Genomic DNA, 144,179 nt, shown 5'->3' on the forward strand with positions numbered 1-144,179 from the left:
TATTTATTTTGATTGTGTGGTATTGATGGAGGAATAGACGTATAGATCAACAGACCAGAATTAAGAACCCATAAACAGACAGACTAAATATGCTTAATTGATTTTTGACAAGGGTGCAATAGAATTTAAGGGAGGAAATGTTGCCTTTTCTATACATAGTGCTAGAGCAATTAAACATCATAAGGAAAAAAACAAACCTTGACCTAAATTTTATTTCTCACAAAACAACTCAAAATGGAATTAAATATAAAACACAGAACTATAAAACTTTAATAAGAAAACATTGGAGAAATCTTTGGATTCTGAGGCTAGACAGAGTGTTCTTAGACTTGACACTAAAAGGACAATTTAAAACTGAAAATTATTAATAAATTGGAATCCATTCATCAGAAAGTATAACTGTTACTCTTTTAAGACCCTGTGAGGAGGATAAAAAAGACATGCTACAGAATTCAGCGTGGGTGGGGGGAGTGGGGGGCAGAATATTTGCAAAATACATACCCAACAAACGGCAAGCTTCTAGAATATATGAAGAACTCTCACATCAACAGTAAAAAAAAAAAAAAAAAAATCCTATTAGGAAATGGACAAAAGTCATGAAGAAAAGTTATCTGCTATACAGAAAAAAGTTTACTTGCTATACAGATAGCAAGTAAGCAATGAAAAGATGATAAAATTGATGGGGTTTAGAGAATGCAAACTAAAACCGCTTCACCTGTCAGAATGGCTAAAATGAAAAATAGTGACAAAGACAAATGCTAGGAGAGAGGGAGAAAATGGATCACTCATACATTGCTAATGGGATGCAAAATGGTACAGTCATTCTGGAGAACAGTTTGTTATTAGTAGTTTCTTAGAGACCTAGGCATGCAACCTCCATATGACCCAGCCATTGCACCCTTGCCCATTTGTCCCTTAAAAGAAAATCTGTGTTCAAGCATGTATACTATCTATGGTGAAACAGATCACCAGCCCAGGTGGGATGCATGAGACAAGTGCTCGGGCCTGGTGCACTGGGAAGACCCAGAGGAATCGGGTGGAGAGGGAGGTGGGATGGGGGATCGGGATGGGGAATACGTGTAAATCTATGGCTGATTCATATCAATGTATGACAAAACCCACTGAAATGTTGTGAAGTAATTAGCCTCCAACTAATAAAAAAAAAAAATTATTAAAAAAAAAAAAGAAAATCTGTGTTCACACAAAAATCTGTCCATGATGTTTCATAGGTGCTTCACTGGTTTCCAAAGGGGAAACAAGTCAGAGACCCCTCAAGTGAGTGAATGCATGAACAACTGTAGTCCCCCACACCACGGCATATTACTCAGCAATAAAAAGGAACAAGCTATCAATGCATGTGACAGCCTGGACGATCGCTGAAGAACTACACTCAGTGGCAAAGAAATCCCCAAAAGTTATATACTGTTTGATTCTGTTGATACAACATTCTCTAAATGACAAAATTATGAAATTGGAGAAGACATTACCAATGCCTAGGACTAAAGGGGGGCAGGCATGGGAGAAAAGTGGACATGAATATGAAAGGGCCACATGAGACCCTCATCATGATGGAAATGCCCTATATTTTGACTGTACCGATGTCAATATCCTGGTTGTAATATATGCTATAGTTTTGCAAGATGTTATCATTGAGGCAAACTGAGTAAAGGGCAGCGGTAGGGAAATTTCTTTATATTATTTCTTACATCTGCTTATGAAACTGTATCTCAAAATTTTAAGAAAAGTTTAATTAGAAACATGCTTGAAAATAATATTGTACTGAAACATTATTTATATGGGTTGCTGAGTTTTTTGGTGTTCCCTTAATGTTTCTACCTGTGAAATGTGACTTTCTTACCTCACTGTAGTCTCAGTTATAGAAGTCAGATTAAATGAGGAAGAAAATAGAATAAATTCGGGTAGAAAGGAATAGTCAGACTTCCTAAGGAGTGCTCCACTTACCGCCAATGATGGAAGACTAAGATATTTGGGGAAATAAGACAAGAAAGATAGACTGGAAATCACAAAAACTTCAGGAAAAGTTTAGAGAAACAGAGCTCCTGAACAGATTCTTCCTTGTATTACTCAGAGGCATGCACAAAGAGAGGGATATTATGTAAATACAGATATTTAGAGGAATAAAACAAAACAAGGTTTTTGTTGCTGCTGTTCACTGCCTCCCTCCTGCTGTGAATCTTGCCAGAAGGAATCTTAGAATGCTAATGTCTCAGGATTTGACACAGCGAGTGATAATTGCACAGCGGCCAATTGATTTCTGACTCACCCTTTGCAGATCAGCCCTGCAACTTGGCATTCATTCCAAGCCTTTAGGAGTTGAGCACAGCGATGACAGAGCCCACCTTCACTGTCGGATAATAAAGTTTAGTCATGCAGCTTAAAATAAAATAAGCAAGAAGCAGATGGCAAAAGGACAGAATGTAGTATATTTAATCTGCCCATGTTTGCAAGGAAGCAATTGTCTTCTTAGCTCCAGAAAAATCGAGCAGGACAAACAATAACGCTTCTCTTTCCTAGACACCTATGACAACTGTTTACATAGGTGATCTGGAGTTTGGGCGTAATTTGCCCCTCAGCTTGCTGAATTTTTCTTGGAACCAGGAAACTGAGCCTATTCCCTTCTCCCTGCAGCCAGTAAATGCAGGGGGAGGTTTAGCAGAGCTTGCTCAGTAAACAATGCTGATCAAAATGAGAATACCCAAATGAAACCAATATTGGACTAAGTGACCCTCTCACCATCTGGGGTGCTCCACTGTAATAACAGCACTGTCAGACCAAATGGGCAAGTGCTACATGGTTCAATATAAACTGTTAGGCAGTCACCACTATGAAATGCAAGTGGTGAAGAAGCATCATGGAGTTTTTATTCCAGTCTGGCTTGTTTAGAATCCCTGCAATGCTGGAGAAAGGCGATGGGAAAAAAATGATTCCACTCCTCTGAGAGGGCACTCTGACACAGAAATCTGGAAGGCTGACTTGAGCCCTTTGCTTGGAATTTGTTCTTATTCCAGTTCGAATGATGCCTGAGTGTATTTAATAATGTGCCGATTAAGGCCCATAGCTGACTGCCAGAGTGAAAGCATCCAATAGAAATCTACGTGCAAGAAGAAGGGAGGATAAACAAAATCTTACTGTACAGCACAGAGAATATTCAGTATCCTATGATAAACCGTAATGGAAAATAATATAAAAGAATGTATATGTGTGTGTGTGTGTGTGTGTTGTGTGTTTGTGTAGCTGGACCAATTGACACAACATTGTATTATAAGTCAACTACACTTCAATTTAAAAAAAGAATGAGGTGGAGCTGGGCAGCTGGAAAAGAAGAGACTGTGAGGGAATGGGAAGAAAGGTTAAAAAGCAAATGAAAATGAGATTCAGGCTAGTTATTTTTTCCCACTGTGTTTATTCATATAACAGAAAAAACATTCATAAAATGTGCATGCTTTTAAAAACAATCCATTGAAACAGAAGGAACCTGGGGTTGATCAAGAAGAGAACTGTCAGTAGCTCCAACATCTGATATTGCTCTGTACCCACATCCTTGCAGAGTATATGTAATTTTCAAAGAGGGGGAAATGCTGTGTGACCTGCCAATATATGAAAGTCATTCCCCTGATCCACTGAAGCCGGGCTGTGAACTTAGCTTTCTGGTGGTACATGAACTGTGCTGGTTGTTTACTACTGTGTCAGGAACCAAGTGAGGAAGTCAATAAAGAAATTGGCTTCCCTATCTCATTGCAGATCTATTTTCATCCATTCCAAATCTTTTCCAAGACCAATACACTTCAATGCTTCCTTTGCTTCTCTGACTTTCTACCCTATAGACCATGTAACACACATCTCAACCCTTAACTTTCAGGTTTTCATTTTAATTTACCTCGAATGTTCATCCTCTTGGCCAACTGCATTAGCATCAATATGGCAAGCATAATAGCCAGGTTGCTGTTTTCATAGAACTTGCCATTAGGCAGGGGTGCAGATTTTAATGAAAGTTCCTTAAAAACAGGGACCCTTCCTACATTTCATGATTTCTCAAACGGGTGTCTAAACAGTTTCATCTGAAAGTATATAATCTCAGGAGTGCAACCGAACTCATCCAGTATAGTACCTCCTTAAGTAAGTTTTTCCTTATAAAGATAGGGATGTTGGGTATATCATTTTGATTACTTTCTGAGGGCAAAATATGAGACTTTTAAAAATGGAGTAAACTATAGTACGTCATGGGCAATAAGAAATGAAATCGCCCAGGCTATAGCAAAAGCAGAGATTGAATGGAGAGTAGCATGAAGCATATACACTACCACACGTACAATCGGTAGCCAATGGGAATTTGCTTTATGACTCAGGGAACTCAGACCAGGGCTCTGTAACAACCTAGAGGGGTGGGAGGTGGGAGGGAGGTTCAAGGTGGGGGGACACATGTCTACCTATGGCTAATTCATGTTGATGTATGGCAGAGATCAAACCAATATTGTAAAGCAATTATCCTTCAATTAAAAAAAAAAGAGAGTAGAGATTGGAACCTGCTACTAACTGTAGTTCTAACCATGGGGCCAGAGAAATGGAGGAAGCTGGTCTGCAGTGGGAGAAAATGAAGCAGGCACCCAAAGGGACACATCCCATGTGCCCCACGGGACATGAACAGCCTGCACTGAGCAGTTTTCCAGGTCAGTGGACTGTCAGCGCTAAACTCCAGAAAGTTCCAGGCAAACTGGGATGAGTTGGCCACTTTATGAAGAATTCCTGGAACCCAGCTTTGTTTTTGTACTTGATTCTAGGAGAGATTCTTCTCTTGCCTTGCATTTTTCTGATTAGGGTTTCTGTTGTGCTAAAGTCTCTTCAGTCGTGTCTGACTCTGCAACCGTATGGACTGTAGCCCGCCAGGCCTCCTCTGTCCATGGGATTCTTTAGGCAAGAATACTGGAGTGGGCTGCCATGCCCTCCTCCAGGGTTCTTCCTGACTCGGAGATCGAACCCATCTCCTGCAGCTCCTGCATTGAGTCCAACAACTCTGAAACAAAGTAGACAACATCCTCATTTTAGAGAAGAGAGAGTGGACTTGGAATCTCAGAGACATGTTTCAAGATCATCTCAGATGTGTATTCAGCATCTTGCAGAATTGGATCCGCAATTCATGGGCAATCCACCAGGTCCAACCTGCACGTTTAGAGACTCCTACCACACCTCCACTTTGCTAAGTCTGGGGGTTGCCTACACTTTGTAAACCCCGAGTTAAACTCCACCATTGTGGCCCATTTTCCTATCGATAGTCTTTATTTTGACATCACTGCGTGACAAATGGTAAAGTAAGAATAACCAAAACTCAGAGATTAACTCCCTTTGGAGCTTTACATACACTATCTAATTTAATCCTGAAGGTGACTGTGTGAGGTGGATTTTACCATCTCATTTTACAGATAGAGGATCTGAAACCCAGAGACTCTAAGTGACTTGTTCAATGTCAAGTAGCTATTATCCAGTGGAACCGTGGTTCACATCAAGAGCTTCTGACCCAAACTTCTGAGTATACAGATTGCACTATTTTGCACTAAAAATATACAGTTTTGCTTTTTTTCCACTTAGGGAGAACAAAGGGGAGTCTGTGCAAACTTTGAGGTTGTAGAAAGGCCAGGAAGAATGTCAGGTGACTCTGGATGTCCAGCCTTAAGGCAGTCCTACGCAATACAATTCTAGAGCTGGTAGAACAGGAGCAGCCCCATGATATATGGTATTTTCTATTCACAATTCATTTATACTCACTTTGGAATTTTCCCCTTCATGTATTTGAAAGGCTCCTTGTTTCAAAAAGGAGAGAAAGACATGATCTTTTGTTTAATGTCTATTATTTTTTATGTCATAAATCATAGATGCTTATTATAAAATCATAATAATTGAAATATGAAATTATTGAAAATACAGATGAATAAAACAAATTATAAAGAGCTTTCCTTCATATGCCCCCTCCAACAAATCACACTTGTAAAAATTTTGTCATTAAAAAAAAAATTGTCCTGGTTAAAATCACACATAACCCTACACAGGCACAAGCACACACACACACACACACACACACTTTTTAACAAAAATAAAATCATATAAAAATGGCTTTCTAACCGGTTTATTTCCCTCTTAAAAATAAATTGTGAATATCTGTACATGTCAATGAATAATAATTCTTATTGTTTTTTTCTCATATCATAGAGCATTAATCTCTACCCAGATAAATGCCAGTAGTCATGCTTTTTAATTGTTATTTTCTTTTCCCCCTCCCCCATCACCAAAATTCAGGCCCATCCATGAGTAATGCAGTGTCTGATGAGCTGAAGTATTTAGTAAGCTAATGTTCACTGTCCACAGCAGGAGGCCCGCACAGCTTGGCTGATGAGAAATGAACTGCCTGAAGCGATCTTTTAATGGCAACTAATTTCCCATATTTGATTCTCAGCTTAGCCAACTAATATCTAGTTCAAGCGTGACAAAGCATTCACAGTTCCTTTTGAAAGTTCTCTATCTGAGAAGCCAAACAGTGTGTTTGGGGCCATCGTGACCTTCTGAGATCTTGTCCTGGCTTTTCCAGACCATACTTTGATCAGTCGGGGTCAGTGATCTTACAAAAAAAGTTTAAGGGTGAGTGTCTTCATATTGAGAGCTTTCTGTTTTCAATTCTACTTTTAAGTTCGTGATGAAAATTACTGGGCAACAAAGTTTGCGAATACCCACTAAGACTTTTCAGAGCAACCATACATCTAACCTTTAAGAATGTTTTCATTTTTCTCTGTTTCTTCCGAGTGATTTTGCATCAATCGGTCTTTTTTACTCTTAATGCATTCGAGATATCTAATGTGTGTTAAGCTCCTCTATCCTTGCCTTAAACAAATCCTATTATTCTGTGAGTCTATCCCATTACACAGTGATTACTGAATAGAGCTCAACTTAATTGGATATGATCATGTCCCGGTATATAGAATTATCATCCAGGAAGTTAGTATTTTTAGTTGTCACCGATATCCTTATTTCTGCTATATTTTACATTCAAATTTTTTTCCAAATCTATGGAAGGTTTCATTAACATTAAAAAAAAATAGTTCTAAACATTTTCAATAACTATAGTATGACTAGGTTCCAGGAAGAATATATGCAAGGATCACTTGCTGCAAGTTTAATAGGCAGAGAGCGAGGTACAGGCTAGCACAGTGAAGCACACTGATGGGCTTGAAATGTAGGTGCATAATGTATGTGCATGTGCACACATGTACACACAATGCTATATGTACACGTGCACACATGTACACACACAACATTGCATGTGCACGTGCACACATGTACATGCACACAATGCAGTATGTGCATGTGCACACATGTACACACACAATGCTATATGTACACATGCACACATGTACATACAACATTGTATGTGCACGTGCACACAAGTACACACAATGCTATATGTACACGTGCACACATGTACACACACACAATGCCATATGTGCATGTGTACACATGTGCACACACACACAATGCTAAAGTTGTTTGCAACGTCAAAAGTCGGTGCCATCTCCTGCTCCCCCACCTCTTACCCATGACCTCTATTTCACATACCTGTTCTGGAAACCAGAGTCATGAATATTTTTACTTTGGATCAGATTACCATTTTTCAGTTCTAAGTCAGCCTCACCAGTTTATGTGAGTGAGTAAGTAAGAATGGCAATCTTTCTTCGGGAAGAATGGCAATCTCAACTGGTGCTATAAATCATTCACAAAAGCCCAGGCTGACACAGGCAGCACAGTGAGACTCATAGAAGGAAGGGATCAGGAGGCTGTCAGGGAACGTGATGGGCCATGGGGCCTCAGCCTACAGTGACCACAGCATAAACGTGCTCCTGTCAATCCCGACTATATTCATTCTGGGAAATTAGCCTTTCCAATAATGTAGACTCATGTGGTTTATTCCATTCCAGCCCTTTAAGAAGTGAGATCATTGTTTGACTGTTTGCCTTGTAGAAAGGTTGGTTCAGACATTCCTTTGTCCCAGTATCCCCTTATATTGCCCAGGAAGCAGTTTTCCAAGTTGCAGACTCATTGATATTAATCCATTGGTGGAGGGGTTGTGTAGCATGGAAACTTCTGTTCTCCTATGAAGTCCAAGAAATTCTATCATCTTTCTAGAACGTTCTTACCTTGAAGTGGTACAAAACCACATCACACAGTGGTTAGGGCAGTTGGCCCTGGAGTCTGGCCCATCTGGTTTGAATCTCAGTTCTGCCACATGTTCTTTTTATAACCTTGGACAAGTTATGCAGACTTTCTAAGTGTCAATTCTTCAATAAGTCAGATGGGGACAATAACAACAACCATGGCATAAGGTTTCACAAGGAATAAATTACATAAAGCATACAAAATTCTTAGATGAGTGCCTAAGGCAATAAATGATTAGCTGTTGTTGTTACTATATTACAATTATTACTGATAATAATATATTTGTCTATGTTTTCAATTTAGGAACGATTTGTTAAGGGCTTTAGGTACTTGGTTAAGACACAGACTCTGATTCCTTAATGTGTGCTCCGTTGCATTGGACTCTTTGCAACCCCATGGACTGTAGCCCACCAAGCTCCTCTGTCCTGGATTTTCCAGGCAAGAATACTAGAGTAGGTTGCCATTCCCTTCTCCAAGGGATCTTCCTGATCCAGGGATCGAATACGGATCTCCTGCATTGCAGGTGGATTCTTTACCATCTGAGCTGCCAAGGATGCCCCATTCCTTAATAGTTCATGTCAATTAGATGAGCAAACAACTATACTCTGAGTTACATGTAGTAAGTGACTACTATATTGGACAGTGAAGACTATAGGACATTTCTTTCAGCCCAGAAAGTTCTCCTGGAATGCTTGACTCTCTAGGGTGCAGGGAAGAAAAGGTCAGCTTCGGGATGGTTGAAATTAATGTGCAGATCCTTCCCACTGTCCTGTGGGAATCATACTTCCTAGGCTTAAGTACCCTGGAAACGAACTCACTCTTCAATTATAGATGACTAATCTGGTTTTGACCCAGCTGTTGGGCCTTGGATTAGCCTGAGGGACTTTAATAGATCTGGAGGAAGTCAGGGAAACTGGCTCCAAGGGTGGTTCTGTCCAGGATGACTTCAGTTGAGTTGAGTCACCTGTTACCTGGTTGTGAGAGAGGCGGGGTCCCAGTGGTCAGCACCCCCATTGGAGGAGGGTCACATGTTGAACTGACCAACACCAACAGATGAAAAACCCCACTAGGGTTCACCTTGACCTTCAGTGGGCTTTAACACAATGTACTTAATGCCAGCACTAGTAACACAAGATGCAATAAATTATCAGATTCAGTTTACACACGAACAAAGCTGCTCTCAATTTTGATTCTGTGTTTGTAAGTGATCTGTCTAAATCTGGGTATCTGGAATTGACATAGCTACACTTCCAATCCAGATTTTCTAATTACAAATCCCAGACTTTCCTCCTTGAACTAGGATATGTTTTAGCTTTAATAATAAATATAGAATAACTAGTATCTTTGCCAGTGTGGTCAGAAAGTTTTCTTCTTGGGTTAATGACTTAACTTTCACTAGCATGAATGTCCCCATCACATGTGATTCCAATAAGAGTGTCACAAATATGATTATAATTATTATTTTACTTTTACAGACTAAGGTGCCATGGGTGCCAAGCAAAAGTGCATTTGCCCTATTATTTCTCAAAAGCTCACCTGGCATATGCCAATCAGGTAATTGCTTGTGCAAATGCATCATTAGGTGCACAATTACCTCATTTGAAACACAAATTCAGGGCTGAGTGGAAGCAACCCCTGCATGTGCAGTTTCCTGAGTGTACTCATCATTACACCCAATATGGAAAAATTAGCCCTTAAATCCTTTTCCCACCCATGGCTTTCTGTTTCCTTCACTGATGTTATCCATTAAAATCAAACAAACATGATGTGTTTCCTGGACATAACAATTAGTCACTTTCCTCCTACGTTTTTTTGAGTAAACATGTACATAAAACTGAGTTGAGTATGCAGACTTCACCTCATTCTATCCAGGCAGGATAGTTCTCCGTTTACCCCAGGCTCTGGCTGACATTCTATTTCATAACTGTTTGCATGGAAATGATGAAGGCTTTATTTTATTTTATTTTTTTTTTTCTTTCCAAATACATTTGGCAAAATCTTCCAAGCTGTCTCTTTATGGCAGAATATTGTCCCTGGCCCATTTATATGCTAATTGCTGAAGTGTTACCTTTTACTGACAAGTATTTACATGTTAATTAACTTTGGGAGGAGGGTTAGAAATACTAGTTTGCCCTGTTTAAAGTGATAAAGGGGATGCTCTTTCCTTTCAAGAAGAGAACAAAGACAGTATCATAAAAGGAAATTATTTAATTACCTCCTCCTAAGAATTAGAAATACGTTTTCCCACCTCTCTCTGTGCAGGAATTCTCCAGATTATGACCTGAGGCACAAATGGGAGCAGGGCATGAACATTCTTCCCTTTAATCTGAGATCCAGGTGAACACATCAGGTGTGGGGAATCTAGGTCAGCAATCCTGACGGAAGAAGAAAAAGAAGAAGGAAGGAAGCTTGGGAACAGTCTGTTTTAATTGAGTATACCTGAGAATAAATGGATTCCATGAAAAATCCGTACGAGCGAATTACAGGTAGTCTTTTGACCTCTTACTTTCTTATGCTGGTATGTGCTCTGTCCATCACCGAAGTGAGTGAGTGAGTGAAGTCGCTCAGTCATGTCTGACTCTTTGGGATCCCATGGACCGTAGCCTACCAGACTCCTCCATCCATGGGATTTTCCAGGCAAGAGTACTGGAGTGGGTTGCCGTTTCCTTCTCCAGGGGATCTTCCCAACCCAGGGATCGAACCCGGGTCTCCTGCATTGCAGGCAGACACTTTACCATCTGAGCCACCAGGGAAGCCACCGAAGGAGGAAGCGAAGGAGGGTTGTGACTGAAAGAGGATGAGACAGTGAAAATTCTGGGAACGTGCTAGGAAGAAATGACCAAGCTAGGAGTCAATAATATTATAAGAACCAAATGAAAAATACTTTGAATTCAATCCAGAAGAAATCTTTTTACTGCAAAGTGTGGCAGATCAAATGGGAGCGTGCAGTTGAGGCATATTCAAAATTTTAAGAGTATATTTGAACAAAAACCAATTCACGTCATGCAGCACTAGCCAGAATTGTTTAGCGGGGTGCCACCCCAAAGTGAGGTGCCAACTACAGATTGGCACTTGCTGTCTATCACTGTAAGGATTAAGTCATGAGCTGTTGCATCTGCCAATCTTCAACACCCGAACAGGTATTCAGGGTGAGATCAGGATGTCAGGTGAGTGTATGCTCCTCGGTTCTGTCTCGTCACAACACAGATTGGGAGTCACAGACATTAAGGCCCCCTCGACGGGTCACAGCTCTCGGGTCTTAGACAGACCGTGTTACAGCTCTCAGGTCTCGAACAGACCGTGTTATAGCTCTTAGAGAAATCAGTGTTATAGATCAGTGTTGCAGCTCTATTTTATTTAGAAGATAGCAGGAAAATCCATCTTCAAAGCGTGAGGGCATATCAACCCAAAGACATGAAGAGAAGAGGGCCCCAGCATGCGGGGGGGAGAGAGAGAGAGAGAGAGAGGGAGAGAGAGAGAGAGAGAGAGAGAGAGAGAGAGAGAGAGAGCCCTTTGGCTCCTCTTTTTATATGTTGTTTTCTTCCTCCTGGGCCTGCCCCAAGCAAATTGGGCTTAGTCAGGAGTGTTGTTCTACCTGAAGTCCTCACTCTGGTCCTCGGACCTTCCTTTGTTCTATTTTCACGGGCTTTTCCCTTCCTTGTCTTTTAGCCACTGCCATTTTGGACTCCTTTTCCCTATTCTAACTACCTAACAAGGATAAGGCACTCTGTGTTCTTGGAAAAACCAAAACTGTTAGGTTGTGTTTTGGTGGGCTCTGAAGACCTGTGGCCATTTGTGTCTCAGTGTAGAGAAGAATTCCGTGAGAGCAAAGTGATAAGAAGTGACTTATTAGGATAAGATTCATGAGGCTTACAAGTGGGCAGGCTAGAGGATGCTGTACCCTGAGAACTTACTAGGCTATAGTTTTATAATCAAAGGAAAAGTGGGGAGGGGGAGAAGAACGTCTTCGTCTTTCTTGAGTAGACATCATGCTTCCATCATCAGCGCCTCCTCCAGGTTGGGCAGGGGAGTTTTATTGTCCTTACATGGTCAAGATAGGTCCACAAATTAATGCTTTTTAAGTGTGCAGAGAGTACATCCCAACTTACTGAGTTCTTTGGGCAGGATATGGGGCTCATGCCACCACTGTCTTATTATTTAGGGGCATGCCTTGTGCTTTGGTTGCCTAGCTTTGTTGCTAAGCAAGCTTGCTTGGTTTTGTGGTTAAGCAAACCTGCTTTCTTCAGTAATCATTAACTTACAAGAGTCTCCCCCCTCCTTTTTTTCCTACTCACAATCTCCTAGTGGAATTAACTATTTCATCACCTCATTTTTTCCTTTACTCAGTTCAGTTCAGTTCAGTCCCTCAGTCGTGTCTGACTCTGCGACCCCATGGACTGCAGCATGCCAGGCTTCCCTGTCCATCACTGACTCCCAACTTTACTCTGTCTACATCAAACTAGCAGAACAGGACTTCGGATGGATACTTTCAGGAGAAGATTTTATGAGCTCAATTCTTGCATCTCCTCACACCTAGAAAAGCACTAAAAACATTAGTGATAACATCTGGGGAACTCATTATGACCCTGTGGGACTCCCGGGTATGGAAGATTTTCTGTGTCCCCATTTTCTGATTGTGGGGAATATGCTTCAGCCTCCATGATCTTCCTGAGTCCCCCCAAGGGTAGGTTCAAACAGTTGCTAATCAGGGAAAGGAGGGAATCCAGAGACAAGAGAGGAGCAGTCAAGGAAAAATAGTGCAACCTTAGGACAGGATCCCAGTTCCACCTCAAGGGATATACATAACAATATCTTTGAGCTCTTCTGCAAAATTAAATCCTTCAACAAATGGAAGATGTTAACTATTTGATGAAATATTCTTCATTTCAGAGAGAAGGTCACAGTTTAATAACAGCAAGAATGGCAGAAGCTCATCAGGAGATGACTTGAGTTCAGATTAAAGGAATGCAGGCCCTGTGTACACTCTGACCCTTATCAACAACCTTGCCCTTGAACCACTGTTATAAAACTCTTCATCAAATACTCCCAGAAAGGAATGCATAGTTTTGGGGGCATGAGCTGGGTCTCCCCCATTGCCTGGCAAAGCAATAAAGTTGTTCTTTTCAATTTCATCCAAAATTCTGTCTTCAAGATTCAGTTCAACATCAGTGCACAGAGGCTGAGTTTTTGGCATCAGCTGCTCCTCGTGACTATCAGCCAGTCTTTGCAAAAATGTGTGCTTGACCGCACATACCCCTCTTCACTAAAGTCATATATAGCATTGACCATCCCCCTCTTCCACTTTGGGACAGTTTTCAGAGCTATCTGAAATTCTGTCTCTTGGGCTGTAGTCCTCATTTTGCCCCAAATAAAAGTCAACTCACAAGTCTCAAGTTAAACATTTTTAAAAATTTTACTATTGACTTAAGAGAAAGACTTACAGAGAAGAGGAGAAAGAAAAGCAAGAAAATCATCTGACTTATGAGAGCTGAAGTGGATGCTTTCTTTGGGAAAGCCTAGTTGGCTGCTTGTGATTGGGTTCCATTTCTTAACCTTGAGGTATTTCAGGCTTAGGTATCGGTTTGCTTACACCTAGGGTTTCCAGGTGGCTCAGTGGTAAAGAATATGCCTGCCAAGGCAGGAGACATGGCTCCAATCCCTGGGTCAAGAAGATCCCCTGGAGAAGGAAATGACAACCCACTCCCATATTCTTGCCTGGGAAATCCCATGGACAGATGATCCTGGAGGACTGTGGGGTTGCAAGAGTCAGACACGACTTCACAACTAAACAAAAACAACAACAACACTGGCCTACTTGCTTAATTAATTTAACATGATCAGGAAGTAGAAGAAGCACACAAGTTTATACCTGTCACCATGTGAGAGACCCTTCAGGAGTGGGAGATAATTTAGTAATGGTCAGTACTTGTCTCTCTCAGTTCAGTTCAGTTCAGTCACTCAGTCATGTCTGACTCTTTGGGACCCCATGGAATGCAGCACACCAGGCCTCCCTGTCCATCACCAACTCCTGGAGTTTATCCAAACTCATGTCTATCAAGTCGGTGATGCCATCCAACCATCTCATCCTCTGTCATCCCCTTCTCCTCCTGCCCTCAATCTTTCCCAGCATCAGGGTCTTTTCCAATGAGTTAGCTCTTCCCATCAGGTGGCCAAAGTATTGGAGTTTCAGCTTCAACATCAGTCCTTTCAATGAACACCCAGGACTGATCTGTTTTAGGATGGACTGGTTGGATCTCCTTGCAGTCCAAGGGACTCTCAAGAGTCTACTCCAACACTGCAGTTCAAAAGCATCAATTCTTCAGTGCACAGCTTTCTTTAGAGTCCAACTCTCACATCCATACATGACCACTGGAAAAAGCATAGCTTTGACTAGACAGACCTTTGTTGGCAAAGTAATGTCTCTGCTTTTTAATATGCTATCTAGGTTGGTCATAACTTTCCTTCCAAGGAGTAAGCGTCTTTTCATTTCATGGCTGCAATCACCATCTGCAGTAAATAAAGTCAGCCACTGTTTCCCCATCTATTTGCCATGAAGTGATGGAACTGGATGCCATGATCTTAGTTTTCTGAATGTTGAGCTCTAAGCCAACTTTTTCACTCTCCTCTTTCACTTTCATCAAGAGGCTCTTTAGTTCTTCTTCACTTTCTGCCATAAGGGTGGTGTCATCTGCATATCTGAGGTTATTGATATTTCTCCCAGCAATCTTGATTCCAGCTTGTGTTTCATCCAGCCCAGCATTTCTCATGATGTACTCTGCATATAAGTTAAATAAGCAGGGTGATAATATACAGACTTGACGTACTCCTTTTCCTATTTGGAACCAGTCTGTTGTTCCATGTGCAGTTCTAATTGTTGCTTCCTGACCTGCATACAGATTTCTCAAGAGGCAAGTCAGGTGGTCTGGTATTCCCATCTCTGTCAGAATTTTCCACAGTTTATTGTGATCCACCTGTCTCTCTTGGTCTTGAAAACTCATAAATGTCCATGCATGCCCTGAAATATTCATGAACTTTTCTGAAATGTTCGTTTAAGGTAAATACCAGCTAGTACTCAGGATTGCTTGCCTTTGTCATCCTCTCAGGCAACAAATCCTAGAGATTTCATTACCTCTCTATCTTTAAAATATATCTGGCTGCTGTTCTCCATTTCTGCTACCTCATCACGTACACACTTAGCATCACTAAAAATCTCCTACCTAATCACACTAATTCCAACATGTCCAGTCCCTAGTTCATCTTCTACACTTCAGCCAGAATGATACACGCATCCTCAGTTCCCTGACTCATCTATTTACCAAACATTTATTAGGAATTCTTTATGTCATAAGTTCAATGCTAGGTGTGTAAGTTTTACTTGAGTCCTTACTCTAAGATATTTGAATGGACTTGCTACTCAAGTTACATACCTCTCTATGTACTAATTGGTATTCACATTCATAAAATATAATAAATATGAAAACTATGCTGTTAGCTATGAAGTTTGGACTTCAGATATTTTATGTATTGAGTTCAACAGAGATGGTGGAAATTTTGTGATTTTCTAGACACTTAAATATGTAAAATTTACATTAATCTTCTTTGCACAGATCTGTCCTACTGATATAAGTGTCTTTAGTGAAGCTGTTGCTCAGGGAAATGGAAAACTAGAAATTTCATACTATCCTCTGTAACTTCTCTATTTTTTCAAAAGGAAAGTGGTGAATGGTGTAAGATGCTGAGAGGTCTGTTTGGGAAGCAAGGTGGAAACTTGTGAACATTGATGAATAGCAGGAGAAGAAAATGTCAAGAGAAGACAAAAAAAAGATCAAGGAATTGTATGTGTGTTGGGGGGATGACTGAGATAGTGGAGGAAATAATAAGGCAGGCTAGAAAGAGGGGAAAGACAAAAATTCTCATTTTAAGGGAGAAAAGTGCCCCAGATAGGAACATGATATCAAGTAGAGTAAATGCTTTATATCTATTTAAATACATTGAAAATTAAACTCTAGCAATAGAAATCATTTTGTCCCCTTCAAAAGACTTTTTGCTGTAATAAAGAAACATAATATGCCTGAAGGGTTTTCTTTGGAAACCTAAGCATTATATGAAATCTCAAACTTCTAATCAAATGGAAGAGAGTATATATCAGGATTTGTTAGAAAAGGAAGCAATTTTCTGATTGTGTTTTGCATGGAAGAGCATTATTGCCCTGTTGATTTTTTTTTTTTTTTTTTTTTTCACTTTCACATTTTGTTTGGTCTTAAGCCAAAAGAGGAAATAGAACCTGAGTGCCAGAACGTGGGAGGATAATTAGGGCCTTTTCTCCAACTGGCTGACTGCAAGCAGGCAGGGAGAGCTTTCTCTAGGAAATAGCCATTTGTAAGAAGCAAAAGACCAAACGCTTTTTGCTTTTCTGTGTTGGTGCCACTGGAGCACCAGTTCTAGCAGTATTTATGCCTCAGAGGGGATCTTGTCTAGATACAGATATTCATGGCGAGATGATGACATAACCATCCCACCCAAGCCTGGTTGAGAGTCATGGGTACAATGCGATTAAATGATAACTAGCCCTAGTGGAAGTCTGGCGAATGATATGTTGGAAAAATGTCATTATACATTATCAGCAGATGCTTGATGATGTGCTGTTTTAATAACGTATACTGGCATCTGTCCATATTGCTGAAAATACATCAATAAACCAAATCATCTCTCCTCATGGAGATGACAGTCTGGTGGAACTATATCTACTTGCTTTTTTAAATCTTGCTTTATTAAATAGAAAGCTTGTTTTTAAATAGAAAAATTGCTAGTTGCTGATTATATAGGGAAGGCAGACAGTAATTTTTCCTTTTTAATAAGGGGTAGAAACCCCAAAGCCCTAATTAAACCTCACTTCTTGCTATGCGATTGGTGGGACTATGCTCTTATTACAGGCAAAATATCAAGGAGAAAATTAAATTCACTTATATTCTATTTAGACACCCTAATTTAAAAGATAAGAACATCATAGGAACAGACTCCTGGGAAAAGTACCATATTATAAAAGGAAAAAAAAAAATCTATAATACATGATATTTTGTTAAAGTTCTTTCATGATCCACATACACATAAATAGCACTTTGGAGTCTTCTCATTACTGGTTATTTCACTTGATAAATTAAATGTAGAAAGGAAAAAGAATTGTTAATTTTTCCTGAGACTTCATAGGTTTTTGTACATAAAGGGGTAAAAACAGCTCACTGCATGTCCAGTCAATAACTATGGTTATTCTTTAGTATGATGAAGATGCTGTATGGTGTGAAGTTAATAAACAATTGTCCTAATTTTTGGTAAACACTATTATTTCTATTTGTTTCTCTGTTTCTTGAGTCTTCCATTGTTTAAAATTTTACCTCCCTTTCCTTTTGAATACTCGAGTTAATGACTCAAGTGTTCATGTAAGAATTTTCTCCTTTTATGTAGCCCTCTCAAACCGCACTGTTCACATCCACTTGAAACACACATAATTATAAAAGACAAGAGCCCAATTATTACCTTCTCTCCACCCCATATCCTCACAGGTGCCTGGCTACTTCAGAAGTGTGAGCTAATCACAGCCAAGACTCATCCTCTCTCAGCTGGCTCATACTTCAGAAGAAGTCCAAAGAAAGTGGCCTAGTTAATGAAACTGATTTTCATTTTTCTTTATTAGTTTATCTAGGACTGAGACTGTGAAAGGACAGAAGGACAAGGTGAAGAATGATAATTAAAAAAACATTTTTCTGACCTTTTTTTTATTTTGACTCTTTTCCTAAAAATATTAAAGGTAAAAATTTATCTATTTGTGTATTCTTTTTTCTTTCTCATTCTCTGCTACTTATCTTCCCCTGCCTTTCTGCTTTATGAAGAGAAAATTAAAAAATCCATGGCCAAATGCTGAAATGATCCGATAGACCTCCAATTTTCAGCTCTACTGTGGATAAGGACTATATACAGCTGACCCTTGAACAAAGCAGGGGTCAGGGGCACTGACCTTCCACCCCACTGAAAATCTGAGTATAATTTATAGCCGGCCCTCTGTCTATACATTTCTGCATCTAAGGATTCAACCAACCAAGGATCAGGATTTAACCAATTGGGGATATATAGGACTATAGTATTTACTTTTGAAAACAAATATGTGTGTAAGTGGACCCATGTAGTTCAAACTCATGTTGTTTAAGAGTCAAATGTTCTCTATCAAGGAGCCCGGTGTTGGCTCCATTATCCCAGAAATCCAGGGGAGCCTTCTCACAAGGAAAAAGGAATGGTAGCAAAGTCATGAAATTCTGAGCATGTGTATAAAATGGTGTAATTGTGTATTTTTGCTTATATATAATAAGTGTACTTTTTGGCTAATTTTTCCTCTTAAACACTATTATTATGTTATTCAAAATTTATTACTTAGTAAAGCTGCAATTTACCATTTCTAATTCACCTTTTCTAATTCATTTTTGTTCTTCATAACACAGAAGAAAAGATATTGAGTAAGCTTTCTATTCTCTTTTTAGTGCCAGGATCAAAATAAAGTGATTTTGGAGAGAAAACAAAAACCTTGTGTCAGAAATCTTATGGTTGCAAGTAACGACAACTGGAGTCCAAAGGACTTTTAAAAGCACCGGTGGGAGGGGATGGGGTGGGGGTGGGGGGTGAGAAAGTATCTTACACAACTAAAAAGCCCTGATTTTAAAACTCGATTAAAATGAATTTTATATGTGTAAGGTGAATTTTGGCAAAAGGTGAGTTTTACATGTGCATGGTGACTGCATTGTATATGTTTTTTAAATTTTCTATATATTATGATTTTTTTTAACCTCTTAAACTTCTCTAATTAGGGAGAGACTGCCCCTCACTGGTTGTTTTATCTCAGAGAACAGACATTCAGGCACAGGAATCGGGGGAAGGTGACACCGCAGGGAGTTATCCACAAGTTCTGTAATAATGACTGGTCATGACACGTACCCTGATGAAGACTAGTCTGTGGTTTGATGTGCCCAGGAAGAACCAAGGGCAACAGCTTTGGAATGACCTGGTCCACAATTCTCAGCTCCAGAGACCTCCAAAGGTCTCTTATCATGGTCCTATGATGGGGCTGCCTTCAGCACAATAGAGGGTCCACTGTGTGCATTTTAGAGAAAGTTCTAGACATTGGGGATGTCCAAAACCTTTTACTTAAACAATGATTTTCTCACTGTAGTGTACAGAATGTGTGACTCTTACTCTACCCACCTAAAAATTAAGAACCATCGCATTCTTCTATTTTCTTTAAAATGAACTAAATCTAATTAACTTCTCTGGTGAGGACAGAAAATTTAATCTTAGATGTTAGTAAGATTTTTCCAACTCATTTTCTTTCTCCTCCCTCTCCTGACCTTCTTCCCACCTTTACTTCTGCCTTCTTTCCATAGGCCCTTCAAGTTGTTCGGTCTTTAAGAATTCATACCCCAGTAAATTTTTATTATACTTTGAAACAAAGACCTTCAGTGCTGTAAGGTAATGTTAGAACCTGACTACTTCTTTCAATAGGAAAGGGAAAAATGCAATAAGAATAAGCACAAATTAATGATTAAAACTGTTATATTGCCATGTTACCATAACCCATATTCTACAAACTGTTAATATCAAGTTTCCTATAATATATTGCTTCTCCCCTCAAAAAAACACCTGGAGTAGATTGCCAAGGGAAAGTCTGTAAAATCTTTCCCTGGAGATCTTAATGATAAGCCTGAGAATCTCCTAACCTAGAGGTCTAAAAATGCCTTACAGTTCCTCAAATTATGCTTCTGTCAGCTCTAGACCCTTCTGTATGCCTGCCAACCTCTGCAAGGACTGCTTCCTCCTTTCCTCTCCACTCTTTACTTATTCATTCTAATCATCTCAACTCAGAAGTTACCCTTCCCTATCCAAATGACGCCCATACATCCTGAACTTTTCCTTTGGCATACATAGAGTTTGTAGATGTAATTTGTGCCCCATTAATCAGTTAACATCTACCCTCCTTGCCAGAGAATCAGACTAATGTGGCCAATGACCATGTTCAATTTTCAAATTCCAGCACAGTGCCTATTATATAATGTGTTCCATGTGTGTTGATCAAATAATTGAATGTGCTTTCATTTCACTTGGTAGATAGAAAATGTAAAAAAGTAAAAGAGTAAAAGAAGTAAAAGAGAAAAATTTGTCTGAAGAGCCTAGTGCTATGCCATACTTATTATTTTTTTCCTACAGCAAGCTGAAATGAGAGATGGCATTATCTCCATTTTGGTGGAGGAAAAAAGCTGAACCTTCAGAGATTAAGTCACTTAAGACTATAGTCAGTGAAAGTGAAACTGAAAGTAAAAGTTACTCAGTCGTGTCTGACTCTTTGCACCTCCATGGACTATAAGATTACAGTCAGTAGGTACCAAGAATATCTGGATCAACTATTGTGCATTTTCTCATGATCCCATTGTCAAAGTGCTTTGTCTCTTTCAACAATAGCATCTGGAACAATGAAAGTAGGGAATGCAAAATATTTTCTCCCTTAGGAGGAATAGACAAAAAGGATCATGTGGAGGAGAAAAAATAAGGGAAAAGACATTCGAAAAGTGAAAAGTGAAAGTGTTAGTCTCACAATTGTGTCTGACTCTTTGCGACCCCATGGACTGTAACCCACCAAGCTCCTCTGTCCGTGGGATTCTCTAGGTGAGAATACTGGAGTGGGCTGCCTTTCCCTTCTCCAGAGGAACTTCCTGACCCAGGGATCAAACTGGGGTCTCCTGCATTAAACCAGCTCTAAAAATCTAAAAAGAGGTGTCATTTTTTCTGTATTTACCCTCTGCCTTCATCCTTGATAGGAAGCCAGCACTGAATCTAGATCTTGATAAAGGACAAATTCGTATGTAGCAGGAAGTTCACTGTTCTCTGATGAACGGTGAGCTTATTTCTGCAAAGTCGAAGGGACCATCACTATGCTGATGCTCAATCAGAGATTTCGTTTTATTCCATGAAAGTGATTTTACTGAGATGGCTTTTTTCCAGGTGGGAATGTAGAAAGTAGAGGACTGAACGAGGTTCATGGCCATCACTGGGCCATGAGGGGCATTTCCACCACGCGTGGAAATCAGCTTCCACTGGCCCCAGCAAGTGCGACTCTGGTGCAGTGTGCAAAGTTTTCTCTGCTTTACGTCTTCTCCAGCTTTTCAAGCAAATGAAAGGATCATTTTAGCGGGTGCCCTTGTCAGCTGTTTCTCTGAGAATAGGGCCTTTGATAACATTCAGAAAAAAAGTAATTGTGTCCCCGCCCCTGCTTCATTTACATAACTGAGATTGATGAGCCGGGAAGGAAAGTGTTTACAGAGCAGGAAGATAGGAATTTCGGGATTAAGTAGGAAGCAAACCGAAATGAGCTGTCTGGGGTAATTATGAAACACATACTTCATATGTTTTCATTAGATATTGCTATTATACTACACAAGGCAAAGGAGTTTGATTAAACTACAGTTCAGTACATAAATGCATGCATAAATTAGAGGGGAAATAGTTACTTCATTATATTTCAAGAATTCTTCAGGGACATTCAATAAGTAGAAATTTAGTCATTAGGTATACTGCGTTAGAATAAAACTGTGGTCACGCGAGGAGAGTGAAGTCATCAAGCATATAGCAAGTGTGCCCTCTAAACATGACCAATAAAACGTAATGATTTTGGCCTGAAAAAAGCCAAGGTGGCACTACGTGTAAAATATAAGAAACCATAACAACTTCGTAGCTATTATTGTTATCTACTGAAAAATAATATCCTTAAAATAATCTTTATGTAAATAATATGAAATAGTTCACCAATTCTCATCTGCTATTGTGATATTTGTACTGTTTTTAAGTGCCCAAGACAAAATGAATGGTTTTTCATTGTTCCAGTACATCTCTGAGAAAGGTCCCAGTGAGTCCCTGTTGTTCCTTAGGGAGACAATAACGAGGGTCACCTTCCCTGGTTAGTCCTGTATCCATGTACCATCCACAGTTGATCCTTTGGAGGCTCTGCCTGAGTCTTATTTTAGAATAAGATTAAAGGAAAAATGGGTTTCCTTTAGTCCCGGCTGTAAGCCTTCCCTCTCCTCCTCAGACACTTATTGCTTCCTTTCTTAGTCAGTCACTGTATCAAACTGAACTGATTTATTATATTCACTCAACAAATATTCTTTCCACAAATATTTGCCTACTAAGTGAAAGACAGGATGTTTTACTCTCTGAGGGCTGCTGTAACTACCACAAGCTGAAAACAAAGAAATGTGTTGTCTCACAGCTCTGGAGCCAGGAGTCCAAATCAAGGTGTTGGCAGATTGGTTCCTTCTGGAAACCATGAGGGAAGAACAGTCTCCTCCCCTCCCCCAGCTTCTCGCGGCCGCTGGCAATCCTGGGCACTGTGGACACTTGGCTTGTGGAACTTGGCTGCAATCTCTGCGCCTGTCTTCCCAATGCTTCCTTCCATTTGTCTTCTTTTCAGTGCTGGACACACTCTCACTGGGTTTAGGGCCTACCCTAGTCCACTGTGATTTAATCTCTTGAACCTTATCTTTATTGTGCCTGCAAAGACCCTTATTCTTAAATGAAGTCTCCTTCTAAGGTAGCCATAAATTTGGGGGGAGCATTATTAAATCCACAGCACAGATTAGATTAGATTTGGCTTAATAAATTTTCAGAGCTTTAGATCACAAGTCTGGGCCTGCTCAACAGCCCAGAGATGTCTAGTGTGTTAGGTACATGTGAGCGAAGTCCTGACTGAAGCTCATGACCAGAGCTTTGGCCAAATCCAGTGATCTGATAGTGATACTCTGAGCAATGTCTTTAAAACTACAGATAGGAGAATTCTAGGTTTTGCAAGAGATATCCAGGGGTTGGGGGAGAACGGTTAGGGGACCTCTATGTAAATGAAACAATACCTCAACTAGAGTGGCTGGGATTTTTCCTGTTTCATGTATTGAGGTTCACTGTAAAAATTTGTTTGTAAAAGAAAACCCACTGCACAAATTATTGAAAATTAGTGACCAAAAGTTCCATTGCTGTAAACACACATTTTTGAATACGAAATCATGTTATGGTTTCCAGAATTTGGCACGAAATTAACTCCATCACCTTCCAAGGACCAGAAGGAATGACTCACAGAGTTGGTGAGTTTCGAGGGGTGTCTGTAGGGAAAGTCAAGACGCTGAGGTGCTACTTCACCTGGAGACCTCTTTTCATCACTGTTTTGAAACCAGCAGCTTCCAAAAGGACTGGAGCTATGGGTCATCATTACACTCTGAGAACAGAGCAAAATGTTTTATAAAAGGGTCCTCCTTGAATGCTAAGGGGGTGAATGTTATCAGTTTAGAATCAGGCACATTCACTGTCCTCATACCGGCAAATGCCTGCTACACACGAGCACTATTGGGCTGTGATGTGTGGACTCAGGTCAAGGTTCCGTGGTGATTATTCAGGGAGCTGGGAAAGCTACTTTAACTCCCATTCAGGCTTCTCAGCTCAGCTCTTCAGCAACCCAAAGCAGTGAGACTGTTGGGGAGTTACAGAGGCTTTCTGGACTCTCACATCTGTTTATGAATAACCCCAAACTCTAAGCTAAGCAAATCTATTTAACTCACTGTAATTATAAATATGAGCTTTTATTATTCAAATGACTTCTTCATATGCCAGGAAAACCACCTTGCAAAGCTTATTAAGAACCACAGAATAGAAATCTTTGTTCTCAGAAATGACAGATGTCTTAAAGCAAAACAAAGCAAAATAATAATGTAATACCCAATCTCCCCCAAATGGCAGCCTTTTATACTAGATGAAGAATAGATATCTGACCTCCAAACCAGTGAGATGTCAGGAATGGGAAAAAAAAAAAAAAAAAAAAGCTGCTTGCCGCATCATCTTGATTAATAAGTGTCCACTCCAGTTGGTTTGGGATGCTTGCACTCATTGGGAAGTATCTCCAGTGAGATCATGTGGAGTCTACTCTGAGGAACCCTCTCCTCACCCCTCCACCTCCCACCCCACCATCACCACCAAATAAAGAGCCATTCTAAATTCTACATTGTCTTACATTACTTTGATTTTAAGGGCTTCTTAGTCATGCATGGTTCTCACTCTTTAGTTTCTGGTTAGTTTTGTTGCCTGAATTTAATTTGCCGAATTAAATTTCTTTGGAGATGGGACTAGAAAAGGGGGTCATGTGTACGCCTCCATCAAAGGTGCCTCACTTCAGCATGAGTTTAATCATGGGCACAGGTGGCTTGGTCAGGCAGCTGCAGTGTCTGATGACAAGAGAGGTGAGCTTGTTTCAAAAGGTGAGGTGGTGGGATCACATATTCTTTTCAAGCGATAGTCCAGGTAAGCAACAAGCACAGGCTCGGGGTAAAATTCTGCTGTCATTTACTTGCTGGCAACATCAGGCAAGGTCCTAGGCTCTTGGTCATAAAAATTACATAGATCAACATATATATATATATATATATATATACACATACACACACACACACATACACACACACACATATATATATGTATAAAGTGTTTGGACCTCTACTTGGCACTTTGTAAATATTAACTACTAGACAAAGCAGAAAAGGCCTCCTGCATCATCTTCATGATCAATCAACCGATCCATTGGTTAATTTCAGGTACTGGTATGAAATAAATAAGAAATAAGAAAGGGACCAAGGCTCAGCTGGAAAAAAGCTCGATGTGAGAGATCTTAGACAGGAAAGAGGATAGCCTGAGTACAGGGGGAGGAGGCCGGTAGGAGATTAGGTGAGGGAGGCAGGTAGGGGCCAGATCATGAGAGGCCTCTCGGGTTGTGGTAAGGAAACTGGATTTTACCCACATGTAGTGAGAATCCACTAGAAATTACATTGTGAGGTTTAGGCCTTAAAAAAGTCTTTTGTTGTATGGACTATGAGTTGTAGAAGGACAGGAGTAGAATTAGGAAGGCCGGTCAAGGGGTCCATGTTCTGAATGAGCATAGGTTCTAGAAGTGGAAAATCTGTGGTTTACTGCAGTGTGGTCATAGGTAGACTTCCTGAGGTCTGCTTTTCTTATTCAGAAACATGAGAAACAGTAGCTCTTACTTTGCAGGGTTGTTATCAGGATGAAATGAAATCATGTGTAAGGAAACTTTTGCTGAACTGCAATGATGAACATCAGTTCTTAAGAATATTTCTACGACTGCGTGCATGGTACTGAGTCACTTCAGTCGTGTCCGACTCTGCGACCCTATGGACCGTAGCTTGCCAGGCTCCTCTGATCATAGGATTCTCCAGGCAAAATTGCTGGAGTGAGTTGCCATGCCCTCTTCCAGGGGATCTTTCCAACCCAGGGATCGAACTCGCGTCTCTTATGTCTCCTGCACTGGCAGACGAGTCCATTACCACTAGCGCCACCTGTGTGCTGTGTTGTGATTAGTTGCTCAGTCGTGTCCAACACTTTGCGACCCCATGGACCGTAACACCTCTGTCCACGGTGTTCTTCAAGCATGAATACTGGTGAACACTGGAGTGGGTGGCCATGACTGTCTGCAGGGGATCTTCCCAAGCCAGGGAGCAAACCCAGGTCTCCCGCATTGCAGGCAGACTCTTTATCATCTGAGCCACCAGGAAAGCACGACCTGGGAAGCCCTTTCTGTGACAAGTACTTAGAATTATGTTTTTAGGTTCTCACACTATGTACACAGAATCACCTGCGGCACTTATCCAAAGTACAGAGGTTTTACTTTAGACTTATTTCCACCCACACTGTTCTGACAGCAGCATTGCCGTGTGGTTGTAAGCAGTGTGCTGGCTGCTTGTCAAGTTCTGGTTTTGCTTTGATGGTTCTCTTTACCGCTCTGTGCCTTAGTTGTCTCATCTGTAAAATGGGACTTATAAGGCACTTCTTTTATCAGATTTTTGAAAGCTGAGTGATTTAGTACATAAGTAGTAGAGAATGAACCACTAAATGAATGTTAACCATTATCACTTTCCAGGAAATATCTGGTGCAGCACAGATGTTAGTGTTGAATAAAATCATTCAAGACTGATCCCTTGATAGGCAAACACACAGTCCTTATTTGAAAGGTGCTCACAGTCTCACAGAGGTGACAGACAAATAAACAGATCAATATTTGCAATGTCATGATTGGCACAATAAACATTAGAGAAAAGAACTGTAGTTAATAGAACATTTGTGCTGATTTGTGACTTTTGGTTTTAATTTGCATTCCTTGCTGATCTTTCTCTGTTTTGTTTTTTTTTTTAAAGTTAGGCCTAGTTTAGTATTCTTCTATCTTTAGATTTGTTAAACCTGGCTAACTTCAATGACAGTTAAAATACCATTTAAATATTTGGTTCTGAGAAATGAGCCTAGGAGAAGAAAAAGGATTGCAAAAGCTCTACTCCCTTTATTTTTTCATCGGCTTCCTCCTAGTTTGTGTTCCAGTAAACATTTATATTTATAGCTGACTGAATAAGCTTGCTTCAGCTTTAAAGAATTCAATGCAGTCTGGCTTTAGATATGGAAACATTAGCTAAGCTGAGAAAATGACTATCAGGCTGAGTGTAAACTGGAGTTGGAGAAAGAATCTTTAAGTTTTGCTTTGAGTGTGGACTTTCAAATTTTCTGTTGATTTGTAACTTCAGCAGTGGATCTTGAATATTCCATGAAATAATTTATTAGGTACCCTTTGTCATAGAGTGCATATAAATTTTGTTATGGGCTTCCCTTGTGGCTGCGGGAGACCTGAGTTCAATCCCTGGGCTGGGAAGATTCCCTGGAGAAGGGAAAGGCTACCCACTCCAGTTTTCTGGCCTGGAGTATTCCATGTATAGTCCATGAGATCGGTAAGAGTTGGCCATAACTGAGGGACTTTCACTTTCACTTTCAGATTTTGTTATTATTTACTATTGACTTGCAATTTTGTGTTAATTACTGTTATACAGCAATGTGATTCAGTTATACATATACATTCATTTTTAATATTATTTTCCATTATGGTTTATCATGGGACACTGAATACAGTTCTTGGTACTATACGGTAGGACCATGGTGTTTATTCTGCATGTAGCAGTTTACATCTTCCAACCCCAACCTACCTCTCCATACCTCCCCCAGCCCCCTCCTTCTTGGCAACCACTAGTCTGTTCTCTAGAGGACATGTAAAATTTTGCATGTTTCCCAGGGACATAATATACACAAAAACGCAATATATTTCTATCTATCAAGTGGGCAGTGGTGGGGCAAAGATTCTGAATGCTGCAGGAATTTAGAGAAGGGAAATGGTCAGGAGAAGCTTCATGAAGGATGTGATTCTTGAGCTGTGCCTAGGAGGGAGATAAGAAAAAAAAATGTATATTTTGATAAAAAGATATTCTAGTACTTGATAAGTATAGGGTATCTAACCGAAAATAAATCACTTTTCTTTGTAAAACACATCATATATTGAGAGAATATTTTGGAAGTTATAATCCATGCCTGTATTTCTGGAACTTATTCTTTCATCTTGGACCAACCATATTATGTACTGTTTTACTTTCTTAAGTTTTAAGGGAACAAAACACCTTGGAACCAGAATAAACCTCCCTAACCCTCATTTTCTGATTTTCACATTGAGAAGAATGAGTGGCGTGTTTAGAGAAAGAACTGGATGGACCATGCAGTCAGATTAATCCAAATGGTGTATGTATATGAGAGCTCTAACGAAGACCCCTTGATGGGTCACAGCCTTGTTGTGGTGAAGGGGCTTGTGTAACTCAGTGAAGCTATGAGCCATGTTGTGCAGGGTTGCCCAGATGGACAAGTTATAGTGAAGAGTTCTGACAAAACGTGGTCCACTGGAGGAGGGAGTGGCAAACCACTCCAGGGTACTTGCTGTGAGAATGCCATGAACAGTATGAAGAGGCAAAAAGATGTGACACTGGAAGATGAGCTCCCCAGGTCTGAAGGTGTCCATATGCTACTGGGGAAGAGTGGAGGGCAATTAAAATAGACGCAGAAAGAATGAAGCAGCTGGGCCTTCCAGCTGTGGATGTGCCTGGTGTTGAAAGTAAAGTCTGATGCTGTAAAGAACAATATTGCGTAGGAACCTGGAATATTAGGTCCATGAATCAAGGTCAATTGGACAGGGTAAGGCAGGAGATGGTAAGAGCGAACATCAACACCTTGAAAATCAGTGAACTAAGATGGACAGGAATGGGCAAATTTAATTCACATGACCATTATATCTACTACTGTGGGCAAGAAACCCTTAGAGGAAATGGAGTAGCCATCATAGTCAAAAAGAGTCTGAAATGCACTACTTGGGGGTAATATAAAAAATGACAGAATGATCTCATTTCATTTTCAAAGCAAACAATTCAACATCACAATAATTTAAGTCTATGTCCCAACCACTAATGCTGAAGAAGCTGAAGTTGACTGCTTCTGTGAAGATCTACAGGACCTTCTGAAACTAACACCAAAAAAACATGTCCTTTTCATTATAGGGGACTGGAATGCAAAAGAAAGAAGTCAGACCTGGAGCTGGCTGTGGCTTAGATCATCAGCTCCTTATTGCAAACTTCAAACTTATATTGAAGAAAGTAGGGAAAACCACTAGGCCACTAAGGTATGACCTAAATCAAATTCCTTATGATTATACAGTGGAGGTGACAAATAGATTCAAGGGATTAGATCTGATAGACAGAGTGCCTGAAGAATTATGGATGGAAGTTCATAACATTGTACAGGAGACAGTGACCAAAACCATCCCAAAGAAAAAGAAATGTAAGAAGGCAAAGTGGTTGTCTGAGGAGATTTTACGAATAGCTGAGAAAACAAGAGAAGTGAAAGGCAAGAGAGAAAGGGAAATATATACCCCCAAAATACAAAGTTCCAGAGAATATCAGGGAGAGATAAGAAGACCTTTTAAAATGAACAATGCAAAGAAACAGAGGAAAACAATAGAATGGGAAAGACTAGAGAGCTCTTCAGGAAAATTAGAGATATCAAAGGAAAATTTCTTGCAAGGATGGGCATAACAAAGAACAAAAACTGTAGGGATCTAACAGAAGCAGAAAAGATTAAGAAGAGGTAGCAACAGTACACAGAAGAACTATACAAAAGAGGTCATAATGACTGGGATAACCATCATGGTGTGGTTACTTATTTAGAATCAAACAATCAAACCATCAAACATGGAATGTGAAGTCAAGTGAGCCTTAGGAAGTATTACTGTGAACAAAGTTAGTGGAGGTGACTGAATTCCAGCTGAACTATTTAAAATCCTAAAAGATGATGCTGTTAAAGCGCTGCACTCAATATGTTAGCATATTTGGAAAACTCATCAGTGGCCACAGGACTTGAACAGGTCAAATTTCACTCCAATCCCAAAGAAGGGCAATGCAAAAGAATGTTCAAAGTACTATACAGTTGTGCTCATTTCACATGCTAGCAAAGTAATGTTTCAAATCCTTCAAACTAGACTTCAATAGCATGTGAACTGAGAGCTTCCAGATGTTCAAGCTGGATTTAGAGAAGGCAGAGGAACCAGAGATCAAATTGCCAACATTCATTAGATCATAGAGAAAACAAGGAAATTCCAGAAAATATCTACTTCTGCTTCATTGACTACGCTAAAGCCTTTGTGTGAATCACAACAAACTGTGGAAAATTCTTAAAGAGATGAGAATACCAGACCACCTTACCTGCCTCCTGAGAAACCTGTATGTAGGTCAAGAAGAAACAGCTAGAAACGGACATGAAACAGTTGACTGGTTCCAAATTGGAAATGAATATGTCAAGGCTGTATATTGTCACCCTGCTTATTTAACTTCTGTGCAGAGTACATCATGTGAAATGTCAGGCTGGATGAATCACAAGCTGGAATCAAGATTGCCGGCAGAAGTTACAACAACCTCAGATATGCAGATGACACCACTCTAAAGGCGGAAATTGAGGAGGAACTAAATAGCCTCTTGATGAGGGTAAAGAGGAGACTGAAAAAGCTGGCTTAAAACTCAGTATTCAGAAAACTAAGATCATGGCATTCAATCCCATCACTTCATGGCAAATAGATAGAGGAAAAGTGGAAACAGTGATAGATTTATTTTTTTCTTGTGCTCCAAAATCACTGTAGACTGTGACTGCAGCCATGAATTGAGAATGCACTTTCTCCTTGGAAGGAAAGCTATGATAAATCTAGACAGTGTATTAAAAAGCAGAGACATCACTTTGCCAACAAAGTTCTGTATAGTCAAAGCCATGGTTTCTCCAGTAGTCATGTATGGATGTGAGAGTTGGACCATAATGAAGGCTAAGTGCCAAAGAATTGATGCTTTTGAATTGTGGTGTTGGAGAAGACTCTTGAGAGTCTCTTGGACTGCAGGGTGATCAAACTAGTCAGTCCAACAGGGAATCAATACTGATTATTCATTGGAAGGAATGACGCTAAAGCTGAAGCTCCAATACTTTGGCAGAAGATGAGTTGGTTAGATAGCATTACTGACTCGATGGACATGCATTTGAGCAAATTCCAGGGGATACTGAAGGACAAGCAAGCCTGGCATGTTGCAGTCCATGGGGTTTCAGAGTTGAACATGACTTAGTGACTGAACAAGAACAAACCCAATAGAAGTAGATGATGGTTGCCCTTTAAAAAAATACCAGCGAGATAAAATTGAGTCTTTGAGAAGCAAATGCCATCCCAGATTTACATATTGAGTATTTAGCCAAGCCAGAAACATAATATATAATACTTCCCATTCCATAGGATCACATTTTCCTTCCAAATGTGATCCATGGCTATCTAGGTCATGTTCATCTCCTCAGTACCAACTGCATCCTTGTTTATTCTGGTGGTGGGTGGTGGTGGTTTAGTCACTCAGTCGTGTCCAACTCTTGCGACCCCGTGGATCCTCTGTCCATGGGATTCTCCGGGCAAGAATACTGGAGTGGGTTGCCATTTCCTTCCAAATTGACTGCGGAAGGCTCTCCGAGGGGCCCTTTGAATAACCAAATCCTCTTTGACTTTGTAGAGCATTTAATATAATCATCCATTTCCCCTCTATATTTCCTTGCTAACTGGGCTTTCTTGGGGGTGGCACAATTGGATGAAAGTCTTTTTCTTTGTAAGGTTTGGCTGTTCTTTTTTTTTTTTCCATTTCTGTATTCTATCTTTACTATGATTTAATCAATAATTTTATTTATGTCCTCACTTAAAAAAAAAGTCCCTCTAGGGACTTCCCTGGTGGCTCAGATGGTAAAGCGTCTGTCTACAGTGCAGGAGACCCAGGTTTGATCCCTGAGTCGGGAAGATCCCCTGGAGAAGGAAATGGCAGCCCACTCCAGTACGGCTGCTGCTGCTGCTGCTAAGTCACTCCAGTACTCTTGCCTGGAAAATCCCATGGATGGGGGAGCCTGGTAGGCTACAGTCCATGGGGTCGCAAAGGGTCGGACATGACTGAGCGACTTCACTTTCTTTCTTTCTTTTTAAAAAAATAAATCTAGACCTATCGAACAAAAAGAACCTATGCTATTACTATAACAGAAAAGCCAGTATGAACTGTCATAACCAGAAGATAAATATTATATAAATAATTTTTGAATAAAACAAATTCTTAAATTCTCAACAAGTTTTTGCTGAAGACTTCGATCCTGAAATCCTCACTCATTTTCTTACAGAGGGGGTTAACATTTTTGAAAGAAGTGTTTCAATCCTTAGTGCCTTTTGGAAACTTTCTCCTTAATATTATTCCAAGAATGGGAATAGGGTTCTCTCCATATATGTTACACAACATCAAATTCATGTACTCTTCTCCTTAAAATAATATTTTTAACCACTGGTTATCTTGGCCTCACACTTCAGGAAATACAAGCATATAGAATAAAACATAAATTTCTCAGCCTGGAAAAGAGGCCAAAAATATATCTCGATTTATTTTTTCTAGCATTGCTATTATCTGTCTACATACACCCTATCTTGCAGTACAATTCAAACTTTCTCCCTTCCTAAACACATCTGGAACTTTCCATATCTTGCTCATACTTTTTCTCTACCTAGGATGTCACCTCAATTGCTCTATTCTCTACCTATTCTCAAATGCTGCTTGGAGATTTTCTTGATTTCCTAACAAAGTAATTACTTGTTTTAAAGTTTCTAGAATGACAGTTCCTTGGGCCACCTCTTAATCAAACTCATTACCCAATATTGCAATAATTATCAGCATTTCTCCTTGGTATGGGAGGCAGCAATCCTTGAGGACTTAGTTTGGATGAGCAGATGAATCAGTAGATATTCAGTTCAGTTCAGTTCAGTTCAGCCGCTCAGTCATGTCCAACTCTTTGCGAGCCCATGGACTGCAGCACATCAGGCCTCCCTGTCCATCACCAACTCCCGGAGTCTACCCAAATCCATGTCCATAGAGTCGATGATGCCATCCAAACAGTAGATATTAGGCACTTAGAAAATGTCCCTAGACTTGCATAGTTGGGTTGGACTGGGGTGAATCTGGCTTTCAGAACTTAGCTGTATGCCATCTGATAGAAAGGAAACTTATCTGGGAACCAGGCTGTTTAAATTTTCACTTGGTCAGATTGTCTCTGGGCAACCAACTGTTTTCTCTGATCATCTTGATCGTATCAGATCTGTCCTTGTTTACATGGAGTGGGAGAAGTCTGGGCACTGGTGAGAACTGTGCTGGGGGAAGGAGGGGGACTGGATGGAGCGCCAAAGGAAAATCCTGCCTAAGGTGGCCACTGGCCATCATTCTCCCTGAGTACCCAGGCTCTTGGTGGCCAATAGCTTCTTTATAAGAATGAAGGTACAAACTGCCTCCTTTAAAAGACAGAATGCTTGCATTCTGGACTCAACCTCCTTTAATGTCTCATCTTTAAACTTCTTATTCCTCATGTATAATAGGGAGATAATAGTGGTGTCTACATTCTAGGTTTCATGTGATGATTAAATGAGATAATGTGTGGAATATTTAATTAACATTAAGGATATAGTAAGTGCTCAATAAAATATTAGCTTATTATTCTTGCATACTAAACTGCATCTAAAATATATAAACATTTCAGATCAAGCATAAAACACATAATGCAAACTTTATGTACAATTTTTATAAATAGTGAAATAAAATTTGCTTGCTAAAATTTGCATTTGTCCCTGTTTGTGTCATTGTATGCCTTCCTCTCTCTTCTGGCCTCTCCATCCATGGCTTCTGATATCAGTGAACAAGTGAGCTGCAAGCACTTAACCAAAACATTGCTTTTCTTCATAGAATCCCATGGAAACAAAGCCCTAGGGAAAGCTTGGAAGAGCCTGGAAGGGGCAGCCGGGAGCAGGGGAGGGGGATGGTGGGTCAACACGGGCGGGCAGAGATCCTTCCTCTAGATCTTGCTCATCTTGTCCAGACATGGTTATTTTACTTTCTGGATAATTTTAATCTCACCCATGACTATGTTGGGCTTCCATGGTGGCTCAGATGGTAAAGAATCTGCCTGCAGTGCAGGAGACCTGGGTTCGATCCCTGGATTGGGAAGACCCCCTTGAGAAGCAAATGGCAACCCACTCCAGTATTTTTGCCTGGAGAATCCCATGGACAGAGAAACCTGGTGGGCTACAGTCCATGGGGTCACAAAGAGTTGGACACAACTGAACGACTAGCACTATGACTATGTGCTCTGTTCTGAGTCAACAGTTAAGTATTCAAGATTTGGTTGGCCACTGAGCCCCATTTCCTTATTGACAGAACGAAAAGACGTAAGTCTCTTTAATATCTGTATTTGATTAACCACTATTCCTCCTCCTCCCTCATTTTTTTTTTTTTTTTGCTTCTGCCTTTGACCTCTTTTTTTTCTCTCCTTTCCTCCTCCACCCGCCTCCACACTTTGCCCATAACCATTTAGATTTATTATTGGTTCCTTAGCTGTTTGTTCGATTTGACCTTCTGTTCATGGTCTATACTGAAATTTGACTCATGGATCTTCTTTCTTAATCCCCTCTGATTTCACTCCATAATAACTCTGCCCCACTTGTTATTTTTCCAGGATCTCCTGTCTCATTTCCATCAACAGCTTCAATAAAATGGATAGCTACTGCGTCCAATCCCTCTCATCACTTTTAGGCAGTCATTATGCTTAAATATTTAGTCTCTATTGATTTCCACTTGCACATAACAGTTTAGTTAAGATCATGATGTCAAATATCCTTTATAGCTTTTTCTTTCCTCTTTTTCCCTTGTCATGCTTCTTTTGCTGCTGCATAGAATTTCCTCAGAAATTTCCCTGCAGTGACTAAGAAATGCCTTTCTCTATATATATTTTTTCTCCTTGCACCATAAGCTTTTTGCTTCACTACTTAACATTTTTTCCTTCTTTCTCTGCTTATGTTAACTATTGTTTTTCTTATTTTTTCCCCTCCTTTTTCATACTAGGGAACATAACTGCTGATTCCTTATACAGTCTTCTGATTTAAAGAAGCTGATGAAGAAGTCTTCAACTGCAACTACTCCAAATTTTCTGCTATGCTGTGGTAGGACTGAAAATAAAGGAGAAATGTTCTGAATTAGGTAATATATAAGGACTATTTTGGTAAGTTATCCACACAAGCTAGAATAAAGCTAAATATTATTCTTATAAGCAGAACTCTGGCCATAATACAGATGAGTGCCTGGGTCTCTGAATTTGGGAAGGTAGTGTGGTAAAGAGATTTGCTACACAAAGTGTAGTCCATCTTTAGTAGCAGCTTTGACATCACCTAGATGCTTGTTAGGAATGAAGCCCCTTTGATTCCAGCCCAGACCCACACAACCAGAATTTGCATTTTTAACAGATGCATACACATTACAGTTTGTAATGGCTCGAGAAGAGCCTCCTTAAAATTCAGATCAGTTCAGCTTTGGCACTTTTTAGGCAGACTTTGACTTGAACTCTTTGGATTTCAGTTTACTTACCCATGAACTGTGAGTAATAATATAGAATCTTCCAGTTTGCTTTAAGAAACAGAAATAAAATGTGTATAATTCTTCCAGTTGGTAAACAGTAGATTATACTTACGGATTTCTTAAAAGATAAAACTTGGAGGGAATTTTAGTGTCTCTGACTACGTTTTAAATTTGTAGTCATTAAAAGGAAAAAGCCTCGTTCAAAATTGTTGCCATTTCCCCCCCTGCTATCTGAAACAAAACGCCACATTTCTCAAGCCATATAGATGAAAGCCAAATTATTTTGTGAGTTATAAAGGTATTAAGAGATGTTAAGTAAATGTTTAAAATTGTGTATACAAAGCAGACAAATGGATTAAATGTTAACCCTTGCTACCATTTCAGGAACTCTCCTAGTAACAAGAATAATGATTGGAATTGGGTTTGAGTCTCAATTCATTCCCTTTTTTTTTTTTTTTTTTGGTGCCAGTACCATACTATCTTTTTTTCTTCTTTTTTTTAATGTTCATTTTTTTAAAAGTTATTTATTTTTAATAGGAAGATAACTGTTTTACAAAATTGTGTTGGTTTCTGCCATACATCAACACGAATCACCCGTAGGTATACATGTGTCTCCTCATTCTTGAGCCTTGCTTCTCCCTCCCACCCCAAACATGTGAGCTTGGCCAAGTCACAGAACTTGTCAGGTTCTTTCAGGTGAGAACTTTTCTCACCCTTAGAACTTGAGAAATAATGGTTAGTACAGTTACTTTGGGGCTTCCCAGGTAGTGCTAGTGATAAAGAATACACCTGCCAATGCAGGAGATTTAAGAGATGAGGGTTTGATCTCTGTGTTGGGAAGATCTCCTGAAGGAAAGGCAAAGCAACCCACTCCAGTATTCTTTACTGGAGAATCCCACGGACAGAGGAGCCTGGCAGGCTACAGTCCATAGGGTCACAAACAGTTGGACATAGCTGTCACGACTTGGCACGCACACAGGGTTGCTTTGAGAATCAAATAAAAATAAGGCAACTTTTTAATTATGTATTTGTCTGTCCATCCATCCATCCATTTTACAAACATTTATTAACTGCCTTTTACATTTTGGGCACGGGGAAAGGCACTAGGCATGTAAAAGTGAAGAAGATATAATCCTCTCAAAGAAATCACTCTTTTAAGAAAATATCTATAAGCCCTAGCTACTGTAATATTGGACTTCCATGGTGGTAAAGAATTCACCTGCAATGCAGGAGATTCTGGTTGGACTCCTGGGTCAAGAAAATCCACTGGAGAAGGGATAGGCTACCTACTCCAGTATTCTGGGGCTTCCCTTGTGGCTCATCTGGTAAAGAATCCGTCTGCAATGGGGGGACCCGGGTTTGATCCCTGGGTTGGATGATCCCCTGGAGAAGGGAAAGGCTCCCCACTCCAGTATTCTTGCCTGGAGAAATCCATGGAGAGAGGAGCTTGGCAGGCCACAGTCCATGGGGTCGCAAAGAGTCCAACACGACTGAGTAACAAACACTTTTCACTGTAATATTGGACACATAATAGATGTCAGATACCATAGAAAACAGATGATGCTGTTTTACTTGCTTCTCGGGAAAACTGAGGTTTAGAGAGGTTAGGTAACGTCCCAAGGGTATTCAGGGAGGCAGGGGCAGACAGGAACTACAATAAACCCTAGGAGTATGAGCTATAGAGCAAGCTCTATTTAAAAGTTAGCAGCTATGATCATGGCAGAGGGCAGAACCCAAAACTAGATGGCTTTATTGGAAATTTCCCTGACCCTGGGGTTCCCTGTTTTAAGTCTTTTCCTGAGTAATGAATTCCTTTCACTGTGGACTGTTTCTCTTGTTACAGATGCTTTCCAGCTGGAATTGGGGTGGCGGAGTCACCTGCAGAATGTTGAGACTCACTCTCCTTCCCTCCCCAGAAGAAGAAAACAATTTCTGTGGTTAGATTTCATGTGCCTTTTAACTCTCCAACAGTCATTTGGTCTCTGCTGTTTCTATTCTGTGGATGAATTTATTTTATGGTTATTTCCCTTTTAAATTTTAAAGACACGTATCTTCCTGAAAAGAACAAAGGAAGAAAAACAACTTGTAAATTATCACAAGAAAAACCCCTGCTAAAAGCAATAAGTTTGCTGACAGATGGCAGAATCAGTTGAAAAGCGAGTACCATATTTACTGAGTCTAACCCATTTAGGAAGCCAAAAAAGTGTTATCTAATTCTATCCCCTGTGTATGTGTATGTTTTGGAATAAACAGATGCCTAATGAGAAATGTGTCTAGTATAGTTTTGGAGGAACCTGGATAAACCCAGGTTCTGGTTCAGGGTTTGATATTGTGCAAATTTGAGTCTATCATATTAAATTGTCAGAGTAAAAATAGCATGAAGATATTGCCAAAGAAACACTATTAAAAAAAATACCTCCGAATTATTTTACCATATAAATTTGCTTTTAAAAACCCTTCTATTATGTAGTTTTACATCAACTACATATTACTTAAAAAGGACACATGCCATGTCATCATTAGGAAACCTGGATGGATGCCCAGCCAGTATAACAGATTTGGATATCATCAAACTTTTTAAAAAACATTCAAAAATAAAATGGAAAGAACTCTTCACAACATACACTTGTTATATTGTACAGGACGTAGCTGAGATGTGGTCTTCCATCCTCATCTCCTTCCTCCACAACCTAAAAGAAAGAAATGCTAATCCTATGACTGTCTTATTTCGGATACTGAATTTTGAGATTGTGTATCCAGATGAAGATATATCAGGACCCGGCCTAAGATACGGGCATAAATAAAGTCAAGGATACTGTATGTATAAAAAGAACTAATAATAGACTCAAATTCTCAGTGAGTACATGAACCATGGCTTCTGCAAAGTGGACTGATTGGTTATTGTTCGATCCCTCTGAGAGTTTCCACAAGTAAAACATTGAGAGCAATGAACTGCTAAGGGTCAGTAGGAGCACAGACATCCTGCCTAGGTAACCAGGTGGTCACTGTTGTTCCATCATGGAGAAAAGCCAAGGGACTGCTCTGCTTTTTGGACTTTCTTTCTCTTTTTCCTCCCTCCCTTCCTCATTTGTTCCCTCCCTTCCGCCCTCCCTCCTTCTCTTCCTCTCTTTCTTTCCTTCCTTGTCTTTTAATAGAGAATGTGGAAACAAATAATCAATTAACATAACAAAGTAAACTTCAAAATAAGGAACATTGCTAGAGAGATGAAGAAAAACGTAGCATAATGATAAATGGTTATGATAAATGGTTCAACTTGCTAAGAACCCATTATGGTCCTAAATGTGTACACATCTAATAGCAAAACTTCAAAATACATGAAGGCAAAAGGACAGAAATAAAAAGCGAGATAGAAAAAGTACTCCATCATAACTGGAGATATCAACAATCCTTCCTCAGTAATTGATAGAACAAGTAGACAGCAAAGCAGAAAAGATAGACATGAATGACTACCAAGTGGACCTAACTGACTTTTACAGAAGCCCACACCTAACAGCTGCAGAACATATATTCTTCTCAAACACACATGGAACATGTGATATCTCATTGGGCTGTAATTTTCATTTTTGTAATTCATGACCATGTGAAAGTGAAGTGAAGTCACTCAGTCGTATCTGACTCTTTGTGACCCCATGGACTGTAGCCTACCAGGCTCCTCCATCCATGGGATTTTCAGGCAAGAGTACTGGAGTGGGGTGCCATTGCCTTCTCCAGAATTCACAGTATCTATGCTGATTTTTGGCTATTTGGCTATTGGCATAGATACGACCAGATCTGCTTCACTAGCAGAGTGCTTTTGTGAGTCAGTTGCTGCTAATAGCTTGCTCCTGTCTTTTCTTAGAGGCTTGCCATTAGCTGATGGGAGCCACCTCATTTCACATGCTAGCAAGGTAATCCTAAAGGAAGTCAGTCCTGAATATTCATTGGAAGGACTGATGCTGAAGCTGAAACTCCAATACTTTGGCCACCTGATGTGTAGAACCGACTCTTTGGAAAAGACCCTGATGCTGGGAAAGATTGAAGGGAGGAGGAGAAGGGGACAACAGAGGATGAGGTGGTTGGATGGCATCACCAACGCGATGGACATGAGTTTGAGTAGGCTCTGAGAATTGGTGATGGACAGGGAAGCCAGGCACGCTGCAGTTCCATGGGGTTGACTGAGCAACTGAACTGAACTGTACTGAAGCAAGGTAATGCTCAAAACCCTTCAAGAGCACGTGAATCGAAAACTTCCAGATGTACAGGTTGGATTTAGAGAAGGAAGAAGACTCAGAGCTCAAACTACCAACATCCATTGGATCGTAGAAAAAGCAAGGGAATTCCAGGAAAACATCTACCTCTGTTTCATCGACTATGCTAATGACTCTGACTGTGTGGATCATAACAAACTGTGGAAAACTCTTAAAGAAATGGGAAGACCAGACCACCTTTCTTTCTTCCTGAGGAACCTGTATGCAGGTCAAGCAGCAGCAGTTAGAACTGGACATGGAAAAACAAACTGGTTCAATATTGGGAAAGGAGTACATCAAGGCTGTATATTGTCACCCTGCTTATTTAACTTAAATGCAGAGTGCATTGTGAGAAATGCTGGGCTGGATGAAGCTCAGGCTGGAATCAAGATTGCAGGGTGAGATATCAGTAACCTCAGATATGCAGATGACACCACACTAATGGCAGAATGAGAAGAGGAACTAAAGAGCCTCTTGGTGAAAGAGAAGAGTGAAAAAGCTGGCTTAAAACTCAACATTCAAAAAACTAAGCTCATGGCACCCAGTGCCATCACTTCATGGCAAATAGATGGGGAAACAATGGAAACAGTGACAGACTTTATTTTGGGGGGTTCCAAAATCACTGCAGATGGTGACTGCAGCCATGAAATTAAAAGACACTTGCTCCTTGGACAATAAGCGATGACAAAATACAACATGTTAAAAACAGAGACATATCTTTGCTGACAAAGGCTTACATAGTCAAAGCTCTGGTTTTTCCAATAGTCATGTATGGATGTGAGAGTTGGACCATAAAGAAGGCTGAGCCCTGAAGAACTGATGCTTTTGAACTGTGGTGTTGGAGAAGACTCTTGAGAGTCCCTTGGACTGCAAGGAGATCCAACCAGTCCATCCTAAAGGAAATCGACCTGAATATTCATTGGAAGGATAGATGCTAAAGCTGAAGCTCAATACTTTGGTCACCTGAAAAGAAGAGCTGACTCACTGGAAAAGACCCTGATGCTGGGCAAGATTGAAGGCAAGAGGAGAAGGGGATGACAGAGGATGAGATGTTTGCAGGGCATCATCAATTCAATGGACAAGAGTTTGAGCAAACTCTGGGAGATAGTGAAGGACAAGGAAGACTGGCCTGCTGCAGTCCATGGGGTCACAAAGAGCCGGACATGACTGAGCAACTAAACAACAATAACAAAACCTCACCCTGTAGAAGGCATCCTGCTTAGGACTCCTGGAAGAACACAGCGTCTTGCCAGAGGCAGCCCACAGCTAGACTGACTGACAGACGGGTACAACAGGCCAGTCGCCTTGGGTGACAAGACTCTCTTTGTCTTTGGGGTCTTTGTTTCTTTAAGGCATAAATTGCTAATAGTGACAGGAGAGAATCTGTAGGCTGCCTTTCCTCAAAAAAAAAAAAAAAAAAATATATATATATATATATATATGTATGTATGTATATAGGTCATTATCAGAACAGAAAAGCTTTGATTTTTCTTTTTCTTTTTTTGATTTGAGTCCTAAAACCTTTTTCAACCCAAGGTTACTAGTCAGTTTGCATTACCCTCTTAAAATAAATAGATCTAATTCTGCAAATCCAGTTAGTAACAGAGTTTGCAAGTGGTAGCCAGTGTTCTTCCCTTTCCTTTTAAAGTAAAAAACGTTCTAGTTTATGTAAAGGTCTCAGAGAAGATTCTTGATGTTCTTCTAAGTTCAATCAAGATCCAAGTACAGAGATTCTTCTTCCTTCTTTTTTTTTTTTTTCTTTCCAGTAATTTGCTGAGCTTCGCTGTGCTGTGCTGCTTGGCAAGCTACTTAACCTTTCTGAACCCAAGTTTAGAAAACTTCAAAATACTTGACACATTTCTCTGGAGGCGCCAGTGGAATTAGCAAATGATTCAGCAAATGGGTTTCATGATTCCTGGAAAAGTAAGTCATACTTTTTATAAGCATGGGCTAGTGAAAATAAGTCTTTTCAAACGCTTTGCTCGTCTAGCCTAATGTACTATTTTAAACGAATATGCCAGTTTTTCTTTCTTTATGTGTTCCTTTTATCTGTGCCTTCCCTCTGTCTAGAAAACCAACTTATATAGCCTTCATTTGATGAAATAAGGTTTGAAAAAGTTAAGCTTTGAGCAGTTTAATCCTTTCTATTTTTTATTTTTCTGATTGAAACATTAAAATGTATTTGATTTTTTAAAACTTCAAATAATGTTTGACTTAGATCAGGAGTCAGATTTGATTTAAGGGCTGTAGCTGGACAACCTGTGATTTAGCTGGTAGAAGAAACCCATATCTAACCCCACTCCATACACAGAATCTCTCTTTTTCATTCACTATTTATTTGTGGTTTGTTTTATATGCTTCAGGAGATTTTTGCCCCTCTATTTTTAATGTACCATATTAATTTCAGAGAAATGAGCTATATGTAATATTCAGCTTTAAAGTGAAAGTAAAAGTCACTCAGTCGTGTCTGACTCTTTGCCACCCCATGGACTATACAGTCCATGGAGTTCTCCAGGCCAGAATACTGGAGTGTAGATAGCCTTTCCCTTCTCCAGGGGATCTTCCCAACGTAGGGACTGAACCGGGGTCTCCTGCACTGCAGGCAGATTCTTTACCAACTGAGTTTTCAGGGAAGTCCTAGGGTAATTATAAAAGTACGAGAAGTACTTGTCTCCATCTGACCCATCTTTGCCACTGCCCCCAAGATAACTGATTCTTCCTTTCATTTTCAGAATTTGAATTTTATCCTTGATGGTTTTAATCTTACTTTGACCTTCTCTTTAAAACTGTTTTTTCAAACATTTTATTTTCAAAAATTTCAAGCCTGCAGAAAAGTATAATTAACACTCATATAATATTCACCTGAATTCACTAATTATGAATATTTTCCCACATTTACATTCTTTCTCTTACCTTTCATTTACCAAAATGTTTGAAAGTTTTAGGCATGCAGACATTATGGCCTTCGACCTTTTATACATCAGCACATTCACCCTTGGTACTTTCCAGGCAGTGCAACGGTGAAGAATCTGCTTGCCGATGCAGGAGATGCAGAAGGCACAGATTCAATTCCTGGGTCGGGAAGATCCCCTGGAGAAGGAAATGGCAACCCACTCCAATATTCTTGTCTGGAAAATCCCATGGCCAGAGGAGCCTGGTGGGCTAGAGTCCATAGGGTCACAAAGGGTCAGACGAGACTGAGCCACTGAGCTTGAATCAACAACATACACCCCTAGAACAAGGACAGTCCCTGCCACTCCACCCCCACCTTGAAGTAGAACCCAATTAAGCATCACACTTGGTATTTATTTGCCAAATATCTTTGTTTCCTTTTAATACAATTATGACTTCCTGATTATCTGTTTGTTTTTCATAACACCAACATTTTTTATGAATATAGGCTACTTGGTATATAGAATACCTTCAAAGCTGGATTAGTCCAGTAATTTCCTCATTACTGTATTCAAGTTAAACATTTTGGCAGGAGTGTTACCTGGGTGCTGTCTTGGACTTTTTATTGCATCCCGCCAGGAAGTTTATGTCTTTATCTCATTTTTGGTGATGTTAAGTTGGAATAGTTGGTAAAGGCCTTCCTCCCAGCTCTCTCTTTGAAACCAAGAAGTTCTCTATGGTATAATATTTTGAAATTAAGTGAATAAACTGTCCTTCAATAATGTCCCAATTTGGTATTTGAGTAAAAGGATGGTTTTCTAAGTTTTTCATTTCTTTCACATGTATTATTTGTTATTCTTATTTAAATGAAAGCTTTACCTTCCATATCTCCACTTTTTGTGGAATATTATTATGGTCTCCTGGACTTTTTAAATTCAATTTGTTATAACCTATCATATCTTTATTCTTTCTGATGCTCAAATTTTAAGTGGTTTGACCAGTGTGGGGCTTCCCTTATAGTGCAGCTGGTAAAGAATCTGCCTGCAATGCGGGAGACCTGGCTTTGATCCTTGGGTTGGGAAGATCCCCTGGAGAAGGGAAAGGCTACACACTCCAGTATTCTGGCCTGGAGAATTCTGTGGACTCTATACAGTCCATGGGGTCACAAAGAGTAGGACACGACTGACCTACTTTCACTTTCACTTTGACCAGTGGGAGCCCATTGAGCTGGCTTTTGCATCTTTGGACAGGTCTCCATCACCTTTTGAGCACTTCAATGCAGGATTTCCCAGACTTTGTATATTCCTTGACTGTACTTGGAATCAACAATCTCTCCAAGGAGCTTTGTTTTCTTTTGGAGAAAGATAGTGTTTTGAAACCAAATCCTTCCACTAGTTTTGCTCATTGCTATTGGGTTGTTATTTCTTCTAGCTTATTTCAATGGAGAGTTTGGAACACTGATTGTTAAAAACGTGATGAGTACATAGGGGTTCTTTCCATTTAAATTCATCACTGGAATTCTCTATCTTCTCATCTTTCCATATTTATTTCACTTTTCCCCCATAGTGAGAACCCTGATTCCAAATACATCATTCTACTTATGTATGGGTTCTTGTGTAATATAAAGCATTTAGATTATGATACTAATTAGTAGCAAACCCACTATGTAAAGTTTACAATTTCTTTGCAATTCTCTCTTTGTACTATCTCACCAAGAATATTCAATAAAGGTGCTGTGTTTACAAGTAACTTAATTTAATGTTTCCTATGTTTTCATGTTATCAATTTGATTAAAAATTAGGTTTATTTGTTTCTGCTTGTATTTAACTTTAGGGTTAGCTTTGTACTTCCTTTTTGATTTAATAATTTTAATTAAAAATATTTTATAGCTCAAATGTTAAACCTATATATATTAAAATATAATCAGAGATATCTCATCCCTATTTCTAGCTCTTCTACTACTTTCTTTCCTCCTGTACGTAATAATTATTATTGTATAGTTTAGATTATCTAGTTTTAGGTTTTTTGTAAAAGTTAGTATTAATAGCATCTATCCACTTATCATATATACTATTTCTTTCTTCTTTCTACATGTGCTCATATGCATCTTTCTTTTGTCGCTTAATAGTACATCCTTGAAATCACTTCTTACCATTTCATAGAGATTATCTCATTCTTTTGCATTGCTGTATTATTCCACGCATAGAGTTTTACACAGTTCAATTAGCTTTCCTTTAGATGTTTAGGCTGTTTCCAGTATTTTGTTGTTATGCATATTTCTTCAGTGAATATTCTTGCACGTCTGTCTGTGTTGCCTTTATTTAAAGAGAATTAATTCTTATCTTGGGTACATAGTTTTAATTGTCTCCTAAGAGATAATAAAGCTGTGTTATAGGGTTGGAAGGGGAGGAAGGGTCCAGTGGAATTGAACATGAAGTAAAGCAGCAGGGCCCTAAAGAGAACTGTTGGAATCCATGAAGCTGAAGAAGAGAAAAGGTGATAGGTTAGTAGTCAGCAAGAGTCCTGTCCCTAGTCCCATGCAGTGCCTGCCAAGATGGGAGAAACCATGGTGGAGAGATTCAGGGAGGGGATGGAAAGGAACTGTGGGGACTCTGTTTTTGGAAGTCTTACAGCTTTCCTGGGGACTGAGTAGACTTGGAAGGAGTGGATTCTTTGAGCAACAAGGCCACTCCTACTCTCCAAATACTACCCTGGCTTGGGAAAGTCTCATTGCATCGGTGGCCATGATAGATGCAAGCACAGAGTTTGTTCCCGAAATTTTATGACTTTTAAGCTCTCAGAACTCTTAGGAAAGAGGAGGGACACTGTAAACATTACTGAGATTGAATTTTCTACCACGCTGGAGGGACAGGAAAATAAAGACACAGGATGTTTCTTTGTACCGCTGCTGTGAAGTAAACTTGTTTCTATTGCTAAAATGATTTATTGTTTTCATGTGTATATGTGTGTGTTTACTGAAATAGTATAGTATTCTAAATATTTACTAAAAGGTATAACATTTCTTTTATGACTTGTTTTTCTCACTTTACAAAATATTTTGAACATCCTGCATTTTTTTCGAACACCTGCATAGTATTTTACTATGTGGTTATATGCTTTTTTTTCTTGATAAGCTTCTATTAGGATAAATAAGTGCTAAGATGGAGTATTACATAGATTTTTTAGAAGCAGATTTTGCAGCTGATTGTGCTGCTCTAAGGAAGTTTTAGTTCTAAGAAACTTTGAATTCATGTTTCTCACAAGGAAAATAATTATACAGTGTTCTTTGTATTTTTACAACATTGACAGATGGTGAGTGAACAGCCTGGGAGGAGGAGAAGTGACCCAACTTGCTTCTGCAGTGTTTGAAAAGATATCAAAGCGAGAGGCAGACACTCCCAGGGCCAAAGACTGTTTTCTTTTTCACTCATCTCATTCAAATTGATCACAAATTGCTTTATTACATTCTACTGTGTCAAAGTAATTCCTACTTGCCTTCATATTGAAGAAATGTCTTAGCCTATGATAAAATGATTTCCTCAGTTCATCTGAGGTTGAAAGGAATTGGTAATAAAAATTGCTCATGAATCTGTCATGTCATCATAACAGTATATGGAAATACAGAATATTTACTTTTCAATATGAAAAGGCAAAAGTAAACATTCCAATGAGCATTATCTTGTGGGCTGCAGAAGTTAGGGAACATTTTTATGTGATTCCTCACCACCCCTGAATGTACACTGGCGCTCCACTGCTTTGCACAATACTAGATTTAAGTTGTCATTAATTAAACAACAATATAAAGAATATTCTGTATTGTTAGTGGGAATTATTTTGTCCATTTTTCCTTTTTGTTTAGCATATCTATATAACCAGTTAACCTCTAAGGTAGAAACTTTGACACCTAATTTGCATATATTCTTGAAAGAAAAAGGTTTTCTAAAGCATAGAAAATAACTTATACCTCAAGGGGTGGGAGGGTAGAGGAATTCTTTTTCAAATATCTCTGATCCTAAAGAGAAGGTAAACATGGATAACAGCAACGACTGAAAAGTGTTAGAAAGAGGACAAAAATTAAAATCAGAACATTTGAGCCGTGGCTCTAAATTTTTTCATTAGCAATGTGACTGTGGGCAAGTCACTTTCATCATCATTATTTGATAAAAAGTGTGTATGGAAGAAGTGTTGGACTAGGTGGCTGTCAAGGTCCTAGTGATCATTTTGCTTCTCCTAGGAATAAGTTTTGCATAAAAATAACATGTGTTTAAAAGAGTGTAATGTGATTTAGCAGTCCAAAAGCTTCTCAGTATTGTGGAGCTGTTTTTCACTTATTGATAGCATAATTCTAAAAAAAAAAAGACTATATTTATTTCATTAAGTAGGTGATAAAGCTAGCAATATTCATAAATCTTTAATACGAAAGCTTGTAAAATCCAAATATATAACTACAAATCAGGCTCTCGATATGTATTTCTTTGATTCACAAATATTTAGTTCATGTATATTAGAAAAGGGCTTCCCACACAGCTCAGTGGTAAAGAACCCATCTGCCAGTGCAGGAGATGTGGCTTCCATCTCTGAGTTGGGAAGATCCCCTGGAGAAGGAAATGGCAACCCACTCCAGTACTCTTGCCTGGGAAATCCCATGGACACAGGAGACTGGTGGGCTACAGTCCACGCAGTTGCAAAAGAGCCACAGATAACTTAGCGACTAAACAATAGTAGCAATAATACTAGAAAGGAACTAACATGTATTGAGTACTTACTATACTAGGAATTTGGAAAGCAAGTTCTCTGGAGTCAAACTGATTTACTTTTATTCCTGATGCTGCCATTTTTCAGCTGTGACCTTGGACCCACTCCAGTATTCTTCCTGGAGAACCCCATGGACAGAGGGGCCTGGCAAGCTACAGTCCATGGGGTGGCAAAGAGTTGGACAGGACTGAAAGACTAATATTTTAACACTTTAGACTACGTACATGACCTTTGGATATCAAAGAGAAGTTTATGGGGAAAGCCTCAATTCCTTGAGGATGAAATATACCTCTTTAAACACATTTCACTGTTTCCATTTCTGGTGCAAGTGTGCTATATAATATTACTTATGAACCTGGATTGTAGCAAAAATTATCAATTAGAATTTTGTTTATAATAAACAGAATACATATTAAATTATCTTTATAAGTTATCTAAACTGATGACAGAAAAAGTCATGGATGGTGCCTATAAGGGAAAGATGTGTGAAATGAGAATCAATTCTAAAGGTAAAAAATCTATTTGGGGCCCTGAAAATAGTTGCTGGACAGATAAGCCATTTAACCCAGAATCCCGAGAGTCCAGGATCATAGAGGAACCTGGAGCAGCCACCTAAAAAGATAGTAGCTTGGAAGACCTCTGCTCCTGAGAACACAGTGGGAAGCATTCTGAAGTCCAACAGACTATATAATCTTACATTTGAAATGCAAAATGGGAAGAATAATAGAATCGGCTTTTGATTGAATTAAATGAAATAATATATGAGCAACTGAAATATAACTTAGTTACCTTGAGACCAGTCTTTGCTTTATCAAACATTCTAAAGGACAATGAATATGAGTTCATACAAAAATCTCTGAAAAATCATGAATACGTTCTCAGAAAATCTCTTGGGAGCTCTAGGGAATAGGTTAGACAGTACACCACACACACACAAAAATGGTCTTAATCCATCTTTCTTCCCAAAACTGAATCCCACAGGGCAGCTGCCCCCAAATTTCCTGATTCTCTGTACATACTTTTCTTAAAACACTTTTTCCTTCCTTCACCTTGGAACTTCTTCCCCTCTTCCCCTCACCTACTCCGGTCCATTCATCATGTAATGCATTCTGGTTTTAGTTTCTTCCAAATGAAATTCGAATGAAAGGTTTTACTCTTTATGATCTCCTCCACACCCATGACCTTGTGTAACATTATGTAACATCTGTATGCTAATGCCTGTTCTGCCCGTAGTCCGAGTCCCCGGTCGGAAAAGAAGACTCCTCGAAACAATGCAACTCGCAATAGGGGAATTTATTACTGACTCGAGCCAGGGCCTCCCGCCCTCACCAGGTGTGTGAGGACGAAAGGCCCCGAGCCCCAGTTCTCTCGGGTATTTATTAGGTCAAAATAAGCAGCAGGTAGTTGGCGCAATCGGATTGGTTACACAGTGGGTAGTTGGCGCAAGCTGATAGGTTACACAGTTGCAAGGTAATTTTTGTTGGCCCAGCGTGGGGCTTTCAGCTTTCCCCTGATAGTTTCCCTTTTCTCTGGCTAGGCATATGTTGATTGGCTGGCTCTAGGAGGCCTGATTATTATGTTACCCCGGGAAACCAGGCCTACTCCTAATCTAGGCTGCCTGCCATGGCGTTAGCCATGACAGCCTCACAATGCCCACCAAATTACCATACTTGGTAAGTACCCACAGCATCTGACAGTCACTGTGCTGGGCTGTGCTTGGTCGCTCAGTCCTGTCTGACTCTTGCAACTCTATGGACTGTAGCCCGCCAGGCTCTTTTGTCCATAGGGATTCTCCAGGAAAGAATACTGGAGTGGGTTGCCATGCCCTTCTCCAGGGGATCGTCCCAATCCAGGGATTGAACCCAGGTCTCCCGCGTTGCAGGATGCCACCAGGGAAGCCCAAGAATACTGGGAGTGGGTAGCCTGTCCCTTCTCCAGGGGCTCTCCCCGACCCAGGAGTTGAACCGGGGTCTCCTGCATTGCAGGCAGATTCTTTATCAGTTGAGCTACCAGGGAAGCCCCTGACACTCACTACATACTCTTAAACCCACTACAAACTTAGATGTTATCTCCAGTTGACAGGCCAAAAACATCACTCTTGATTCCCATCATTCAAAATATTTTATTCTCCCATTCTTCCCTGTATCAACAACGCAATCATTTGGCTACTTTCTTAAAGGGATGAGTTGATTTATCCTTTCCCTTGAACCTTTCACTGAGTCTATCATCAAAGCCTTTTATTTCTAATTCAAAACATGTAGCAAATCTACCCACTTCTATCACCCTAGATTCAAATATAATCCCTGCTCAAATGGTCTCCCATAACAAACCACAAACTGGATTCATAATTACTAACAGTTGACAGTGAACTTTTAAAACAGAAGCCAGAGGTTTTTGTTTTTTGTTTTTTTTCAATTTATATCACGAATTTCTTCTCTCTGAAAGTCTCCAATGACATCCGTCGTATTTGGGGCAAACCCCAAATTTCTGTGACCCATAAAGCCTTATTACTCGGTTTCTGCTTTCTAACCCTCCAGCCTCATTGCAGAACACTTCCCACCTCTCACTACATCTCAAATATCTTAGCTCTAACCTTTGTCTCCTGTTTCTAGACTCTTCCTCCTAGTTTCAAATGACATTTTTCATTCAGGCTTTAACTCAACCATCACTCTGGTAAGAAGCTTTCCCTTATCACATTTTAAAAATATCTTCATGTCAGGTCAATTTTGTTTTATTAATATCAGTCATAACTTTTGGTAATAATTTGGTAAATATTTATATATATCACATAGTGTAATACATGTTAATGTTCAGTTGCTCAGTCATGTCCGACTCTTTGCAATCCCATGAACTGCAGTACGCCAGGCTTCCCTTGTCCTTCACTATCTCATGGAGTTTGCTCAAACTCATGTCCATTAAGTCGATATATAGTATATATTTTAATATACACACACAATTTCACATACTTGTTCATTTTCTGTCTTCTATCAGTTTTTCATATGTCTCATTTGAGGGTAACTTCCAGGAGGATAGGGGCCATGCTTTTTATATTCATGGCTCTAATTCCATAGCATGAACTATAGGCACTTAACAGCTGAGTGATTGACTGGATGAAGAACATTTATTTACTTATTTGATCACTGTCACACTGTCCCCCTACAATGTAGAGGACACCCAAACTTTCCTCTAGGGACTCCAGCTTCCTTATCTCCTGCTAGATTTAGAGAAATGATTCAGATGCCTTTAGGCATAGCGTTGCTTCTCTTAACTACATTGTGTTTATCAAAGTTTCTTCTTAAAGCCAAGGAGTCAGAAATGTTACTGGGAACAAGTCCAACAGTTTCAGACTTAATGTCTCCAGCGTTCGCCACAATTTGTGTCTAAGAGGGCAGAAGAGAAATGGGTGTCCACTGGGTTCTTTCCCTTCTGTGTGCACCTTTTGCTGCAAGTGAAATAATCATGTGAGCATCACTAACCCCAAGTACTGCATTTGCCGGTGAATTGCATGTGCATTTTGAGGTTTCTAAGGCACCAAGAGATTGATGCCCAGATTTGCACAAGAATTCCCCTGGGGACCAAATCTGACACAAAAAACAAAAAAGAGACATCACAGTCTAGTCTAAAACCACACTGTGAACTGCCCCTTAGGGGGCTCCCTGAGGAGGCTTCAACTCTGTGAGATGGTGACCATTCCCCTATTGCTTCTAACTCATCAAGCCTCCTTGCCTCCTCCATTTGAGTACCCTTTTTTGGTCTCGATCCCAAAGGACCACTGTGTTGTTGCCATTCTTCTTTCTCTTCTCAAATGAGATTCAGGAATCACATATATTTCAACCACCTCTTGGAATTTGAGGTGGAATCTAAGTGTGGTTAGCTGCAGTTTGCTGTGAATTGTTCCTAATCTGACTTGAGGAGTTTCTAATTTTTAAAGCTGTACTCTGCTACACCTTGCCAGAGGACAGGTTGAAGAAACTGCTTCCATACATACGTAAAACACCCGTCCCCTTATGGCGATGTGCAGTTAAGAGCTCCACACGTGAACTCTAGAAGCTCATTCCTTCTACAATACTATAAACTGGTTTGTATACCAGTATCCAGCAATTCTCTATAAAGACCGATCTCTTTCTGGCCAGAATCTTTTTTTTTTTTTTTTTTGATGGAACATGGTGACCCTCACTTAGCTTCCATCAACCCCCAATTGGCAACATCAATCATCCTGCCAGAATTTCAATTGTTTGATCTAACTACAATTCTGTACTCTCTTCTCTCATCCTTAGCATGGGTTTCTCACCAGTTTCTATTGTTTTGAGTAGCAAGTGGTCTCAATATATTCCCAAAGCCTGATTAATTTCTTGGGCAGGCAGAGGTAGATATGATTAGTGACGTACACACCCACTGCCTCAGATTCATTTAGTCCATCTCTTTAAGTATCAACTTGTTCATATTACCACAATCCCTTCCTCCATTCTTGCATCAGCCTCTTATCTGGTCTCTTTGCCTCTATCATTGCCCTTATCCACCTCTTGTACACCTTATACTATGATATCTTCAAGCCTTGACAATGATCCTGTCTCTTACTTGCTTAAAGATTGTGTTTACATTTTTATTGGAGTAGAGTTGCTTTACACTGTCAGTTTCTGTTGTACAGCAGAGCGAATAAGCCATATGTATACACAGGCTGGTGTTTAGTTGCTAAGTCGTGTCCAACTCTTGGGAGCCCATGGACTATAGCCCACCAGGCCACTCTGTCCGCGGAATTTCCTAGGCAAGAATAGCTGAGTGGATTGCCATTTCCTTCTCTAGGGGATCTTCCCTATCCAGGGGTGGAACCCAAGCCTCCTGCATTGGCAAGGTTATTCCTTATCACTGAGCCACCTGGGAAGCCCATGTATATTTATATATATCACCTCTTTTCAGGATTTTCTTCCTGTTTTGGTTACCACGGAACACCAAGTAGAGTTCCCTGTGCTACACAGCAGACTCTCACTGTTTATCATTTCTATACGTGGTTGCGTATATATGTAATCCCAGCCTCCCAATTCATCCACTCCCAGGCCCTTTCCCTCTTGGTATCCATACACATGTTCTCTATGTCTGTCTCTCTATTTCTGTTTTGCAAAGAAGATCATCTATGTCATTTTCCTAGATTCCACATATATACATTAATACACAATATTTGCTTTTCTCTTTATGACTTCCTTCACCCTGTATGACATTCTCTAGGTCCCTGCACATCTCTGAAAATCACAGTTTCACTCCTTTTTATGGATGAATAACATTCCATTGGATCTATGTGCCACATCTTTACCCATTCCTCTGTTGACTGACATTTAGATTGCTCCCAGGTCCTGGCTATTGTAAATAGTTCTGCAATTAACACTGGGGTGGATGTATCTTTTTGAATTACGGTTTTCTCTGGGTTTGTGCCCAGTAGTGGGTTTGTTGGGTCATAAGATAGTTCTGTGTTTAGTTAAGGAACCTCCACACTGTTCTCCTTAGTGGCTATATCAGTTTCCTTTCCCACCATCAGCATAAGAGAGTTCCCTTTTCTGCACACCTTCTCTAGATTTGTTTGTTGACTTTTGAACGATGGCTATTCTGACCTGTGTGAGGTGTTACCTCATTGCAGTTTTGATTTGCATTTCTCTAATAATTAGTGATATCTGTCAGTTGCTTCACTTGCAAATATTTTCTCTTGGTTCTGAGTGTTGTCTTTTCATCTTGTTTATGGTTTCCCTCGCTGTGCAAAAGCTTTTAAATTGAATTAGGCCCCACGTGTTCATTTTTGTTTTTATTTTTGTTACTCTGGGAGGTCAGTCAAAAAGGATCTTGCTGCAATTTATATCAAAGAGTGTTCTGCCTATGTTTTCCTCTGAGATGTTTTTAGTGTCTGGATTAACATTTAGGTCTTTAGCCTACTCTGAATTTGTTTTTGTGTATGGTGTTTGAGAGTATTTAATTTCTTTCTTTTACTTGTAGCAGTCTGATTTTCCCGGTACCACTTATTGAAGACTGTCTTTTCTCCATTGTATATTTTTGCCTTCTTTGTCATAGTTTAGGTGACCATAGGTGCAAGGCTTTATCTCTGGACTATTTATCCTGTTCCATTGATCTGTATGTCTGTTTTTGTACCAGTATTATGCTATGTTGATGACTGTAGCTTTGTATTATAATCTGAAGTCAGGGAACCTGATTCTTTAAGCTCTGTTTTTCTTTCTTGAGATTTCTTTGGCTATTTGGGTTTTTGTGTGTGTGTGTGTTTCCATACAAATTATAAACATTTTTGTTCTAGTTCTGTGAAAAATACCATTGGTAATTTGATAGGGATTACATTGAATCTGTAAACTGGCTTGGGTAGTATAATCATTTTCATGACATTGAGTCTCCTAGTCCAAGAACATAGTATATCTCTCCATCTGTTTATGTCATCTTTGATTTCTTTCATCAAAATCTTATCATTTTCTGGGTATAATTGTTTTCCCTCCTTAAGTAGGTGTATTCCTAGGTATTTTAATGTTGTTGTTGCAGTGGTAAAGGGCTGTTCCCTTAATTTCTCTTTCTGAGTTTTCTTTGTTAGTGTTTAGGAATGCAACAGATTTCTGTGCATTATTTTTGTATCCTACAACTTGACTGAATTCATTGATTAGCCCTAGTAGTTTTCTGGTGGCATCTTTGGGATTTTTTATGTATAGTATCATGTCATCTGCAAACAGTAACAGTTTTACTTCTTCTTTTCCAACTTGGATTCATTTTACTTCTTTTTCTTCTCTGATTGCCATGGCTAGGATGTCCAAAACTATGTTTTTATAATAGCACTAAGAGTGGACATCTTTGTCTTGTTTTCGATCTTAGAGGAAATGCTTTCAGGTTTTCACCATTGAGAATGATGTTTGCTGCGACTTTATCATATATGGCCTTTAATATGTTGATGTAGGTTCCCTCTATGCCCACTTTATGGAGAGTTTTATCATAAATGGGTGTTGAATTTTGTCAAAAGCTTTTTCTGCATCTATTGAGATTACCATATGGATTTTATCTTTTAATTTGTCAATATGGTGTATCACATTGATTGCATATATTGAAGAATCCCTGCATCTCTGGGATAAATTCCTCTTGATCATGGTGTATGACTTTTTTAATGTGTTGTTGGATTTGGCTTGCTAGCATTTTGTTGAGGACTTTTGCATCTATATTCACCGGTGATATCGGCCTGTAATTTTCTCTTTTGTGATTTCTTTGTCTGGTTTAGGTGTCACACTGGTGGTGGCTTGGTAGAATGGGCTTGGGAATGTTCTTTCCTCTGCAATTTTTTGAAACAGTTTAAGGGTAAGTGTTAGCTCTTCTCTAAACATTTGAAATAATTTGCCTGGGAAACCATCTGGCCCTGGACTTTTGTTTGATAGAAGACTTTTAATCACAGTGCCTGCTCTCTGGTGGGTGGAGTCTTTTTCTGATAGGCAAGGCTGCAGGAAGGCTGTGTTTTGGTGTATCAGTGAGCTAAGTGTGTCTTTAGGCAGCCTGTCTGCTGATGGGTGGGGCTGTGTTCCGGTCTTGCTGGCTGATTGGCATGAAGTGTCTAGCACTGGAGCCTGTAGACAGCTGAGCAGAGCCAAATCTTGGTGTCGAGATGGAGGCCTCCATGCGAGTTCTCATGGATTAATGTTACCTGGGGTTTGGGATTCTCTGGCAGCTCAGTGTCCTAGAACTGGTCCTTCCATTCTGCAGGCTGAGGCCCAAACCCTGGATGGAGAACCTAGAACCCACAAGATGCAAAATGCTGCCGGAGAAGAAAAAGAGAAAAGAAAAGAAAAGAAAAAACCCCAGACAAACAGTACCCAAGAAAAGTAGCAAAAGCAAAACAAAAAACAGCAACAACACATGTACACACACAAACAAGAAGAAAATAGACAAGTCAAGTTCAAGACAAATGATTAAAAATGGAACCAAAGAAACAGAAACGAAAAGTTAGGCAGAAAAAAAGAACTAGAACAGGGGGGAAAAAATGCAAAAAATAATAAACTGAAAATAGAAACATTTAAAAGATATTTTTTAAAAGTTTTAAATTAAATTAATAAAAACAATACCAACAACTGAACAAAAGGAAACATAAAGAGAATAATAAGAAGAATAATATTTTCCTAAGGTCTCCTCTGCCAGAGTTCTTGCTCCCACAGTGAGCCGTAGCCAACCCATTGAACATTTTAATTATTTCCCATTGTTAGAAGTTAGGATAAAGACCAAAATCTGTAACATGACCTTTAACTAGGGTAATAATATAATTCCCTCAGCAGGCTGGAGTGCATTTAAGAATGAAAGGGTATGTTATTTTTATATTAGACAACAGGCATAAACTGAGACTGTCTCAGGTTTTCTGAGGCGTAAGACCTGCTACTCGGATCCTCTCCATTTGCTTATCACTTCCTCTTGTTCCAGCCTCATGTTTCAGCTTACTTGCTTTTTGCATTTTGCTCTCAGCCACACTAGGCTTCCCTCAGATTCTTCAACGTGCTATACCGTCTTGGCTGCAGAAGCACTTTCCTTTCTGTCTGGGTTGTTCTTCATCCACCCGAGTTCCATCCTTCTCTTTACATAGTTAATTACTTTCCTTAAGCAAAATCCTATTCTAATATGGCATCAGCCTGTGATCATTTCCTCAGAAAGCTTCATCCTTCCCGCATCCTGTAGCTAGTTCCCTCATTCTGCACTCACCAAATACCTCACTGACAATGTAGCCTTCCTGTGATGATCTCATCATGGTTGTCTCCCCCCATGCAACAAAAGACGTGGCACTATTTCATCTTTGCATTTAGAAAGGTGCCCGAATCTCTGTACATAGAAAGTGCCTGATATAATGCCCACTTCATCAATAACTGTTGATTAAATTAACACTGCCCTTAACACAGAGTTTACACTGGAGACCTAAGGCATCTAAACTGAGTGCATCAGAATGATCACCATATATAGCTGACTTTTTAGAGCATGTTTTAATTTTTTTTTTTAATGTTGAATTCAAGAAATCTTAGGCTCTTACCTACATCTTTTCTGTAGACATTTACAATTCTCCTTCTTTTAGAAGAAAAGTTTTAGTTTGCCTAAGATGAGGTAACCATCATGGGAATTAAAGACTCATGGTTCAATGACTATATTCTACATTCATGAAATGAATAGTCCATAAAATATCCAATATTTTAATTTCAGAAACATTCACAATCAATACTGATCATCAAAGTCTATTCAATTGTTCAGTGATCCATGTCGATCATGATGACAGCTGAAACTCATTGATTGGATATGTCCTACACAGGCAGTTTCCACTGGGAAAAGCATTTTGAAAGGGAGAAAGACCAAGCTTAGACCAGTTTGTGAAATAACTGTCATCTGTCACACTAGCCCCTGGTGGTCTTGTACCTTCAGACAATTGTTCCAATTCAAGTGCCAAGTTCTCTAGATATGCCTCATCCTTACCCAAACCTATTTTCAGAAAATGATCAGTTATATATGCTGCAGGGAGAATGCTAACTTCAGTTATAGAAAATTCAGAATTTTAAGCATCATCTCTTAATATGCTGAAGGAATATTAGGGGATTTGACATGCGGCTTATGGGCCATCCTAAGCACCTTCGAAATAAAACCTATTGAGTACTGTGATAAAGAATTAGTCTCACTCTCCAGGAAAGGTTACTCTACATTAGTAATTTCACACTCATATTTAGAATGTTTCATCCATTACTTCTTAAGATTTCAGGAATCTCTTAGTTTTAAAAATCTTTTTTTCTGCCTGAAGAAAAATGGAGAAGTTTAATGTGCAATTTAGTATCAGAGAGTGGTTAACCAGCATTGTTTCTAGAGCAAGATCTTGCAAAAGAAAACTTTAAGAAAATCTTCAGTTGACACAGAATCTGCTTTTAATAGTTTAATGATTACCATCCCTGAATTATTCTCTCTTGGGGTTGATTACTCTCAAACTACATGAAGTCAATCCTGGTATAGGCCATTTGATGTGAGAGACAGGTGTGGAGGGAATCCAGAAGATCTTTCAATCATTCTCTCTCTACCCTATAAGGCACGCACACACACACACGCATACACACACACACACACACAAACACACACCTCCCACAAACACCCAGACAGGCACACACATTGCCATCTCCTGTGTATCAGGCATGGGCCTAGTCTTTAGCTCATAACTCAGTGGAAAAGATAATTAACTAGGTAGAGATTGAAAGGAAAGAAATCATGCTGATTCTGTCACACTCTCTCATAGCAAATAGAAGCTGTCAAAATGCCTGGAAATAAGGCAAATTTTATTGAGAAAATATAATTTGTATTTCCTAGACTTTTAAGATCCTTATGGGCTTCCAAGGTGGCTCAATGGTAAAGAATCTGCCCACAGTGCAAGAGACCCAGGTTCCACCCCTGGGTCAGGAAGATCCCCTAGAGAAGGGAATGGCACACCAGTATTCTTGCCTGATTTGATCTCTGGGTTGGGGATAGCCTCTGGGGAAGGAAATGGCAATCTACTCCAGTATCTTGCCTGGGAAATCCCACAGACAGAAGAGCCTGGTGGGCTACAGTCCATGGGGTTGCAGAATGAGACACAGCGGTGACTCAATAGCAGTAGCAGTGGCAGAAGCAGCAGCACAGAAGCCCTACAGAGTCTTTTACTTTTATAGTCGATATGCTTTCTCAAATTAAGCATGGAAAGAATATAATAAATGACATGAAAACTGTGCAATATTAGAATATTAGTTATGAAGAAAAGTAAAAAGACTGTAATATGTTTCATCCTAGAAGTACAGTGAGATTCAAAGACAAAATGAGTAAAGTAATAGAATGAGATGAGAAGGACATTGAAGAATCAAGAAAATGAATTGAGAATCAATATACAAAACTAAGGAAAAAAGCAAAACGCAGACAGGGAGAGGGAAGGAGAGAAGGAGGAAGGAAGGGAAAGAAGATGTAACAGAAAAACTTGAACAAACTTTTTGGCCAACCCAAGAGAAGGCCGGCGTAACTCTTTCCACTTCTAGTTCTTTATTTTCTTTGCTTGTGGCTTAAAGACTTATAAATAAAAATTCTGTTGAAATTCTCCTTTGCCAAAAATTTCCCTTCTAGAGAAGGGAAAGGCAACCCACTCCAATATTCTGGCCTGGAGAATTCGATGGACTGTATAGTCCATGGGGTCGCAAAGAGTCAGACACGACTGAGCAACTTTCACATCGCTTCACTTCTCTTGAACATTCTTTAGTACTGCCCTTCTTGTGAAATGATAGACTATATATAGATAACATAAAAAGATTTATTTTGAGACATGGACTCATGTGATCTTGGAGGCTGAGACATCCCATGATTTGCCGTCTGTAAGGAGAGCTAGTGGTGTAGTTTCAGTCCAAATCCAAAGGCCTAGGAACCGGGGGAGCCATAGATGTAAGTCTCAGCTGGAGTCCAAATGTCCAAGGACCAGGGTGTGTGTGTGTGTGTACATGCTCAACAGCTCAGTCATGTCTGACTCTTTGTGACCCCATGAATTGTAGCCCTCCAGGCTCCTCTCTCCATGGAATTTTCCAGACAGGAATACTGGTCATGTTTCCATTTCCTACTCCAGGGGATCTTCCCCAGCCAGGGATAGAAGCCACCTCTCTTGAGTCTCCTGCATTGGCAGGTGGATTCTTTACTACTGAGCCACCTGGGAAGCCCAAGATCCAGGGAAAAAGGTGTAAATCCCTGTCTGAGTTCAAAGCAGTAGCACCGATATGCCCAGATAGGAGATGCATGTCCTGCCTCAAGCAGAGGGCAAAGTTTACCCTTCCTCTGCCTTTTTGTTCTCTTCAGGCCCTTGGCAGATTGGATGATGCCCACCTGTACTGGTATTCCTGGAGCATCAATAGGATGTGTTAGAACTTTTCCTTTTATCTTCATATCTCTCAATCTCTATTTTATATTTTCCATCTCCCTGTTTTGCTACGTTAAATCTATCTAATTTGTTAAGTGAAATATTCTGTTACAAATTATTTCTTCACCTCTGCACAGGCTTCTTTCAAACTTACTCATTGAATTTTAGATTTCTGCTTTTAAGTTTAATTTACAGAATTTCCTATGTATATCTAGCAAATCTAAATGGTTTTTATAAAACATGATTGTTACATGCTTCTGTGTGTGACCTCTTTTTCCCATTTTTAAATGCTAATAGCAGAAAGGAGTTTTAGATGTCTGCAGCTGATCCCTTATAAGACTTCATTCCCTTGAGTGTTTTTATCTTTCTGGACTACTAGATCATATTTCTTAGAATTTTATCTGTGGGAATACTTTGATTTTGGATTGAGGTACACCATGTGAATTTATTTACTTATCTATTTGGGGATTTATAGCTTATATTTAAAAGGCCTGGGATTCTAGGAAGCTAATTGTGCAGATAATGTGAATTTAAATCATTAAAATACATAGAAACCAACTTGTGTTTGCAGATTGTCAAGGACTATATTTATTTATTTTTCTATCATTTAGTGCCAAAGTCTAGATATGAAAGATTTCTGCTGCTTCTTCTGTGCAATTATTTTATTTTAAATTAATTCTTCTACTGAGGGTAGAACCATTTAGGATTCTTGCTTTGTTTCCTACCAAACTGTCCTTGGACTGCTCTAAGACTTTCTTGCAGTCGCAACAGACATGGTAAACAATGCAAACAGTCATCAGCTGTGTACTGGATAAATCAACGATAGTATATTTATACAGTGGGTCCTATGCATCAGTAGAATAAATAAACTATTGCTCGTTGCTCTCATATGAATAGATCTCTCAAACAAAACATTTTTTAAAAAGAAGCCAGTCAAGAAAATATACGTATTAGTATGCGGTTCCATTTTTAAAGGCAAAACTAATCTCTAGTTGCAAAATCAGATGATCGCCCTTTAAGGGAGTTGGTAACTGGAGAGAGAGGGATGGAGGGGGCAAAAGTTTGTTTCTTGGCTACAAAGTTTGTACACATTGCATGAGTGAGGTCACACAGGTGTGTGCTTACTTTGTGAAAATTCGTGGAGCCGACCACCTGTGATTAGTCTATTTTTTGTATGTGTATTATTGTTCAGGCTGGTCCTGGGTGCTGGCGCCTTACTCCGCGTCACGCCACTTGCATTAGGAGCACAGGTTCATCCTTGCCTTTTCCACTATGTTCTTGCAGGTTCTCTTTCTTTTTTACTTTCTCCTTTTGTTTCCTGACACGTGATGATTAAGGATGACTGGAGTCAGACATCCTGCATTAGAATCCAGATGTCACTACCCACTAACTAGTTTGAGTTAGATGCTAACCTTCAGCCTTCAGCGTTCTCATTGGCAACTTGAGGAAAATAATAGTTCCTAAATGAAAGCATTATCATGAGGACTTAATTAGGTAATGTGCATAAAGCTCTTAGGACTGCACGTGGAACACTGCAAGCTCTGACAAAGATTAGATGTGATTATTATTATTATTAACCTCCACTTTCCTTGATTTCATGTTACATTCTCGTCCCCCCTAGTCTGTTTAGATTGTAGCATCATCTATTTAGAGTCTCCCCTACCCACTTTCCTTGTTCTCACCCTTTTTTTCACCATGTTACAGTACAAAGTACACGGTGGCAGAGTGCCCAGATACTTTTATGATCTCCAAGAGTGCTCTCAAAAGCTATCTCGCGAAATTGAAAAGAGGCGATCACTTGATCCAAGATGAGAGAGAAAAGCTTGCAGTCTCACATATTAGAAATAAAGTCTTAAAACCCCAACAGTACCTAGCACAGGATTCTGTATTTTAGCCTGGTGTTTAGTAAATGTTTTTGACAAAGTTGTTGAGAAGAGTTCATCCACTTCACACGCAGGGCTAGGATAAAATGTCCTTACACATAACCTCCCACAAAAGTGGCTCTGATATTTGTGGAGGTATTTGTCTTACCATCACCTATATATTTTAATCTTCAGTCTTCAGTTTGTGAACTTCTTTTAGTTATGGAACTTCATGACTAAATAGCTGGAGCTTTCTTTGTGGTGGAGGCGCATATTTAAAAGTTGCTTTCTCATTGTAACACACAATATGTTGAGTCATTTACATAGATTCTCATCTATAAATGGATATACTCATACATTAGTATTTCATTATAAAGATATATATAAAAAAGTTTATGTAAGGTCCCTGGCACAAAGTGACTGTGTGAAGAATGGTGGATTCTAGGTCAGATTAGAGTGTTGACCTAGAGGTACAGAAAAGAAGGAACCCTGAATTTTCTTCCTCACTTCTCAGATTCCTATGTCCTTTCCCTTTCAGAGGCAGAGAATGGCCTCAAGCTAGAGGTGGAAGAGGCCTGATGTGGTTTTATGCCATACTGTGCCCCAGCAGCCTCACCCAGGATACCGTTCCCTAGTCACGCAATGTCGGTGTTAAAGACGATCCTGCTGACACTTCCGTAAGTGGGTTACAGATTGCTGCCGTGGTGCATGCAAAGTATATTGGATAAATGCCTGTAGGAAAGGGAAAGGCATTAGTCTCTTAGAGATCAATAGGATAATAAATCGTGTTTTGTTTCTCTACCTGGATTTAATGTTTACCTTTTTATATAAACAGCAGCTTGCTTCTTTGCTGCCTCTGGTTTTCAAAGCTTGCAGAGTCTTGAAACACAGTTACTCTCTCCTGGTCAGCAAATCCCAAGTTTTTTTCTGGTAGACAAATGGTTACACAATTTGAGAGAAAAAAGAATGAAAGCAATTAAGAGCAAAGGCAGATGGTTTAGATGGCACGTGTGGAGCAGAAGTTTGATCATCGACAGCACCCATCAAGTAGCCTGTGAACCCCAAACAGAACCAAACTTCCATGTGGACGCATCCTCTCCCATATATCAAACACATACTCCTAGCTTCCCGTCCCGTGTCCCGAGGCCTCTGTGATGTTCTTTTGGAGGAATTTCCCCTTTATCGCATGGTCAGTGGTGTGTGAAATGAGAGGCTTCTGACTTAATCCAGTACTTAAGAATGAATACACATAATAAACAGTCTTTTGAAGTAAAACTGATTTACGGTATTATATTAGTTTCAATTGTGCAGCACAGTAGTCAGTATTTTTACAGATTATATTCCATTAAAGTATTACAGGCTTCCCTGATAGCTCAGTTGGTAAAGGATCCACCTGCAATGGGGGAGACCTCGGTTCGATCCCTGGTTTGGGAAGATTCCCTGGAAAAGGGAGAGGCTACCCACTCCAGTATTCTGGCTGGAGAATTCCATGGACTGTCTAGCACATGGGGTTGCAAAGAGTCAGACACGGCTGAGTGACTTTCACTTTCACTCTCAGAGTATTATAAGACAATGGCTCTATTTTCCTGTGCTATACAATATATCCTTGTTGCTTATCTGTTTTTACACACAGTCGTTTGGATTTCTTAAGCCTGTACCCTTATCTTGCTCTTCCCCACTGGTAACCACTAATTTGTTTTCTGTAAGTGAGTCTGTTTCTGTTTTCCAAATAGGTTCATTTGTATCATATTTGTGGTTTGACATATAAGTGACATTATACGGTCATTTTCTTTCTCTTTCTGATTTACTTCACTTAGTGTACTATTCTCTAGGTCCATCCATGTTACTGCAAATGGCAGAATTTTGTTCTTTCTTATGGATGAGTAATATACCATTATGCATGTATGTCTTCTTTATCCACTCAGACAGTGTTTTAAATTAACAGCAACTTAAATTATTTCCATTCCATTCTGCTTTCTTCAATTCAAATATGATCAATACTTAAGATTCTGCAAAAGCCAGTGTGGAGATACTTTTCATTAGCAAGGAGATTCATTGTGGAAGGACAGTTTTGTTAGTGTCATTTCTTATCCTCTTTGTCTTCTTTCATCAGAGTTGCTCTGATTAAGGCAAACAAGTTCCTAACATCCTGAAAAAATCATGATTCAATCAATTAGAATGGAAATACAGAGAATGAAAAGAGGTCTTCATAGTTTCTTTCCTTAATTTTCTTCCCAAATGACTCATTGTGAATGAAAACCAATTTATGATATTCCTTATCCCAATTCAGTAGGGATAGCTGGCAGACAGGGGGAGGTTATATCCTCTCCCTGTATTATTCCAACTTAATAACATCTGTCCAGTTTGGCTGTATACACAGCTAGTCAGTGACAGACTGTTTGGGATCAACACTAAAATTAAAAACCCAAGTGTAACTAGAGTCCTCCTGGACCTGTATATATCATTTGTTCTTATTCAGTCACTAAGTTAGGGCTGAATCTTCATAACCCCGTAGACTATAACACAACAGTTTCCTCTGTCCTCAACTATCTCCCAGAGTTTGCTCAAATTCATGTTCATTGAATGGGTGATGCCACCCAACCATCTCATCCTCTGCTGCCCCCTTCTCCTCCCACCTTCAATCTTTCCCAGCATCAGGGTCTTTTCCAATGAGTCTGCTCTTCCCATCAGGCGGCCTAAGTATGGCGCTGCAGGATCAGCAACAGTATTTTCAATGAATATTCAGGACTGATCTCCTTTAGGATTGACTGGTTTGATCTCCATGCAGTCCAAGGGACTCTCAGGAGTCTTCTCTAGAACCAAATTTCGAAAGCATCAATTCTTCAGTGCTCACCCTTCTTCATGGTCCAACTCCCACAACTGTACACAGCTACTGGAAAAACCAGAGTTTTGACTAGATGGACCTTAGTTGCAAAATGATGTCCTTGCTTTTTAATACAATGTCGAGTTTTGTCATAGCTTTCCTTCCAAGGAGTAAGCATCTTTAACTACATGATTGCAGTCACTACCTGCAATAATTCTAAATCAAATCCCTTATGATTATACAGTGAGAAATATATTCAAGAGATTAGTTCTGGTAGACAGAGTACCTGAAGAACTGAGGACAGAGGTTCATAATATTGTTTAGGAGGCAGTGATCAACACCATTCCAAGAAAAAGAAATGCAAGAAGGCAAGTAGGTTGTCTGAGGAGGCTTTACAAATAGTTGAGCAAAGAAGAGAAGTAAAAGTCAGGGAGAGAAGAAAAGGAAAGATATACCCAATTGAATGCAGAGTTCCAGAGAATAGCCCAGAGATATAAGAAGGCCTTCTTAAACAAAAAATGCAAAGAAATAGAAGAAAACAATAGAATGGGAGAGACTAGAAAGCTCTTCAGGAAAATTGGAGACAGCCAGGAAACATTTCATGAAAAGATGGGCAATAAAGGACAGAAATGGTAAGGACCTGGCAGAAGCAGAAGAGTTTAAGAAGAGGTGGCAAGAAAATACAGAAGAACTGTACAAAAGGCATTTAATGACACTAATAGCCATGAGGGTGTGGTCACTTACCTAATGCCAGACGTCCTGGAATGTGGAGTCAAGTGGGCCTTGGGAAGCATTATTATGAACAAAGCTAGAGGAGATGATGGAATTCCAGTTGATCATTTAATACCCAAAAGATGATGCTATGAAAGTGTTGCACTCAGTCTGTCAGTCAGTTGGAAAACTCAGCAGTGGCCACAGGACTGGGAAAGGTCAGTTTTCATTCCAATCTCGAAGAAGGGCAATGCCAAAGAATGTTCAAACTAGCAGACAAATGCACTCATTTCCATACTAGCAAGGTTATGCTCCAAATCCTTCAAGGTAGACTTTAACAGAAGGTGAACTGAGAACTTCTAGATGTACAAGCTGGGTTTTGAAGAGGCAGAGGAACCAGAGATCCAACTGCCAATATTCATTGGATCACGGAGAAAGCAAGGAAGTTCCAGAAAAACATCTGCATCTGCTTCATTGACTAGGCTAAAGCCTTTGACTATATAGATCATGACAAATTATGGAAAATTCTTAGAGATAGGAATACCAGACCACTCCTACCTGTCTTTTAAGAGACCTGTATGTGGATCAAAAGCAACAGTTAGAACAGTTAGACTTGCAGCATCTGACTGGTTCAAAATTGGGAAAAGAGTACCACAAGGTTGTATATTGTCACTCTGCTTATTTAACTTATATGCAGAGTACATCATGAGAAATGCCAGGCTGGATAAATCCCAAGCTGGAATCAAGATTGCCAGGAGCAATATCAACAACCTCAGATATGCAGATGCTATTACTCTAATGGCAGAAAGGAAAGAGGAACTAAAGAATTTCTTGATGAGGGTGAAAGGAGAGTGAAAAAGCTAGCTTAAAACTCAACATTCGAAAAACTAAGATCATGGAATCTGGCTTCATCTATTTGACTTCATGGCAAATAGAAGGGAAAAAGTAGAAGCAGTGACAGATTTTGTTTTCTTGGACTCCAAAATCACTGCAGATGGTGACTGCAGCCATGAAATTAAAAGGTGCTTGCTCCTTGGAAGAAAAGCTATGACAAACCTAGACAGCATATTAAAAAACAGAGACATCCCTTTGCTGACAAAGGTCTGCATAGTCAAAGCTATGGTTTTCCCAGTAGTCATGCATGGATGTGCAAGTTGGACCATAAGGAAGGCTGAATGCCTAAGAATTGATGCTTTTGAACAGTGGTGTTGGAGAAGACTCTTGGGAATCCCTTGAACTGCAAGAAGATCAAACAAATCAATTCTTAAGGAAATCAACCCTGAATATTCTTCGGAAGGACTGTTGCTGATGCTGAAGCTCCACTATTTTAGGCTACCTGATGTGAAGAGCTAATTCACTGGAAAAGACCTTGATGCTGGGAAAGACTGAAGGTAAAAGGAGAAGGAGGTAGCAGAGGATGAGATGGTTAGATAGCATCACTGACTCAAAGAACATGAATATGAGCAAAATCCAGGAGATAGTGAAGGACAGGGGAGCCTGGTGTGCTGCAGTCCATGGGGTCATAAAGTGTCAGTCATAACCTAGTGACTGAACAAAAACAATAACAATAATAATAACAATACCTGAATGGCTTAGTGCTTTTCCTTACTTCCTTTGATTTAAGCCTGCTTTTGCAGTAAGGAGCTCATAATCTGAGCCACAGTCAGCTCCCAGTCTTGTTTTTGTTGACTGTATAGAGCTTCTTCATCTTTGGCTGTGAAGAACACGACCTCATTTCGTTATTGATCACCTGTGATGTCCATGTGTACACTTGTCTCTTGGGTTGTTGGTAAAGAGTGTTTGTTATGATCAGTGCGTTCTCTTGACAAAACTCTGTGAGCCTCTGCCATGCTTCATTTTGTATGCCAAGGCCAAGTGAAGTGAAGTGAAAGTCACTCAGTTATGTCTGACTCTTTGCGGCCCCATGGACTATAGCCTGCCAGGTTCCTCTGTTCGTGGAATTCTCCAGGCCAGAATACTGGAGTGGATAGCCATTCCCTTCTCCAGGGGATCTTTCCAACCCAGGGATTGAACCCAGGTCTCCCGCACTGCTGGAGAATTCTTTACCATCTGAGCCACCAGGGAAGCCCAAGAATCCTGGAGTGGGCAGCCTATCCCTTCTCCAGGGGATCTTCCTGACCCAGGAATTGAACCAGGGTCTCCTGCATTGCAGGTGGATTTTTTACCAGCTGATCCACAAGGGAAGCCCCTCCAAGGCCAAACTTGCCTATTATTTCAAGCACCTCTTGACCTCCTACTTTTGCATTCCAATCCTCTATGATGAAAAGAACATCTTTTTTTTTTGGTATTAGTTCTAGAAGGTGTTGTAGGCCTTCATAGAAACAGTTAACTTCAGCTTCTTTGGCATGAGTGATTGGGGCATAGAGTTAGGTTTACCGTGATATTTAATGGTTTGCCTTGGAAATGAATTGAGATCATTCTGTCATTTTTTAAGATTGCACCCAAGCACTGCATTTTGAACTCTTTTGTATATATCACATGGGTGAAGGAATGATTAACAAATATTTATGCCTACTATGTGCTGGGCACTCTGCTAACATCTTGAATCAAAAGTGGCTGTTGAGAAAGAATGAACATTTGAAACCAGTGAGGAAACTTGATTGTAGAATGGTTTTATTTTTCTCCCCAATGCTATATAGAATATGTAAAGTAACTTCCCATACTCTTGAGTGTGTTGATGCATGAGTGCAAATAAAATGTGCAAGACTTGCACTGGGTAGCAGTTATATGCCGTTTTTATTTCTACACAAATAGGCCCAGCCCAGCTTTCGTTAATTGCTATTTAGAGTGATGATGATTAAAGTAAATACAGGACTACAAATAGGAATGCTTTAAAATAATGGTGTAGTCATTACTAATTCATTTTATATTTATTGTGGTATTAATTCTAATGAAGCTTCTTGATATTAATGTGGATGTTATAAGTACTCAGATTGAATTTTTCACTGTGAGTCAGTGTTAATTAAGTGAATGGTTATTATTACCTGTGTAATGGGCCTAGAAGGGATATTATTTTGGTGTTTATAGAAATCAATAGTGATGCTTTAGTAGTAAGAGCTGTTTTTATTCTTTCATGTTGATTATGGGTGTTGCCTAATTAATGCATGCTTATTGTACAATAGTATAATTAAGCAGATCCCAAGCTCATGACCCTAAGTTCCTGTGACGTCTTCCTCCTCTGCCAAAGAAAGAGTCTATCATATTAAAGTTGTCCTGAAATGGAATAAACTTGTTTTTCTAACTCTTTAAAACTGTGAGCCCATGTGTGGTTTATATGGAACATACTCAATTAGTCAGATTATTAGGATAATCTATATAATTTTCTGAAAGTAGTTAAATGAGGTGATGTAAAAGGGGTGGAACACTATAAATTATTATTTTCTCATATCTGACATTGGTAGAATATATTATAGTCCTCAAAGACCTTTCATAAACATAGCCCTACTCCAATTATTTGTATTAGCAGTATTATTTTTAATAAGAAGCTATATGTTTAGTTCAGTTAAGAAAAGAATCTAACAGAGCAAATACAATCTTGCTCCTGGGGTTGAATCCAAGCTCCATGGCTTACTAACCACATGCTCTTCTAAGGTTTAGTGTCATCATTTATAAAGCAGGGATAACAAATGAATCCACCTCCTAGCTTTATGAAGCACCTCACTCACTAATTGCATGGCTTAAGTCCCCAATTTGCATTAACTTCTGCAATTTTACATAATGGGCAGTTTGGCAGGGGACTGAAGGGGGCTGCTGTCGGCCACAGACCCATCCGTAGTGAAAGAAGAGGTGTTTAGGTAGCAGTTTTGTTGGTAGTGGCAGGGGGCATGAGAGAGGTATAGGAGGGAGGAGAGTACAAAGTAAGACAGGAGAGGAAGCTGGCTGCTAAACCAGCTCATAGGAGGCCAGCGGGGCAGTGAGGACCAGCAGCGGGAGGGCAGACTGCTCTTGGATGGAGACCCGCAGGAAGAAGGCACACCACGGACTCAGGGGAAGGTGCATAAACAAGTGACGAAACCACGAAACTTGACCCCACGATCTGCACATTGTGAGGAGGAAACAGCAATGAGCCAAACTTTCCCAAATGCGTGCCTCACTCAGAAATGTACTGCCAAAAGTGGGGATGACTTTCAGCAAATCTTATGCATCTGAGTTAACTGACAATTTGATTTCCTTCATGAATTAACATGAACTATGGGGAGCAAAAAATAATAACTTCAGTTGTATGTCTCAAATTGTGTTTTGCCTTAATAGGATTAAGATAGGTGTCAAAATGTTTAGCATATGTAATTTTAATGATTTGTTGAGAATTAAAAACTCTATCAGTCATATCTATGTAGAATACATATATGTATAAAAGAAATACTGTTGCAAAATATTGGAGATTAGTTTTTACTAAAAGTTACATGTGCATACTAAGTTATTTCAGTCATGTCTGATTCTTCATGACCGTATGGACTGTAGCTCATCAGGTCCTCTGTCCATCGGATTCTCCAGGCAAAAATACTGGAGTAGGTTGCCATATGCTCCTTCAGGGGATCTTCCTGACCCAGGGATTGAACCCGCATCTCTTACATCTCTTGCATTGGCAGGTGGGTTCTTTACCACTAGCACCACCTGGGAAGTCCCTAAAAGTAATATAGCCTTCTGTTATATTTGGGTTTTAAAAGTAGAAGCATATATATACATATATGTGTACATATAACTCCTTTGTACTAAAAAGCAAAACACATATTTTGGTAATTATTTAATAGTACATCAAACACACAATCTCATTAGTCATAATACAATTGCTTCAGTATTAAAACATAAATTAAAAATTTGCCACACTTTGAAAAATTAACCTTAATGCATAAAGTGTATTACAGTGCAAAAATTAAGCTTAATGCATTAAATCTCAATGCATGTATTAAATAGCTACCCTGTTAATTTATGTTCTGAATAATTTTAATACATAGTGGCTTATGGCATAATTTGAATCATGGTATAATCCAGATACTCAATATTTAAGCATAAAGAATCAAAAGAAAAAGTGAAAAATTTCAAATGGAGTGAAAATATAAATCAGGCCATCATCAGTACCAACATAGTATTTAATGTGTGACTAGAAAACTGGGCACTCCCCAGCTCTATGAAAATTTAGCATATATTTTTTAAATACTGGTATAAGATGCACAGGATATTCTGCTGAATTTAATCTTTCTCTTCCTCTCTCTCTGTCTCTCTCTCTCTCTCTTCTTCTCTTCCCCCAACCTGTATTAACCATCGTCTGTCCTTGGGAAAAATAATTCAATGGGAAAAAGTCATTAGATTCTTTCACACATACACTCACACACACACACACACACACACACACACACACACACACAGACTGCCCCTTTCTCTCAATGTAGTTAATATTGAAGTCTTTACTCTTTTTTTTAGTAGAGAATGTAAGATTTGAAATTCATCTACTATGTAAAATAGAGTCAGGACTAGAATGCTTATTTCATAAATAAAATCAGTATTTCAAACATAGACACATTATATGTTATGTGTGTATGTGATATATGGGTTGCTAGTGGTAAAGGATCTGACTGCTAATGTAGCAGACATAAAAGATGCAGGTTCCATCTCTGGGTCAGGAAGATCCCCTGGAGGAGGAAATGGCAACCCACTCCAGTATTCTTGCCGGGAGAATCCTTTGGACAGAGGAGCCTAGTGGCCTATAGTCCATGGGGTCACAAAGAGTGGGACACAGCTGAGCATCTGAGCACACACAGCACGCTACCTATGTAAAGGTCTGCTCATTTGAGTGAGGGATAAATAACAGAAAATAAATTAAAGGGGGAAGGAAAAGAAGAAAGAGTAGAAATACAGAAAGTACATTGAGAGAGAAAGTCAGTGGTAAGAAATGACGTATGAATAAAGGAAAGAAGGACAGGAAATGAGACAGAGAGAGTGAGTCAGTAAATGATAAGGGGCAGAAGGAGGGTAATTCACAGAGGGGATTCAGAAATTAAAAGCTTGTTTTAGAGTTTTGTCATAAGAATTAGATATGTGATCTAATCCGTACAGTTTTTCAACCATTTCTTGGAGTAGTACAAGAAGTTATTCACTGGGATTCCAGGTCACACAACACTGCTGAACTCATTTTACAGATGGAAAACATATGATACATGGTGAAGTTTTCCGACTAGTACATGTTCCAGCAATGTTTAAGTACATTTCAGGTACTTGCAGCTTATAAAACCATTTTCCCATGACAAAGGGAAAAAGAAAACTCGGAGAAAAAAATCCCAAGTCTCTTTTCTATTATTAAAAACAATAGCAGTGGCATCTCCACATAACTTCTGGTAAGACTAAGCTCCTACAGTGATTCTGTTCTCACTTCATAACCTGAATTGTTAAAAATCTCTTTTAAGCTGTCAGGAAACCCATGCTACATTTTTCTTTTGATCCTAACATCTCTCTTTAGAAGCTAAATGCGGAAAGAGAGAACCTAAATGTCCATGTAATAAAAATAGCTATGGCTGTTTAAAAATAATTGCTTTCCAGGGATATCTGATTCGCTTATTATCTGCATTAAGTTTGGATCAGATATTTGCTTTTTGGATATAGCAAATATTTGATATTTAAGAAGCATGGATATTGCTATTGATAAGCAAAATGAGGTCTGATAGGATTATGTCGGGGAACCGGCCTGACTGTAAGTGGGACCAGCTCGAGCCACTCTGCGCGGCAATGACCACAGTGCCAGGTGCCATTCCTATCATTCTGTCTATTCATCTTCAAGGTCGGATGATGTAGAGCCAATGCCAAAAATGTTAATCAATGAATTAATTAAAAATTAGCAATAAATCTCTGTATCACTGAATTTCTAGATCACTGAGTTTCTGAGTGAAATCTATCATAATAATACTTTGAATAACGTTTGTTCTGAAGGTCCTTGGTTCTGTTTTTCTTTTTTCTACCTCTAATGTTTCATTTTCCTTTCCTTCCTTTCCTATACAATACCCCTTTCCCTCATGCTTGCTATTTATTGTGTTACTTAGAGCAAACTGATGATGTAGTTTGCTACATCTCAGTTTTTGCTCAAAAACTCAAGACTTTTTGAGTCTTTCCTTTGTGGAGTAGATATAATGATTCACCCTAAATTTTTTGGCGACTGCTAAGAGAGTTCTTTCAGTGTATCCTTTTGGTCAGAGCCCAACATATGGTTAGTATTGATACTCAGGGTTAATGTGCCTCTTTAGTTTGCATTACAATGTTATAAGCAAAAAACCACAGGCTATCACTGCCTTTTCCCCTCCGTGAGGATGAAGAGAGTACAGCTTCCTTCACTAACCAGATAGAACAGATATGTACAATATGGAATTGCATAAAGAGATTTACAAGTTGTTCCCACATTGCTCCTCATGCAAATCTGACATTTGGATCCCGCATCTCCAGCTTCATTTAACCATGGCTGCCTACCCGGAGCCTCTCTATTACTGTCAATGGCACTACTCTGAATTCGATGAGACACGGCATAGACATTTGGTATTTGATGCCCTCTCTTTTTAAAAAACAAATATTGATTTTTTAATTGAAGGATAATAGCTTTATAGAATTTTGTTGTTTTCTGTCAAACCTCAACACGAATCGCCTCCCTTTTGAACCTTATATCCCCACCCTTTTGAACCTCCCTCCCATCTCCCTCCCCACTCCACCCCTCTAGGTTGACGCCCTCTCTTAAGCAGTTCCCTTGGGTTCAGAAGACTTCACACCATCTACTTTCTGATAAGTTCTTTCTGTTTTAACTGGACTCATTTGCATGGAATCCTTCAGGAAGAACTGGCAATTGCTGTGACTTGCAGAAATTTTATAGAATCTGCCTTTAAAAATTTTTTTGCACAGTAACTTGATAACTGCAAGTGCCAAAAGATAAACTAAAGGTACACTGAATTTTTCAAGAGTTTATTTGAACAAAGTTGGATTCAAATTGGGCGTGCCAAAATAAAGTGCTCAAGAGCACTCTATCCACAGAAGCTAAGAGAAACGGTTTCATAGAGCAGCCCATGAAGCCAACAAAGTAGGCACATCATTTGATCGGCTGTCACTTAAGCAGTTGTCTAATCTGGGAAAGCTTAGGTGGCAATTTGTGATTGGCTGTTTCTTATTTAGGGTTGTTTTTCTTTCTTTCTTTCTTTCTTTTTTTTTAATATGAGTGCTTTTATAAGAGTTGACTCTGACTTGAGTTTTGGTTTACAAACTTAGGTTGTCAAGAAATTAGAGCTACCTCTATCTAATGGCCTCCTTGTTTATTTACTTTAACATATTAATTTGTTTTATAAGTTATCCTTTCTTTCTCTCTTCTCATCAGATAAGTAGCAAACTGGAGGCAGTGTGCCATGCACAATGCAGGTCAATCAATTTATCCATAGGCTGAATTCATTGGCCATTATTTTACAAATTCTTTTAATATGGAAAAATGGGGACAGAATTTTAAGGTAGGAGGGGGATCCAAGGGCTAAATCCACCTTCGCTCTTGACCCAGTGATTACTTTCCTCCTGCCAACCCATCAACGCAGGCCAGGTAGAAGTCCAGCCTGCACTGTGCCAGTCCAGAAGCAAGCTTTCCTCCGACAACGAACGCATACAGCTGGTCACAAAGAGTTGATGACTTCTCTAGTGCATCTTGTTCCATCAGCCAGGATAAAATAGCATCAGTCCCTGAAAAGAGCCTCCTTCAGGTCTCGATTTAAAAATTCATGATGGCACAATTAAGATAAAAATCATGTATGACAAAACCCACTGGAAAATAATAATAATAAAAATAAAAAAATAATAATAATAATAAAAATAAAAAAAAAATCATAACACTAGCAACAGAAGGCAGCAATTTATGGAAGTCTGAGAGGAATTTTCCCTAACTATAGAATTCATTAGTTCCTCTTTTACTTTTTTAAAAGCTGGTTTGAGCTGATTTGCTGAACTTAATCAGCATCTCATAGACATTTTACCCTCTGAAATAAAGTCATGTAGTTGAACAGGTATTATGAGAGGAAAATCTTCTCCTCACCACATGACTCTGTCCTGGGGACACAGGATGTATTTAAATTACAAAGACTGCCCTTGCTCAGGGGTGTTTGAATATGGCCAAAGTTGGTACTTCCTTTTCTACAACCATCCAGAGATCATGGCCATCAATAGAAACTACACTGAAGGTGCTGAAGGCAGAGAGAGACAAGAGTGGGGGGATAAGGAAGCCTGGACACTGGTTTTTGCTGTTCTGCGTGTGTTGCTCCCCTTGAATGAGGTGATCTTCCAAACATACGGACTTGGTTATTTGTAGTACAGTGGGTGCTCTTGCTTGCCTAGAACCCATATCTTTCTTCAGTAACAGTTTCTCTTCTTTCTCCTAGGAGAGCTCTCTCTCCCTCTCGGTCAGTCCTTGCTTCAGGTAGAACAGAGTTCAGACCTGGCCACATGACATTTGCTTTTTCTGGTCTCAGCAATTCACTTGGGGAAGGGCACGGGACTTATTCCTGAGACTGATGTTGGAATCATTGGCAGTGAGAAGGCTTCTCTTGTTCAGGTAGCAGACATGGTTGAAGGTGAATATGGAGCTGTTTTTGATCTTTCTGAGAATTCTAGAATCTTCTGGAAAAATGAAGCCAATATAGAAGATAACAGATGTCAGATGATAGACAAATTTCCTGGACCCAATCCTTCTTGAAGCCAGGCCTGGCTTAGATTTCTCAACTCCTTGAATCAATCAATGACTTTTATTTAAACCTGTTTGCTGAATCTGCTCCCAAGCAAAACGCTGCTGATTGACATATCACTTCTCTCAGCTCAGCTTAAGCGTTACTTACTCAAGTAAGCTTCCTGTGATAAAACCACTGCCTCTTTCCTCCGCCTTCTCTCTGACTCAGTCAGGCTTCTTTACTACACGCTCTCGTGAGTTGGTATTCATTCTTCTTATCTCAGTGTGGGATTTTACATTCATGTCTTATTGGATTAGCATGAGTTATTGGATTAATACGAGTCTTTCCTCTAATAATGATGATGATGCTAATGGTGATATATATATTGAGATCTAACCATGTGCCAGGCATTGCTGTAATTGTGCTGAACATGCCTTCTTTATGGTCCAACTCTCACATCCTCTTTCACCCTCATGAAGAGGCTCTTTAGTTCCTCTTCACTTTCTGCCATTAGAGTTGGCATCATCCGCATATCTGAGGTTGTTGATATTTCTCCTGGCTATCTTGATTCCAGGAGCTGTTTCTGCTTCATACAGTTGGCATTTTGCATGATGTATTCTGCGTATAAATTAAATAAGCAGGCTGACAATATAGCCTAGACGTACTTCTTTCCCAATTTGGAACCAGTCCTTGTTCCGTGACCATTGTTCCATGATCTCTAATGGTTGCTTCTTGACCCACAAACAGGATTCTAGGGAGACAGGTAAGGTGATCTGGTATTCCCATCTCTTTAAGAATTTTCCATAGTTTGTTGTGATCCACAGACTTGAAGACATTAGCATAGTCAATGATACAGAAGTAGGTGTTTTTCTGAAATTCTCTTGCTTTCTCTATCATTCAGCAGATGTTGGCAATTTGATCTCTGGTTACTCTACCTCTTTGGTTCCTCAGGTGCTTTAAAACCCAGCTTGTATATCTGGAAGTTCCCAGTTCACATACTGCTGAAGCCTAACTTGAAGGAGTATAACCTTGTTAGCATGTGAAATGAATATGGTATTTTGTATGGTATTTTGAACAGTCTTTGGCATTGTCCTTTTTGGGGATTAGAATGAAAACTGACCTTTTCCATTCCTGTGGTCATTGGTGAGTTTTCCAAATTTGTTGACATATTAAATGCAACACTTTAATAGCATCATCTTTTAGGATTTTAAAAAGCTCAGCAGGGATTCCATCACCTCCACTAGCTTTGTTCATAGTAATGCTTTCTAAGGCCCACTTGACTTCACACTCCAGGTGTCTGGTTCTAGGTGAGTGACTACACCATCATGGATATCTTTTTATATAGTTCTGTGTATTCTTGCCACCTCTTCTAATTTCTTCTGCTTCTGTTAAGTCCTTACCATTTCTATGTGTCCTTATTTTGCCTATCTTTCCATGAAATATTCTCTTGATATCTTCAGTTTTCTTGAAGAATTCTCTCTTTCCCATTCTACTGTTTTCCTCTATTTCTTTACATTGTTCATTTAAGAAGGCCTTCTTATCTCTCCCAGCTATTCTCTGGAACTCTGCATTCAGTTGGGTATATCTTCCCTTTTCTCCCTTGCCTTTCACTTCCTCTGTTCCCTCAGCTATTTGTAAAGCCTCCTCAGACAACCTCTTTGCCTTCTTGCATTTTTTTCTTTGGAATGGTTTGGTCACTGCCTCCTGTACAATATCATGAACCTCTGTCCATAGTTCTTCAGGCACTCTATCAGATCTAATGCCTTGAATCTCTTTGTCACTTCCATTGTATACTCATAAAGGGTTTGATTTAGGTTATACCTGAATGGCCTATTAGTTTTCCCTACTTTCTTTGATTTAAGCCTGAATTTTGCAATAAGGAGCTCATGATTTGAGTCACAGTCAGCTTCAGGTTTTATTTTCACTGATTCTACAGAACTTCATCATCTTTGGCTGCAAAGAATGCAATCAACCTGATTTCGGTATTGACCATCTGGTGATATCCTTATGTACAATTGTCTCTTGGGTTGTTAGAAAAGGTTGTTTCCTATGACCAGTATGTTCTCTTGACAAAACTCTGTTAGAACCTGCTGCAATTATTCAAACTAGTCGATCCTAAGCCTACTTACCCACCTTCACATCCTCCTTCCTGTGGAAACCACAATAAAGGCCCTGGTGACATTTTCCCTTTGTTCCCTCTGCCCTTGACTCACCCTGGTGCTTCCCCAAGTGGCCCCTTTGTGTGGCTTGTCACACTTCATGTTTCTAGGGATCTGTGTGTATAATAAACTTCTTTCTTCATAGCAATCATTTCTGTGTCTTTGTGTCTCAGCATACCTGGTTAAAACTAATGCTGGCTATCTTTTAAACCCAGTAGGACCTAATCATTGTGCAATTTCCTGATGTGAATGATACACTCGGGCTAGCTGCAGCAACGCCCTGTTTCCAACCTCTTCCTGCTGTTATCTGCTGATCTCTGCTGGCCTCCCTTTGGGTCAGGTTTCAGTCATGAGGGCGTGAGCCAGCGTGACAAACACACTCCACCAAGCCAGCTGGCACAGAGCGGGATTTTCCCCACTCAGCCCCTGCTTTTACAAGTAGCTTAGGGCCGTCTCAGGCCTTATGAACGTACCTGGTGGAACCCATCTCCAGGGACGCAGGTCACTTCCTCGCTCATGGAGGCGACTACAAGGTCCAAGCAGGCAAGCAGTTTCCCATCTGGCCTTTCATAGACCTTCATAAGGCAGTTCTCTTAACCCTTTCTTCTTTGGGTGGGACAAAGGAGAAATGTCACAGCTGCTGCTGCTGAGTCACTTCAGTCGTGTCCAACTCTATGTGACCCCATAGACGGCAGCCCACCAGGCTCTTCTGTCCCTGGGATTCTCCAGGCAAGAATACTGGAGTGGGTTGCCATTTCCTTCTCCAATGCATGCATGCATGATAAGCCACTTCAGTCGTGTCTGACTCTGTGTGACCCCATGGATAGCAGCCCACCAGGCTCCTCTGTCCACGGGATTCTCCAGGCAAGAATACTGGAGTGGGTTACCATTTCCTTCTCCCAAATGTCACAGCAATTGGGTCCATAATACCCAAACTTGAGGCATCTTCATTCTCCTTCTAAATGGAAGCGAGTAATAGGAATGAGGGATGCTGATTATTTAATGAGTTCTGATAACTTCTTAGTGAGTATAAGATAGAGCTGCCCGCCACTTCTATTTAGTATGTGAAAGTACTTTTCCCTAATTTCTTTAGCTTTAGGGGCCTAAACTTCAATTCCTCTCATCACATACCCTGCATTCAAGCACCGTAAGTAGCACCTCCGTTGGAGAGATTTAATGTAGTGAGCCTTTGAGCTACTGTGTCTTAAGCAAATAGTTTCTGCTTTTATCAGTTTCCTAGTAGCAGTGCAATTTTGAGGAATTTTCATTTAAAAGTCCCAGGGCATTTTATTCTAAAGTGCGAGAATATGGCAGTACTAAATAATCTACTTCTCTATGATCACATTAAAATGCATGGCACAATTCGTTAATTACCATCTCAATCTAATTCTCTAAGAAGTTTGCCCTAATTGCATTGTTGATATGCACAGATGCAAATAGAATGTTGGTTGTTTCCCTTGTAGCAAACCACTGTTTCTAGTAAGTACCAATCTATTCTCTTGTTAGGAAGGCTGGTATGGTTCCACTGAACCACTAAACGTTGTCTCTCTATCACAAGTGATAATAGCTAAACCCAGAAACCAAAGAGCACATTGCTTCCCATCAACCCCACCCCCATAGAGACACCCCCAAACAGCAAAGACATGTCCACAAATAAGGCAACAAATAGCAGAAAATTCCCTGTAGATTGGCAGGATGGAAGTGCAAATTGGACATTTGTGGAGCGGCACTCGCCAGAAGGTATGTGAAACAAACAACCCCCAGCTGCTATGCTTTGCTTTTGTGAAAAGATCTTAAGGTTGTTTCACAAACACAGGTGTGAGAAGGCAGAAAGAAAAAGAGGAGGAGGAGAGGGAGAGGATGATACATGGAAAACTGGCAACCACAAATAGGGATGGAAACTAGATGTGTTGCCATGACGTGAGGCATCTGCCTCACTCCTCTTAGCTGTCCTGTTGATCCCTGAGAGGCACTGAACTCGGGGTAGGTGTAGGCTGATGCTGGAGGAAGGTCCAGAGTGGCGGAGAGAGGGGTCTGAAGCCTGGTTAAAATAATTTTTTAATCAGCTAAATGGAAGATTTGTGACTTGTACAATCACTTCTCCTTAAAATCATACTTACATTCCTATAGGAATTAAAAAAGAATAAATATTTCTCTATATGAATTTTTATGTATGCATACATATCACATTTATTTATCTTTTAGCTTATTTCACTTGTAATATTTTGTCCCTCTGCAAAATGTCTTTGTTATGGAACACTTTATGCAAGTATGTTACAGTTACAAAACTCACAAATCTTGATTTTTCCAATCATGCTGTTGATCTGGGATTTAATTATATAAATGGCCAAAATAAAATTTTGTGTTTTGTAGATCAGGGTTCAGATTTGGATTCAAGAGATCATGATGGTCAAATTCTCCTCTAGCTTCTGCCTGAATGAGCTTTGAGTGGTGAGACTAACTTATACGTACTTGTGATTCTTTGTACTTCCGTGAATTATTTCTTTCGTTAAATGGGCATTTGGGGATTAATACACTTAGTTTTATTGAAACCTCATGGAACCTTCAGGCTTATGGAAACAAAACCCTTTATTTTAACATTCAGGGAAAAAGAAAGTGACTCCATAGGTGAATAAATCATTTTTACAAATTTTGGAATAATTTACGCTTTCTCCAAATGCTTTAAATAATAGGATTGCAAATTTGGCATGTTGTCAGCATGATCTTTGTTTATCCCTTGGCTATACTAAAGAGATTTTTCACTACTCTGGATGGTAGAGTTTCGGAAGGATAAAAAGAAATGTTGATTGTTTACTGGCTTCTTCTTTAGCTTATTCTTCACAGATATTTGCATTTTTGCCTGCTGAGCACCTATTCCCCCCTCTATAATGGCATTCCAATTTTTCCTTTATCAAAGCATCCTCTTTGGAATTGTCAGATAAATCCAGAACTCCTGGTTAAATCTGAATCTCAGAGAAACAGTGAATAATGTGTTCATGGAACTATGTCCCCAGCACTGTATGTTGTACTTAGTCGCTCACTCGTGTCCGACTCTCTGTGACCCCATGGACTGTAGCCAGCCAGTCTCCCCTCATGGGGATTCTCCAGGCAAGAATACGGGAGTGGGTTGCCATGCCCTCCTCCAGGGGATCTTCCCAACCCAGGGACTGAACCCAGGTCTCCTACATTGCAGGTGGATTCCTCCACCAGGGAAGCCCCTGTCCCCAACATTGTATAAGATGTACTTGTACTGACACAATGTTCGTTACTTATCTAAAATTCAAACTTAACTGGGCGTCTTGAATTTTTATTTGCTAAATCTAGCAACTCTCTTCCTCTCTGCATGTGGTTCACGTGTGATTGATTCTACCGCTGAGCTTAGGAGCAGGCATGCAACCCAGATGTGCCAGTCAGAGCATGGTCTTAGTGACTGATTCAAGGATTGGTTTACGATTGTCTCAGGCCAATGAAAGTGTTTCTTGGCCTTTTTACTAGGAACTTCTGGGAGAGAAAACCTTCTTTATTGAGAAATGAAACATAGAACAACTGGAGAACAACATGTATAAAGAGCCTACCTAAGAATAAAGTTAACAAGGAGGAAAGCAGAGTACAGAAATATTGAAAGAGACAATCTTGACCTCATTTAATTTCCTTGATCTGGATATGCTTGAAGCTCACAATCTTACTTGAACCAAGAGTTTTCTTTTTTTAAATTTAAACTAATTTGAAAGATGGTTAAATGTAGGCCTTTGAAGTTTTCATTCTTAGTCCTCTATTTTTATTAATAATTTGTGTATACTTGGTTCTACCCAAGCAGATTTGTGAAATGCTCTATGACATTCTGGGTGCAGCTAATGATACATTTTTTTTTAATTTGCAAAATTTAATGACTTCTGGATCAAAATCTCTACTCTTTTTGAGGTATTGCTGAGAAATATCACACATTTAGGATCCTTCTTATTCTTCCTTCAACTGAAAGAACTGGAGTGAGTTAGGAATAGGATTCCATCATATGCATACACCACATTTTGGTAATCCATTTAATGGGTGATAGACATTAGGATTGTTTTTACTTTTTGGCTATTATAAATAGTGTTTCTATGAAGATTCATATACAAGTTTTTGCATGGATGTGTATTTTCTTTTATTGCCCATTGTTTCTTGCTATCACCATAGGATATGGTCTTCCCTTAGACCTGGGGCTCCATGATAACAAGTAAAATCTTTCTTGCTTAATTTTTTTTTCTATTTTTTCATCTTAAATCCTTCAATCACTTTCAGGAAGACTTCTGCAATTAATTTGCCATGTTAATCAATGTTTCAGAACTTCTAATCAAAATTCTAAATAATTAATTGACATAGTTGTTCTCAAATAAAGCCCCAGTCTCTTCAGATTAACTTTAATTTTTTCATTAATATATTTTTTCAACTTCCAATCATATTTATATGCCCCCCAGACATGAAAAAAATCTTTGAATGATCCTCCGTGAGGGTGAAGACCCTCCCAATTCAGGAGCTGCCTATGCTCATTTTTCTTATTGTCTTTATGTTTACTCCCATTTCGACATTTCCGCTCAGATGTCCTCTTCCCTCCTATACACTTTTTAATATTCTTTATATCTTCTCTTCTATAGAATTCTATTACAGAATGTTTTGCCTTCCCTTGGTTTCAAAAGCACTTAATGTCTATATCATTCATATTTGTATTTAATCATTAATTATCTTTTATTGTTCTGTAACTGCTTAATGGACATGTACCATATCTGCTTGGCCATATGAAAGGTCAAGAATGGCAAGCATTGTGTCTAAAAGGAGGCAGCTGTGAAAAGATAAAAAATCCAGTGATGCTTGACTCTGATTCCAGTAATGGATGGCTGGGTAGTAACTCAGAGCAACTTTGTCAACAAAGATTACTTGAAAAGCTGGGCAAAATATTTTTGAAATTTAGTTTAACTGCTAGACTATTATTTAAGTGAAGATAGATAATCTAAAACTCAGAGAGAAGGTGAAGGACAACGTTGAGAACTGGACACTATGAAAAAAGGAAATAAAAGTTTTGGAAAAGATCCAAAGAAGAATATTAGAATTGAAATTTTAAATTACCTAAATTAGGATGGATTTAACAAAGCATATTTGATGCCACAGAAGGGAGGATTAGTGAACAGCCAGATAAAACAGAAGGAAATGTTCAGAATAGAGCATGGAGTAACAAAATATATGACAAATAGAGAAGAGATAGTATGAAGTATAGAGAATACATGGAGAAAGTTTAATACGGGAAATTGGAGGCCAAAAATAAGAATAGAGAAAAACTGGAGCAGAATAATATTTGAAGGGATAATGATGAAACATTTTCAAAACTAATAAAAGATATTAAGCCTGATTTTAAAATAATTAAAAACCTTTATTATTCACAAATCACATGATAAAACAAACAAAATATAAATTAAATATATGAATTTATGAGTTTAGCAAGATTGCTGAATATATAGTCAACATTAAAAATCAATTATAATTCTATACACCAGCAACTGACATTTGGAAAAATAAAATTTTGAATTCTTTTTGATGCCCTACAATAGCATACTTATCAAATTATTTGAGTTAAAAAAAACTCAAAATGTATCAGAACTTTATTTAGAAAACCATTAAATATTACTGATCAAGATGAAAGAAGATGTAAATAAATGAAAGAAAATACCATGTTTATGGATTAGAAGATACAGTAGTATATAGATACCAATTCTTCCCAAACTGATTTATAGATTCAATATAATTCCAAACAAAATTTTATTAAGTTTGTTTGTGTGTATGGGGAGAAGTTTTTGAAAATTGAAGAAATGATTTCTCAGTTTGCATACAAATATGCTAAAGACCACAAATATCCAAAATAATATTGAAAAAGAGCAGAGTTAGGAGATCTAAGTAACCAGATATTGAGATTTTTCATAAAGTTACAATAATTAAAAGTGAGATATTGATGCGAGAAGAAATAAACAAACCTATGGATCATAATGGGAATTCTAGAAACGTACCCACATATGTGCAGATACCTGAGATTTTTGTATTTTGTTTTAAGATAGCACTGTAGAATCTTTTAAATATATCCCAAGACAATTGGGTATCCATTGGAATCCATACATGATAACAACAAAATAAAAATTCTAGATTAATTTTAGATCTAAATGTGAAAGACTAAATAATAAAACTTCTATGGGGTAATTTAGAAAATATCTTAATGATCTCAGGATAGAGAAATATTTCTTAAGTAGTACATGGAACTTCAGTTCAGTTCAGTCGCTCAGTCGTGTCCGACTCTTTGCGACCCCATGAAGCGCAGCATGTTAGGCCTCCTTGTCCATCACCAACTCCCAGAGTCCACCCAAACCCATGCCCATTGAGCTGATGATGCCATCCAACCATCTCATCCTCTGTCGTCCCCTTCTCCTCCTGCCCTCAATCTTTCCCAGCATCAGGGTCTTTTCCAACGTATGTACTACTTAAAGCAAAAATATAGTCAGAGTCTAGAGATGAATTTTTAGATGGCAAAATGTAAAGAACACGAAGTATTGTCATATTTGTAAAGACAGTATTTACTTTTGGGAGGGTGCTGTGTGCTTAGTCGCTCAGTCATGTCTGACTGTTTGCGACCCCATGGACTGCAGCCCGCCAGGCTCCTCTGTCCATGGGATTCTCCAGGCAAGAGTACTGGAGTGGGTTGTTATGCCCTCCCCCAGGGGATCGTCCCAACTCAGGGACTGAACCCAGGTCTCCCACATTGTAGGCAGATTCTTTACCATCTGAGACACCAGGTAGTGAGTGGATAATGATTCAGAGATGATATCGAAGGAGCCTCTGGGACTCTGACAATGTTTCATTTTTATTTTTTCAAAACTAATTCATTCTTTATTGAATTCTAGTTGATTTATAATATTGTGTTAATTTCAGGCGTATAGCAAAGTGATCCAGTTATATATACACAGATGCATATATTTATACATTCCTTGATTCTTCTCATTTATAGTTTAATCAAGATATTGATATAGTTCTCTGTGCTATACTGTAAAACCGTGCTTATATATTTTATATATAGTGGTATGTATCTGTTCATCCCTACTCCTAATTTATCCCTCTCCCTCACCCCCCCTTGTCTGCTGGTAATCATGTTTATTTTCTATGTCTGTAATAATGTTCTGTTTTTTGACTTGAGTGATCATTATGACTGTGTGCTTTTAAAACTTTACCCTAAAATATTTTAAAAGAAGGAGGAGAAAGTGGAGGAGAAAAAAATGTGAGGAACAGATTTGACCACCATTCACTCTTTCGGTAACTTTAGGCAAATTACATTATCCCTGTGAACCTTAGTTATGTTATTTGCAAATTGTGAATCACGTCACCATCCTCACCAAACTTTCATGAGGATTATAAGATTCTGCACATAAAAGAACTTTATAAAGACATAAAACACCTTATAAAGTTTGAGGAAAAAATTGTATTATAATAATACCTAATGCCATTCTGGAATTGCAATAATCATGAAAATATCATATTTGATTTGACTGAATCTTCAAAAATTACTCAGTGCATTCATCAGAAAATAGAATATAATTGAATTAAGAGAGAATATGAAAATATAACTATGTGTGATAAAGCAGATTTTTTTCCAATTTGTAAATAGTTTCTTTCTTCTGTACACATATACACAACACCTCACCACCACCACTTCTTCATTCTGGATCTCATTTTTGCAATTCCAAAGAAGCTTGTGTTCTCTTGAGCCAAGTAAAACTTGGTTCTCTTACTGAGCCAGGGGAAACTCTTATAGGGAAGAGAGAGATGTAGTTGGAGATTCAGTGGGGTTTGTTGTTACCCACAGATCAGAGTCCCCACAGTGCCCTGAACAGTGATGGTGCCTCTACCGAGGAACTCTCAGAACTCCTGAGTTGAACAGGATGGAGCACTGATATCCTGAGTTACCTTCAGTTGCTCAGTCGTGTTTGATTCTTTGCAACCTCATGGACAGCAGCATGCCAGGCCCCCCTGTCCATCACCAACTCCTGGGGTTTACTCAAACTCATATCCATTGAGTTGGTGATGCCATCCAGCCATCTCATCCTCTGTCATCCCCTTCTCCTCCTGCCCTCAATCTTTCCCAGCATCAGGGTCTATTGAGTCAGTTCTTCGCATCAGGTGGCCAAAGATCCTGATATCCTAGATCCTTGAATAAACGCTCCTCAGATTGTTGCAAGCCTAATTTCCAGAACTGTGAAATAGCTGATTTTGACAATTTTTGTCAATATTCCTGTTGCTTTTATAGAGAAGTGAGTTTTCAGAGGCCCTTAGTTTGCCATTCTTATTGATGTCCTTCTAATGTCCCCAGATGCTGACATGGCCTCTTTTTCTCCTACTCCCATCCTGACAACTTTCCACTTAAAGGTATTCTCTTCAAAGCCTGATACAAGTTCTTCCTGGGTTTCTCCAAATAGCCAGCAGCCACTCTGTCAGCACCAGTCACTTCGTTGGAGATGATCATAGCTCTTACCCACATTTTTCTCGTGTCCTTGCTCATATTCTCTTTCTTTGACTCAAACTCCAAATATTTAGCCTTTTCTGGTGAGATTGCATTCCTCAGTCACTCTCATTGAGCCTATTTTGTTTAACTTCCTATTTAGTCATCTACAAGGCTCCTAACCCTTTCATTACTGAATATCTAATGTGAATATCCGTATGCCCCTCGGCCCAAGTCTTGGTATAGATAACTGTTTTCCTGAGGCCTGGCCTCTGTTACACTACAGTCCTCAAAGAGATCTTTTCTTTTTCTGGTGTCAGCTGCCACAACCAAACAAATGATATATAAATCTCACCAAGCCATCTCTGATCTAAACTCAAGCCACGTGACTCTCACTGCCTATAACATATTTCCGCTTTGCTAAATCTCTATTAACCCTAACACGGCAACCTAATTGGAATGCCTGTGAAACCGGCACCTGTACTATTACATTCAAGAAAAAAATAATAATTTTGACATCCAAAAGGAGTTAAAAGTAAATTAAAAAATAATAATTTTGACATCCAAAAGGATTTAATGGCAGTCACTGAAAAAAACCAAAGGATAGTTTCCTATTAAGAAGAGAAAAATTAATCATCTATCTATCTTCTGAGAGATTAAATATATCTACTGGATTTAGATATAATCTTTTGAAATTATATCATGGCGGCTAATCAAATAACTCCCCCTTTCATTCTGGGAGCTCCTTCTAACTCTGTCAAACACAGTGTGTTCCAGATATTGCTTGTCTTGTTACTACCCTCTCAATCTCTGTCTAATGGTCTTATCTATAAATAGCTCTCTGTTCTTTCCAATTAATCACTCAGATCAGTTTTCTTAATTCTCCCTCTCTAGTATTACCCCAATTCTACACAGTGAAACCTTAGAAATTAATCTGGCAAAGATGTAATTCTTCTCAAAATTTAAAGGAGGAAAAAGATGATGTCATACAAAAATACAAAAGATAATAGTTGTATATTAATGTTATTTTTCTACCATATCATGATATTACAAACTAAATAAGCCTTCCTATTTCCTTCCTCAAGTGACATACAGACACTGGTCTCCTTGGTGATTACCATGACATAATCTTCAGATTTTTAAATGGCTCCTAAACACTTCATATATGAACTTAGAAGCAACTTTGGAGAAAAAGTATCATTATGAGTTGCACTGATGCTTTAAGAAAAAAAAAAAACAGTTAATAATGTTATTATGAGAGCATATCCAAAACAACCAGTCATAGAGAAAAGTGTTTTCATCACTGTTGACAAGACCAAAGCAAGAAGACACTCACTTGTATTTGATAAATTACTGAAATATTTCCCATGCATCTAATATTTGCATAGATGATCTTTAAATTGGCAGTAAAACATGACTCAGCAAAGACTTCTGAAGAAAAAAATGGCCTTTGAAACAGTTTTTGAGGTCACAGAAAGCTACAAGATTAACATCAATATATGCCCGGGAACAGGCACATACACTGAACACAGTGAATACTCATTTTACTACAGACTCGGGCACATGATGAGATGGATAGAGTGTGGGACACAGTAAGCCACTGGGAAGCATTTAGAAGAATTAATGGACTAGCAAGTCAAGGTCGTCTGGTTGACCACTTTCAAAAACTTGAAACTTTTTGGTAGACGATGGATAGTAACTATTTCTTTGAAGAAAATATGTCTTGTTTACATTATGTCAACATTTTCATCAAACAAAAGAATTTGAAGGGAGGTAGGCTACAGTGAGGACAAGAGTGCTTATCTGTGTATAGGTTTTATGATCATTTATAAATGCTCCTTTTTAGGTGAAATATTAATCACACTGAAACAGATTTGCCAGCAAAAAATAAATGAGGGAAAGTGCCCGTTTATCATTCCAATGCAAATTGAAAATGAATTAGTTAATAAAATATGAGCAAAATAATTACTGTCCTTAGTTAACACAGGCTCAGATGGTGAAGAATCTGCCTGCAATGAAGGCGACCTGGATTCAATCCCTGGGTCAGGAAGATCCTCTGGAAAAGGGAATGGCTACCCATTCTAGTATTCTTGCCAGGAGAATTCCATGGACAGAGGAGCCTGGTGGGCTATAGTCCTTGGGGCTGCAAAGAGTTAGGCACCACTGAGCGACTAACACTTTCACTTAGCTAGCCCTAACACAGCTCCTTCTTTGCTGTCTTATGTTCCTTTCTCCCCTTTCATTCCCAAGTCCTGAACATTTCTCTCTGATTACTTTTTGAAGAGTTTCTAGTATGTGCATGGCTACAAAATTTTCTTCACCCTTAAACATCTAGAAATCATGCAAAATAATAACTGGGATTTAACAAAAAAATTTTGAAGGAACTCATTTCAATAAATCTAGAAGTAGACCTAATCCTCAGGCATCCATATGCTTATGAGGGCTCCCAAAAGCAGCAAGGATGGCGCAGAAGCCATGTGAGAGCGGGCGGCAGTGAAGAGACGAAATGTGGAAGGTGGAGATGAGACACGGTTCATTAGATCTCGAACACCTTTTCATAGACATAGTCCGGAAGAGTGAGGGCCCTGATGCTCCAAAATGAAAAATCATACTTTTATTTGCAGAAATAAGTCCAAAAGTAAGGTGAGCAAGGCCCTTTCAGATTTGATGAGTTCTAAATCAAATGCTTCCAGCAATGCCGAGAAAGGTCAAAGCTCCAAACCTCCTAGCTTATGACCTTCACTGAAACATTTCTCATTCACTTGGACCCATAGTTTATCCACCTGATAAAATAAGGTGGCATTGGTGATTGTGATTTTTTGGTGACTAGAATACTGGTGAAATTAGCAGGAAAAAAAAAAAAAATTTGAACTTAATCCCTGTGGGTGTTTAACTGCAAGGTAGTGAAGAAGATGGCATGATGTGACCTTGGAATCACAAAAATCCAGATTAGATGGGGCAGGGCTCTTGCAGTTACCCTTGAACTGGTCCACCTGACCTGCCTCTGCTCTCTGGCTCCAGCCTCTTGGATTATCTGGCACCTGTTCTGGTTAGATGCATTTTGGCATCCAGCTCTGGTGCCTGCTCTGAACAGCCATCTGAGACCCTCAGGCTCTAGACTTTTGATCCACTTCAAAGCACTGGCTTTTCTAAATACAAACTCTTCTTTCCATATCTAAACCTAGAAGAGGAAAAACTCCTTATGAAATAGGATTGTGGAAACTCCAAAGAGTTCAGCCTTTTTCACTTGGCTTTTTGGGACAGACAGCCCTTACTGTGTGCCAGATGGTGTGATGTGTTCAGGTTTAGGTCTAGCAAACCCCCACTTCCAAAAAAGTACCACAAATTCCTACAATAAGTGCCTTAAATTGCATGAGCCATCTTCCTAAGATTCAAATTTTACAGAAGGTTTTTCACTAGAAGTTATTTGTTTCATTTTAAGAGGGAAAGAAAAGATCCCAAAACAGTTAAATTTAGGGAAATATAAAATATAAAGGTATTAAATTGCAGGAAGGCATCACATACACACACACAAACCCCCAAACAACAGAACAAACCTTGAACCGCGTTCTGATCTTAACTGAAGAATGAAGTTCTAGAAGTTCATAGTGAGATGTCAAACTGAGGATTGTGAAAGTAGGCAAAGATTATTTATTGGATGGTTAGCTGGAGTGGGACCATGTCCCAAATACATATCTAGCATCAAAAACCTGGAAGTCCAAGCTAGAGAGTGAGAGGGTGCTTAGGTCCAGTGAAGTCTGTTTTTTATTCTCAGAGGGATTCTGGCTCATTTCAGTGCTTGAGCCAAAAGGCTCTTCTTGCCCCTTTCCACATTCATCACACTGGTTTTAGAACATCACAGAATCTTCCTTTGTCAGCAGCTCTGGGAGCTACAAGCTACAACGGATCGAGCTTGGGTAGACGGAGGAAATGTACCTACCTAGCAGCAAGTGAGAGGAATAGCCAACCCGCTTTTCTGCTGCTCTTTTGGGTTCTAGCCTCAGGTTTTCCACGATGTCTCACCATCCTTCCCAACAATGGGGAGTAGACTACATTTGACGGCATTTGTCACTAGCTGCAATGTGTGAAACAGATCTTTCAGTTTCATTACCTTTCATTTTTAAAAATAAGAATGGAATTTACCTAAGATAGATAGAAAACCACATAGCAACGTGGGTGTAGAAAAACAAGCAGGTGTTAATAAATTTCCAAGAAACATTAATCTGTTTCTGCAAATACATCCTGCTGTTCATTTAAATGGAATGATACTCTATAAATTTACCACTTCAGTCACTCTCTGAGCTATCAAAATGTAATATATAACACCTTCGATGATCAAAGTGAAAGTACGTTTAGAAATCCAATTTGTTTCTTCACCATTTAAGCTCTTTATTTAACTTTTGCATTTCAGCTCTCATTTGAATCAAGCTTCAATCTTACTTACACCCATCACAGGTATACTTCAAAAGCTGTCATGGAATCTTGCAACTGCCAAAAACAAAGTTCTATACTAAACCAACTGTATCTATAAAAGAAAAATACTATATTCTGTCTCACTTGAAGATTTAAAATAATTTATCTTTGTACTGTTCAAAAGTGGTAGTCATTGACTGAACTAGAGATAACCATTGGGGGAACTGTGAACGGGATTGTATCTGTCTCAGAAAAAAAATGAGAAAGGAGAATCCATGTGGCACAAGTGGCCAATATATAAATTCTGAGGTTGACAATAAAGAAGCTGTAGATGGATTCATCATTTAAAGGGATTGGCAGAAACATTGATGGAACTAAAATCGAAGAAGAATTTTAAGTGATTGCATCTGGGAAGATGGATGAGGGGATGGGTCTAGACAAAGTGAAGCGGTAGTAATAGAGTAACTCTTGCTTTTTATCCTGAGTCATTCTGCCATGTTTCATTTTTCCTTATGTGCCTATATTACTTAAGTAAATAGAATAAGCAATAATAAAATAATTTATAACTTTAAACTACTTGATGTCCACTTACTTGTTAAATCATTTTAACTCTAATTTTAGAGATCAGCAGATCAAGAATTTGGACTTTCATAGTCATTATTACCACCTGTGGTTTATGCCACCTGGATGCAACCCATATAAATATATTGTATTCTTTAAAAAGTCCTGGGAAACTCTTTTATCACCTAAGTCAGCCTATTTAAGCAGAAATACCTAGAGTGAATCTGATTTTAACAGGAAGGTTTTTTTTTTTCTGGGCTAAAACTTAGGTAACCAAGACAAAACTGACCGTATATTGTGAGAACGCAGAACTTTTCAATTTACTGCCTTTGGACTAGAATAGCCAGAAGGCACTCTCTCCCTTCCTTTCCTCATTACTCTTACAAGCATGCCTTCTGTTAACATTGGACTCTTGTCTCTGACCTTGCTCTTAAGAACATAACTATTTGGGATACAGTATTTAGTAGCTTAGACGAGAGGAAACGCTGCATTTTATTTTTTTCCTGAATGAAGCTTTACAATCCATGCTTTAAGCCTTAAATTTTTAAATTAATCTTTTCTGGGGCATAGTTACTTTACAATGTTGTGTTAGTTTCTAGTGTACAACAAAATGATCAGTGATACATACAAATATGTTCCTTTCCTTTGGGGCTGCCTTCCTAAAAGTGGGATCATTCCATTTAAATGCACAGCAGGGTGTATTTGCAGAAACAGATGAATGATTCTTGGAAATTTATTAACACCTGCTTGTTTTTCTACACTCATGTTGCTATGTGGATTTTCTATCTATCATATGAAAGCTCAGTGCCTTAAGTAGAGTTCCCTGTGCTATCCAGTATGTTCTCGTTAGTTATCTATTACAAGGTATCAAAAGTGTATATGTGTCAGTTCTAATGTCCCAATTCCTCCCACCATTCCCTTCCCCTTTGGTATCCATACATTTGTTCTCTACCCAGAGTGTGGCATACAGAGTGAAGTAAGTCAGAAAGAGAAAAACGAATATTGTTTATTAATGCATATATGAGGAATCTAGAAAAATGGTATAGATGATCCTATTTGCAAAGCAGAAATAGAGACAGATGTAGAGAACAAATTTAAGTCTTAGGTTTAATTTTTGTTGTTGCTGTTAAGTTCTGCGCTAAGCTCTGCACTGTGCTGTTCTTGGTCTCTCAGTCATGTCTGACTCTTTGCAACCCCATGGACTTGGCCCACCAGGTTCCTCTGTCCTTGGGATTTCCCAGACAAGAATACTGGAGGGGGTCACCATTTCCTTCTACAGAGGATCTTCCCAATCCAGGGACTGGACCTTCATCTCTTGCCTTGGAAAGCAGACTCTTTACCACTGAGCCACCAGAGAATCTCCAAATTTAATTTTACCTTCTAAGATCAAGGGGTGCCTTAAAACTTAAGGGAATCACTTTATATTTAGGTCCTTAGAAGGTAAAATAATACTGAAAGTAAATGAAGACCTAAAAGGCAGGGATGGAACCTGTGGCAATTCAAGACAAGTTCAGTGTAATTTGGAATCTGTGTGTGTGTGTGTGCACGTACATGTGTGTGCACTTGGAGGTGGGCTTGGTGGTACTTTGAGAGAAGAATTGGAGCTTCAATCAGGCCATAAAGGATAAGTAGAATTTAGATGGAGTCAATGGAAAAAATGGAGTTGGAAAGAAGAAACAAATGTTTGAAAATTAACAGAGTATCAAGATACATGGAAGCTTTAATTTATTTATTAAATCATCCATTAATTCACACAAAAATGTCAGAGCACTAGTAGCAGCCAGGCATTGGGATAAGTGCTGGAGAACAAAAATACATAAGAGCTGTCCATGAACTTGGGGATATTACAGTCTGTAGAGGTAGTTAAGTGTGGATACAAATAACTTCAATACAGTGGAATGCATCCTGCTGGACAATGCAAATGGAGCAAAGGGTGGTGGGCACTGGAGAGAGTAAGGTACATGGAAGTGTTTGGGTCAAACTCCACAGAGGAGGTGCCTTAGATGTTGATGTCTGAAGGCTGAGTGGGATATCTCAGATGGATAAAGAAAAGAGAGCATCCCAGGAAACAAGGAAGCAGCAGGTGCAGGTATGTGGAGACCTGCAACGCCCAGACCTGGGAATGGGGAGGGTTCCACGTAGCTGAGGTCCAGGGCAGGGGCTTGAACAGCATAAGAACAGAAGGGGTACCACGGGTTGGATTGCAAAGGGCAAGTGTGACATGTAACTTGGACCTTATTTTCATCTGTTAGAAACCATTGAAAGTATTAAAGCACAAAAATTATGCTGTCAGCTTTATGTCTCAGAAAGATCTAAAATTATTTTCAGTCTTTTTTGGATTCCCTTTTATTCCCAGCTAATGTTTCCTTTGCTCTAAAAAATGAAAACAAACCCCAGCAAGCAAAACCCACCCTTTCTCAGCATTAGTTAGCTGTCTCTCTCCTTCCTTTTAGATTGTCTCCAGTCACACACACGTCACTGCCCGTTTTCCAACCCTCAACTCAACGCTAGCCAGCTCACAGGGCCATTTAGCCCCTTAAAGTGTTTGACCACCAGTGACATCATGAACACCAAGGATAGTCTCACTGTATGAGGTTCTCAGAGACTCTTCATTCTGAGATGACTGCCTTCTTGAAACTGTCCCAACATCTTAAAGATCTCTGCTTGCTGGTTCTCAAGGCTGCTAACCAGGTCTCCCAAGGATCTGTGCTGCAGGTCTTTCCCTCTCCAAGCAGGCTGTTCCCTCTCCACTGTTTCCCTGCATTCTTTTCTCTCTTCCCTTTCCTCACACTTGCTTGAGGGATCCCCTCTACTCCCGTGGCTTTGCTCACTCTTTATGGGCTGAACAAAAATTTATAACTTGAAGTTCCAACCCTCAGCATCACGGAATTTGATCATTTTGGGAGATAAGATCTTTCCCAAAGTAATTAAATTAAAATGAAGTCATTAGGGTGGAACTTAGTCCAATATAACTGACTGGTGCAATCTCAAGAAGAGGAAATTTAGACACACACACAGACACACGAGGTTTGGGTGGAGGGGCATGGCCAACGTGAATCACAAAGAGAAGAGAACCACCTGCAAGCCAAGGGGAGAGGCCTGGAGCATATCCTTCTCTCATGGCCTTCAGAAGGAGTCAATCCTGCCTGACCTCAGACTTCTAGCCTCCAGAACTGTGAGAAAATAAATTTTGTTTTGGAAACCACCCAGTCTGTGATATCTTGTTACCACAGTTGTAGCAAACAATTATACTCACCAGGTAGGCTGATGACTGCCAAACCTGTAGCTATCTCCTGAGATGCATATGCACACAGCCAGCTGCTAACCACACATCTCCACCTGCCTGCAGAAACACCCCTATTCTATTTCCCTGCAAATGTGCTCCCCTCCAAGTTTTCCTTATCTTGATGAATGATATCCTTATGGAACTAATCATCCCAGGTCAGAAATCTTGTCAGCACAAATATCTCCCCCTTTCTTTATTCACATTCCTTTAACCCAATTAGTCCTATCATTTTTCCTCTCATATAACCCCCAATTTCATTTTCCCCACCCCCTCTGTTTTGGCTCAAATCATATTTCTTGACTACTACTGTAATGGGTTTTCCCATTGCCATCTTGGGCTTTCCTGGTGGCTCAGATGCTAAAGTCTCTGCCACAATGCAGGAGACCCAGGTCCAATCCCTGGGTTGGGAAGATCCCCTGGAGAAGGGAATGGCTACCCACTCCAGTATTCTTGCCTGGAGAATTCCATGCACAGAGGATCCTGGTAGGCTACAGTCCATGGGGCTGCAAAGAGTTGGACATGACTGAGCGACTTTAATTTTCACTTTATTGCCATCTTACCCTCTCAAGTTCAGACAGAGTAAAAGTCCTACAAAATGAAAATGAAATCGCATTAATCTACTGCTTGAAAAATTATCAAGAGTTCCCCTTTGCCTGTGGGATAAAGTCCAGATCTGTCCACTGGGCATATAAGACCCTTCATGATTTGATTCTTCTTATGTCTAACTTCATCTCTGGCCACTCCTCTCGTTATACTCTGTCATTCAGAACTGTTGCCATCACAGAGCTTAATGGACATAAAACAGGATTGTATTGCTAAGGTCAAGTCAGGGGGAAGAAACACTGGAGCAAGGACATGTGTCTTGACTATCGTCTGATATGAGATGTAGCCCTATAAAGATCTTGGAGATCCATACATTCACTTTCCCAGCTCTTCGATTAGAAATTGTATGTGTGTAGAGGTCATGAGTATTTTGTTTTCTAGTTAAAGAGAAAGTCCTTCAGAAATAGGGGTCTGTAGTCTAAAATTATCTGGTTTTGAGATTTCAACATATTTGAAAATGTCTTTAAAATGTTTTTGGTTGTGTTGTGTTTTATGAGAAGGTCCATGAACCAAGATAGCCATGACCCTGTGATAGTGGCAAACTGTGATAAAATTAATTCACACTTTCTTCTAGGGCCAACTGTGGGATTAAGTAAAACAGTAAGTAGATTTGGGCTTTTTATAGGGATTCTTATTTCTCACAAAGGCATTAAAATAATCTTTCTGTTATCTTGGGGAGGATTTAGGCTTTCCCAGTCTTGGTTAGCCTGATTGGTGTTTGAATGCTGTCATTGCCCTCTTTAATAACAGGCGTATCTGTACACCCAGACCATAACAACAGAAAATATAAACAGAAGTGCCTTTCCAGCCAGATGTTAATAAAGGACCTCTCCTACACCCATAGCTCCACTTTCGTGGGATGATCAATGGATAAGCAATTGGCAAATAAAGGTTTCATGTGGGTGCCAGATCCTCCTTTAGGGCCAGAACTTAGTCCATGAAATGCTTTGAAAATACAAGAGTATGAATATCCATTAAGGGGAGCTGCAATCTCCATCAATGATGTTGAGAACCAATCTCATGACTTGTTACCAAAAACAGACTAGGTGAGAAGGCCAATGACTTCTTATCTTGAATTAGCAAATGCCTACTGGAACGTTCTTCCTCAAAATTCAAATTCACCAAAAAGTAGACCCTGCCTCCAAGGACTATCCAACATTTCACTCACAGTATCATGTGACTGGCTGTGAGTAGGACTGCTATATATGATAGTTTCAATCATGAGCTGCATGACTATCATGGACACCAGTCATACTATAGCACATGTGTGCGGTGCCCCTTGGGGTTAAATGTTAAACAGCCTGCAGGGCTACGCATAGGAGCCTTATAAATGTTCTTTGGTTCTTGTCTGAGGATTTCGGAGCTCTTTGGGCCTTCACAAAGTTCACTCACAGAAAATTGAAGCAAAGGGATTTTCATCAGACTCTTTCAGGTACTCCCAGGGATCAGAATTATATTTTCCCTAATAGACTCTGCTCCTTTCTCTAGAAGTAGAAGCTCTTTGTTTATGATAAGGAGATAAATAAGAGGAATAAATGGCTTATATGGTGATAGAAATGGCAAGTCTGCTTAAAGTGTTCTGGGAAGAAAAATTGAAATTAGAGTCATGGTAAATCAGAAATGAGAATTTAAAAAGCAAGCAATTAGATCAACCAAGTGGTATATCAAGGAACCCTGAGTGAGAATAAGCTCCACGAGATAATAAGCAAAAAGTGAAGGTTAACTGGAAAGCAGCAGATGCTCTTATCTCAGACGGCTGAGATCAGGAAACAAGTATTAGGTGAAGTTTCAGGAGAACGGCCCCTTTGATGGGTCGAGGAGTCACTCAGGTAAATCATTTCTTAGGAATTTTTTTTTATTATTGTGTTATATTTCAGAAGCATTTTAATGTATCTGGCATTCCCCGGTTTTCTGCCTTTTCTGCCTCATTTTGATGATGCCTCCTGATTCCCTCTCCCCATGACTGTCCATTCTGCTTTGTGTGTGAGGACCTGACATGCGGGTATCTGCACATTCCTGTCCCCAGGCATTTTCATTTTCATGACTCTATTTGCAAATGGAGCCATTGTTCACAAGGGACCGAAGAGAATGGCAATCTTGGGATGTTCAAAGGTCTCGGTGACTCCTAATCCAGTTCTAATGCTTGGTGTTTGATGCAGTTTCCAAGGAGAGCTGTGACACAGGGGCATTAATCTACCTCGTGACAGCATGGGGTTTTAATGCATTTTCTGTATCTGAAGAAAGAGCCTCCTATGGAGGTGGTGAAAGGAGTTATGGTGAAATCAATATCTTCATTTCGCTGGGGCACTGACAATTTGTAGCAATGATACGAGGGATCACTGCACAGGGAGAGCTTGTTGGACAAAATCTAATGCGTGGTACATATACTTCTGAAAATGGACACAAAGACTTGCTTCAGGAGTTAAAAAAATAAAAGGTGAGTGGGTTACAGGGAACTAGTGTCTTTTTAGAAATATGTAGATAACCTGTTGTATCATCCAGGACATGATTTTGGAGCATAAAGATTACATTTACATTTCTGTTTTACAGAAGTGATGTTATCTATGAATAAAGATAAATTTCATAAAGTACATTCAGGAATCAGTGGAAAATATCCTGGCTATTCACTGAAATATTCAAACCAAAATGATGATGTCTGATGATCTACTAAAGGTACAGACCAACCAAGAAAATCATACAATAAGATGCCAAGAATAAGGCCATTCAGCCTCGTCAGTGACACTGAGCAAGGAGGAAAGTAAAGGCCACCTTCGAAGGTATTATGGGATGGCGGATGAGTCAGAGTACTGACTGGACCACTCCTCAGTTCTTTATCAATGACAGATACTGGGTTTGATGTTAATATCACTGTCACTCGAAAATAAAATTTAATAACCAGCCACTGATGCATTTTTTTTCCTGTGCACTATTGCTCAACTTACTCTGATTTCTGTGATATTACAATACAATTTGTTTACTTTTGCAACTAGCAATATTACTTAGACATGTATCTCTATATCTACCTGATTTCTTTCAAATAAATAGTTGAGGATGGAGGCATACTTCTAAAGATTATTATTCATTGCTTTGGTAACTTCATAGTATGCACAAGGTTTAAATACATACATGGAAAAGCTTCTTTATGCCTTACATTAGTAAAGTCTTGTTATGGGAGGAGCAATTTAACTTATTCTACATACACATAAATATAGTATGGAAATGGTTAATATTTCTATACATTCCATCAGTTTTATTTTTCTTCCTTTCTATTATTTTCTGATAAGGTCAAGGAATATAAAAGTTCTTATAATTGGATGATTTTAACATTTTCTTTTCTTGAGTCATGAAAAATTATTTTTACTATGTTTTTCAGATACGGTGGCTATTTCTAAAGTAGGATAAAGACAGCATACATACAAGATGCAGATATTCATGAAAATACAGTCTGTTGCAAAATTTCCCAGACTTGTGTTCTGCGAAAAACTAGTCTCAAAAGAGTTCCTTCGTCGAGGAAGTTTGGAAGATGCTGCATCTGATCTCCCTTCTTGGAAATTTACAGCACACTTGAGAATATTAAAATGGTGATAAATTCTGCAGAAAAGAAATTGGTTTAACAAAATCCAGCATTTCTTAAACTTACTTGACAACAAAACTTGGATTTAAAAATTCATGAAACACTCATTAACACCCTGCTTAATTATCCCTTACTCATGGACAGGACAGTCTGCACATGACTGTTGAACTCTCCTGGATATGGCCAATACTGTGCAATGTCCTTGGCAGACCAGGGTAGAAGCAAAAATATGAATCCCTCTATCCCCCACCTTAATGACTTCATCTCTTTTCATTACCTTCTCCATTATTTTATAAAACTGCTGTGAAAAATAACCAGCTAAATGGTCATTTGGCTTGTCAAATTAAGTGCTATATGAATGTTATAATAATAGCGACTATTAATGGAGCACCCACTCCTTGTCAGGCAATGAAGCAGTAAGTCAGACACTTAATATAAACTTTCTTTATTCTATACAACTAGCAGAGACACATTGCATCTTCACATAAAATGTAAGGAAACTATCTGGGAGAGGTCATACATCTTACCCAAATTCACTTGCTACTATGGGAAATATCCAGAATTGCATAACCATCTCTCTTTTGTCTCCCAAGTCCCTGCACTTTTCACTATATCATACTGTCTCTCTAAATAACATGAATTCAGCCAGTCTCAATGAGATAATAAAATATGAAGTGATAAGAATAATGATGCCAATAATGGTAATTAATAACAACCAGAGAGGTATTAAAACTCTATGTGTTGTCATTGTGAAAAATTTATGGCAGTGTGATGTTTTAACAGTATCGAGCCTACTCTCCTTTCTCCCAGCCCCACATCCAATTAATCATTAACTCTGGTTGATTTTTTTTAATATCTCTACTGCCACTAACTATTGTGCAAGTCACCATCTTATCTGCTCTGGATTTTTACTGCAAACAACATCTGACCTGACCTGTATCGTGGCTTTTCTCCAATTCATTTTGTGCCCAGAAATCACAGTGGTCTTTTAATGCACAGATCTGACGACCTGATCATTCACTCTTCAATTAAAATCCTCTAAGACTTTCCAGTGACACTAGGTTAAAGGTTGAACTTAGAGGTCTCTAGGATCTCCCATCTTCTAGCCCCTGTTACCTTTCCAGTTTCAAACTCCACACTCTCCGACCTCATCTGCTGGATTTGTTCAGTTGTTTACTTTCCTTTCCCCTCCCTCAATCAGAAGTGAGCCCAAAGAGGGGCAAGACCTAGACTCCCATGCCCACTGTTTCTCCCAACATCCAGCACCCCCCCTTACATACAACAAGAATGAAATAAATACCCATTGAATGAGTGGCTAGATGAAAGGGTGGACAGATGAAAAGGAAGTAGTGAATGGAAGAGAAAGACAGGGGCAAGGGATGTCCTGAATGTGTCCCCTGTCTCTGCGTCCCCTTTCACTTTACTGGAACTGCTTAGGAGAGAGGTCAGGATGAGAAAAGGAAACTTGCTTCAGTGAATTTTGTGGGACATAGCTCCAGCAGAGCTGCTCTGTGGCCTGGGTGAGGCAGTGTGATGAGACAGGAGGGCCATTATCTCATCCACAGGGATCTCAGCACGGCTCTCCAGCTTCAAGGAGGGGCAGCTTTGAAAACATCAGCCTTTGGAAAACCATCAGCCTCCCCAGGAAGTGTCCTACCAAGAGAGGCCACGGTGAGAGTCTTCAGGCCCTTCAAGGACAGTAGAAATTGATGGCGGAGAAACAGCAGGGAAAGTTGAATAAAGCAGACATTTCATGCTGAGTCTGTTTGGTAAACTGCTTTGCAAGCACATGGGGGACTACTGTCCGAGGATGCCAAGGTATATTCAGTAAGGGGTGGGGAGGGGAACCTGTCAGGGAAGAGACTAGAATCCTGTTTTAAGAAAAATAATAACCAGAAACATGTTTCTTCAAGTTTATCCACAGGTTTACAAATCAGAAAACTGCTGTTCTAGAGAACTAAATTTGGAGTCAGAAAATCAGTCTTAGTTCTTGCTCTTGGACATTCTAGCTCTGAGCCTTGGGGCAAGCTACAGGGTCTTTCAAACTCCTATTTCTTTATCCAAAATATAAGAGTAAGAATAAATACTGAAGGGCACTGTGAAGAGCAAATGAGGTAACATTTGAAAATACTTATGAAAACACTTTTGTAAAATAAAAATACTAGAAGTGCTAGTTATTTCTCATAGGCACATGGGAGATGGTCTGCATATCTTATATTGATGCTTACAAGCTTCTTTCGTTTACATAACTGGCTGCCTCAGGATTCGTATTTGCTCTCCTGGATTGTACTCCTTTGGTCAGAGTTTATTGGACTAAAAGAAGACATCAGACCAAACCTCACCCAGTCTGACTTTTCTTCCAGGGATGTTGAATTGGAACCAAAAGTCTCTGTTTCAACCTAAGTTAAGTCTGTTGACTAGCAAAGTCCTAAGCTCAGGAGCTATAGGGTGCCATCACAAACCCACACACTACTGCAGACTAAAGAGCAATCAGAAAGAAATGAGGAGGCAAATTTCCGGAGAAACTGCCTGGATTCAGGATGGATTTTCAGTCCCTGGATCTGGTTTCCTTGAATATCGCTGTGTCTTAATTATAAATTCTGAGCCTTAATTATAAATATCCTTTTCTCTCTTTAGTTAAATAAAGTTGGCTCCTGGTCTGTTACAGTGAAAGAATCCTAATACTAAATAGATCAACATATAGCTGGAAATGCATATTATACATTTGCAACTCCAATTATGGACACATGTGCTGGCTCAGAGTCTGACAATGGGAAAGAATACATAGATTGAACGATCTGAACACGATGGTAACATAGCACATAAAAATATTAAGCTTTATCATTTGTGGGATCAGTGTAAATACACATATATATTATACATATGTGTTTATAAATACAGATAAACCTTTTGTAAGAGCCAAATGAAATCTATAATTCAGTTTCTCCCAAGTTATTTCAAAGTGATACAATTACCTTCAAAAGCCTATTTTTAGGACTTCTTTGATCAAAAATGTTTGCATACCTGAGTAGGCTGATCCTTACTCACTGATGCCTGAATTAAGAAATCAAGTATGTATTACAACTTCACTAATTTGTAGGAAAATGTGTTTGAATTAATGAAAGAGTATGAGTTATATAAATTTATGTAATAAATTACAGTACTTTATTAAATTAGCATTCTTTTCAAACTTGCTTCAATGAATTATAAATTTAACTGTTGATAAGCCACATCCATTGCCAACATGAATACGCTAAGGGTCTTTAAAATATTTTGTCTATGAAGTAGATGTTTTACAGAAATGGCTACATTTGTTTTAAAAATGATACCTTTGGTTATATGGTGTAAAGGCAAGTAGCTCAGTTCCCCCCACCCCACCACCAAAAAAAAAAAAAAAATCACAGAAAATATCTGTTCTGGTGTTTCCCATAATAGCCTGGGTCCATTTCCATCATTTTATGTAACATATTTTTTTAATAAGCTTGTGAATCTTTTTCTCCCTAGAAGACTTCAGTCTTCCTAAGGTTAAGGATGGGTCTTATTCTTTTAATCACCAGGGTATCACACAGTGCCTCACATATAATGTCAGCAACAATAATCACTGTTGAATGAATCAGTGTGTTGGCTTCACTAGCAATTTTCTTGGATTTTCTCGGTGTGACAAAGAATTATTACCACACGCTGAGGCATCAGAGGGTTAAGATTCTGCTGGATAATGATGCCAATAATGGATCACCTGAAATGATTTCCAATATGGATTCTTTAAAATGTGTCCTCAAGCAATTGGTGCCCTATCGGTTCATGTTTATCAGTTTAGGAAACAGAAAAGTTCAGTCCCAAGAAGAAATCTAGTGAAACAGAAGTCAAGAAGAAAAAGAAACTGTGGGAGGAGTAAGACGCCAGACTCATTCTGTGCTCTCGGAATTTCCGCTTCCAAGAGCCCTTCCAGATTGCTCAAGTTTTCCGGCTGAGTAGTTTTAACAGCATTAATGTTTTGTTCCACAAGACATTGCAAAGGATCATTCTTTAGTGAGTCAACCCAAGAAGCCTATGGTTCCCATCTCTGTTCTTCAAGAGCTGGGGGCACTTTAAAAACTTTGTTTTCAGTCATTGTCAGTTTTGTAGGAATGGACTCATTTTCCCTCTGAGAACGCCTACATGCATTACTATGTTTAAGGGCAAACATTTGTGGTTTCCTACAGTGACTTTGCACAACCACTTTTTCCAAGCTTTTGTTGGTGCTCTAAGTATCTGGAATTAGAAAAGATTGGTTCAATGTGAAGGAACAACCAATGTTCAGCATTTGTTTAATTCCCACATGCCTGTATCCATCCCAAGTTGTATCTGTACAACGCTAACTTCCCATCAGATTTGGTGACATTGTTTCACCGTCAGCACAGCGAGATAAGTTGGAGCAAACATCTGATTCTGGGGTGGTCCTGTCCATGTGCTGTCTGTCCCCTGCAGTCTCCCTTTCAGCCTGCAGCATCCATTTGTTTGTAGACCTGATAACACCCCAAATGACTGCATTGCTGTCAATCTCTCTTCCTTTAAGGAAGAGATAGAAAGTTCCAGAGCTGTACCCTGAGACTCCAAGTTTTTATTTGGCATTTGGAAAAAGTGACCCGTGTGTCCGGGGGTCAAGCCTGATTTTCTAGATGACTCTATGTGTTCACAAAAACAGCTCCTGAGTTTCAACTTGAATCTCTCTACAAGATGACCCAAGTTTCTTTATTGTAGGTTCCTCGGGGATTTTGCCTTTGTGGCTCTGTGAGAGCACTTATCTGTTGGCAGTGAATGAAATAGCAAATCTCCTCAGTTCCTCTCTGCCCTTCTAAAGCAGCTAATGCAGTCAGGGCTGTTCTGTGTTTTTATCTACTGTTCTAAAGTATCGCAGGAGATAGGATATCAGGGTTTCCCCCAAAGCAAACCAAAAGGGAGCACAAAGAAGTGCTGAAGGATGAGAAGACAACTTGGGACAGGATAACTTATGCCTGTAGCCTACCTGTTAATTAACCAGAGCCACGATCCAATCATATGTCATGAACAAGAGCAGGAAGCAGATAAATTGTAGTCACTTCAAATTAGCTCACTCAACAGGCCAGGAGCAAGTTAATTCTTAAACATTTAATTCAGTCAATTGGCACTCAAACGAGGAGAGGCAGAAACAAATGGTGTAGTCTTTGCAAGACTTTTCACGTGACCCAAGCTTATAAGAGTAAATTATAATTTTTAGCCTTTCTCCAATTTTTCAGTGTTGTATAAATATGCATTAAAAATAAGTTTAATGTCCTCTTCTCTGGGTTAATCTCAGGTCTACCAACACAGATGTGAATTTAATCATTTACTTAAACTTTCTGTGTCATGATTGTCTTATCTATAAAATGGGGATAATGACAGTAGCAGTATTTATAAGAATTAAGAGAAAAAATACATTTAGAGCACTTATTAAGTACTGAATTGATATTAACTATCATTAGTATTTCTGCATAGTCACATTCAAGACACTGAAAGACCGGACTATTAAAATGTCTACATCATTCTTTTCAAAGCCTCTCTTCAATCAGGGATAGGTACTCTCCTGACCATCGCTTAGCACTTAGTGGCAATAACTATTCACAGGTAAATATCAGCCTCTAACTACATGGTATTTATTTTCTCTATTACATTAAAATTAAATGTTGGTTATACTTTCTCCTCCTTTTGTAGTATATAACTAAGGCTGGCATTTTACCCTCTTGGTAAGGAAAAAAAAAATGATAATCCTCCTATTTCTGCCCTGCAGTAATTCCTTGGAGAGCCATGGCCTTGATTCCTCTTCTGCAAAGTGCAGGGGATCTCTCCTTGGCTCCTTCTGTGATTCTCTGAGACTCCCGATTACTGCAACTGGCGGGCCTTTCTCTCTCTCTCTCTCCTAATAAGCAACAGAACAACAGAACTAAAGTGACTGGGATCACTTTGAACACTGGCATTTTTTTTCTGAATAGAGTTCTAACTAAATTTGTATTTTTATGCTGTGGGTTGAAATGCCAGATAAGAGGAAACAGAGGAACAGGGATGAAAGGGTGAGATGGAAGGAGGAGTCCGTTCTTTGGATTTCCTTAGGTGGGACATTTGTTGAAGAAATGGCAACCAGCTCTTTAAAAAACACTGGAGGTTTTTTTTTTTTTTTTTTTTTTTTTTAACACACACAGTGGAGTTGAGTACCATTAACAATAGATAAAGAAAGGAGGCAAGGCGCTGCGCGGCGTTAATCTCACCCCTCACAAATAATGGCACCGGTGACATTTGACCATGTGACAGATGAGTGAGTGGAGAGCCCTGGGACTGCGATAGTGACAGTTTTCTTTTTCTACCCGTGTAAATTATTCAGCATTGGCACAGCGCTGGGAAAACACGAAGCTGCGAGAGGGGAAGGGAGAAAAGGAGTTCTACTGCAAATGAGCATGGCTGCTGACAAGTCCATTAAAAAACCACCACCCGACATTCAAGCTGCGTCCGCTGCCTTCCAAACGTCCTTCAAAGGTGCGGTTGGCCAGCCTCTTTTAGACATGCGAGAAGGTGGCATAGCGCAGGAGAGCCCCCGGTTAGAATCATCCTAGACCGGCCTCTCTTCTGGGTGTGACTGCGTCATTATCAAAGAAGGGAGGCAAAGGCCTCTAGGATGACGTGGGTTGTAAGGGCGCCACGTCCCCGCCACACGTTTCCGTCCCAGTGATTACATCTTGCGGACTGCACTCACTGCTCCCCCGTTGTTTTTGGTTAGACGTGATTGCCTTCCACCCTTTTCCTTCTACTGTGTTAAAGCTGCCATCCCAGTAGAGACTGGTTTTTTTTGTTGTTGTTGTTGTTTTAATGTGGTTATAAAATTTCACAGACAAGTTGTAAAAATGCCATGGGGGTGGGTGGTGGGTGGTGGAAATACCACGGTGCATTTTTAAAAATGGGAATATATTATTATCAATGAGCTTAATTATTTCTCTTCTCTTCATTTGGAGGAAGGCAGGGCTGTCTTCCCATCTAAGTATCCACAGCAGAAATGGGGGCCCGGTGAGGTCTCTAGAAATAAGACTTTGAGTGAGAGTTCTAACACTGAGCCAGACCAATTGCTCTGCCCCAAATTTTCTCCCACCAACATCTGCTGTGCAGCTGGAAGGTGAAGGAATTGATGTTTTTACATTGCTTGTCCAGCAAGGGGGGCTAGAAACTACAATTCCATTCCTATTGGAGACTATTCCCCCCAATCTAATATGTCTTTGCCAGGGAAAGAATCGCTAGTAACATCCTGTATTTCTATAATAGATTTTATGTGACGTTTTCAAAATATTTTACATTAATGTATGAAGCTTCCCTTGGTAAGGTATAATAAGTGAGCACTTTATCTCCATTTTCTGGAAGGGTAAAATGATACAACAGCAGGCTCAGTGAGGAATAAATCTACCGCGGTGTCATGTATGGCCCCCAGATGTTTCCCCTCTGCCCCCTCCTCCCCGCAGCTCTAGCATTTCTTGTCCATGGTATTCTCTCTACGACAACGGTACGATTTTCAAAGCTTGTCCTTTATCAGCCGTTTTGTGGCAGGAAATAATACTAGAGGGTGGTAGGCGCATCACAGAGGGTGCATGGGTTTCGTTGAGGCAGTTGTGGTGATTCACTGGGAGTCCTTCCACCCTTCCTGAGTGGCACACACATCACCAATCCGGCACAGCATGTGTCTGTGATGGACAACTCCTGAGGTTTCTGTCCTTTAAGGTTCACTTTGTACCACCTGCCTCCCGCTCCCTCCGCGGTCACCCACTCATGCCCACCCTGTCCTACTTTGCGGCTAAACAGACTAAAGAGCTTCCAGTTAGATCTAAGTCAAAACCTTACTACTATTATTTCTTTAATGCTGAAACAGGTTAAACAGTGGGGTGTAAAAGGCTGTTTCTGACAAGCTAGGTCTAGCCTAAAGCAGGCCACTGGACAAATGATCCAAAGATAGAGATGATGCAACCTAGAATCTTAATCTATGTGTCTGGGACCACAGTTTGAGTCCTTTAAGTGGGGCATTTTCTCCAGGTTTGTATGGGAAAATGTCTCTGCCTTCGATTATGTCCAATAAGTCCGATGCTCTGATTCCTCTCTTCTTACTCTCCTATTCTTTCTTACTCTATAGTTTCCTAGATGACTTTCATTTGCTGAGCCACACTCCCTAGTGAGCTTGAAAGACAGACTATGGTTTCAGAAAAACTGTATCTGCTTTTTCTAACATGTCAGGTAGGACTTAGGAATATCAGTATCTGATGTGCCTCTGCTCACTTGATCATTAGAAATCAAAAGCTTTGCTCATTAAGGACTTATGGTGGGGGTCTATTAGTAAGTTGAAAATTAAATGCTCAAAATGGTTAACAAACAGTTAAGTGCATTTGTTTTCTGAAATGTTAAATGCATAGAGGGTCTCACAGGGCAGGCTTTGAATTGGACACATTTTCATAACAGACCTGGCCTTTACTTTTTGGTGGGTGTAGGTAAGAAGATAAATGGAAGATTGCTAAATGGAAAACACCATTATGGTATTTCATAAGCCCAAACAGCCCTCATCCCAGTCTTTGCTACCTGGGTAGGATTGGGAGGGCACTGACTATTCCAGTGTTTCAGGGGAAGAGGCAGACACATATCTACCATGTTTTTTTTTACACAGCGGAAAGTATCTTTGAAGGCTTCCCAGGCGGCGCTAGTGGTAAAAATCCCTCTGCCAACGCAGGAGATGTAAGAGACACAGGTTCGATCCCTGGGTTGGGAAGATCCCCTGAAGGAGGGCATGGTAAGAACACTTCAATACTCTTGTTTGGAGAATCCCATGGACAGAGAAGCCTGGCTGTTTACAGACCATAGGATTGCAAAGAGTCAGACATGACTGAAGCAACATAGCACATATGCATCTTTGACAACCTCTGTATTGGTAGGGAGGAAGAAAGGTCCATTCTATCTTTTTTGTTTTATAGCCCATGATTTCTAAAGTCACACCAGTCTGGGGTGAAATTAGAGATACTTTACAGTAATAAATGGCTGCCATTATGGGGCCTTGGTGCTCTGATTTTCCCCCAAAGATTCCTAAGCTTCCTCTGCAAATAGTTTTCATCAAGCACCGTCTGGAGTGCCTTGTTGAGAAGACTATACTCTTAGCGGTCCCTCCACGGCTCACTAGACATTGAGACTGATGCTAATCGGTTCATCTACTCAACAGATATTTGCCAACTACCTACTCAGTGTCAGAAACTGTATTACCTCTGGGAACTCTCTCAGTGACTGTGATAGAAGCTTAATCTGGATGCCTTATTACACCTTGGAAACCTACCTGTTTAATTTGGAGGTGTGATGCTGGGAGGGATTGGGGGCAGGAGGAGAAGGGGATGACAGAGGATGAGATGGCTGGATGGCATCACCAACTCGATGGGCATGGGTTTGGGTAGACTCCGGGAGTTGGTGATGGACAGGGAGACCTGGCGTGCTGTGATTCATGGGGTCGCAAAGAGTCGGACATGACTGAGTGACTGAACTGAACTGAACTGTTTAAGAAAATGACAGATTTTATTTTAATGCACTGGCTACAAGTACTGAAGTATAGTAGTGACTGAGGGTAGATAAGATAGAAATAATTAGGCCACAATGGCAAGTTACTTGTTCATTCTATCCCACCAAACCTTCCTAGGCTGGATGATGGTTTAGTTCACTGAGGGCAAAATAATACTCTCATTTTTCAATCAAAGTGAGAAAGAGAGATTTAGAGAATATCAACTGTGTGACTTCTTTATAAAGAAAAAAGAAGAAATGTGTGATCTCATTTGATAGATTACATAATTACTCTGGCATTTATCTTTTTAAATTAGTGAACTACATTTGAATTGTTGTTACCTAGAAGTTGTGGAACAAGTCAAAATTTAAAAAAAAAAACACCTTTCTCCAACCCTGCCAACATGTGGCGCTAGTGGTAAAGAACCAACCTGCCTATGTAGGAGGCATAAGAGATGCGGGTTCGATCCCTGGGTTGGGAAGATCCCCTGGAGGAGGGCATGACAACCCTCTCCAGTTTTCTTGCCTGGAGGAACTCCATGGACAAAGGAGCCTGGCGGGCTAGAGTCCAGAGGGTTGCAAAGAGTCGGACATGACTGAAGTGACTTACCACTTAGCAGAAGTTGCTGAACAAATCAAAATTAAAAAAAAAAACAAAAACCTTTCTTCACTCTGCCAACACAGCTGACCATTTCCTGAGTTGAATAACAAAACCCTCAATGGCTGTCCGTCCTGGCATTGCTGAGAGCCCTCATCTTTTCCTTCCTCCAGTGACTATGTAAAACAGAAGGGAACTTGGTCCTGGGGAGAGTTTCACAGACAACTCACTACCAAAAATATTTCTCGAACTAACTTCAGAGAATACTCTTCCCTGAATTATAAATGAAAGAAAAAGCATTTTTATAGGCATACACATCCAAAATGCACTTTATATTTTGTTTTAGATTTTATCTATGTGAGGGAAAACCATTCTTCAAGGTGATTCACAGCTGGACCTTAAAGAGGAGCTGAGACTAGTGGGTGAGTCAAAGCTCCAGAAACTAACTATAGGAAGAGCTCATTGTCTGATCTCTTTAGCAGGTTTCAATTTGCTACCAGCTTTATTTTTTGTGAGGCTGGAAAATTGGAATGAGTTTCCTGGGTTGAATTGGTAGCATCTCACCTCAGCGGTTGGAGAAGACAATGGCACCCCACTGCAGTACTCTTGCCTGGAAAATTCCATGGATGGAGGAGCCTAGTAGGCTATGGTCCATGGGGTTGCTAAGAGTCGGACACGACTGAGTGAATTCACTTTCACTTTTCACTTTCACACATTGGAGAAGGAAATGGCAACCCACTCCAGTGTTCTTGAATGGAGAATCCCAGGGACGGGGGAGCCTGGTGGGCTGCCATCTATGGGATCACACAGAGTCGGACACGACTGAAGTGACTTAGCAGCAGCAGCACCTCAGAGGTTATGTCCAAGAGGTGACAGTCACAATGTCTTTGGAAGTTGTTGCTCTGCTCCCTGACGTTGTATAGGCTGCTTTTGTGGAAATGAGGAAATAATATTTGTGTGGGAAGGCTGGGAGTTAGGGAGACTAAGAAAGAGAAAAAGAGAAAAATCCTGTGAAAATTATATTATCAGCGATTTTGTCATTATTTTTTTTCTTTATTGAGGATTCATTTTCCAAATGACTTTACAGTGCCATATACTACCCAAATTATCTCAAAGATACTCTTTAAGAAGTTAGCTTAAAGATATGCCTTGGATGGTATGGAGTACTCAGGATTAGTGGGATGGCTTAATTTGACTTGATGCCTGTGTCACACAGAACCGGGGACTTAACCGTGTCCTCCAGCTACCAGGACTCTAAGGGCAATGGACTCAACTTTTCTCAGAGGTAGCTTAGAGCCTGAGAGACGAATGGGCAGTTGAGGGCTGGATGCTATTCTTAGTTTTCTGAGATATGAAAGAGCCAGGGACAACGCAAATGCTGCTAACAGAAGAAAACTGTGGTTGCTGAAGATTCTGGGACAGATGGCTGCCTCCACTGCCAGTGGGACAGGTCTGTGAATTATTGTCAGATCAAGTGCCAACTGCCCTCAAGAGCAACATGCCTGAGGTCACATGGGAAGTTTCTTCATATTGAAGCTTATATACTGCTTGCCTGGAACTAGCTCTCTGCACTTCTGTGACTTGCTGATAGGTCATCCCTGACTTCAGATACAGATAATTGATCCCAGTCATATCTCACTGAGAAGAAAGAGTAGGATTCTCATACCAGAAGGATTTCATGGACTTGGACTCAGACTTAAGAGTCTATGTCTCATCAACTGCAAAGACCCAGACATCTGATTCCCCACTGGAACTGTATGAAAAACCGAATTCAGAGTTATATAAGAAATATATATATATATGTGTGTGTGTGTGTTTACATTGTCTCCTTTTTAAGTTTATTTCAATTTGAGATAATTAGTTTATAATATTGTGATGGTTTTTGCCATACATCGACATGAATCAGCCATGGGTGCACATGTGTCCCCTCATCCTGAAGCCCTCTCCCACCTCCCTCCCTATCCCTCTGGGTTGTCCCTCTTCCAGTAGATGTGCATCAAATTAAACTGTGAAATGCAACTGTCAGCTATACGTTGTTTGAACCCCTCTGATGTTTCCAGAACTGACCTTAACCTTCACCCTTTGATTCTCAGCCCCTCATTACACTTATATCAGTGACAAAGCAATGATCTAATTTTGACATTTAGGCTGAGTCTAAGAGATAGCCTCACTGGCAATCCAGTTCTGTTTACTGGGTCCCTGCTTTAAGCCTGCCTTAGCGACCTCCCTCAGTGACCTGTCTCAGGTCTTCCTAAGACTGAGTTCTTCTGCCCTCAATGTACATCTTCTCTTTTGTCCTTAGGTTTCATGTTTCTGAAAGTCTATCATGAATTGTGAAATAACTCTTCCTAGCTTCTCTTTTAATGAGATTTTTTCAATTTACACAAATATCCCATGTATTTCCTGCTTTTTGGAAATAAAATAAGCTCAGAAAATCCACTTTGGCATATACCTAATCAAAGTTCTTAGAGTTGACATTTGTAGGTATTTTTTGTTTTGTTTTGTTTCCTCCCTCAAAATATTTATCCTTCTTTCTTCTTAAAATGGTACCTTTACTTTCCTCTGGGAGATTATTCTACATGGCTTTGGATGATGCTGAAAACAGCTTTTCCTTCATATTGGTCATGTGACCCAGTAAATGAACATAGTTAATTTCCTAGACAAAATGATTGATTCAGGTTTAGGAGTATTACCAAATTTATGCCAATAAGAGAAGAGTCAAAACTTTTGTTCAAAGTACTGCTGAGGATGAGTAGGGGGGAACTTTTTTCTATCTGACTTGGCACTTGAAGGATAGAAGGTGGGAGCTGTTAGCAGCCATCTTATCTCAAGTGGTTTAGGGATCTTGCTCAAAAGTGGAGTAAATGTGAGGGACTACAGGACAAAGGGATATAGACATTCCGAAGACTGCTAACATGATCTGAGTTCCTATATCTCAACAATGACTGGACCACACAAGCTCAGTTCTTTTCAGCTCATTAACTACTTTTGCCCTTGTCAATTTGAGTTGAGTTTCCAGACCTCTGAAGACCGTTGGCCATTTCAGGTCTATTTTCCTCATGCCTGGTGATACGATGATAGTCTCTTCTTGCAGTTGTTACACTGTGCTTGGACTTACTCTACAGTTACATTAAAGCTAGAGACGTGGGGTGGAAATGCAAGCCACAGCCCGGCCACTATGGTTGCAAGATGATTTATCCCAGGGCTGAACACTCCAGACAGTCTGCCAGAGTAAAACTGAGCAGAGAATCGTTTTTCCTTTGTGTGTTGAGAAACCAGAGCCACTTCTTTCCTACTTCCATTTCCCGTAAATGGTATGTCTGGAATAATGGAGCGGGGATGGCAGAAAACATAAGACATGAGCCTGCTTTCCCCATTAGGCCATAAAATCTCCTTCAGGAAAAGTGTTCCTTCTAGTTTACTATTTTATCTGTAGAAACTAGACTAGTGCCTGGCACAGGGTATGTATTCCATAAATGCTGGCTGATGGAATAAGCAGAAAATGTGTAAAATAGTGTTGCTCGTAGACATCCATTGCTCTAGCGCTCTATATTTTCCCCTCTGTCATCTTGCTACCATCAGAGCTACCCCAGGATCTGTGTGATTTGTTTGATATGCTTATCAGTCACACTCACAACCACAAGCAAGTCCAGAGGAGCCAGGTAGCAAGATCCAACAAAGTCCAGAATTCACAGAAGTGAACTCTCTACACCACCCCTATGCACAGGATCCTGGGGTACTGTTGATCTGGGAGGCACTGTCTCTTACTGTGTCAGACACTAATGTCATGAACAAATCTGAGAGGCATGGCCTGAAGCTAAATGATATTTAACTTTCTGTTGTCTATCTGGCAATGGGAGCTGGGGGGCGGGGGAGGGGGAATCTTGAAATACCAATGTGATGCTTGTTCCAAATTTAGCTAGCTGTAGGCCATAGGAGCTTAGCATAATAGAGAAAAAATGAGGATTGCTTATATTTTGTGGAGCATAGAAGCTCAAGGCACCTGCAGGACGGATTACTGCACAGGCACAAGAACTGTGAGATGATGTGTGGAAAGACTGAAGACCAGTTCAGCCTCCAGCTGGAACCACGGCTGGCTCCTTGGTGATCAAGCTTTCATGGCAGATCATCCATTAACTTTGTCAAACTAATCATGATGCTCTCTGGGTTATCCACACTGATAGTGGGGCAGAACTAATTAGGCAAACACAATTTCCAGGCATCCTGAGAACCACCAACTCCAAAGGCCCATTAGTTTCCTCTCATTCCAGCCTCTCTCTCCAGTTTGGGTGGTTATATTTATATAAAAGAGAACAGAATTCAAGACACGTGCAGCTGAGAGATGTGCCAGGGCTGGGACTGGGCCCAGAACTGCTGGGGCCAGGTCCAGGTGTTCAACCAGAAATCTTTCTTGCTGGGAGGTCAGGTGGAATGAGAAGCCAGCGTAAGTCATTCAGAAAGACTTGCTAGTCTTTGCCCTTTGTTCTCTTTCGTCCTCTTGTGTCCTGGCAGCAAGAGTCAAACAAGGGAGAATTTCAGATTACTAGTAACAACCTAAGCAATTGCATCTCTCTAAATCATGATGAAACCCTAGGGAATCTTCAAAATGTGTATCTTTTCTGGGACTTAAGTAGTTCCTAGGGCTGGAAACACTGTGCATACTCCATCAGTTCAGTTCGGTCACTCAGTCATGTCCAACTCTTTGCAACTCCATAGACTGCAGCATGCCAGGCTTCCCTGTCCATCACCAACTCCCAGAGCTTCGTCAAACTCATGCCCATCAAGTCAGTGATGCCATCCAACCATCTCATCCTCTGTCATTCCCTTCTCCTGCCTTCAATCTTTCCCAGCATCAGGGTCTTTTCCAATGAATCAGTTCTTCGCATCAGGTGGCCAAAGTATTGGAGCTTCAGCTTCAGCATCAGTCCGTCCAATGAATAATCAGGATTGATTTCCACTAGGATTGGCTGGTTTGATCTCCATGTTGTCCAAGGGACTCTAAAGAGTCTTCTCCAACACCCCAGTTCAAAAGCATCAATTCTTCAGTGCTCAGCTTTCTTTCTCATCCAATTCTCACATCCATACATGACTACTAGAAAAACCATAGCTTTGACTAGATAGACCTTTGTTGCCAAAGTAACATCTCTGCTTTCTAATATGTTGTCTAGGTTTGTCATAGCTTTTCTTCCAAGGAGCAAGCGTCTTCTAATTTCATGGCTGCAGTCACCATCTGCAGAGATTTTGGAGCCCAAGAAAATAAAGTCTGTCACTGTTTCCATTGTTTCCCCATCTGTTTGCCATGAAGTGATGGGACCAGATGCCCTTGCCCTGTTCTAACTTACAGAAAACTTTCCTTGAAAATGAGGGCTATTGTGATCAAAGAAGTTCTGCTGAGACCTAGCTGTGCAGATACACAGATGATGAAAGGGTGAGGATGTCCCAGAGGCTGCAGTGGTTCTGCCAAGCACACAGCTGAGAGTCTCCAAGCCAACCATGCCATGTGAAGGGTAGGTAGGAAGGACCTGCAATCACCTCCTATTGGCAACTCAGTCTGCCACCATGTTACTTACCAGAGGGTTAGAAACACTCATAAGAAAAAGAAAAGTATAGCATTTAATGTCCAGAAAGAATGCAAAATTAAAGAAAGAGAGAGAAATTGAGAGAGAAAGAGAGAATACATTTAGTTTAAGAATGATTATAGAAACCTCCAATGCCATAGCTGAAACAGTTCAGTTGTACTATTATCCTCACATAAACAAATAGACAAATGATAACTAATTGTGAAGGCAAGAAGGTCAGTCAACTGGGAAATAACTGACCTTGAACTGCATTATTCAACATACTTGAATTCTCTGGAGATATTGTGTATTATGAGCTTATGGATTCAATAGTCACCATGATACAGTCTTTTCTTGATTCCTTGAATCTTCTTTCCTAAGCTTATTCTTTGAATTCCACTTCTAACTCATTGTGTTTTAGTCCATGGATTCTGTTTTTCTCTTAGATTCTTTTCCTTGGTGAAAATATATGAGTATACTCATATTTAACTACTGGCATCTAACTTTACTTCTGACTCTTCTCTTGTTTTCAAATTATTATCTTTTATTTTTTCTATTTCTATTAGCTTACTAAACTTATTTTATTTTTTACTCTTTGTTATTATTTTGCTCCCTCTTATTTTTCATTTCCATATATATATATACATAAAATGAATATATATATAAAATGAATATATATATGTGTGTGTGTGTGTATATATGTATATACACTAGTGTGTGTGCAGGATACAAAATTAATACATAGAAATTCCTGGCATTCCTATACACTAATAATGAAAAATCAGAAAGCAAAATTGGGGAAATAATACCATTCACCACGCAACAAAAAGAATAAAATGCCTAGGGATAAACCTAGCTAAGGAGGCAAAAGACCTCTATGCAGAAAAATATAAGATGCTGATGAAAGAAATTAAAGATGACACAAACAGAGTGAGAGATATACCATGTTCTTGGACTGGAGGAATCAATATTGTGAAAATGACTATACTACCCAGAGCAGTCTACAGATTCAGTGCAATCCCTGTCAACTGACTTATGGCATTTTTAACAGAACTAGAAAAGAAAAATCTCACAATTTGTATGGAAATACAAAATACCCCAAATAGTCAATGTAATCTTGAGAAAGAAAAATGGAGCCAGAAGAATCAACCTTCCTGACTTCAGACTATACTACAAAGCTACAGTAACTGAGATAGTATGGTACTGGCACAAAAACAGAAATATGGATCAATGGAGCAGCAAAGAAAGCAGAGAGATAAACCCACACACCTATGGACACCTTATCATTGACAAAGGAGGCAAGTTATACAATGGAGAAAAGATAGCCTCTTCAATAAGTGGTGCTGGGAAAATGGACAGCTACATGTAGAAGAATGAAACTAGAACACTCCCTAACACCATACACAAAAATAAACTCAAAAGAGATTAAAACCCTAAATGTATGGCCAGAAACTATAAAACTCTTAGAGGAAAACATAGGCAAAACACCTTTTGACATACTTCACAGGGCTATCCTCATTGACACACCTCCTAGAGTAACGGAAATAAAAATAAACATAAACAAACGGGACTTCATTAAACTTAAAAGTTTTTTCACAGCAACAGGAACTATAAACAAGATGAAAAGACAACCCTCAGAATGGGAGAAAATAACTGCAAATGAAACAACTGACAAATAATTAATCTCCAAAATATACAAGCAGCTCATCCAACTCAATACAAGAAAAATGAACAACCCAATTAAAAAATGGGAGGAAGATCTAAACATATATTTCTCCAAAGAAAACATACAGATGGCCAATAAACACATGAAAAGATGCTCAATATCACTCATTATCAGAGGAATGTAAATCAAAACTACAATGTTATATCACATCATGCTGATCAGAATGGTCATCATCAAAAAATCTACAAACAATAAATGCTGGAGAGAGTATGGAAAAAAGGGAACACCCTTGCACTGTTGGTGGGAGTGGAAATCCATTATGGAGCACAGTATGAAGATTATTTTAAAAACCAGGAATAAAATTACCATATGACCCAGCAATCCCACTATGAGGCATATACTCTGAGAAAAACATAACTGGAAAAGACACATGTACCCCAATGTTCGTTGCACCACTGTACAATGGCTAGGACATGGAAGCAACCTAGTTGTCCATTGGCAGATGGATGGATAAAGAAGTTGTGGTCCATATACACAGTGGAATATTCAGTTCAGTTCAGTCGCTCAGTCATGTCTGACTCTGCGACCCCATGAATTGCAGCACACCAGGCCTCCCTGTCCATCACCAACTCCCAGAGTATACTCAAAACTCATGCCCATCGAGTCAGTGATGCCATCCAGCCATCTCATCCTCTGTCGTCCCCTTCTCCTCCTGCCCCCAATCCCTCCCAGCATCAGGGTCTTTTCCAATGAGGCAATTCTTCGCATGACGTGGCCAAAGTATTGGAGTTTCAGCTTTAGCATCAGTCCTTCCAATGAACACCCATGACTGATCCTAAGGATGGACTGGGTGGATCTCCTTGCAGTCCATGGGACTCTCAAGAGTCTTCTCCAACACCACAGTTCAAAAGCATCAATTCTTTGGTGCTCAGCTTTCTTCACAGTCCAACTCTCACATCCATACATGACCACTGAAAAAACCATAGCCTTGACCAGACGGACCTTTGTTGGCAAAGTAATGTCTCTGCTTTTTAATATGCTGTCTAGGTTGGTCATAACTTTCCTTCCAAGGAATAAGTGTCTTTTAATTTCATGGCTGCAGTGGAATATTAGTCAGCCATAAAAAGGAATACATTTAAGTCAGTTCTAATGGGGTGGATGAACCTAGAGCCTGTTATACAGAGTGAAATAAGTCAGAAAGAGAAAATCTAATTTCATATATTAGCACATACACATATAGAGTCTATCCAAATGGTAGTGATGAACCTCTATGCAGACATAGAGAAGAGATTTGGACACAGCAGGGGAAGGAGAGGGCGGGGCGAATTGAGAGAGTAACGCTGAAACATTTAACATTACCATATGTAAAATAGAGAGCTAATGGGAAGCTGCTGTCAGACACGGGGAGGTCAGCCCCGTGCTCTGTGACTACCTGCAGGGCTGTGATGGGGTGGGGGGTGGAGCGGAGGTTCAAGAAGAAGGGGACATATGTATACTTATGGCTGGTCCACATTGGTGTATGATAGAAACCAAAGCAACATTGTAAAGTAACTATTCTCTAATCAAAAATAAAATAAATAGGTATCACCTTTTATCTTTCCAACTGCCTAATAGACATTTCTACCTACATATTTTGCTATCATCTCAAATTCAACATATCTTTAATCAATTTATTATACCATGCATCTCAGTCCTGACTTCTTCTCTGATTTCCGTTAATGATTCAATCATAACTCCAAGGATCCAGCCTCAAAACAAAGAAAGACAGTCCTCTTTCTCTCTTACTGTCAGTCAGTATTTCCTACTAGTTCTTCATATCTTTTCTTGTCTTTATTTCTTCTAACAATCATACCATAATTCATCTGACAATTATATTCTTAAGCGGAGCCCTGTGAAATTGTCATTCTTTGGCAACCTGGTCAAATAGTGGAATTTCAAATGGTTTATTCTAAAACAGTAGCTGCTCAGAGCTGTCTTCTTCAATTTCTGGGAAACTAATCAAGTCTAGATTCTGGACCTTTAAGAAACAGCTCAACCTTGTCTTGACTCTCAATATTTGAAGCATTTTCCGGTGCTTTGGAGCGAGAGAAAGATCTTGGCTTTCTGGTTGTGCCTACATAGCTTAGGCATTCCTGTGGTCATGTAGCTCACTCCCCTGCTTACCTCCCCACACCCCTAGATTTGGGGCAGGAGGCCCAGAGAATATATTTCCGTGACACTACTTCAAATCCTCTTTGGAAGTAGCAGTGAAATAAATTTTTAATCAGCCAACCAGGGCTTTAATGCCTGTACTTCACTGATGTGCTTCTGCCAGGGTGAAAAGATCTTGCAGGGAAGGCATATGACTTGGTTTGTTTCGCCCTCTGCTCTGACACAGTCGGCTGGCCTTCAGGGCACAGCTTAAGGCCCATCTGTTCAATCAAGCTTTTGCCTGATTGACATGGGAAAATCATCCAGGTGAGGGGGTCCCTTAGATTATTATCTTCTCTTTGTACTTGCAACCAGAGACCCCTGGTGCTGCAACCTCCTCTAAGTGACCTAAATGAATGAATGCATAAACAATGTTTTCTGCAGCAATTATATCCATTCCAAAAACTTTCCTTCTCAAATCCTTTGTGGAACAAGTCAGCATATAAATGTATAACATAAATAATAAATTTAAAATATTCTGAATGGTAGCTTTAAAAAAATCTGTTTTGAAAATGAAAACTTTTACATTCAAAACAAGCATTTCTATTCTCATTCCATTGGAAAGGGTGAGTATGAGGTATGTTTCTGCACAAATATTTTTAAGCTTTTTGTTATTTAAACATATACAACAGTAGAGAGACTAGAATAATGAACCCTCTTGTATGCATCGTCAGGCTTCTACAGCTATCGACACTTTGCCAATCATGTTTCACCTGTCCCCCTATGTTTTCCTTTGGAATATTTTAAAGTACACTAGTCCATTTAACCTGTAAATATTTTAGCATGCATATCTAACTGATAAAAGCATACAAAAATAGAGCCACCATGCCATTTTCACACCTAAAAGTTTAATAGCAATTATTCATTTCATTGAAATGCCCAGTCCATATTCAAACTTCCTTCATTATCTTAAAAGTTCAGCATATTGCCCGTAGTGTATCTCTATAAAGTCCCTTTTATTTGTTAACAGTTCTTCCTCAAATCTTTTTCTATGTCATTGATTTATCATTTGTCACAGTACCTCCAATTCTCTGAATCTGTTTGATAATTTTGTATGGTGGAGTTTACCTAATTATTCCATCCCTCATATTTTCTGTAAACTGGTAAATCTAGAGACCTTTTTAGACTCATGTTCAAATTTTCAATCAAGGATGTTTTGCAGGTGATGCTGTAGATTTCCTATGTCCTTATATCAGGAGACGTGCAACCTACCTGGTTGTCCTACTTATTACTGTTAAGATTAATCAGAGGAAACATCAAGTCTTCCATTTCTCACACTTTGCAAAGAAAACCTGAAGTGTGTACATGCTGATCCACACCTCCCCATTCAACAGATGTTTCCAGAAAATGAACTTCAGAGCCCTATGCACAGTCCTCAAAGGACAACTGAGAAGTCTAAGAAGTCTAACAGAGAGCGTTTGCCTTTAAGAGATTTATATCCTCATGAGAGAGAGAGAGAGAGACAAAGATATGCAGAAGGCACGCACAAGTAACAATGCCAGCCTTAGAAAACGGTACAAACGGGACCACGTGGTTACTAGCCAGAAGACTTTTACAGATGCTACTTGGTGTAGGAATACAAAAATGGAAGAAAGGAATGCAGTCAGGCCATTTTCCCTGAAGAAATGGCTCTGAGCTAGATGTGAAGGGTTTGCAGGATTTACTGGCAGAGAGAAGGAAAGAGAGGTGGGGTACATAAAATGACCTAGTTACAGAAGGCAGGAAGAGGAAGGTACAGGGGGTTCTGGGCACAACACTTGAGTAGAGTTTGTTCCATTAACATCGCTTTCTCCTTAAGTCCGTACCTGAATAAGCACTCGTGTAAAAGGGGCCCAGCAGGTGTCCGTAATGACTAGCTGTCTGAGTCAAGCGCGCTTGGTGTCAGCCTCATAAGCTTTGGAGCACAGGCTGAGAGGTGACCTCATTTAGGGCAGTGGTTTTCAAACTTAGCAAGCTTGTTAAAAGTGGAGCGTCCCAACTTAACACCCAGAGACTCTGGGGTCTGGAGCAGAGGCCAGAAATCACACTGTTTACAAGCTCTCTAAGAGAGTCTGATGCAGGCAGTCCTAGAAGCACATTTTGAGACACACTAGCTAAGGCGATAAATGCCAGGGGTGATAGCAGACAGTTTGTTTCAGGGCATGACGAGAATTTCTGAGCTCACTTCTGAGCTCATGATGATGATGATATTGAACAGTATAAGCCAGCAGCCATGCCAAGGTTCTCAGGGGCCTTTTCACGTTGAATTCCCACAGTACCATCCAAACAGGCAGGCACTGCTTATATCCCCATTTCAGAAATGAGGAAACTAGGCCTACAGGAGCTAAGATCACATAGCAACATTTAAATTTAGATGCATTTAGGTGATTTCAGAAGGTGAGCTTTTACAATCATTCTAGTTTGACCTTGAAGCTTACAATTCGTGACACTCTTTCTCCCCTCCAATAGCCATATATAGTCCCTGCCATCATTTGAAGGGCATGTACCAACTCTCCTGGCGTCACAGGCAAGGCCACCTCTGGCAAAGGGTCATGTTTTAGCTTACTTGTTGCATATTAAAAAATAAGAAGACTCCATTCTCCACGGTATGACAGACATGTAGATTCTCAGGTGAAAGATGTGAAACGAAACAGGAAGAGCCTGGGGCACATGCAGGGACAGGAAACACCTTACTTTGCTCCGTGTCTGGCTCCTCTGCTAGCAGATGCGCATGTCTGATCTCCATCCTACCTGCAACAGGAGAAAGGCCATGATTTCTGTAGGGGCTCAGTCAATAGCCCAACTGAATGTTTCCAAAGATTAAACTTGCTTTCCTCACACATGGCTTTAGTTAAAGAGATGGAGCTGGGGTTGAAAACTATTTCAGGAAATGAAATGCAATTTTATATTTTCATGGTGTCTGTAAAATACTTATAGCATCTTAATGTTTATATACATATGTATATGTATATATATTTTAGGTTCCTTTGAAACTTGTTCTATACTTTTGTTGGATCAAAGCTATAAAGAGGGAGGGAATCCTGCACCTTTGCAAACATCTTGGTTCCAAATAATGTTCAATAAGAGTCTGTGTAATGTCAAAATCTGGGAAGTTGAGGGGAGGGCCATTGGATCACTCATGATAACATCGGCCCATAATTGGTTTTAAAAAGTACCTCCTATACAGATGTTTTTGGTGAAAAAAGCTACATAGACTTGCTGGATTGCTTGTCTTGAGTGAAATGTTATCTGATTTACTTAAAGCAAGGCATTGCTTTATATATTTACTACTTATTCATTGTAGCTAGTGAAATGAATAGGTGTTTGGGGGAAGTCATTGATTTCACAAGATGGATTGAATTCACTCTTTATATAAAACAGGAAGATGCCATTGAACTGCCAGATTCTGGCATCCCATGCAGAGAAATACACTTTAACTACAAAACAGCATGTTCTGAGTCTGTGTTTTCTCTGGATAGTAGTAGCAGGAACACAGTGTTCATTTAAATTAAGCCAGTTCCTTGGATAATAACAAAGTAATTAAAGAAACCACCAAGGAAAAAGAGCCAATTTATTTGAATCCTGTTCATAAAAACTACATCAAGAGCCCGAAGGTACAAAATAATGTGGATAAGATGGCAGATTGATGATTTTTTAAAAATTCTGCGTGGGATGCATCTTGATATTAATTCAAATGAGTATCCCTGATCTGAAAATAATACAAGAAGCAAAATTTTTTATCCTTCTTAGGAGAAATGAAATTCTATTAAAATGTCAGATAAGAAGTTGCCACATAGCTTGAAGTCCACTTGACCTCTAGTAATGCCTTAACATCAGAGTGTTATGATTTATTCATATTTTCTACATTCCCATTGGAATAGAGGGGCCTTTGTCTTTAGTGCTTTCAAGAGTTTGAAATTCATCCTGAAAAACTTATCCTAGACAATATTGCCTGAACCAAAGGGAGATATTTTAGGGCATCAATGAGTTTCCTATTTTTGTCAGTAACAAAAATCTAAATGGAGTTGAGGGTATCATGTTTTTACATTAGCATTAGACACTGCAATTTATTTTAAAGGAAAAGCACATCAGTAAAATACCTCTCACCTTTATATTCCATCAGGGTAGTGGTGAGAATTCTAGGTCCCTAAACACAAATTCACAATTGCTCTTTGTGCATCTTAGCTTAATGACGGCTTTTTTTTTGAAAAGCAGTTTTCTCTCTCTGCCACGTTCTGCTTCTCCCTCGAAATACTGGGTCACTTGGGCCGCGTCTCTGCAGGTGCGGGAACTAAAGAAAAGCTTGCACACTGGAGCATTTGTCGACCACAGAATGGAAACCCAGTCTTTGAAGAACAATATACAGAAAATGATCAGTGTTGAAGAACTTAAAATGAAATAACTTTTTTAGAGAAGAAAAATATACATAGAATGTCCAACTTGCCCATTGACAAGATGAAAAGCAAAGCATTTAAACATGTACTGCATGAATATCATGTCATAAAAATATACATCAACATCTGGTCAAGTCCAGTTAACTACAAAGAAAAAAGCAGACAGAAAAAAAAAATACATGTGAAAATAAAGGAGGGTAAGAAAAGTGATGAAAAGAAGGAGAGTGGATTAGAAAAGTAGAACCCAGGAGCAAGAGAATAGGAGTCGAACTGAGAGGGAAACTCTAGGAGGAAGAGCAGAGTGTCACCGCAGAAAGACTTCAGCGGGCCTTCGCCTCCACTCTCTGCAGCCCCACTATCGAACCTGGTTTATCATTCCTCTGAGCAACTGACGGATCCTGTGTGAGATTCTTCAGGATCTCTCACGCCTGCTGGCTTGCTCAGTCGTAACCTGTGTCAAACCACATAGAGGCACTCCTTCAAGTAAAGTGTGGACAAGAAGACACATCAGAAACTTGACCTAAGCTCTACGTCTTCCTTACGGAACTTTCTTCTTTCCAGCTGATCACACGCGTTGTTTTTGTTGATATTAAATCTGGGATAGTTGATAGATATTTACTTTTAGAAAACGTGCCCCAGTTGACATAAAATTCAGCTAAGAGCAGGATCTAGTATCGTTGCCTGCTAATTCTTTAATACCTTTGGTACATTTGAGGGTTTAAAATGTTATGGCTATTTTACCTAAGAGAAGTTTTATGTTGGAGAGCTCTAGTAATTTTCTATGAGTTTTGTTGATTTATAAGTGTTTGTAAGAAAGAGCTTGCATTTTAGAAGGCCATTCTTCTTGTCACTACTGGTTGGGTATTCTGGATCCTGGGACAGTTGCTATATTTATCATGAATATTTTTTCCTAATTTATTTATTGTTCTATTAAAACCAAGTTGAACAATTTGCTATATCCTAGAGGATTCTGATGAAAACACATTAACTCATGCAGAGATCCTAATATTATCTTGTAAGAAAGAAAATTGCAGAAGTCAGTTTACTGGCCTTGAAAATGTCATTTGAGAGAGTCATAGAGCTATATTTTCAAGACTAATGGGGAAAATCCCAGAACCTTCAAGAGAGACTGCTGAGCAATGAAACAATGTCCATAAGAGATACATTTTTAATGGTATAGTCAGTCAATGAACAGTCTACAATGAACATTTAACTTAACTTCTACCAAATTCAGTAAACTGCACCAGATTCTGAGAATTTTAAACTTGAACATAATCCTTACAATGAAGGATCTCATAATCAAGGGAAGAATTAATTGAAAGCTCATTCTAATTTTCTAACCCTTTGGTTTTTTGTTTGTTCTTTAATGTTTGTTACATTTAAACTCAGATTTGTATCTGCAACCTAATTTTGTCCACAATAAATTTTGCTTCAGTAACTAGGGCACCCAGCACTCTAACTCAGCCTGAATTAGGACTTAACGAAGTCATTCTTGGTGTGACAGCTTGCAGCAAGCTTTCTGTCCTTTAGAGACAAGGTGAAACCCTGACTCTGCCCCCTGTTTTTCTGCATGGCTGTAGAGGTACCATCTCTGGCATAAAGATTAGGATGTGAGTTACTGTTATCAGTGAGAAGGTTTCAGAGGGACAATTGTGACGGGATGGCGGGAACTTTAATATGAACAAGCACTGAAAGCAGTTTCTCTGCACCCTTCTTGTTTGCCCATTTCTACTTCCCTCTAACCTTGAAAGAACTTAATTATGAGGAATGAGATCACTTGGCAATTTAAACTAACTCTTGACTTATATTCTCCTGAATGCATACCATGCCTTGCCTAACCTGTTGATTTTTTTCCTAGATAAAAAGAAGTAACAATGAAGAAAGAAGTAGTTAAAGAATGATTAGCTTTCTAACCCCCAGCAGTCCCCCTAAGAAATCCTGCAGGCAGAGCACATGGGGAAGATAACATCTGAAGAGTTAGCCAGTCTGCACACAATAGACAACAATGCAGAACCCAACCTCCTGCCTGGATGATTCGCTGAGATTCTCTTCCCCCACCTTCCCTTTAAAAGCTGTAATAACTTAACAGAATCTCCAGACATAAGTCCACCTTCTCCCCAGACTGCTGGCCTTTCTGCCTAAAGCATCTTTCCTTTCTACTGACAGTTGCCTCATCATTATTGCCTTTTGAGCAGTGATCAGATGAACCTGAGTTCAGCAGTATAACAACTCCTGATAAAGAATGTTAGCACAATGGGTCATGCATCCATCATATATTAGAGACTAATATATGACAGGTTAGGAATGTCAGTTCTATCCTTGAGGCTGCCTGCGTTCCTTGACTTGTGGTCCCTCCCTGTCTTCAAAAGCACCAGTGTAGCATCTTCAAATTCCAGTCTGACTCTGGCTCTCTTGCCTCCCTCTTGCACTTGTAAGGACCCTTGTGATTAATTTGGTAGATCCAGATCATCTGGGATAATCAGGGATAATCTCCTCATCTAAAAATCCTTAACTTAATCACATTTGCAAAATCCCTATTACCATGTAAAGTTCACAGGTTCCAGGGATTAGGACATGAATATTTTTGAGAGGAGTTTCCCTGGGGGCTCAGTGGTAAAGAACCTGCCTGCAATATAAGGAGTTGCAGGAGATGCTGATTCAATCCCTGGGTCTGGAAGATCACCTGGAGGAGGGCATGACAACCCACTCCAGTATTGCTGCTTGGAGAATCCCACGGACAGAGAAGCCTGGCAGGCTACAGTCCATAGGGTCGCAAAGAGTCAGACACAACTGAAGTAACATCATGCATGTCTTTGAGAGACCATTATTTTGCCTACTATATATGTTAGAAAATATATATGGAGGAATGCTCATGCTATCAAGAATTATCAGTTATCAAGAGTGATAATGCTTACAATTATTACTTCCATAAAATATAAAAGGGAAGATTATGTAGAAGAGTACTCATTTGCATTTGTATTGTTTTAACATTTATGCATTACTGTAATTCATTCATTTACTCAGTAAGCAATTTTGTAGCAACTAGACCTCTTGAACTAACCATATTAGCTTTCTTGTCTATGCTACAGAATCAATAACGTACAAATCAATGAGACAGGAGGGAAGGGAGCAGGATGACATAGCTTTGAAGATAGTACAGAAATACTGGTTAGAACCTCCTAGGCCCAAGATGGTGGAAGATTCAATTTTTAGTAGAACTGGAGCCCATTAGACACTCACTGTGATATCATAGCACATGCTGAATGACACACCCATAGGTGCTATGATAGTTCCAAGGCCAACCTCAAAAGGCCAGAAAGTGGGCAGTGACCCAATTCCCAGAAACTCTCACCCCTGCTCCAAGATAGTTAGACTACTCACCCCACTCATTAGCTTATAAACTTACCAATAAAAATTAACCACCCTGTATTTCAGGACCACTCTAACCTTCTGAGACAGACCACACTTTGTCTATGGAATGTGTATCTCTCTAAACAAACTTGCTTTCTCTCTCCTATGGCTTGCTCTCAAATTCTTTTCTGCGTAAAGTCAAGGACCTTCACTTGGCAACTCCTCCCAAGAATTGGCCAGAGATGTGGGACATGGTCATCCTCTTGCACCCCGTTTTCCAGCAACATCAGCATCAGATTATTATAAAGACTCAAATATTTAGTTCCTTGTCAGACACTTCAAGGGCTTGAGTATGGTCCTCCTATGTTGTGCGTCTCTGTTGCTAGTAAATGTACTTGAGCTAAAAACAGTCTGAACCAATCAGCATGCTCTCTGATCTAAAAAAAAAAAGTTTTCTGTTTTCAGTTTTGTTGAGATGTGAAAGAAGAAATTCAGTGTTTTTGTTTAATGGATGAGAAGGTCTTCACTTTGGTATTTCCAAATCAAGCAAGTGTTATCACCTCTCAGAAGAAACAGCAGGGTTAATTTACCTACTTGGATTTGAATACTAGAGTGGAAATTAAGGTGGTATTTGCCTGGCTTAAAGAATGAGACTGGAAAAGCAGTATCAGTACAAAGCCTCAGGAGGCCTGTGGGTTGGGTGTGGTTTGTATGTGTTAATCTTTCTTTCAGTACCAGCTAAGTAGTTTCTGTTTCAAAGAAAAGGCAGTGGCTTCTCTACCAGGATAGCACCTCAGGTTGCATGGTGCTTTAAGAATTCAGATGCTCTACAATATGATCTCAATATCTGAATTCATTTGAATAGAAAGAACGGTTAAATATGACTCTTCACAGATTATTTCAAAAGGCAAGGCCTTATTATTGCTAGCCCACATGTCACTAGCTGCTGAATGACACCGTGCATCGCATTTCATGGAAATAAAAGGAGAGCTCCTTTGTTGTAAATTCATGCATACGCTCTTGGGAAATTAGGACACACAGCAGATGTAAATCAGCTTTTAATCCAAGTCCCAGTGTGGACAGTACAGAAGAGAGAAGTGGTGGGAGTCAGGAGGAAAGAGAATCATAACTTGTGCCAAAGAAGAGAATATCCTGTTTGTTTTGTATTTTTAAATCAGGTTGGATCACTTACATGTACACTCAGACACTAGTTTCTCTCTACGTTGTTGAATGCTCTCTTTCTTTCTTAATTACTGGAGGTGAAGTGAAGCTTAACCCTAGTGAGAGAAATCTCCAGCAGGAACTTCCTGGTCTAAAACACTAGGACCTCATCTCACAGAGGGGCCTCCAATAGGCACGGGATTCTGGCAGGGCGACACTTGGCAGGCTGTGGAAGAACTACTCTTAGATTCCCCGAGAAGCCCCTCAGGGTATAGTACATCCAGAGGTACCCAATTCCCAGCTGGCCAGGGACTCTTTGGGGCTGGGTGGTAAAGTTTGGACCCTCTTCCTGTGTACCTCATGTGCGTGCTCAGTCGTGTCTGACTCTTTGTGACCCCACGGACTGTAGCCCACCAGGCTCCTCTGTCCATGGGATGTTCCCGGCAAGAATACTGGAGTGGCTTCCTGTTTCCTCCTCCAGGGGATCTTCTCGACTCAGGGATCGAACCCACGTCTCCTGCGTCTCCTACATTGGCAGGTGGACTCTTTACCACTGTGCCCCCTGGGAAGCCCATGTGGACGTTGGGAACCCTCTATTCCCCTTCTCAGGCTGCCTCTGCACAAGTTTGTTTCCGCATGAGCCACTCACGGACCAGGTAGAGTGGAGATAGTGATGCTTTACTGCTTCTGCTCAGCTGCTTGCTAGATAGTGGGTCTCCCATGCAGTGCTGACGGATTTTCAATGCCATTCTATTAGCCTGATCACAGTATAATTCTACTTGGATGCAAAATTAGCAGCAGAATCATATTTTACCTCTAGCTTCTAATTGGCAAGAGTCACATGCTTTTATTAAACTATTCCAATCAAGGCTTCACAGCATCATACATTCTGCTTATCACAGGGCCCACCTGCAGCCAGCTCTTCTGCTCGCTTCTTATCAGCAAAGCCAATTACTTTCTCCTGTGCTTGCTTTGTGGTTTTGCTTATAGACTCCACCACACCTCCACAACTAAGCCCCTGGGGTATTAGGTAAATCCTATTCCTGATGATCTTCCCCCCCCCCCCCCACCCTGCGCATGTTACTACCTTGAGGTGGTCTGTGAGTTCTGGTCTGTCTGCTTTTCTGCATCCAAGTGTTCGCAGCATCCCTTGTATTTCGACGTTTTCTTGCTTTGCAGGGTCTGTCTATTGTCTCCCCCTTCCCCATTGCTGCTTCCTCTTTCTTTCCTTTGTCAAGTTTCCAAAGCCTTTCCTAACCCTCAATTAACAATGATGTTTTAAAATGAAATAATTCCTTACAAACTCCTGTTCCCAACAACTCCACTTCTTCATTAATTGATATCTCTATAGAAACATTAAGCAATAAGAAAAGGCAAGCACTTTAGCATCAAACGGAGTTGGATCCATCACTTACCAAGTGGATACATTTTGAACTCTCCTGGGTCAGCCGCGGTATCAGTTTCTTCATCTCTTAAATGGGACGATTTGCCTCCTTGAGAATGTGTGAACATTGCTTGAGTTATGAAGTGGAACCACTAGGACCTGTGAGCATTTACTGTGTTAGCTTTCTTCTCTTTCAAGGTTTAGCAAGTATTTTTTTTTAAGCAGTCAACTAGACATTGCACTACAAAGCTTTGGAGGAATGCAAAGCTGAATAAAGTGGTGTGTGACTTGGAGGAGTTCATAATTCAGCAAATAAGATCAGAAGAAGCAAAGTCAAAACCAGATCTAAGTAACGACAGAAACTTATGAACCAGGCACTTAACTGACAAGCCTCAAATATACCGCAACAGAAAAGAATAACTCCTTCCAGTAATAAAATCCTACAATTAATTTATTCACCCAAGTTTCCCTCTCTTCTTTACCTGGGATATACCCCTCCAGAAACCATACAATTAACAGCAGTAACACCAACAGTAACATAATTAATATCAGTGAAGCACTCTGAGGCAATAAAGTGGCATAGAAAATCAAAATGGAATCTATGTAATAGTCATATTAAATTTAATAACTATTTAAATATTTATAAATTATCTAGCATTTTATATTTGCAAAATGCTTCACAACCACTTTTTATTAATTATTAGATACCACTTATCCCTTGGCACTCAAGTTTCCAGTGTAGCAGTACTGATTTTTTATTATTAATCTTAAAGAAACATTCAGCTGTATCAAGTAGTTTTCTAAATCCTTACATCTGAAGTCTTGGGTCACATGGCAAGATACATAAGTACAGAAATAGTCATCTTTGCAGCAGCTAAATCCATTGTTTTAGAACTCAGAAAAGAGAAATAACTCGTGCAAAGTCACAGAGTTAGTCCTGTTAATGGAGGGGTATGTAGAAGTCCTAGAATAGCCTAGCCCTTGGGATTTGTTACTGAATATATAGAGATGTCAGATAACTGGTGCTGTGATAACTGGATTAACTAGAACTGTAATCTGGAGAAAAAAAATTGAGCATTGTGTTTGCATTTTCCCAGGGTCTGTATAAACCACTGCGTGAGGAGAACAGAGCCTAGGGCTGCTTAAGTCCAGGTTCGCCTAAAGCTATGAATGTCTGTGTATTACATGCACTTCCCAGTAAAGGTCATGATGTCTTGAAACCAGTCTTATTCATGATTTTTTCCGTCTAATGCCTGTGTCCTATAATGCCTTCGCTCCCGCTCTGGTAGAATATGTGTTAAATCCTCTCTCCAGACTCGACTCTGAACTCACCAAAAAGACATGGACTGTGTCTTCCTACATTTTGTTTCCTTCCACCTGGGCAGTGCCTGGCATATGGAAGGCACTCAAGTATTTTCTCACTACTCTATTGTTAGATGGCAAATCTCAAGAGGGCAAGGGTCTCGTTGACTCATCTCTGCCTTTCAGCAATCTCTAGTACAGTGTCTCATTTACAGTGAATCTCAATGGATATTTGTTTTATGAATAAAAATAATTTTAATGAATATATAGAAATTTAGTTATTTGTCATGATACATGCAAGTACCAACTGTATAATGTCATTGGATAAAAATTTAAAAAACGAATGATGAATAAGTAGGTAACAATTCCAGCCTGCAGAGGTCAAGCTGGAAGCTATCAGACACCATCAGAAGCAAGTTCCATTTGCTTTTTCATGGCTGAATGTAACAGTGTTTTCTTCTTTTTTTTTTAATCAATTTTTTTTTTACTGTGGTAAAATATCCATAACATAAAATCCACCAATTTAGTCATTTTAAAGTATACAATTCAGTGGCATTAAGCATATTCACAGTGCTCCGCATATATCACCGTCTAGTTCCAGAACGACACAATGTTTTGTGGTGTCTAACACAATTGTGTTCTTACATTCTGGGGTGGGAAATCAAATGGAGCACAAATACAAGCCAGGGTTTAAGAACTACATGGGAATGAATCTAGTCACAGAGCTTTTCACTCAATTAGAGAAAGCTACTCCTTTCACTTTGTCCTTGAGTTAAATTGTAGTCTTATGAGATCTGTTGGTAGAGAGGATAATATTGGGAGAAATAGTGTGTTAGGACTTGATCTCTCTGGGTACTGGTGACTTACTCTGCCTCCTTGACCCTCAGGGCCTGGATGTAGCTATGGGAACTAACCGGCCCATTATCTTCACCAGGATCCCTTGAAGGGATCTCCAACTCTAGACTGTAGGATGACTGTGGATTTCCCACAACCCACATTAGAATAAGAGCTCCGTACAACCTAGTAAATGTTGAGCTTCAGCATAATTAATAATGCACAGCAGATTCAGAAAAGAGTATGGCCCTGAAAGTAACTGCCGAGCTTCACCATTATGAACAGGTGGAAGCTTTACCCAGGTGCATTCACAGGAACCAGCTGAACACTGTACCTGGGGATGATCAGTACCACCTGGGGAAAGACTAAGAGCAACCAGCATTTGAACACAGACTCTACTCCAACAGACAATATCTCCATTTATGGCCCTTAAGTTATATATCAGTTGTTTTTGTTGTTTAGTTGCTAAGTTGTATATTTCAATACACGGCAAAAATCGAGCTCCACGCTTTTTTTGGGATGACAAGTTAGCTCTGTCTCTGTATTTCTTTCATTTTATTCCTGAACACTGCAGTGGTGGGAATCAGCTTTGGACTGGAAGAATCTTTTAGACCAAATCTGATATCAGAAACAACCACCCTCTTCCACTGCTCCAGTGAAAGAAGTTACAATGCCTTCTGTGAAGCAATATTTAACTTCCCTTCTTTAAAGGCAGCTGGTTCAGGGGTTGACTGTTGAACCATTTCGCTGCCCCCTTTGTGCAGATGATGAGTTCTCAGATTTCAGCTTGCATATGAGTCACCTAGGAAACTGGCTAAAAATGGAGATTCTTAGCTGATACCCCAGAACTTCTGCTTCAGTAAGTCTGCAAAAGAATCTGTGAGCTCCTAGTTTCCCCAGATAATTCTAATGCAATTGGTCCGAGGACCACAGTTTGAGAAACAACATATTGGGTTTATTGCCAAGAGTGCCAGCGCTTTCAAAGCCACCTATGCCAATTTGTCTAGCTGATCCTGCTCAGAGCGCTGATTGTGTCTCTGTCTCTCACTGTGTGCACTCTTTGTTGAGCCCAGAGAAGCAGGGTGTGAGCTAAAAGGCTGGAAGAAGATGCAAGGAGCAGCAGGAACTGCAGACACATTTACCTTCTCCTGTCTGGTGCAGCCGCCTGAGCAGCGGCTGTAACATCACATAACATAGCCCCCAGGGCTTTCCAGGTGGAGCTTATGTAACAAAAGTAGCCCATGGCCAAGCGAGTACCTCGTGAGGTGCGTGACCAGTGCCATAAGTGATCTCAGCTGTTACATTTTATTTGCAAAATGTGGGGCAAGAGCAAGAGGCTGTGGGGCAAAAGAGCCTGACCATGCCATGTTGGCTAAGTCGCTCTTTCCCTACCGACCTCAACCTTCAAACCAGTTACATGAGCTACTGCATGTTTGTATCTTTATTCACAACATCTTAGAACTTTTTCATGTTAATGACTCAGGTTAGGTGAAACAATTTTTTTTTTTTTGTAAAATGGGGATATAAAACCCCTTCACTGGGTTTTTATTAGGATGATTGGATAGTTGAAGCAAAGGGATCAGTAAAGTGCCTAATGCTCTGGAAGCAGTCAATAAATAATTTTAAAATATTTTCCATTAAAATGTCTTATCAGGAATGTCATTAGCAGCAACAACAAGCACATCAGCATGGACACACCAAAGTGTGTTTAGGGAACTGATTGTCCAGATTTTCCATTCCCTTTACCCCCATGGGGAGTTCAAGTTATCTGAGCTCAAATTAAAGGTCATTAATCCTGGCTGCCACCCTATAAATGACATGGCATTTGACTCTCTGAAAATCACTCAGGGGCCTCTGATTTCTTACACCCGAGATGGAGAGCAGACATGATTTAAATCTTTATAAAGGATGAATTAAGAAACATGATTTCAGTTGTAGGAGTCTAGTGAAATTGTTGGGGGTAGCCTCTGGAACAGAGAAAAATTGTTTGTAGATGTTGCTGCATCAGCAAACCCTGAAATCTTATTACGGTCTTTTAATTTTTATTATTTTATTCAGTTACTGGTGACTTAGCATGACATTTATGATAGAGTAGCCAAAAGCAAAGACAGATGTTAACCTTCCACGATTGTGACCATCCTTCGTTTGGAGTGGCTTTGAGAACTATGCTGACAACTTGATGTCCTTTTTGTAGATATTGCTCGTTATCAGTGCTTGGAAGGTAGTAACTGTTGAGACAAAAGAGATGTTGATGGAGAACCACCATCTCTATTTGTTTAATTTGCAGTTTTCTACATGTCACTACATATATTAATCTTTTATGAAGGGATTGAAATTGAACCGTCTGACTTGTGAGGGTGCTTTGTATCCTTCTTGCCCTGTAGCATGGTCATACTCAGAGATAACACAGATTTTCCAAAACTGGCTTGGAAAAACAGTAAATTTGTTTGGACCTAAGTTTTGAACTCTCTAACCTCGAAATAACATGAGTTGCTCTTTTCTTTTCACTTAGAAAAAAAAAAACACACACACACAAAAGTGCAGCACTAAGACTTATATCAATGCAAACACCCAGTAGTTATGACCCAGGAGAAGAAAGAACGTTTCCAGCACCCCAGATTCCTTCCCCCAGCATCTAATGGGGCTCTTCCCAGTAGCCATCCCTTCTCTTCCTCTCTGCCATGTGCATGCATGCATGCTAAGTCACTTCAGTTGTGTCCAACTCCATGTGACCCCATGGACTGTAGCCCGTTAGGCTCCTCTGTCCATGGGATTCTCCAGGCAAGAATACTGGCATGGGCTGCCATTATCTCCTCCAGGGGACCTCCCTGACCCAGGGATCGAACCTGCATCTCATGTTACCTGCATTGGCAGGGAGCTTCTTTACCACTAGCGCCACCTGGGAAGCCCCCTCCCTACTGCTTGTCATGGTAACTATTTTTGTCTTTTGCTTTTATTCATGGTTTTAACACCTAAGCAAGCATCCCTCTTCCAGAAAAAGGGTTACTTTTCCTGATTTTTGGATAGTTGCATAAATGAGATCATAAATAATGTATTTATATTATGTATTTAAGTTTTTGAGATTTTATTTGAAGTGCTTTATAAATCTGTGACTTGTTTTTATTACTTTATAGTATTTCATTATTTGAATATACCACAGGTTTTGTGTTTTTTTTTTTTTTTCTCACCTCTACTATTGACAAGCATTTCCTTTCTGAACTTTTTCATATGTCGATTTGTTGTTTGAACATTTTCTTCTGTGAAATGCCAGTACTAAAATTGAAAGAAAAACAAAATCTCAATTTTTTCCACACACCCTTGTCAATAAGTTACTGTAATCTGTGTTTAGGGTTGCTTCTGTTCCAATTAATCAGGCATATCACTCTGCTAACAGTTACGAAGTTCTGGTTACCTAAGATGTCACTTAAAAAATTCCTGAACCTAATCTAATGGATTTCTCAAAAAATCTAACCCTTTAAAATGTTCAATTAATAAAAGTTTCAAAACCAATATCCTGGGGCTTCCCTGGTGGCTCAGAGGGTAAAGCGTCTGCCTGCAGTGCAGGAAACCTGGGTTCGTTTCCTGGGTCGGGAAGATCCCCTGGAGAAGGAACTAGCAACCCACTCCAGGACCCTTGCCTGGAAAATCCCATGGACAGAGAAGCCTGGTAGGCTCCAGTCCATGGGGTCGCAAAGACTCGGACACGACTGAGTGACTTCACTTTCTTTCTTTTTTTTCTAACCAATATCCTGGTGTGCGTGCATGCTAAGTTATTTTAGTTGTGTTGGACTCTTTGAGACCTTATGGACCATAGCCCACTAGCTCCTCTGTCCGTGGGATTCTCCAGGCAAGAATACTGGAGTGGGTGGCCATGCCCTCCCCTAGGGGATCTTCCCAACCCAGGGATCGAACCCACATCTCTTACTTCTCCTGCATTGGCACCACGTGAGAAGCTCCCAATATTCTTGGGAAGTGTCATCTAAAGTCCTCGCTTCCTGGATATTCATAAGAAGTGTTCATAAGAATAAAAGTTCTAAAGAACAATAGAATAAAGAAACTTAGTCAATATTATTTAATCTGACTTTTCTGCTTCATATTTAAATTCAGAATATCTAATACTATCTTGTGGAACAAAGGTTCCGTGAAGTACACTTTGGGAAAACCTGGTTTTCCCAAGACTCCCCTCTTGTTGGATTTTTACTTTACAGGTCATCAGGTGAAAAACTATGGAGAAAAGGTTCAAGGAAGATTCAGTTATCTCAGAAATAAACTTTCAAATAACTGAAAATGGAAAAATGGTTCATTTAGATTGGCTTTCTTTAGTTTTTTTTTTTTTTTAAAATTAAGTGATTAAAAAGCTAATAACTAAACTAAAGGATTAGGTATAGAAATGATTATAAAGGTCAGATTCACACATCAAATGCAATTATATTTCCGAAATCTATTAATGGCTCAATTAGTTCATAGATCAGATAATTAGGTGGTGTTCATTATCGGTAACTTGTGTGTGTGTGTGCATGTGTGTTGTGTGAATTTGATGGGAAAAATCACAACTTTAATATTTAAAGACAATTTCTTAGGATGAAGTAGAATTGAGTGTACCTTTTGTTTTAGCATTTTTGTGGGGATTTTTCAGTTTGAATATATAAAGTTTTTTGCTTTTCTAAATTTCTCCCTTGCAAATAACAATGTTTCCTAACGTGTAAAATTTAACACTGAACTAAAAAATCCTCAGCTTCTTCTCTACTCTTAAAAAAAAGTTTAGAAAAATTAGCTGCCTAGAAATAATCTTATGAAAGCTGTCAGTAAAATAGAGGTATACCTTTTCTTCATAATCACTAATTTGCTCTTACTATGGAGAAATTTTGCCACTGTATTAGTAAATTACTTATGACTGCTAAATTATTTGTTGCTGTTTTGATATAATAGCAAAACAAATGGGGTCATCAAATGCAAATGATGACCTTATTTGCATCACCTCGCCTTGTAGCTATGTCCCTATGATGTATTCACTGTGTCTCAACAATGCATCTGTGCAAGTTATACACACCAGTTGGCCCCTGATACAGCAGACCTGAGAACAAGTCTAGGAGGAACCCTCTTTGACTGTGTTATTGGAGATCACATTCACTTATCTCTCTTAGCCTCAAGGCTCTTGGCTTTCTTTGCCTGTCACTCAGGGTAATGGTTAGTTACTGTCAGAATGCAGCTATAAGTGGGAAAGGCCCTCCCTGCACACAGAAGTTTGAGGGAGGTGAGAATTCATATCCAGCCTAGTGAGTCTGGGAAGCTTTCCAACCCTCCAATGCTATACTAAAGCACAAAAGCAAACTGAATTTTATTACTTAGGTGACATCAAACCATATTTAAACACAGAGGCTCCTTGACAACATCCTTCTTAAGAAACTCATTGCAATAAAACTTTTTCCTCCAAGCTGGTCTTAAAGTTTACATTCATTTTGAAATTTTTTCCATTTAAATTCTTTACTTTTTCACAGAGAATTATAATAAAAACAATAAGCTCACATTATTATTAGGAGGAAAACTTTTGTGATATAAATATTCTACAACCATCTGGAAAAATAAATGCAAAATTAGAAAGTGTAACGAAACTGAATGTTGTTAATGAAGTTAGCTACTAAAATTGATGTGCCTGTGCTCTCAGATTTGAAAACCTAAGTGTTTTTCTTTCTAAAATGGGGGGTGTGCTGAACTTTTGAGTTCAGGATTTATGATTAAAAGTTAATCACAAACTATTACCATCAGTACTTTCCAACCTATTGTCATACTTAATTTATGCAAGATAGTTTTAGGCATTTTTTTTTTTTCCTAGCTTCACAAAAAATTAAACTGGGGGTTCCTTTACTTCATTTATCAAGGATACTTATTTTTTCTAGATAAAATATTTGTAAAAATTATTTTATACCTAATTATTTTTCTCTACCAAATATTTTGCATTAGGACTTGCTGCATTTTGGGAGTGTAAATCGTGTGTCCTCCACCTTCTTCCTCAAGCAATTTGGCTCCCTCTCCTTTTTTCTGTAGTGCATTTTTGTATGATTATTTCCTGTAATCCCCTTCAGATAATTGATTGGAATCTTTGGATGAGCCTGGAAGTGGATCACTTCCTCCTCAAGGCCTGAAATGATCACAGCTCTGACTGATGTCTGGACCACTCCCTGTGAGAGAGCCTGAGCCTGAGACCCAGTGAGTTCAGGCGGTGATTCATGACTCACAGACACTGTAAGAAAAGGACCGGTCATTGTTTGCAGTCATTGGGCCTGAGGGGTAATGCTTACACAGTGAGATAGAACCAACACAGGGTAAATCATCTTTGGTAGAAAGTCCTACCTTCTCTTCAATCTCTCTGTCATGCCGGCAAAGATTCACACCCCCTATTTACGGAATTGGCAAGGCCTCCACAGGGAAAACCCACCTACTTAACTTGGGATTTGAGTCGCAAGGAATAGGAGAGGTGGGGGAGGCGGAAGATGAGTACAGACGGGCAACCTGGAAGAGGAAGGGACGCCATTTTCCTTTTCGAGGAAGTCAGTTCCACAGTGCGCTAACTCCAGTCATCCATCTTCTCTGCCCTCCTCAGATTCGCTTAATACTTATACCTGCTTGTGTATAGTGGACACTTTGTTTCTCTTCTTGTTCTATTTGGCTGTTTTGTTTTTCAGTTTTGGCTGCCAGGCTTTTCTTATTTGGGGTGACCCTCCATTGTTTAGACAAACTCATCTGTTCTAAGAGGTATTTCCCTGAAGTGATTAAGTTTCTACACTGTCAGTGCAGCCTAAGGTTTTTGAACAGTAACAATAAATGTTGCTTTAAATGATATAGAAATCAGCAAAAACACCCCAAACCCTCAGTATAATCAATATAAAGTTTAGAATTTTAACATCCATACACACGCATTTGTTGTGTATAATACAATAAGCAGTCTAAGGATATGGTGAAAGTAAAGTATCAATAATAATGGAAAATATTAAACAAAGGACTAATAAAGTGTGAACTAAACTCCTGTCTCTAGGAATAAATTGCCTTTGGAAACTGTTTCTCTAAATGTCAGTGTCACCAAGGCCTGAAGGGATTTCATTCATCAAGGAAAGATCAATTGATTTGATGGGAAGAAAAAAAAAAACATGTTATGTGCTAAAAAATGACACTGTGGATTTTTTTGTTTATTAATTAAGCCCCCTTTGGTTTTTAAGGATAAAGCATTTACTACTGTGGAAAATTACCCTTTAGAATGAATAAAGCAAATAAATCCAAATATTACTTCTATGCCTGTAAAATCATATTAAAAATAAACACTGGCAGCGCAGTGTTCTAAGTACTTCAGTGTCTTCCCCAGTGGTATTAGTATCACTTGTCTGAATTCTTTCTAACAAAGAATGCTCCACCCTTAATCCCACAAACCACATCTGTAAAGTCATACGCATGTTTACATGATTTAAAAATCACTGTGTTTAGAACATTATTTTTGAAACCACATTGAGATGTAAAGTCTTTATATGAATGGCCTACAGCTGAAGGCCTTTTAGATGACATCTTCTGCTATCTCCTTGGCTCTAATCTAAAGCTGAGTGTATCATTTATTAGAAAGAATACAATGGAACTTCTATCATCTTTCTCTCCCCTCTCTCTCTTTTCCTTTATCTTTCTTTCTGCCATCCTTCCCTTCTCTCTCTCTCCTTCCTTCTCTGCCTTCCTTTTTTCTTTTAATCTTTCTTTCACAAATAAAGTTGACTCTTCCTACATTTGGTTTACATTTAGTAAACCAAAAGCCACATTCTACACTAGGAGTAGAGCCCATATATCAGTTATGACAACCTGAGAATCTCTGATTTCTTAGCTATTCAGAGCCATCATTGTATTAATATCCAAATATATTAATAAATCATAAAAGTAGCTTAATCTACCATCTTATTTCATATAAAAATTAAACCTTTTCCTTCATATTCTGAACATCCTCAGAGAATGAACATAGTTCACTGATATTGCTTTTTAATTTCACTTCTTATGGACTTCCTTAGTGGCTCAGATGATAAAGGTGGGAAAAATGCAGGGGACTCAAGTTTGATCCCAGGGTCAGGAAGATCCCCTGGAGGAGGAAATGGCAATCCACTCCTGTATACTTTCCTAGAGAATTCCATGGACAGAGGAGCATCTCGGACTATAGTTCTTGGCATTGCAAAGGGTCAGACACAACTGAGGCAGTAACACTTTCACTTTTTATTGCTCCTTTGGCTGCTTCTGAGATTTTCATGAGAAGTTGCTATTACTATCACGAAGTCTTCAGAGAAGTGTCCAGGCAGGTAGCCCTATCCTCACTATCCCAGACCATCTCATGATTCTCCACAGTGAAACTTTAAAAAAAAATCTTTTATTTTGAAACAGCTTTTAATTTTTTTTTTTTTTTTTAATTTACAGAAGAGTTGCACAGATACTTGGAGAAGGAAATGGCAACCCACTCCAGTATTCTTGCCTGGGAAATCCCAAGGACAGAGGAGCCTGGCCAGCTATAGTCCAAGGGTCACAAAGAGTAAGACCAGACTAAGCAAGTGCACGCACACATGCACGCACACATGCACAGATAATACGAGGAATTCTTACATATCCTTTACCCAACTTCCCCTAATTTCACATCTTACATAACCAGGGTACGACTCCAAAACTTAAACAGGAAAGGTTACCTAAATTTGGTGTGAATATTTTCATATATTAATTAAACAATTATTAAGCACCTCTTAAATAGGTTCTGGGGACATAGTGATTCTCCAGATAGAATTCCTGCTCATGGAGTTTACATTTTCACCTCTTACGCCTTCCTATTTCTATAGTCAAAGACATCGCCAAACTGTTGAGCCATCAATCACAGCCAATCTTGCTGAAAATGTCAAAGTTTTAATTTTACTAACACCATTACTAAGTTATGTATGCTGCATTGCAATGCATACCTTATTTCCACAATTCCTGTTTGTTTTTTTTTAAACACTGTTTTGCTTTTATTTGAGTGACTACAATACATTAAGCTGAATCCAGATTGTGGAGTTTAGAGTGACGTCTGTTACCCTATTCATGTGACATTATTCATCTACTTCACCCAAATCAAATTTTATCCTGAATGACACAGCAAAGTCAGATTGCTAAAGTCAAGTTTAGAAGTTTGTGTATTGTGACGGTTTATCTTTTTTGATTAAGTATTTGTGCTTTTCTGGTACAAATATTGTTTGTAGAACTACTTTGACATATTAGTGGCTGTTGGAGCTCATTCTATAAATTGTCTCTTTCAGTTTTTTGTTATTTAAGTTTCAAATATCTATGACTGCATGTCAGTTATTTGGACAACTTCATTATGTCAGTATTAAAATGGGAAGCATTGAGGAAATAACTCTTTTCCATGTCTCAGGAAACACATGTAGTTAAGTGAGACCTAAAAATGAAACTTTCAGTTTTCTGAAGCAGGTAATAATTAGAACCTCCCACCTCCAGAATTACTTAAATGATTTATTTTTGTTAGCATAAAACTTGACTAAAGTGTATTTATTCACATATACATATGTAAGACACTCAAATCTCTTGATAATAGACTTTTTAAAATTTTTCTTGAATTATATACATATATATGGAATGTATTATATATATATGCAAAACCATCACTAATTTATATTATAAACCATGAATAATAATTATGAACATGATTTCTTTGAATGGATTCAGGCAAGAAATGAAATCAGATACAATCAGGAAAAACCTTAAATATGTCCACTAAGTTACCCCAACAGAAGAGAGATCTAGTACTTTAAGGGTGGTTATTGCTCCTTGGAAGGCAGAGTTGGTCTAAGTTGACAATACTACTTAAGCTAGAATATGCGTCATCATTGTTATGGATGAGAAGACGTCCTTCCAACCAATGGAAATCCCAGAAACCTTGGCAGGAGCTTTTCCTCTCTTTTTAACAGTTTCCTGCAGCATTGCCTCAGTTCCTTGTGAACTGAAGGATGATTGCTATCTTTTGGTTAGTATTCTTTCCATCTATACATGAAAGTCATTCAGAGAAGCCCAGTGAGGAAGGGTACAGCCACATGAAAAATAAGGTAGAAGATGTTCAGGTTTCACACAAGATCAGAAAACACTTGTTGAGGGGTATGAAAATAAAACCATGGTATGGAGTCATGATGATGTCGCATATCACCCATGATGGGAGATGTCTTGTGTTCTTTGGTCAAGCATCTGCATTCAGTTCTTGGAAACATTCAGGAAGACAAAAGTATGGTAGAAAATTGGGGAGAACAGGGACTTGGCTCATCAGATTGCAGTCTTAAATCTCTGTGATGGCATTTCCAGTATCTGTGTTTCTCTGAATGCATAATTCGTTTGCGTAAATACTCAGTAACTTGTTAGTAGAGACTGACGTTTCCTAAGTTACTGAAGTTGTTTTCTTGGCCTATTAGAACCACTTTGTTCTTTTCACAAGAATTTCTTTACACAGAACATTTTCTTTGTGTTACTGTGTGTCCCATTGTGCTTCGACTTTCAAGTTGTAAATTGGTTTGGTGGTACCAGAATTTAACTGCATGCTTGCATGGGATCATTAACAGGGTACATGGTGTTTGGAGGCAAAGTGTGTTTTCTTTTCTCCATAGCAATAATGGAGATAAACTTAGTGTCTTGGGTGTGTATTTAACAAAAGTGGGGTGAAGTGGGGAGAATATGGGGGTAGGTGGGGGTTTGAGGATGGATGTGAAAGAGTGAGAGAGTGATATAAAATGGATATAAAATTCAATATAGATAACTGGAATGATCTGTCTGTAAAGTGTATCGGAAAAAAATCAACATAACCATTTTATGGGAAATCTTAAATTTGAATCAGTCTGATGTCTACTTTTTGCTTATCTCTTTTGGCCTGTAAATTTCTTAAACTTATAAATATCTTAAAAAAAAATAATAATCTTCAAATATAACCGATGAAGGGCTTCCCAGGTGGCACTAGTGGTAAAAACAAACAAACAAACAAAAAAACCCTGCCTGCCAATGCCAATGCAGGAGACATTAGAGATGTGGGTTCCATCACTGGATCAGGAAGATCCCCTGGAGGAAGGCATGGCCACCACTCTAGTATTCTTGCCTGGAGAATCCCCTAGACAGAGGAGCCTGGCAGCCTAACATCCATAGAGTTGAATAGAGTCATACACAACTGAAGTGACTTAGAACGAACACACTGATAGCCAATGAAATGATCTCTAAGTTTTCAAGGAAATCTCATTCTCCAGTAAAGAGTTTAACCCAGAATCTGGTTTCCCAAGTCTGTGCCAAAGACACTGTGTCCCTCAGCCTACAGCACCGGGAACCACCCAGACCAGCACTCCTGTGTGTCCCACACATCCCTTCCCCTTTGCTCCCAAGCTCATACATTTAGCTGGAACTTCCAAGTTCATGCAAATATCATCATCTCCATTCCTACAAGTTTTATAAATATGTAATTTTATTGCAATTTATTTGTTTTCTGAAAACAACAACAAAAAAAAACTAGTCAGGATAGTAAGCAAAGTAGGATGTTAATTAGAGAGATAAAATGAAATTCTTTAATTCTTATTGCTAAATCACATGTCCAAACAGCAGGGAACATATAGACTGAAGCTTAAAGACTAAAGAGAGAGAAGACGTAAGTGTCAAGTAGGGTTCCCAGGGGACTGTAACATTTTACTGTGGTGCCAGCACATTTGAACCAACAATTATTTGGAAAGAGTGGAAATTATTACAAGAAAGAAATCAACTCTCTTAGGTCTTCCAGGATGGACATAATAATAATAAAAATAATAAAAAAATAATAAGCAGTCTATAGATTCAATGCAATCCCTATCAAGCTACCAATGGTATTTTTCACAGAACTAGACCAAAGAATTTCACAATTTGTATGGAAATACAAAAAACCTCGAATAGCCAAAGTAATCTTGAGAAAGAAGAATGGAACTGGAGGAATCAACCTGCCTGACTTCAGACTCTACTACAAAGCCACAGTCATCAAGACAGTATGGTACTGGCACAAAGACAGAAATATAGATCAATGGAACAGAATAGAAAGCCCAGAGATAAATCCACGAACCTATGGACACCTTATCTTCGACAAAGGAGGCAAGGATATACAATGGAAAAAAGACAACCTCTTTAACAAGTGGTGCTGGGAAAACTGGTCAACCACTTGTAAAAGAATGAAACTAGAACACTTTCTAACACCATACACAAAAATAAACTCAAAATGGATTAAAGATCTAAATGTAAGACCAGAAACTATAAAACTCCTAGAGGAGAACATAGGCAAAACACTCTCCGACATAAATCACAGCAAGATCCTCTATGACCCACCTCCCAGAATATTGGAAATAAAAGCAAAACTAAACAAATGGGACCTAATGAAACTTAAAAGCTTTTGCACTACAAAGGAAACTATAAGTAAGGTGAAAAGACAGCCCTCAGATTGGGAGAAAATAATAGCAAATGAAGCAACAGACAAAGGATTAATCTCAAAAATATACAAGCAACTCCTGAAGCTCAATTCCAGAAAAATAAATGACCCAATCAAAAAATGGGCCAAAGAACTAAACAGACATTTCTCCAAAGAAGACATATAGATGGCTAACAAACACATGAAAAGATGCTCCACATCACTCATTATTAGAGAAATGCAAATCAAAACCACAATGAGGTACCATTACACACCAGCCAGGATGGCTGCTATCCAAAAGTCTACAAGCAATAAATGCTGGAGAGGGTGTGGAGAAAAGGGAACCCTCGTACACTGTTGGTGGGAATGCAAACTAGTACAGCCGCTATGGAAAACAGTGTGGAGATTTCTTAAAAAACTGGAAATAGAACTGCCATGTGACCCAGCAATCCCACTCCTGGGCATACACACTGAGGAAACCAGATCTGAAAGAGACACGTGCACCCCAATGTTCATCGCAGCACTGTTTATAATAGCCAGGACATGGAAGCAACCTAGATGCCCATCAGCAGATGAATGGATAAGGAAGCTGTAGTACATATACACCATGGAATATTACTCAGCCATTAAAAAGAATTCATTTGAACCAGTCCTAATGAGATGGATGAAGCTGGAGCCCCTTATACAGAGTGAAGTAAGCCAGAAAGACAAAGAACATTACAGCATACTAACACATATATATGGAATTTAGAAAGATGGTAACGATAACCCTATATGCAAAACAGAAAAAGAGACACAGAAATACAGAACAGACTTTTGAACTCTGTGGGAGAAGGCGAGGGTAGGATGTTTCGAGAGGAATCGGGTGGAGAGGGAGGTGGGAGCGGGGATTGGGATGGGGAAGACGTGTAAATCCATGGCTGATTCATATCAATGTATGACAAAACCCACTGAAATGTTGTGAAGTAATTAGCCTCCAACTAATAAAAAAATTAAAAAAAAAATAATTATTTGGTATCTGAAACATCTCTCCTCCATGGATCTCAGAGTATTTTATCCAATATTATTTAATTAATATTTACACTACTTCTATATTTGAAGGAGATATTTGCTACATTTTATAGGTAAAAAATTGCTTTTCTGAAAGATTGAACATCTTGACCACACAAGTTTTTATCACAATAAAATGAAATAGACACTATTGCCTTCTTTCAATTGCTAAATAAGGTTTATCAAGCTAAGAAATTAAAATAAGTGAACTAAGCAGTTTTTTTGAGTCTAAATGACACAAAATTGCTCATGTCAAATTTGGGGATGGTACTATTCTTCCTTCTTCATTGAATTGATTGGATACTTTGGTGTTTTTTATGTAATGTGAATGTTTGTCTATTCTGAAAGCTGGAAAACATCAGCAAACTCGTATCTGAGTTTGTTCTTTATGCATATAATTTTCGCTATGTCTTGACCACTTCACAATTCAACCCTTGCTTGTTTCAAGCTCTCTTTAAATTTTTTTTTCTCTGTGAAAGTGCAATTAAAATAAAAATGCCTCCAAACAGAAGGATGCAATAGGATTAAAGGAAAATAGAATTTCTAAAATGAAATCAACTTTTGAAACATTAGGTGTTACTAATTGCTAGAAATTAATGTCACTCTAATTAATTAAAAAATTCATTTTGTGTGCTCAGTGAAGTCAATTGTATTTTTAATATGTAACATATCATAATTTTCTTCTATATTCAAGTTATTTGGAGCATTAGTGAAAGCAGTCATGGTAACATCAGTGACCCCAACCACAGTAATAATATTGGCACAAAGAGCTCAAGGTTAGTATTTACTCTGTGCCAAGCTCTGTGCTAAGCACTTAAGCACTTGAGTTCTCACCTTCTTTTATCCTCACCCAAGGGGCAGATATGAAGTAACCTGTTTTTGTTCAAATATTAATTAAATTACTGACTAGGTCTCCTACCTGGAATGAGTTACTTAAAGTTTAGAGAGTTCCTCATCCACAAAATCGGGGTGCTGAAAATGTTATTGTGAGGTTTAAATGATTAGCACACAGGAGATTCCTAGAAGAGAACCAGGTACGTGGAAACGGTCTCGACACATAACTGCAGTGCAAATGAGGGCACTGGGCTTCAGGGGTGTGAAGTCACTTGCCCGTGGCCATTGGTGTAGTGAACAGAAGAGTCATCCCCTTCCAACCGCAAATTCTGGGCTTCTAATATCACATTTAATACCACTGGTTGTTGGCAACCTTCTTAAGAACAAGGAATGTAGCCTAAGTATTTAAAATTCTTTTCCAGTTTTATTGAGGAGTAATTAACACGCATCACTGTATAATTTTAAGGCATACAGCATCATGGTTTGATTTACATACAGTGTGGTATAATTACCACAATAGGTTCAGCTGTGACTTACATAACTTTATGTTCTCAGTTCTCCGCACAGCGCACAACTCCTACATTGCACTAGTTAATTTGATTTAAAATAAAAAATAATTCTCTGTTTACTGTTTCATACTTTTTACTGAAAAGAGCATGGATTGTATTTGTTGGCTATTCTTCCCATTTTCTGTTGCTTTGTCTGTTAAAGGCATAGTTAAAATTTACCTAGTGA

General features: G+C 39.4%; 1 long non-coding RNA gene and 1 other non-coding gene across 2 annotated transcripts; one reads left to right on the plus strand and one right to left on the minus strand.

Annotated features, from left to right (window-relative positions):
- Positions 1-10,898: 10,898 nt before the first annotated feature.
- Positions 10,899-10,970, minus strand: TRNAC-GCA (transfer RNA cysteine (anticodon GCA)). Its single transcript has one exon. It is a non-coding gene; the product is annotated as a tRNA-Cys (tRNA).
- Positions 10,971-41,237: 30,267 nt separating this feature from the next.
- LOC133042367 (uncharacterized) lies at positions 41,238-98,231 on the plus strand. The gene is made up of 4 exons (XR_009689480.1): positions 41,238-41,326; positions 61,347-61,485; positions 96,114-96,340; positions 96,937-98,231. It is a non-coding gene; the product is annotated as an uncharacterized LOC133042367 (long non-coding RNA).
- The last annotated feature ends 45,948 nt before the right edge of the window (positions 98,232-144,179 follow it).

Source organism: Dama dama, chromosome 21 (assembly GCF_033118175.1).
Source record: "Dama dama isolate Ldn47 chromosome 21, ASM3311817v1, whole genome shotgun sequence".
NCBI classification, from domain to species: domain Eukaryota; kingdom Metazoa; phylum Chordata; class Mammalia; order Artiodactyla; family Cervidae; genus Dama; species Dama dama.